This window comes from Rana temporaria, chromosome 8 (assembly GCF_905171775.1).
Source record: "Rana temporaria chromosome 8, aRanTem1.1, whole genome shotgun sequence".
In the NCBI taxonomy this organism is placed as follows: Eukaryota; Metazoa; Chordata; class Amphibia; order Anura; family Ranidae; genus Rana; species Rana temporaria.
In genome coordinates, this window is record NC_053496.1 from 127,508,936 (window position 1) to 127,636,614 (window position 127,679).

The following is a 127,679-nucleotide window of genomic DNA, read 5'->3' on the forward strand; positions in this document are numbered from 1 at the left end:
CTGTGCCAGAGAGGTCATGAAGCTTTACTCAGCATGGAGGCAGCAGCAGGAGTATTAAAATATAATATAACTAGACAATGCATTTCCTGAGGAAAATGCGAGTGGGAATGCTGAATAGCTTAATTGGTGAGCCCCTTGCCAAAGACATTCACCATAACCACTACACTATCTTTAGGACACACAGCTTCTTTCTCTATCTGCAAAGTATAGAGTATGCTGACTTCCTGGTCGCCCCTCCCCCCTCAATAGGTTTCCCCTCCCCCCCAGGTCAGTGAGGAGGAATATTGCACTGAGGTCAGGAAAGTTATTTATGGAAAGAAATAACATTACAAACGCTTTTAATTCACAGATCTAATACATGATTTAAGCCTCCAAACAAAGCTTAATAAATCCTCAAACGTACATGCAATTGATACAACGACTACACCGTTTGAAATACACGGCCCTTGTAAACGCATCGATATGAAATTTATGTAGATAAACTTAAAAATGTGGCCATGTCTGCGATTTAGAAAAGAGCGTCTTTGTGAGTTCTGCAGCAACATTTTTTAGATAATTTCACATGAGAGTCTATGAGACATAATTTCTGGCTGTTGCTCCAATAATTAAAACTAAAATACGTATCGCAGAATTGGTCACATTGCCATAAACCAGACAAGCATAGCTACGTTTTGATATAAAAATTGTGTATGAAAAGTAGATCTTGTGGGCGTGAGACCAATTTGTTTCCCCTTTTTGTAAAGATATTTTTAATTACAAAGATCTCCAATGTTAAGGTCACATGACAGACTCTAAATCCCCTCCATAGGATTACATTATAACCTATTGCATTTTTGTGAAAAATTCGCAAAACGTAAATTGCGTTTTCACCAAAAAATTGTAAACGATAACGATCTGAAAAGTCATAGCCGGATAGCTAAATATTTTGTGACCGCTTTAAAGTTTTTTCAGTGTCTGTAAGTGAAAGTATGAAGTAGCTGAAACTTTTGGCATGGCATGTGAATTCAAAGGGGAAAAGGATGTTCTCATTGACTTCAATGTTTAAAAAAAGGGTCTAAAAGCTTAAAATTTATAAAAGTGTAAAAAGTAGAAAAAAACTTGAAGAAGTCCCATCATTAGCTGAACGAGACGAACATTTTTACAGTTGAATGGTCTCAATAGCTGAAAGTATGCCGAAGTTACGCAGAACCAAAAAACGTAAGGAATAATAAGATTACTAAATTTACGGATATCAATACTGGAAATGTTTATTAAAGCATTCACACTAATTAAGATTAATACATTTACGGGTATCCATACTAGGAATGCTTATTAAAGCATTCCCACTAAGTATCACACAGGCATGATTTACAAGCAGTAGTGGTAATAGTAATACATAGCATAAAAACACTTGGGGAATACTTTACAGCATCAGTAGTGGTCATAGTAGTCAATAGTGTACCAAAAAATTGGGACACAGGTGTCTTGACTGAGCTGTAATAGTAGTAGGAGACATTGACAATACAGTGTCAAATCACTCGGGCAAGAGGTGCCATGATGAACAGCAGTCTTAATAAGAGTATATAGGGTGTGAAATAACTGCTGACATAGGTGTCTTGACTGGGCAGCAGAAGCAGCAGTAGTAGTATTAACAGTAGTAGTTGATACAGAGTCATATCACATGGGCAGGAGGTGCCATGATGAACAGCAGTAGGAATAGGAGTATATAGAGTGTCAAATAACTGCTGACATAGGTGTCTTGACTGGGCAGCAGAAGCAGCAGTAGTATTAACAGTAGTAGTTGATACAGAGTCATATCACATGGGCAGGAGGTGCCATGATGAACAGCAGTAGGAATAGGAGTATATAGAGTGTCAAATAACTGCTGACATAGGTGTCTTGACTGGGCAGCAGCAGCAGCAGAAGCAGCAGTAGTATTAACAGTAGTAGTTGATACAGAGTCATATCACATGGGCAGGAGGTGCCATCATGAACAGCAGTAGGAATAGGAGTATATAGAGTGTCAAATAACTGCTGACATAGGTGTATTGACTGGGCAGCAGCAGCAGAAGCAGCAGTAGTATTAACAGTAGTAGTTGATACAGAGTCATATCACATGGGCAGGAGGTGCCATGATGAACAGCAGTAGGAATAGGAGTATATAGAGTGTCAAATAACTGCTGACATAGGTGTCTTGACTGGGCAGCAGCAGCAGCAGAAGCAGCAGCAGTAGTATTAACAGTAGTAGTTGATACAGAGTCATATCACATGGGCAGGAGGTGCCATCATGAACAGCAGTAGGAATAGGAGTATATAGAGTGTCAAATAACTGCTGACATAGGTGTCTTGACTGGGCAGCAGCAGCAGAAGCAGCAGTAGTATTAACAGTAGTAGTTGATACAGAGTCATATCACATGGGCAGGAGGTGCCATGATGAACAGCAGTAGGAATAGGAGTATATAGAGTGTCAAATAACTGCTGACATAGGTGTATTGACTGGGCGGCAGCAGCAGCAGCAGAAGCAGCAGTAGTAGTATTAACAGTAGTAGTTGATACAGAGTCATATCACATGGGCAGGAGGTGCCATGATGAACAGCAGTAGGAATAAGAGTATATAGAGTGTTAAACAACTGCTGACATAGGTGTATTGACTGGGCGGCAGCAGCAGCTGAAGCAGCAGTAGTAGTATTAACAGTAGTAGTTGATACAGAGTCATATCACATGGGCAGGAGTTGCCATGAAGTACAGCAGTCTTAATAAGAGTATATAGAGTGTTAAACAACTGCTGACATAGGTGTATTGACTGGGCGGCAGCAGCAGCTGAAGCAGCAGTAGTAGTATTAACAGTAGTAGTTGATACAGAGTCATATCACATGGGCAGGAGTTGCCATGATGTACAGCAGTCTTAATAAGAGTATATAGAGTGTGAAATAACTGCTGACATAGGTGTATTGACTGGGCGGCAGCAGCAGCAGAAGCAGCAGTAGTAGTATTAACAGTAGTAGTTGATACAGAGTCATATCACATGGGCAGGAGTTGCCATGATGTACAGCAGTCTTAATAAGAGTATATAGAGTGTGAAATAACTGCTGACATAGGTGTATTGACTGGGCGGCAGCAGCAGCAGCAGAAGCAGCAGTAGTAGTAGTATTAACAGTAGTAGTTGATACAGAGTCATATCACATGGGCAGGAGGTGCCATGATGAACAGCAGTAGGAATAAGAGTATATAGAGTGTTAAACAACTGCTGACATAGGTGTATTGACTGGGCGGCAGCAGCAGCTGAAGCAGCAGTAGTAGTATTAACAGTAGTAGTTGATACAGAGTCATATCACATGGGCAGGAGTTGCCATGATGTACAGCAGTCTTAATAAGAGTATATAGAGTGTGAAATAACTGCTGACATAGGTGTATTGACTGGGCGGCAGCAGAAGCAGCAGTAGTAATATTAACAGTAGTAGTTGATACAGAGTCATATCACATGGGCAGGAGTTGCCATGATGTACAGCAGTCTTAATAAGAGTATATAGAGTGTGAAATAACTGCTGACATAGGTGTATTGACTGGGCGGCAGCAGCAGCAGCAGAAGCAGCAGTAGTAGTATTAACAGTAGTAGTTGATACAGAGTCATATCACATGGGCAGGAGGTGCCATGATGAACAGCAGTAGGAATAAGAGTATATAGAGTGTTAAACAACTGCTGACATAGGTGTATTGACTGGGCGGCAGCAGCAGCTGAAGCAGCAGTAGTAGTATTAACAGTAGTAGTTGATACAGAGTCATATCACATGGGCAGGAGTTGCCATGATGTACAGCAGTCTTAATAAGAGTATATAGGGTGTGAAATAACTGCTGACATAATTGTCTTGACTGATCCAAAGGAGTCATGGGAGAAAATCATGTGGTCAGATGAGACTATAATATAATTTTTTGATCATAATTTCACTAACCGTGTTCGGAGGAAGAATAATGATGAGTACCATGCCAAGAACGCCATCCCTAATGTGAAGCATGGGGGTGGTAGCATCATGCTTTGGTGGTGTTTTTCTGCACATGGGACAGGGTGACTGCACTGTATTAAGGAGAGGATGACCGGGGCCATGTATTGCAAGATTTTGGGCAACAACCTCCTTCCCTGAGTTAGAGCTTTGAAGATGGGTCGAGGCTGGGTCTTCCAACATGAGAATGACCCAAAGCACACAGCCAGGATAACCAAGGATTGGCTCTGTAAGGAGCATATCAAGGTTCTGGCGTGGCCTAGCCAGTCTCCAGACCTAAACCCAATAGAGAATCTTTGGAGGGAGCTCAAACTCCGTGTTTCTCAGCGATAGCCCAGAAACATGACTGATGTAGAGAAGATCTGTGTGGATGAGTGGGCCAAAATCCCTCCTCCAGTGTGTGCAAAGCTGGTGTAAAACTACAAGAAATGTTTGACCGCTGTAATTGCAAAGAAAGCCTACTGTACCAAATATTAACATTGATTTTCTCTGATGTTGAAATAGTTATATTCAGCACTGTAAATACATCAGGTCCGGGGCTTCATCAGGGAATGCATGGCAAGGGACCCTTCAGCGCCCTGAACCGACGACGGGTGCCAGAAAGTCACCGCCGATCCAGGACTCATTCATCTTTATGAATGTGAGTCTGTCCACGGAGTCTGTGGACAGACGGGTCCTCTTGTCCGTGACCACCCCACCTGCCGCGCTGAATGTCCGCTCAGATAGTACGCTGGAGGGGGGGCAAGACAATAACTCCAGCGCATACTGAGCGAGCTCGCGGCAGGTGTCCAATCTGGCAACCCAGTACTCCATGGGGTCGTCGGTGCTCATACTGTCAGAAGCACCGACGGACGCCATGTAGTCTGCCACCATGTGGGCCAGCCGCTGGTGGTGACTGCTGCTGCTGCTGCTGGTGGTGGTACTGGGTCGCTCGGTTTGGAAGAACATCCTCATCTCTTCCATTAGGTCCCCTGCTCGGCTGCAGCTGGGTGCAGCCACCTGCTGGGTGAGATGAGGGGGGACAACTGGAGGCCGGGGAGTTGCCTGCTCCAACCGTCTGACAATGGCTGCCTGCAGTTCCTCCATCCGGTGCTGCCTCCGGCTGGCTGGGATGAACTGCTCCAGTTTCCCCTTGCACCTGGGATCCAAAAGGGTGGCCATCCAGAAATCATCCCTCGTCTTGATGGTCTTAACCCGGGGGTCCCTCCTGAGGCATCTCAGCATGTGGGCAGCCATGGGGAAGAGCACAGCCCGCTGTGACTCCTCAATGCTGGCCAGGTGAATGAGGTGCGACTCTTCATCCCTGAGGCGCTGCTGGTCAAACTCAGACATGCCCAACCCCCGGACTATCGGTGCCCCCAACACCGGCTCTCCCTCCTGACCAGGCCCTGACTCCGGGACGACACCAGCAACCACCTCCTCCTCCTCTTCATCATCATCCTCCTCCTCCTCCTCCTCCTCGTCCTGGCCCTGGTCTCGGTGGAGCATTGCTGACTCCTCCTGCTCCACCAAGGCACTCTCCCCAGCCTCGAGCAGGCGATCTAGTGTCCTCTCCAGCATGAACAGTATTGGCAGCACGCTATTGAGGCCAATTTGCTCACTGCTGACCATCTTGGTCGCCTGCTCGAAGGAGGACAACACTTGGCAGACCTGGTTTATCTGCCCCCACTGCGCACAGGCGATGAAAGGGAGTTGTGGTGAAGCCCTCTCAGTGCCTAGTTCCATCAGGTACTCCCTCACCGCCCTTTGCTGCTCCCACAACCTCTTCAGCATGTGGAGGGTGGAGTTCCACCGCGTCACACTGTCCACAATCAGCCTGTGAAGGGGCAGATTGTACTTCCGCTGCAATTTGGACAGGGACGCGGTAGCGGTTGGGGAGCGCCTGAAGTGGCTGGCAATCCTACGCGCCTTTGCCACAATGTCACTCAACCCTGGATAAGTGCGCAGGAACTTCTGCACCACCAGGTTGAGGACATGTGCCAGACAGGGCACGTGCGTCAGACTGCCAGCATGGAGGGCGGCGAGTAGGTTGCTGCCGTTATCGCAGACAACCATACCTGGCTGGAGCCTTCGGGGTGTCAGCCACTTCTGGACCTGAGCTTGAAGTGCTTTCAGCACTTCTTCTCCAGTGTGTCTCCGGTCCCCTAAACTAACAAGCTGGAGCACGGCCTGACAGCGCACGTGCCCCACACTTGAGTAGCTACGGGGGCGCTTGCTGGGAGGCTCAGCAGCTGCGGAGACAGTGGCTTGAGGGAGACCAGCAGTTCTCCCCTGGACACCCCGGGGCGGCACCACAAGATCGGTTGCTGACGATCCCTCACCGACGCCTCGGAGGGAAACCCAATGGGCCGTGAAGCTGATGTAGCGTCCCTGCCCATGCCTGCTGGTCCAGCCATCCATTGTCAGATGAACCCTGTCGCTGACAGCGTGATCCAGCGACAGGGTTACATTCTGCACAATGTGCTGGTGTAGGGCAGGGACACCAGTCCTGGCAAAGAAATGGCGGCTGGGGACACGCCATTGGGGTTGGGCCTGCTCCAACATCTGCCTGAAGGGGTTGCTGTCAACTATGTTGAAGGGCAGCAGATGTTGGGCAATAACCCTTGCCAGGAGCCCATTGAGGGAACGCACACGTCGGTCTCCAGGGGGGAAGGGAGTGGTGCGGTCAAAGGCGTCTGAAATCGACGCCTGGCGCCGGACGGCAGTGCGGGACACAGACGTGGAGGGTGCTGTGGAAGTAGAGGTCTGGCTGCCGGTACCAGTACCTCTACTAGAGGGAGCGGGGGGGCATGACCTGCTGGAAAGAGATGAAGATGTGGCAGGGGCTGCTGTACCCTGCTCACTTGTGGTGGTGGCGCTGCTACCACCACCACGCTTCATCTCGTCATACAACGCCCAGTGGTTTATCCTCAGGTGCTGGTTCAGGGCTGTGGTACCCACCCGAGCCAAACACTTCCCTCTCTTCACCCTCACTTTACAAATCCGGCAGATGGCCACGGTAGGGTTGTCTGCCACCAGGGTAAAGAAATTCCAGACAGGTGACTTCAGCACCGCCCTCCTGTCAGATGGGGTGACGCTTACTTGCACCTGCTGGGACTCGGTGCGCACAGGTGGAGCTGCCTGCTGCTGCTGCTGCTGCTGCTGCTCCTCCTCCTGACACCTCCTGCTGCCATCACCAGTGGAGACCCTGACGATGGTCTCCCTGGTGGTGACCTGGCGCACCGTTTCACCAGGGTGCCTACCTTCCCCGTCGTCACTGACGTAGTGAGCCGACGCGTCAGATGGCAACCATGATGGGTCACCCTCTTCGCCCCCAGAGATGTCAGACCAAGGGCTGAGATGTGTTGGTCTGAGGGAACCACGTGACATGGAGCCTCTAGCCTGGCTCCGCTGTCCCCTCACCCACGCCTGGGTCTGACTAGGTGCTGCTGTTTCCTGCACCAAAACAGCAGCACCAGTTTGAAGGGATGTCTCTGGGATACTGCCAGCAGGTATCCCATCCTCCTCATCCATCCCTTCAAAAAGGTCCTGACCATCAGGACAGAGCTGGAGGTCTGCCTGAAGCATGGCCTCCCCCAAGAGATCCCTCTCACTGTCGCTGTCGAACAGTAAGATGCTGGACTCTTGGGGGCTGGGGGGGGGTAGTACAGGCACCGGTGTAATGGTGGTACTACTGTGAGTCGGGACCGACGACTCAGTGGCACTGCTGTGCCCCATGTAGTCCACCACTACTTGAGCCTGAGATGGCAATATCGGGCGGCTGCCCGATGGGAAGAACTCCCGGATCAGGCGTACTCCCCTTGCACCCGATCCTCTACCACTAGTAGGGGCACGAGAGGTACCCCGTGCTGGCAGCGATCCAGCACTGGGAGTAACTCCCCTACCCCTGCTGCCACGGCCACGGATGCCGCTCATTATTGCTGATATGTGTGTGGGGGGGTAAACTTTATTGGGGGGGGGTAAATGTGAACAAAATGTGTTTTTGTGTATTTTTTACAAGACAGGCACGCAGACAAAGACGTACACAGACAGCTACTAAACTATAAGAAAAGTAGTACACCAGACAAGGACTACAAAATTAAAGAAAAAAAAAAAAGCACTAAACAAACACTAACTTTTTTTTTTTTTTTTTTTTTTAAACACAAAACACAGACACTAAACACACACTAAGCTAAGCTAGATGAAATAAATGTACACTAACAGTGTGTACACTTACTACACAAAATTTAACTAAACTGAACACAAAACTTAGCTTTTATAAAAGCTCTTTAGGGAAAACTAAACAAAATGTGAACTGAGATGCCTATCAAATATCACTGAACAGCGAACCTGCAAGATCTAACAGTAACACAAGATGAACAAAACTTAGCTTTTAGAAAAGCTCTTTTATAAAGCTCAGCAAAATGTGTTCTGAAATCTCTTGCAAATATCACTGAACAGGGAGGATTGCAGGATCAAACAGTAACACAAATGAAAAAAACAGCACAAAACAGCACAAAACGTAGCTTTGAAAAAAGCTCTTGGGTCTATTGCTTTGAAAAAAGCAGTTGATATACTGGAAAAGATCCACTGGAATCACTAAATAGCAATGCTGGTGATGATCTAAATCAATCAAGAACAAAGACACAGGAAACCAGGAACACAGAAACAGCCTCCACACTCTATAGCCAGCTTCTGAATCTGCAATGAAATGGTGCTGGGAGTGAGCTTATATAATGTCCATGCAGGCAGGTTCCTATTGGTTGCTAACCTGTGACGAGTGTGGAAGGAGAACTCTGATTGGCTCTGATGCAAAAGGGCGGAGCAAATAATCGCGCAATATTCCTATTGCCGAATATTCGCATTGCGAATATTCGGCAATATAAAATGATCGCTTCAGCTACTCGGCCCAATGGCTCTAATCATACCAGCAATGCTTTCAGACGTCTATGGAGATCACTAGGATGTGATCTGTTTTAAAAATGAAACTGTAAAAATCGCTCTGATGCGGAAGATCGGGGCGAGGAAAATAATCGCGCGATATTGCGTTTGCCGAATAATCGCATTGCGATCTTTCTGGAAAATTCAATGAACGCTTCAGCTACTCGGCCCAGGGTCTCTAATGATACCAGCAATGCTTTTAGACGTCGATGGAGATATCTAGGATGTGATCTGATTAAAAAAAAAAATTGTAAAAAATCGAATATTCGGAATTGCGAATATTCACCGCGAATTTCGAAATATAGCGCGATTTCTCGAATATGCTATATTCGAGTCGAATATTCGCAATGCGAATATTCGTGAGCAACACTAATTGTTAAGTATCCAAAAATATTTATTGTATCACACTTAAAATGTGTCATTTTAATTTTTTCAAAAAATATCTTAATATAAATTCTTTACATTTTTTTTTTTTGGGTCAAGAAATATTTTTTTGATTTGAAATATTTTTCTACATCTATTTTTTTTTAAATTTAAATCCCTCCCCAGCACATCTATAAGATTCTTCATTTTTTGTTCCAGATTTCGCTTTTTATTTATAATATTCTCGAGGGCGATGTTTGTTTCCTCTATTTCTGCCATGCAGGAATTTATCTCCCCAATTAGGACATGGGCACTGTAGGTGTCCACTCTGCCCCCAACAGCTCCGACACCTCCTGAAATTTGGAAAAAAAACATGTATTAAAATTATGCAGGCCTACATGTATTACCTGAAGCTGTGCTGTATGACACTGACCTGATGTGGTGGCATTTTGCAATTCCTGCACATTCGTCGAGGGTGGGGCTTGGCTCCGTTTGGGGTTGGTCAGCTCCACTGATGCAGCTTCATTGCACCCTATGAAATTGTAAAAAAAGGGATATATAAAGATTAGAGGCCTGAAAGAGGAATATTATGATCCCTTGACCTCTGCACCCCGAATTTCTCATGGAGAGTCCTCCGTACCTTCTCCATGATCTGGCCCTTTAGCTTCTTGGGTTTCTCGTAAGGCCCTATTGGACAATCATAGTCCTGCTCTTGGTGTGTGCCTGGCCTCTCTCCTTAATTGTGGTTGCAGCTTCCTGTCTCTCCTGAGTCTCCTCCATTATGTCTTCTTCAGTGAAGTACATTGACTGACCGAAAAGGGGCGTGCCAATCACTAGAACGATCGTCATAGGCGTTGATACGTGCAGAGCTTCCCGCATGCGCAGTGTATAAAGGCATATTGCGTGAGTTAGAACGTCGTTCGCAGTCGGTAGAAAACGTCGGGTAAACGATCGTGCAGTACGACGATACGAAACTTGATTTTTGGACTTTATGATCAGTGGATGAGTTTGTGGGTTAGATATGGGGAGAAAGCTAAGGCTTGACTGACATAATTTTTTTGGGCTAAATTTTTACTTGCAGAAATAATAGAGGCCTTCAGAGAACAGGAGTTCTTCACAGTATTTGTTCAAAGGAGGCCCCGGATGGCCACTCCCCTTTTCTCTAGAATTTTTATTTCCCAAAAATGTAATTTATTGAGCCAAGATCTGGCATTGTAATGCCCCCCCCACCCCTAAAATAATCGACATATTGTTGCCACACAGCACATGCACTTTGGGGGGCCAAGCCTGTATGGACAGTCTCACGGGCCACCACCACTGGAACATCAGTGGCCTCATCAGGCACAAGCGTCATGTAGTTTGTTGAGGGTCTCTTTAGGAAATTTTGCAATATGCAGGAGCAAAGTATGACATGGTTCTGATTCTATTTAAGAAACCTACAGTCCTTATCTTGTTTGCAACGCCTGTATACTGCTGTTCAAAGTATATAGGGCCAAAAGGTCTTGTCAGGGCCGATCCTCACTATAGGCTCACTATGCAAGCCGCTTAGGGCTCCGCAAAGCTGCGAAGGGCCCCCCAAAGTACTAGAGGCCCCGCCTGGTGAGAAGTCATTTTCGCCCCCTAACCCCACTTCTAAACTCGCTGGCTGAGTCATTTCCGACAGCAGAACACCCCCTCCCCCCGCTTCTCAACTTTCAACTTTGTGACATGTCACTGTCGTCAGCGCCCCCCCCCCCCCCCCGATTCTCATTTTTAACCACTTACCCCCCGGACCATATTGCTGCCCAAAGACCAGAGTACTTTTTGCGATTCGGGACTGCGTCTCTTTAACAGACAATTGCGCGGTCGTGCGACGTGGCTCCCAAACAAAATTGGCGTCCTTTTTTTCCCACAAATAGAGCTTTCTTTTGGTGGTATTTGATCACCTCTGCGTTTTTTATTTTTTGCGCTATAAACAAAAATAGAACGACAATTTTGAAAAAAATGAATATTTTTTACTTTTTGCTGTAATAAATATCGCCCAAAAATATATAAAAAAACTTTTTTTTTCCTCAGTTTAGGCCGATACGTATTCTTCTACATATTTTTCGTTAAAAAAATCGCAATAAGCGTTTATTGATTGGTTTGCGCAAAAGTTATAGCTTTTACAAAATAGGGGGTATTTTTATGGCATTTTTATTAATATTTTTTTTTACTAGTAATGGCGGCGATCAGCGTTTTTTTTTTCGGTATTGCGACATTATGGCGGACACTTCGGACATTTTTGACACATTTTTGGGACCATTGGCATTTTTATAGCGATCAGTGCTATAAAAATGCATTAGATTACTATAAAAATGCCACTGGCAGTGAAGGGGTTAACACTAGGGGGCGGGGAAGGGGTTAAGTATGCCTGGGTGTGTTCTTACTGTGGGGGGGGGGTGGCCTCACTAGGGGAAACACTGATCTTCTGTTCATACATTGTATGAACAGAAAATCAGCATTTCCCCTGCTGACAGGAACGAGAGCTGTGTGTTTACACACACAGCTCCCGTTCCCCGCTCTGTACCGAGCGATCGCGTGTGCCCGGCGGCGATCGCGCCCGCCGGGCACACGCACGGGAGTCGCGTGCGCCCCTAGTGGCGGCTAAAAGGCAGGACGTCATATTACGTGCTCTCGCCTAGGAGAGCCACCTTGTGGACGTATTATGACGGTGCGGCGACGGCAAGTGGTTAATGTGCCATGTCAGTTTGCTTAGGGCCCCAGGGAGGTCAGGATCGGCACTGGGTCTTGTAATGACCTAGGGGGAGTGGTGGTGGGGAAACTCATGCTATTTTTTTCAATGATTATTATCCATATTGCAGGGACCACACATTACATTTTAGCCGCAGGCAGTATTAAATTACTTTTGTCTGAGAGTAATCTCATGTTGTGCAGGGACATTTCTAAACATGTGCCACTACTATAGACACCCAGCAGGTACCATATTTAAAGGAATCTTTTTTTTCACTTTAAGCATCATTAAAATTGCTGCTCAAGAAAAAAATACAGTTTTTACAACTTTTTTTTCCATTGATACATGTTCCCTGGGGCAAGACCCGGGTTCTCAAAGACGTTTTCCAACAATAACTTGCATATTGGGCTTTAAAATGAGCACTTTTGAATTCGAACGTTCGAGTTCTGGTGCGAACCGAACCCGGGTATGTTCGGCTCATCCCTAGTGAACGCAATAACTCCAAGCTTTGGTGTACATTTGCACAATAATAACCCCCAGAGTTGGTATCAGTGGCAATGCTGTTAACACCCCTCCAACTTGCATTTATTGTCAGTGGCAGTGCTGTTAACACTGTTCATACCTGATTTCATGTTCCTGCACCACTTTTTCTTCCGACTCATTCTGATTAGGGATGAGCCGAACATACCCGGGTTCGGTTCGCATCAGAACGTTCGAACAGACCGCGGGTTCGCGCGAACATTTAGAACCCCATTGAAGTCTATGGGACTCGAACGTTCGAATTCAAAAACGATCATTTTAAAGACCAATATTCAATTTAATGTTGGTAAACGTCTTTCAGAACCCGGGTCTTGCCCCAGGGAACATGTATCAATCGAAAAAAATATTTTAAAAACGGACGTTTTTGCGGAGCAGCGATTTTAATGATGTTTAAAGTGAAAAAAAAAAAATGAAAAATTCCTTCAAATATCACACCTGCTGTGTGTCTCTAGTAGTGGCACATGTTTAGAAATGTCCCTGCACAACATTAAATTATTATAAGAACAAAGTAATTTAATACTGGTTGCGCACGTGCTGTGTGGGAACAATATCTCGATTATTTTAGGGGTGGTGGGGGGGTGGCATTATCTTTTTGGGAAAGCAAAATTGTAGAAAAAAGGGCACCCCTCAAACATACTGTAATTGTAGCGCAACAAAGAGCCACGTGCAAAGTATTGCATCAAAAATTGTTATTAGGCGCCCTTGTTACACAGGGGCATAAAAATGTGTCCGTAGGCGCAACATAACACTGCAACCCCTCCCAATATCTGTAATTGGAGCGCAACAAGGAGCCACGTGCAAAGTATTGCATCAAAAATTGTTATTAGGTGCCCCTGTTACACAGGGGCATAAAAATGTGTCCATAGGCGCAACATAACACTGCAACCCCTCCCAATATCTGTAATTGGAGCGCAACAAGGAGCCACGTGCAAAGTATTGCATCAAAAATTGTTATTAGACACCCCTGTTACACAGGGGCAGAAAAATTAGGCCTTAGGCCACGTGCAAAGTATTGCATCAAAAATTGTTATTAGACGCCCCTGTTACACAGGGGCACAAAAATTAGGCCTTAGGCCACGTGCAAAGTATTGCATCAAAAATTGTTATTAGACGCCCCTGTTACACAGGGGCACAAAAATTAGGCCTTAGGCCACGTGCAAAGTATTGCATCAAAAATTGTTATTAGACGCCCCTGTTACACAGGGGCACAAAAATTAGGCCTTAGGCCACGTGCAAAGTATTGCATCAAAAATTGTTATTAGACGCCCCTGTTACACAGGGGCACAAAAATTAGGCCTTAGGCCACGTGCAAAGTATTGCATCAAAAATTGTTATTAGACGCCCCTGTTACACAGGGGCACAAAAATTAGGCCTTAGGCCACGTGCAAAGTATTGCATCAAAAATTGTTATTAGACGCCCCTGTTACACAGGGGCACAAAAATTAGGCCTTAGGCCATGTGCAAAGTATTGCATCAAAAATTGTTATTAGGCGCCCCTGTTAAACAGGGGCAGAAAAATTAGGCCTTAGGCACTGGTGGCGGAGCACAGAAAAACAAAATTTCTTACTAGCTAACAGCATGAAAAGTGAGGAGGAGAAGGATATTCCATCAGCAGCACAACAGGACAGTCACTCAGCATCAGCAGTCTCAAAGGGATCTGATATTTCAACACAAAATTCTTATTCAGTAACATCAGCATCAGGTGCTTGGTAGCCGGTGTTGATCCAAGCCTGATTCATTTTGATGAAGGTCAGTCGATCAACAGAGTCGGTGGAGAGGCGTACCCTGTGATCGGTCACAAAGCCTCCAGCAGCACTGAATGTACGTTCTGAAAGAACACTGGATGCAGGGCAAGCCAGTAGCTCAATTGCGTACTGTGCAAGCTCTGGCCAGTGATCCATCCTCAAGACCCAGTAAGCCAGAGGATTTTCCGTGGGGAAGGTGTCCAAGTCGGATCTTGCCGCTAGGTATTCCCGGACCATGTAAACCAGACGCTGGCGATGGTTGCTGGAACCGGTCAGACCTTGGGGCTGCGGATTAAAAAATTGTCTGAACGCATCGGTCAGACGGCCACCTTCTCCACCGCTCCTTCTCTGACTCACCGAAGCCTCAGCAAGACGTTGTCCAGGGCCAGGTTTTGGTAATCCCCCCGGTTCTGGGAACGCATTGCACAGACCCTTCTGCAAGGCCTCCCGCAGTAGTTTCATCTTCTGCTCCCTCTGCGATGGCAACATAAGATCCGTTACCTTACTCTTGTAACGTGGATCAAGGAGAGTTGCCAGCCAGTAATGATCCCTCTCCTTGATAGCACGTACACGAGGATCCTTACGCAGGCTTTGCAGAATCAGGGAGGCCATGCAGCGTAGGTTTGCAGAGGCATTCGGGGCACAGTCCTCTGGGTCACTGAGGACGACAGGATCCTCAGCCACCTCATCCCAGCCACGTAAAAGTCCACGTGTTCCTTGGGACTGTAAATGATCCCTTGAAGACTGCTGCTGTTGATGCTGAGTGCTAGGCTCCACCTCCATGCTGCTGATACAATCCTCCACCTCCTCCTCTTCCTCATCCTCCTCCTCCTCTTCCTGTGTTCCAGGTGGGCAAGCAGGAACAGTGTCTGGATAAAGGGGGCCTTGAGAGGTAAGGAAGTCCTCCTCTTCCTCCCTCTGTTCTGCCTCAAGGGCCCTGTCCATTATTCCACGTAGGGTGTGCTCCAACATGTGAATAAGCGGGACAGTCTCACTGATGCATGCACTGTCACTGCTCACCATCCTCGTGGCCTCCTCAAATGGTGACAGGACAGTGCATGCATCCCTGATCAAGGCCCACTGGCGTGGTGAAAAAAACCCAAGCTCCCCTGAGCCAGTTCTGCTGCCATATTGGCACAGGTACTCATTGATGGCCCTCTGCTGCGTGTGCAGCCGCTGCAGCATGGCCAACGTAGAGTTCCATCTGGTGGGCATGTCACAGATTAGGCGGTTCTTGGGCAGGTTGTATTCCCTCTGGAGGTCTGTCAGCCGAGCAGTGGCATTATATGACCTCCGGAAATGCACACAGACTTTCCTGGCCTGCCTCAGGACATCCTGTAAGCCAGGGTACCTGCCCAAGAACCGCTGCACCACCAAATTGAGAACATGCGCAAAACAGGGCACATGGGTGAGTTTTCCACGTCGCAGGGCAGAGAGGAGGTTGGTGCCATTATCGCTGACCACCATTCCAGGCTTCAGCTGGCGTGGCGTCAACCACCTCTGAGCCTGCCCCTGCAGAGCTGAAAGAACCTCTTCCCCAGTGTGGCTCCTGTCTCCCAAGCACACCAGCTCTAGGACCGCATGGCATCTCTTGGCCTGCATTCCTGCGTAGCCCGTCGTACGCCTACGGAGCATGGCTGGTTCTGAGCCAACATCACCACAGGAAGAGGCCACAGAGGAAGAAGAAGAGGAGGGGGTGGAGGAGAGAGGTGTGTCACAAGCAGTTGTAGTGTTTTGGAGGCGTGGTGGTGGAACAACCTCCAAAACTACTGTGCCTTGACCTGCGCCCTTCCCAGCTGCCAGCAGAGTCACCCAATGGGCCGTAAAAGACAGGTAACGTCCCTGTCCATGCCTGCTGGACCATGAGTCAGCGGTAAGATGCACCTTACCACTGACCGCCCTGTCCAGCGAGGTATGGACATTGCCTTCCACATGCCGGTAGAGAGCCGGAATCGCCTTCCGTGAAAAAAAGTGGCGTTTGGGTACTTGCCACTGAGGTACTGCACATTCCACAAACTCACGGAAGGGGGCAGAATCTACCAACTGAAAAGGTAGCAGTTGAAGTGCTAGCAATTTTGCTAAGCTAGCATTCAACCGCTGGGCATGTGGATGGCTGGGAGCGTACTTCTTTCGGCGCTGCAGCAGCTGGGGCAGGGAAATTTGTCTGGTAATATCAGTAGATTGGCCGGATGTACTACCACTACTACGTTGTGACACACCTATTTCTACACCTTCGGTGCAGGCTGCAGAGAGGACTAGGGGTCTAGTGGGGTTTGAGGTCACAGAAGGGCAAGGGGAGGACCGCTTTGGTCTTTGGTGTGGGTCTTTCTGGTATGCCTGCCAACGAGCTGCATGGCAGGTCGACATATGTCTGGACAAGCATGTGGTGCCCAAGCGGGTGATGTTTTGGCCACGCGAGATACGCTTGAGACATATGTTGCAAACAGCAAAGGTAGCATCTGATGGACAGGTTTCAAAAAAGGCCCACACCAAAGAACTTTTGCTGTACCGTTGAGACACAGCAGCGCCACGTAATGCAGTTGGTGTACTGCCCTTAAGCTGACCCCTGGAGGGCTTCCTGCCTCTTTGAAGATGTGCCTGTGCCTCGTCCTCTTCCTCCTCCTCCTCTCTCCTACCAGGCACCCAGGTAGAGTCAATGACCTCATCATCCCCTCCCTCCTCATCATCACTGGCGACAACCTGGCAGTATGCTCCAGCTGGGGGAACATCACTCCCAGATTGTTGTCCCTCTCGGCCACCCCCTCTCCCTGGGCTCACATCAATGCCTTCCTCTATCAGTGTTCCGTCATCTGAGTCTTCAAAACGCTGTGCATCTTCAGCTAGCATGTACCCAACACTGTGTTGAAACAGTTCGGGGGACTCCTCAGGAGGACACGGTGGGACTAGGGAAGGATTGTGTGATCCCATTGTGCAGAGGGTAGAGGACGCCTTGGCAGCTGCTTTGCCAGACAAACTATAATCAGTCTGTGTGAGAGAGGATGAGGAGGATGAGGACGGCTTGGTCATCCACTCAACTAATTTCTCAGCATGTTGAGGCTCAACACGGCCAGCTCCCGAAAAGAAGGACGAGCGGCCACGGCCACGTGCTGAAGAGGATGCACCACATCCATCACCAGCGTTACCTCTAGATGCAGAGCCTGCTTGCCCTCGTGACTCTCTGCCTCTCTTTGTCCTTCCAGCCATAGTTATGCGTTCAGGTGTTATGTAACAAAATAGTCGCTGTCACACCGACTGCGTTCAGATGGTATTAAACAGCAACCACACAGTAAGAGCGACTTGGCTCAAGTGTAAAGTAACAAAGTAGTCGCTGTCACACCGACTGCGTTCAGATGGTATTAAACAGCAATCACACAGTAAGAGCGACTTGGTTCAAGTGTAAAGTAACAAAATAGTCGCTGTCACACCAACTGCGTTCAGATGGTATTAAACAGCAACCACACAGTAAGAGCGACTTGGCTCAAGTGTAAAGTAACAAAATAGTCGCTGTCACACCAACTGCGTTCAGATGGTATTAAACAGCAACCACACAGTAAGAGCGACTTGGCTCAAGTGTAAAGTAACAAAATAGTCGCTGTCACACCGACTGCGTTCAGATGGTATTAAACAGCAATCACACAGTAAGAGCGACTTGGTTCAAGTGTAAAGTAACAAAATAGTCGCTGTCACACCGACTGCGTTCAGATGGTATTAAACAGCAATCACACAGTAAGAGCGACTTGGTTCAAGTGTAAAGTAACAAAATAGTCGCTGTCACACCAACTGCGTTCAGATGGTATTAAACAGCAACCACACAGTAAGAGCGACTTGGCTCAAGTGTAAAGTAACAAAATAGTCGCTGTCACACCAACTGCGTTCAGATGGTATTAAACAGCAACCACACAGTAAGAGCGACTTGGCTCAAGTGTAAAGTAACAAAATAGTCGCTGTCACACCGACTGCGTTCAGATGGTATTAAACAGCAATCACACAGTAAGAGCGACTTGGTTCAAGTGTAAAGTAACAAAATAGTCGCTGTCACACCAACTGCTTTCAGATGGTATTAAACAGCAACCACACAGTAAGAGCGACTTGGCTCAAGTGTAAAGTAACAAAATAGCCGCAGTGACACCAACTGCCTTTAGTTGCTATTAAACAGCACGCACGCAGTAATAGCGACTGCGTTCAAATGCGATTTAACAGCACGCACGCAGTGACACCAACTGCCTTTAGTTGCTATTAAACAGCACGCACGCAGTAATAGCGACTGCGGTCAAATGCGATTTAACAGCACGCACGCAGTGACACCAACTGCCTTTAGTTGCTATTAAACAGCACGCACGCAGTAATAGCGACTGCGGTCAAATGCGATTTAACAGCACGCACGCAGTGACACCAACTGCCTTTAGTTGCTATTAAACAGCACGCACGCAGTAATAGCGACTGCGGTCAAATGCGATTTAACAGCACGCACGCAGTGACACCAACTGCCTTTAGTTGCTATTAAACAGCACGCAGTAATAGCGACTGCGGTCAAATGCGATTTAACAGCACGCACGCAGTGACACCAACTGCCTTTAGTTGCTATTAAACAGCACGCACGCAGTAATAGCGACTGCGGTCAAATGCGATTTAACAGCACGCACGCAGTGACACCAACTGCCTTTAGTTGCTATTAAACAGCACGCACGCAGTAATAGCGACTGCGGTCAAATGCGATTTAACAGCACGCACGCAGTGACACCAACTGCCTTTAGTTGCTATTAAACAGCACGCACGCAGTAATAGCGACTGCGGTCAAATGCGATTTAACAGCACGCACGCAGTGACACCAACTGCCTTTAGTTGCTATTAAACAGCACGCACGCAGTAATAGCGACTGCGGTCAAATGCGATTTAACAGCACGCAGTGACACCAACTGCCTTTAGTTGCTATTAAACAGCACGCACGCAGTAATAGCGACTGCGGTCAAATGCGATTTAACAGCACGCACGCACGCAGTGACACCAACTGCCTTTAGTTGCTATTAAACAGCACGCACGCAGTAATAGCGACTGCGGTCAAATGCGATTTAACAGCACGCACGCAGTGACACCAACTGCCTTTAGTTGCTATTAAACAGCACGCACGCAGTAATAGCGACTGCGGTCAAATGCGATTTAACAGCACGCACGCAGTGACACCAACTGCCTTTAGTTGCTATTAAACAGCACGCACGCAGTAATAGCGACTGCGGTCAAATGCGATTTAACAGCACGCACGCAGTGACACCAACTGCCTTTAGTTGCTATTAAACAGCACGCACGCAGTAATAGCGACTGCGGTCAAATGCGATTTAACAGCACGCACGCAGTGACACCAACTGCCTTTAGTTGCTATTAAACAGCACGCACGCAGTAATAGCGACTGCGTTTCTGTGCAATTCAATAGCCCAGTTGCATTAACAGCGACTGCGCTTCTGTGCAAATAAATTGCACACGTGCAGTAACAGGTAATGCGTCTGTGTGTGCAATTAACTAGCACACGTTAAATAACACAGAATAATTATATTTAAAGTAAATCCCTAATGCAGGCAATACAACACGTTAGAGCGCTGCATGTAGAACAATCTCCTGCCTGATAGATAAACTAGCTGAGCTGTACAGTTTATAAATATATTGACAACGCCTAAGGATGTGAATATATTCTCTACAAACTGTACTTTTAACTATACTGACTACACTTCCTACTCTATCTATCTATCTATCTATCTATCTATCTATCTATCTATCTATCTATCTGGTTAAGACACTGTGTCTCTATCTCTCTATCTCTCTCTGTCTGACTGACTGATCTTCTCTAGAACCGCCAACACACTACACTAGGCAGCCGTGCAGGCTGCCTTTTATAGTGGGGGGCGTGTACTAATCCCCCTGAGCCATAATTGGCCAAAGCCACCCTGGCTTTGGCCAATTATGGCTCTTCGTTTTTTGAGCGCTGTGATTGGCCAAGCATGCGGGACATACAGCATGCTTGGCCAATCATCAGCGCTCAACGCCCCAGTGAATTATGGGACGTTTTGCGTCACTCGAATTTGGCGCGAACGACCCGTTTTGTTCGAGTTTCGACGAACGATCGAACGACCGATGTTCGAGTCGAACATACGTTCGAATCGAACGCGGAGCTCATCCCTAATTCTGATATACCTGTACATTTGGGTGAAGATTACTCCTCCTGACAATACTAATTACACGGGTTCTTTCACTGCCAGCTGCTGGAATGCAGGGTGAGCATTATGGAAACCCGCTGCCACTCTGCAAACATTATGCAGATTTTTGTGATGAGGAAGCCACAGTATTGCCAAGTGCCCTCCCCCTCCCTACATGAAAACACTACACCAGGAATCTGGAAACCCCCCTTTAAAAAAAGCCCTCCCCACCCCTATATACGGGGGTTCTGTTGAGAAGTGCCCTAAATACGGGTGTTCTGTTAAGAAGTGCCCCCCCCCATCGAATAGTGCCCAGGACGAACTGCGCATGCGCCGTACATCATAGCATAACTGCTGATTTGCCGATCAGCTGGGCTGACGTAACCATGGCGCATGTGCACATTGTACCAGGTATCTCTCAATGAGAGATACCATTTCACAGCCACAATTTAAACCTATACAAACAGCAGGGAAAGCGTACCATCAGCACACTTTAAAGCCGCTGCTGTTTTTATAGGTTTCCATTGTGCCCATGAAATGGTATCTCCCATCGATGTGCGCTTGTGCCCTGTTTACGTCACTCCAGCTGATCGGCAACTCAGCTGGAGTGCAGCTCCGTCCTGCACACGCGCTGGCACTATTCGATAGTGGGCATTTCTCGACAGAACACAGGCCCCACTCGCTTTGTGAATGAGTAAGGGGCACATAAAAACCTTTGGCCATATTTGGACAATAATATCAGCCACTATCCCTGCCTCTTCATTTACATGGCTAGGTATTTTCGTACAGCAAATAAATGAGGTAGCATGGGATAGCATGTGGAGCAGCAGGGGAGAAAAGGGCTAGGTAGGATTCATTGGGCTAATAAGGATTTTTTTGAATAAACAGTTATCAAACGTAAGAGGCTTTTTGGGAATGTTATTCATGAGCATGGATGGAATTCTGCTTTAACATTGCAACATGACCATACTGGCAGTGGATGTATTTCTAAATCCTTGAGTTTTCCTGTAAATTTGTGAAATATTTACACAAAGCATGGACATGATCAAAGGTACATAGTACAATGACAGCTCTTTTACAGATAAGCTTTCAGCTTTCTCTGCATTTCCTCCCAAATATAAATAATACCATAATATCTATTCTAAGGCCTCGTACACACCAGCGGACAGTCCGATGAAAACGGTCCGCCAGACCATTTTCATCGGACATGTCCGCTGGGAGATTTCGGTCTGATGGTTGTACACACCATCAAACCGAAATCCGCGCGGACAGACAGCGCGTTGACGTGTCCGCACCGTCGCCGCGACGATGACGCGGCGACGTGCGCAAAGCTGGAAGGTCAATGCTTCCATGCATGCGTCGAAGTGATTTGACGCATGCGAGGGATGGCGGCCGCTCGGACATGTACGGTGAGTCTGTACAGACGACCGAACATGTCCGACGGACAGGTTTCCAGCGGACATGTTTCTTGGCATGCTAAGAAACATGTGTCCACTGCAAAACGGTCGGCTGGACAAATGTCCGCTGGAAACGTGTCCGGTCGGCCATACACACGACCGAACATGTCTGCTGAAACTGGTCCGCAGACCAGTTTCAGCAGACATGTTCGGTCATGTGTACGGGGCCTAAGACATAAACATAGGTCACCCATTTTGTTGTGAACATTTATTTCCTAATTTTCTTGTCTTCGTTGTTATCATGTGTGTATAATACTCAATGTAAATAATAACTAAATGAGAATAGTTCTTAATGACATTGGCTGCATGTTTGGGGATATTGTCCTGCTGCAGAATACATTTGGGGCCAAACACAAGTCCCTGTTGGTATGGCATGATGGGAAATTTTGACTCGGCCACTGGTCGTGTTGCAGGGCAATCTGTCACTGTTTTTTTTTATATGCATTGCCTTTCCAAAGCTCCCCGCTGCAGTGACCAGTTACAGGTGGGGGCAGTAACCACTTGTTTGTGCATGATGCAGGGCAATCTGTCACTGGCTATGTCCATCTGCCAGAACCATGTTATTGCTGTGCCATTCATTGTGTACAATTATGTTGATAGCTGTGATTGGTCACAGTGATCACATGGTCAATCACAGCCTATCTGTACCATTTGATTAGCTATGACCAATCACAGCTAATCACATCAATACACACTTAATCACTTAAGCCCCGGAAAGGTTTTACCCCCTTCATGACCAGACCACTTTTTGCCATTTGGCTCGGCGTCGCTTTAACTGGTAATTTCACAGTCATGCAATGCTGTACTCAAACAAAATTTGCGTCCTTTTTTTCCCACAAATAGAGATTTCTTTTGGTGGTATTTGATCACCTCTGGGATTTTTTTTTTTGCAATATAAACTAAAAAAGAACAACATTTTAGAAGATAAATAAATTATATTTTCTACTTTTTGTTATAAAAAAATCCAATAAACTACATTTTAGTCATATATTTAGGCCAAAATGTATTCATCCACATGTCTTGGATAAAAATAAAAAAATGAGCGTATATTTATTGGTTTAAGCAAAAGTTATAGCGTCTACAAACTATGTTACATGTACTGGAGTTTATGCAGCTTTTAGTGCTAAAGGTGCTAAAATTTCAGGGCAGTACAACCCCCCCCCCCCCCCCCCCAAATTACCCCTTTTTGGAAAGAAGACACCCCAAGGACTTTTCTGAGAGGCATGTTGAGCCCATTAAATATTTTTTTTTTTGTCACAAGTGATTGAAAATTGACAAAAAAATAAAAATAATTCACACCCCAACCTATTTGCTGAGAGGTATGGTGAGTATTTTGCAGATCTTGCTTTTTGTCACAAGTTTGGAAATTTGAAAAAAAATCCTTTTCTTTCTTCATTTTCCAAAACAAATGAGAGCTGCAAAATACTCACCGTGCCTCTTAGCAAATACCTTGGGGTGTTTTCTTTCTGAAAATGGGTCATTTGGGGGTGTTTTGTGCTATCTTGGCATTTCATAGCCTCCTAAACTGTGATAGGTAGTGAGGACTGAAAGCAACAATTTACACCCTTAGAAAGCCAGAAGGTGATAATTAGTTTTTGGGGTCCAGTACGCAGCTACACTGCCAAAAAGTCTCACACATGTGGTATCCCCATATGCAGCAGAAGCAGCAGAATGTATTTTGGAGTGTAATTTTACATATATGCATGCAATGTGTGAGCAATATATCATTTAGTGACAACTTTTTTTAATTTCCCGAAACTTGTGGCAAAATATAAAATATTACATGGACTCAACATGCCTTTTAGCAAATAGCTTGGGGCGTCTACTTTCCAAAAAGGGGTCATTTGGGGAGGGGGGGATGGTTTGAACTGTCCTGAAATGTTATGCCCAACATTAGAAGCTTATGCCACACATCACCCACTCTTCTAACCACTTGAAGACAAAGCCCTTTCTGACACTTTTGTTCACATAAAAACATTTTTTTTTCCTTTAGCAAGTGTTGCTTTATTGGTAGCTGCCTGCCAAATTGGTTGAAGAAATGTGCATCCCCTGAAACAATTAGGAGAGGATGTAGGATAGAAAGAGTGTATTTTGGTAGGGGTCATATACCATCTGGAGAATAATTTTGTTGGGGCCGCCTCCCTGATTGAGACTGAGCGATTGCATTTACGCAGGTTGTCAATCGTGAAGACCCAGCCCTCTTCCCATTGCAACATTGGTTTCGATTTTTCAGGGAGATGAAGATTGTTAAAGTGTTTATAAAGATAAGATATCAAACCCTTGTCTCTTGGGGATGTAATGTATATGTGTTCAAATTGTGTGTTAGGAGGGTGAATAGTTAGTGAGTAATATTCTCCAAATACGTTTTTCAGTTGTATATAGCGGGAGACTTGTGAGAGAGGAAAGTTATATTTAGCTTGTAGAAATTCGAATGAGGGGAATTTCATATTAGTGGTAAGGCATCTAAGTGTTGCGAGGTTGTTTTTTATCCATAAGACAAATTGACTCATATCCTTGAAAGCTGGTGAAAATCTAGGATCACCCAAAAACAAGGCCAATGGTGGTATCCATTAGGGGCGCTCAGGCGCCGCCCCTCTCCCCAGCCACCCCCTCTGTGTACTATGGATAGATTCATGCATTGCATGAATCTATCCACGACCGCAGTAGCCACCCTCATTCAGGCATCTGGCGGGGGGTGTTTTTGAAGCACCTGATTAGAGCTATAGGCTCTAATAGTCTTCAAAAAATGTGCTCTGCAAGCGCAAACCAGTGCACCCAGGTGTGTTAGCAAAGCAAATGAATATTTGCTTTGCTAACACAGAACCACCTCTCAGCCAATCAGGAGGCCCGGATGTAATACTGGGCACCTGTTTGGCTGAAGGTATACGTGATCTTATTGGCCACCTAGCAAAACAGGAAGAAGACGCACACGGAGGACACAGCATCCATCGTCGTGCTACATGTCCCACAGCTGGCCATCTGACCCGCTGCCTGACCCATCACCACAATGGGGTAAGTGCTGGGCAGACAGCAGTTGGGCGGGGGGCACAGTGACTGCATATTATAGGCACAAAGGCTGAAATTGATGGAACACAGTTGGCAGCATTTGCGGGGCACAGTGGCTGCATATTATGGGCACAGAGGCTGCAATTAATGAGGCACAGTTGGCTGCATTTGATGAGCACAGAGGCTGCATATGATGGGCACAGTTGGCTGCATATGATGGGCACAGTGGCTGCATATTATGGGCACAAAGGCTGAAATTGATGGAACACAGTTGGCAGCATTTGTGGGGCACAGTGGTGAAATGGTACAATGGTGGGTGTTGCATATTTTTCACAAAGTATTTGTGCAGCGATTTTTTAAACGCAATTTTTTTTGGGGAAAAGCACTTTTTAAAATTTTAATGCAAAAAAACACACTACATTGCCCAAATATTTGCAAGAGACTGATGCTTGCGTTTGCCTTTTGCAGGCAAGCACAGAGGGACAGGGGTGGTTTAATTAATTAATTAATTAGTTTTTTTACAGTGTCCCTTTCATTTTTTTTATAATTTTTATGGTTATCACAGGGAATATAAATATCCCCTATGATAGCAATAGGTAGTGACAGGTACTCTTTTTTGAAAAATGTAGGGTCTATTAGACCCTCGATCTCTCCTCAGCCCTTAACCACTTAAGGACCGCCTCCTGCAGATATACGTCGGCAGAATGGCACGGCTGGGCACAAGTACGTACCTGTATGTCCTTTTTAAGTGCCCAGCCGTGGGTCGCGGGCGCGCCCGCGGCCCGGTCCGAAGCTCCGTGACCACGGCCGTGGGACCCGTGTGGACCCGATTGCCGCCGGAGCTCAAGAACGGGGAGAGCTGTGTGTAAACACAGCTTCACCGTTCTTCACAGTGGCAGCTTCATTGATCGTGTGTTCCCTAATATAGGGAAACACGATCAATGACGATCAATGACGATCAATGACGTCACACGTCCAGCCCCGCCCCCCTACAGTTAGAAAAACATATGAGGTCACACATAACTCCCAAACTGCAATTGTCATTTTCACAGTAAACAATGCATTTTTATAGCATTTTTTGCTGTGAAAATGACAATGGTCCCAAAAATTTGTCAAAATTGTCCGATGTGTCTGCCATAATGTCGCAGTCACGAAAAAAAATCGCTGATGGCTGTCATTAGTAGTAAAACATATTTTTTTTATAAAAATGCAATGAATTATGCCGGACCTCTCCAGAGCAATGCTACGCCGCAGATCACTATTATGTCCCCTCCTGGATCTCGCAAAGCAAAAAGGACTCACCAACCGCTGGGGATACCCCCTGGCAGTGACCTTCCGCAGGGATTTCAGCACCTTCACACTTCAGACGCCGCGGACCTTCCGTCACTCTTCCGCTTCCTAGACGCTGAACCTATACAAGTGTCTGACTAGCTCCAAATCCTTCCACGCAAAAGTCGGACGTTCGGGTATCTCGGCATACCGTGGACCCTTGCAATCCCGCCAGCAGAGGAGTAGACGGAGATGCCACTCAGCGCCTGGGGATGTGCCACGTGAGTAGGCCTGGGGCCACACATCCCCGTCTCTTGCCCCCCCACTAGTTCTACTGAGAGTGTTTTCATAAGGGTTACGTAAGTGACCCGCTTACCCTGAGATTAACTTTTACCCGGAGGCTGATAAAGCAACAGAAGACCCTCCTTCGGCACACTCTCCAACCCTACCCTTGAACCTCCCTAGGGATGAGACAGAGGGACAGTGCCCGCCACCGTGACACTGGGAGTTATTCCCACTCTACCCCAGCTGCCTTGGTCTCCTGGGGTCATACTTGAACTCCATGTCTAGGTTCAGAGCCCTCGGGTGACATCACACTTGCCTGAGGCGCATGGCACTGCCACTGATATCTACAGTGCGACTGCCCTGCATATGCTTAGTCCACAACGACCCGAGGCCACCCCGGGTTGCTACGGGCGCTTTAGTCGACCCCAGCCGTTCATTCCCTGCTGACTGAAGCAGACTTGCTCTCTCCCACATAGACTGGGGCGCCGTCAGCGAAGAACGCAGAGCATGCCAACAGGCATACCAGGGACAACGTGTGCCGGGACTGCCATGCAGGGTACAATGCAGTACTAGATTCTGCGGGAGTTACGGTGTATTGGAACCCCATAAACGGGTGTTCCCATTTGGGGTGAACTTGTGTGGAGTCTTGGGGGGGTGGGAGCTGCCCTGGGGGAGGAGTGGGTTGCTGGAGGGACAGGGAGACCACACGCATGATGGCGGCAATTTATCCTTTTCGTGGAGGCTGGGAGGTCCTGCTTACAATATTGGAGGAAGCTGCGCCCAGCATGGGCCTGTCACTCTGGAGCTATACACCGATCAGGACTACACCTCACTGTTTGCTGCTGCAATTTGGGGACGAGGGCAGCAATATGAGTGGCCCTCACAGGCGGGGGTTTGAGTGACTATCCAAAGTGAAGGTTCCAAAGTTTAACTTTCCACCTCTGAAGGCTAACTACTTACAATGTTTGCACTATTTACTGTTTTGGTTCTTTTGATTGTTTTATCTTTTACATGTTTGAATGCTATAAGTACACTTACTATGACATACCGGTACATACTACACCATATATGACTGCCGAAGTTGGGTGGGGAGGGTCGGGGGCTTACCTCCTGGCCCTATCTATCCACTTCCACAACTAGGACTGCGCTCAATATCCAGAATTACACTGGAGAGCGCCTTAGCCAATTTGGCTACCTTAGTATAACTCCTCTCGCTGCACTCCCTTGTGTCAGCCCTCTGATTTTTCTTTTTCTTCTTCCCTCTCCTTTTCCTCTTTTTTCTTTTTCTTTTTTGTATTACTGAGTGGCCCTCCTTTTTTGAAGGGCACACCTACACCGCCCCCCACTGCACGAGCATGGAAGTACTCAACATTATATCCCTGAACGCAAAGGGCCTTAATACGCCCGAATAGAGGCGCATGTTGCTACACGATATGTGATGCATGAAGGCTGACGTTGTCCTATTGCAGGAGACACATTTTAGAGAGTACAGCCTGCCGCTACTTAAGAATAGATACTTCCCCGCAGTTTATCACTCCCAGTACACTGAAGCTAAATCCAGGGGTGTGTCCATTCTCATATACGCGAGAGTATCGTGGACGCTTATAGACGTCCAGATGGACAAGGAGGGGCGTTTTTTGTTCCTGAAGGGTGTGATCAGGAATAGGAAGGTGACCTTTGCAAATCTTTATGCTCCCAATGACCACCAGGACACCTTTCTCAAGAGACGGTTAGATCAGCTCATGCGCTACTCGGCGGGTCATCTGATAGTGGGGGCGATCTGAACATACCCTTGATACCGACGGAGGATACGTCCTCTGGAAAGTCCTCTACCACGCAAGACATACGCAAATGCATCAGCTCGACTCTCCATTCCACGCAACTGATTGACGCTTGTCGTCTTTTCCAACCGGGGGAGCGGGACTACACCTTTTTCTCTAAGCCACACCTGACATACTCGCGCATTGACTATTTCCTAATACTCCACGGACAACTACATGCAATCAAGGACACATCTATCGGATTGATCACATGGTCCGACCATGCCCCGATTAGCCTAAAATACACAATTTTGGACACACATGGGGGGCAAAGGCATGTGTGGAGACTCAATGAGAGCCTCCTACAGGACCCTGAAGTCCTAGCTTACGTAGTTAAAGAAATAGGACACTACTTCGACACTAACATCACCCCTGATAGTGACGCCGTGGTGGTATGGGAGGCGCACAAGGCTGTGATACGGGGGGTGCTTATAAAACACGGCACAAGATTGAAACGGACGCGGACGGCACAACTGAATTCGCTTCTCACCAAGTTGCAAATCCTAGAAACCTCTCACAAGACAGCCCCGACCAGGCAACTCGGCATCGAACTCGACACCTGTCACAAACTATGGTGAACGGGAGTGAACCACAACTGCGGTTAGCAAGGATTTCAATGCACCTCTCTATGTGAGATTTCAGTATTGGACCCCAGGTGTCACTCCAATCAGAGAACAGGAGTTTAGGGGTTCTCTACATCATCTCTCTCTCGCATATAGAAATGTGTTGAGATACTAAGTGTGGACGCATTACAACATGCGTCCAACCCCTAGCGTTAAAAGATTATGATGCACTTGAAGATTCCAATGCACTTCTGTATGCAAGTTATTATCAGTACTGGACCCCAGGCGTCACTCCAATCAAAGAACAGGAGTTTGGGGGTTCTCTACATCATATCACTTTAACATAAAGAAATGTATTAGGCCACTAAGGGAGCAGGTATGAAATACCTTCAACCCCTAGCATAGAAAAGTTAAGGCGAACATGTTCAGTAACTTAGAGCATGGGCCCATAAACAAGTAACAACTTATGTCAAGCACGTAGTTATTAAGCAAAGTGTAGGCAACTAATAGTTGTGTAAGAGAGGCAAATTTAGCTCAGGTAATTTGAGAGTGTATGTCCCTTTAAGATACTCCACAGCAAACAGCCAAAGGCACAACGGACAGTCCCAAGCAGTATGTTAATATGTCATCCAGATACACAACAACACATATGTCGAGAAGGTCTCTGAAAATATCATTCATAAAGCTTTGGAAAGTGTCTGGAGCATTACACAAGCCAAAGGGCATAACAGTATATTTGAAAAGTCCATAACGTGTGTGGAAGGCGGTCTTCCATTCATCACCTTAATACGAATCAAATTGTAAGCACCTCTGAGATTGAGTTTAGTAAATATGGTAGAAGCCTGCAATCTTTCAATCAACTCGGGAATGAGTGGAAGAGGGTAGCAATTCTTCACTGTGACTTTATTCAAGGCACGATAGTCTATTATAGGTCTGAGGCTACCATCTTTGTTTGTGACAAAAAACATTCCCGCACTGGCAGGTGAAGTGGAGGGTTTAATAAATCCCTGTTTTAGGTTATCCTGTAAATATTTATTTTAATGTTGAAGTTCAGGTTGGGAAGAGAGTAAATCCTACCCGTAGGTATAGGGCTACCTGGCAATAATTCAATAGGGCTCAGCGAGTCTCCACAGGACTTCACGGCAAACTATCGTTTTCTCCTCTAGTTCGAACCGTTCTTGCTTCACCAAAACAGCGTCTGGACCAGGTGCATGCGATTGTGCCACGGACAGGATTACTCCCGACGTTTGTTAATCACTCCCGTCACAGGACGAATTGTAGAAGGGTAGAGTAGGGGAAGAAATAAAAGGCTTCTTGGTGCAGTATATCAAAAATAGAACGTCCCTTTATTTTGATATTTCAGGGTACTGACATCCCAAAAAACTTTTCATGTAGTAAAACAGTTTAAAAAGCTCTGCTGTCATCCAGCAGTGGCTCAAGCCAGTCAGCTGGGGCTGTGGTGACGTCAGATAGTGTTGCTCCATGTTTTTTTTTCTGAAGAAACAAGGCCTGAATCAATAAAGATACCACAAGCGCCTGTATCCAACATAGCTTTAACAGGAATTCTAACATGATCGCACGGTAAAATAAGAAGTAAAAAAATGTAAGGGATATTTTTGGAGACAAAACGAGTCAATTTACAAAGGTGAATTGGCTTACGTTCGTCCTGTTTCTTTTTTTACAAGGGGACAGGAGGTGATTGCATGGTCCGATGAGGCACAATAAAAGGCAAAGGTTCAATGAGCGACGACGGGCCCTCTCGGATGAAGTAAATGGGGCACGCACAGTCCCAATGTAAATTTTTTCATCAAAAGAGGTCAAGCTGAGTTTTTGAGGTATAGGGACAGGTGTTGTGGAACTTGATTGACGTTCAGCTCATCTCTCTCTTAACCTCCGATCTATAGTGATAGAACGTTGTATGATGTCATTAAGGGTACGAGGGAGATCTGCTCTAGCCAACTCATCCTTGAGTGGTTCGGAAAGGCCGAGGCAAAATTGATTACGCAGTGTGACATCATTCCACTCAGTCTCAATGGCCCACCTCTGAAATTCCGCTATGAAGTCCTCAACTGGTCATCTACCTTGTTTGAGATTCCTAATTGCATTTTCAGCAGTGAGTTGCTTATTGAAGTCAGCATATAGCAATGACATAGTTGCCAAAAATTGTGGACAAGAATTTAGGATTGGATCCTCTTTTTCTAGGTAGGTATTTGCCCAAGCACAAGGTTCTCCAGTTAAATAGAATATAAGGGTAAGCACCTTAATTCTATCATTGGGGAAGGTGCGAGGGCGAAGTTCAAACATTAATTTACATGCATTAATGAATTCTCTATAGGTCTTTCGATCACCAGAAAAAGGTGCAGGTGGGTTGACCTTCGGTTCAGGGGGGAAACGAGGCACATTTGGATTCTGAGTAACTAAATCTTGCAGAGCCTGATTTTCAGCTTGTAGATTTTGTACAGTTTGAGCAACAGCGTCTACCTTTTGAGTAAGGGTGAAAACATGGTTTGCAAGATCCGCTGGGTTCATGATAAGGTTCTATTATTCTGTCACAAACTATAGTGAACGGGAGTGAACCACAACTGTGGTTAGCAAGGATTTCAATGCACCTCTCTATGTGAGATTTCAGTATTGGACCCCAGGCGTCACTCCAATCAGAGAACAGGAGTTTGGGGGTTCTCTACATCAGGGTCTCCAAACTGAGGCGCGAGGGCCAGATGTGGCCCTTTGCTAGCCTTTATCTGGCCCTTGGGGCACTATTGCTCCCACTGATGTGAGGCACTATTCCTCCAACTGACACCCACAAGGTGGCACGATTTCTTCCACTGATACCAATGGTGGGATACTATTTCTCCTACCAATAGGGGGACTATTCCTCCTACTGAACACCAACTTGGAGGCCATATTTATTCTCACTGATGCTTGGCCTGGGGCCTTTTCTACCACCACTGGTCACAATCCGGCCCTCCTAAAGTCTGAAGGACAATAAACTGGCCCTTTGTTTGAAAAGTTTGGAGACCCCTGCTCTACATCATCTCTCTCTCACATATATAGGAATGCGTTGAGCTACTAAGTGTGGACGCATTACAATATGCGTCTAACCCCTAGCGTTAATAGATTACGATGCACGTGAAGATTCCAATGCACTTCTGTATGCAAGTGATTATCAGTACTGGACCCCAGGCGTCACTCCAATCAAAGAACAGGAGTTTGGGGGTTCTCTACATCATATCACTTTAACATAAAGAAATGCATTAGGCCGCTAAGGGAGCAGGTATGAAATACCTTCAACCCCTAGCATAGAAAAGTTAAGGCAAACATGTTCAGTAACTTAGGGCATGGGCCCATAAACAAGTAACAACTTATGTCAAGCACGTAGTTATTAAGCAAAGTGTAGGCAACTAATAGTTGCGTAAGAGAGGCAAATATAGCTCAGGTAATTTGAGAGTGTATGTCCCTTTAAGATACTCCACAGCAAACAGCCAAAGGCACAACGGACAGTCCCAAGCAGTATGTTAATACTTAGCAAGCAAGAGTTAAATACAGCAGTTGTTTTAGAAGCAATATATGTAGTAGTTAATTCTGAAGCACTACAAGTGAAACAATTGGTGCTTATCCGTTTGCAGGGCATGCTTGTTGTACAGTATGATAGCAGCCAGGTATTTCGTAGTGCAGGGTGTCAGCAAGGAAGATCTCAAATGCCGCGTACACACGGACGTTTTTTGTCTTGTAAAAAAACGTCGTTTTTTTCTCATGAAAAAAAACAATGTTTTTCAAACTTCATTTTAAAAAACGACGTTGCCTACACACCATAGTTTTTTCAAAATGCTCTAGCAAAACGCAGTTACGTACAACACGTACGACGGCACTCTGTTCCATTCAAGCTTGCGTCATAACTTGCTTCTTAGCCCACACACGATCATTTTTTATGACACAAAAAACAACGTTTTGAAAAACGACATAAAAAATTTAAGCATGTTCGAATTTTTTTTTTGTCGTTTTTCAGAAGACATAAAACAACGTTTTGCCCACACACGATCATTTTAAATGACGTTTTTAAAAATGTTGTTTTTTTTCATCACAACAGCATTTTTTCAACGGCATTAGTGTGTCCCCAGTACTGGCAGCATGGATGCAGTGAAGGCACTAGTTTAGATGGGCATATAGTGCAGCAAGACAGTCTTGTAAATTGGGGAGCGATGTTGCTTGTAGTGTAGCATGGCCAACTACGGCTGGCAATAATAGAACGGCGTGTGCAATACACACGGTTTTGTTTATACTTGAGAGGCATGTGTGCCGAATGCAGGGCTGATTGCATTCGGCACTTCCGCGTTCCATGTTGGAACGCATGCGGTGCTGGGCAATGATGTCATTGCATGGTCGCCGTATGCGTTCCAGCGTGGAACGCAATACGGTGAACAGCGCTGTTTACAACACTGTACGCTCGGAGATCGTTGATATTCTGCAATTCAAGGCCAAAGCAGCGTTACAAATATGCCAACGGAAAACCTACGAGTCGGGCAATAAGTGTGGCAGACTCTTAGCCCACACACTGTGGACACAATGACTTGCGTCCTACATTCCCCACATCGTAACCACTGCAGGACAGAAGCTATCGTTACCCCAACAGATTACGCAAGATTTCAGGTCATTCTATAGTTCTTTGTACAACCTAGATAGGACAATGCCCGCTCAGGACACTGTGACGGACTACATTTCTACATCCCTTATGCCCTCTCTACCGCCAGAAACACGGGAACTCCTGGAGGACCCCATCACATTACTTGAGCTCCAACTTGCCTTGAACAGTGCTAAGTCAGGCAAAGCCCCCGACTATACAATGACCTTGGCTCAGGGAAATCACTCCATACATCCATGCTACAGGCGCAAATCTCTGTTATCCCGAAGGAAGGTAAGGACCCGGCCCAATGAGGGAGTTACCGCCCAATCTCCCTTGGCCTCTAGACTGCACCAACTCTCGCAAATAATCCACCCAGATCAAGTAGGCTTTGTCTCGACTAGGGAGGCCAAGGACAACACTACTAAGGTTCTCAACCTTCTGCGCATAGCGGTTAACAGTAAAACACCATGTTTATTTTTAGGGACAGACGGCGAGAAGGCATTTGACAGGGTTAATTGGCAGTTTATGCTAGCGACGCTGGAATACATAGGGATGGGTAACAAGATGCTAAACTGGGTCTCCGCAGTCTATAGGGAGCCGACGGCAAGGGTCAGAGCCAATGGGATACTCTCAGATCTATTCCCAATCACCAATGGGACCAGACAGGTGTGCCCCCTCTCACCCCTTTTATTCGCACTTTCCCTAGAACCCTTCCTTTGCCATGTTCGACTAAACCCTGACATCACCGATATACACGCCAACAGAACGCAGTATAAGGTGTCCGCCTACGCGGATGATCTAATGTTCACTCTCACGAACCCCCCCATTTCCCTACCAAACCTCCTACGAGAGTTCGACATATATGGCCAACTCTCTAACTTGAAGACCAATCTGACCAAATCAGAAGCTATGGGTATAGGGATACCGCAACAACACCTTACACGGCTCAAAGACGGCTTCAATCTAAAATGGACAGGGACAGCACTGAAGTACCTGGGGACATATATACCCACATCATTTTCGCAACTACTTAGACTAAACTTCCCTCTTCTTCTAAAATAAGTCCAAAAACTGCTAAACCAATGGAACAGCGGCCTACACTCTTGGATGGGCCGCTGCAACATTCTCAAAATGTCGATAATACCCAAATTCCTTTATCTCCTGCAGGCCCTCCCGATCCATATACCAGGGGACTATTTCAAACAAATACACTCCACATTCATCCATTTTCTCTGGGCAGGGAAAAAATCACGCCTACATAGAAAAATACTCTCTTCCGAAACTGCATGGTGGCTTGGCATTTTACCGCGTTTGCGTTTATACGCGTTTAGTTAAGAAACATCATAAGACCCTCCCTAAGCTCAAAAAACAGTATTATTTCACCATTTCAGCCATTTTGTGAGACCAGAGTGAGTAGCAGCTGAGAGAGCAGCAGTGTACTTATATTTAGCGTGTCACTTGCCACATCACCTGCCACAAGCTGCGGATTGTTCACTTGCCACGTCACCTGCCACAAGTTGTGAATTGTCCACTTGCCACATCATCTGCCACCTCACCTGACCACGCCACCTGCCACAAGTTGTGGATTGTCCACTGGCCACGTCACCTGGCCACGTCACCTGCCATGTCACCTGGCCACATCACCTGCCACAAGTTGTGGATTGTCCACTTGTCATGTCACCTGGCCACGTCACCTGCCACGTCACCTGGCCACGTCACCTGCCACGTCACCTGGCAACGTCACCTGCCACAAGTTGTGGATTGTCCACTGGCCACGTCACCTGCCACGTCAACTGGCCACGTCACCTGCCACAAGTTGTGGATTGTCCACTTGCCACACATCACCTGGCCATGTCACCTGGCCACGTTACCTGCCACAAGTGGATTATCCACTTGCCAAATCACCTGGCCATGTCACCTGCCACAAGTTGTGGTTTGTCGGCTGGCCATGTCACCTGGCCACGTCACCTGTCAAGTTGTGGATTGTTCACTTGCCATGTCACCTGGCCACGTCACCTGCCACAAGTTGTGGATTGTCCACTGGCCACATCACCTGGCCACGTCACCTGCCACAAGTTGTGGATTGTTCACTTGCCACATCACCTGGCCATGTTACTTGCCACGTCACCTGCCACAAGTTGTGGATTGTCCACTTGCCACTTCACCAGGCCAGGTCACCTGGCCACATCACCTGGCCACGTGACCTGCCACAAGTTGTGGATTGTCCACTTGCCACATGACCTGACCACGTCACCTGCCATGTCACCTGGCCATGTCACCTGCCACAAGTTGTGGATTGTCCACTGGCCACATCACCTGGCCACGTCACCTGCCACGTCACCTGGACACGTCACCTACCACAAGTTGTGGATTGTCCACTTGCCACGTCACCTGGCCACGTCACCTGCCACAAGTTGTGGATTGTCCACAATGCAATGCAAGCAATTACAGGTTTTTTTATGTTTTTTTAATGGTTTTCCCATAATTTTTGAGATTTCTAATGTAAAAAAAATAGGTCACCTTTAAAAACGCCTATAAACGAAATTGCGGCAAAACGCGGGTTTTGCCGCGTTTTGCATCTGAAACGTAAAAACGTTTGCGTCTGAACCCATTTTTTTGCTTCTGTAAAAGCGAGGTTAAACGCAACTGCCTAAAAACGGCAATAAACAGGACTGTGTGCATGGACACATAGGATAACATTGAATGTGTTCAGGGGCAGTTGAAAAAGCTGTCCAACTGCCTCTGAACATGCGTTTACCAGCGTTTACAAGCGTCTCGTGTGCATGGGGCCTTAAGATTTATCAGACCTATCATAGGCCACCCTCAATTTGAGACAAAAACAAAAATAAATCTGCGCTATCTGTGCAATAAGCGGCCACAAACAATCTAGTGAAACAAGAAAGTGATACAAATATACAAAAACAATTAAGTGGCGCTAAAATAATGATAAATTGATGTAACAAAAATTGAATCAACACCAAGTGACAATGTGATCAATTGGAAAGTCCATATATGTTAAATCAAATAACAGTGGGTCGTTTGGAAATACACTGTTGATGGATGATCTTATATGATGGATGATTCCAAACACCACAGTGAAATGGGAATAAATAAGATGTGTAAATAACCACCACCGGGAGGGGAGGCTTACCAGAGGTATTGAACCCTAATAAGCATACGCTTAGAGGGTCAATACAGGCTGTGTATAAGTTGATGAAAACCACATCAATCGGATCTGGATATACAGTTGGAACGATGGCCTGTAAGCATCACTTAAACCAGAGCAGGGGGAGTGACAACGGCTTGATGATGACTCACAAGGGATCAGATCATATCCAAGGGACATAAAAGAAAACAAAGTCGCATAGTGTAATACCGTAATAATATTGAAATTTAATAATGGTTAAAAACACTTACAGTTTCGATAGAAACAAAGGGCATCAATGAAAAGTTGCGCATGGCAGCAGCAGAGTCCCTCAATTTGAGCCAGGCCTGCTGGACAAGAAATTCCTCGACCTTCGGGGCACAGGGCTCATCCAGGCATCCCACTTTAGCACCATGGGAAAGTGGAGGTCATTTCCAGAATTCTCAGACCCCACCGGCACGTACAGTCTAGACTTCATGCGAGCGCTACAGCTAAGTCATTTTTTGAGTGCCCCCCCCCCCCCAAGTCTCACAACACCCTCTCACGACTCTGGAGGAGCCCTTTGGAGAGACTGGGGTGATAACTCATACACTCTCCTTAATGTATGCCATGTTGATCTCTCCACCTGGAGACTACCAAATACCGGGCCTTACTAAATGGGAAAGGGACCTCGACACCCACTTCACTACCAATAAAAAACAAAACTTAAATTTACCCACAAATCCTCTTTGTGTTCCAAAATTCAGGAAACAAATTAAAAGATTCTCACGCAATGGTACAAAACCCCAGACCTCCTGAATAAAATATTTCCAACTTTCACTGACACCTGTTGGAGGTGCCCGTTGGAAAGGGGCACACTATTGCATGTATTCTGGTCCTGTCCCCAGATCAGGGGCTTCTGGGAAGAGGTGTGCCGCATAAACCAGAAATTCACGGAACGCACGGTGCCAGATGATCCGGCTTACTTCCTTTTACAAGCGACCGATATACTGGCCCGCGTCTTCAAAAAATTGATTGTGCGTCACTTACTAGATGCAGCCAAAGCCTGCGTGCCTCTCCACTGGAAGTCCCCTCACCCGCCGACCATTGCCCTTTGGCTTAGAAAAGTAGACAATATCAGTCGCATGGAAGACCTGATCCTCACTAGTCAGCAAAGACAGGATACGTACTTCAAAACCTGGCAAATGTGGAACATTTTTAAATATTCAGAAGAGGGACAAAACCTCAGGGGAAATGAGTGACCCTGTTACAGAGGTTGTCCATGGCCCTCCAGTATTTGTGACATACAATGTTCGAACAATTTGTACCCCTACCATTTCACAAAAAAGTGTCAACATTTTTAAAAAGGACAAGAGACCGCTTGGGGCAAGTCCTTTGTTAAAAAAAAAAAAAAAAAAAAAATGTCCAGCGATGTCCATTTATCTTCTATTCCGCCGCTCGCGACCCCTTACCAATTCACATAGGGGATGGGATATGGGGGTCCCCTTGTTAAAGGGGGCTTCCAGATTCCAATAAGCCCCCCCTGCCTGCAGACCCCCGCAACCACTGGGCAAGAGTTGTGGGGATGAGGCCATTGTCCCCATCAACGTGGGGGCAAGGTGCCTCGGTGTGGGGGCTGCAGAGCCCCACCTGCCCCAAAGTACCCACCCCAGGGGGTGCTCTCTCATCCCCCTATTTTTCTGCAGCCTGCCAGGTTGTGTGCTCAGATAAGGGTCTGGTAATGATTTTTGGGTATACACCATTTTATTTTAATTTTGGTGCAGGGTTCCCCTAAAATCCATACCAGACCTGAAGGGCCTGGTATTGATTTTGGGGGGACCCCCGCACAATTTTCTTTTATTTTGGTTCGGGGTTCTACTTAATATTCATTCCAGACCCAAAGAGCCTGGTAATGGACTGGGGAGGGGACGGGACCCATGCCATTTTTTTAAATGAGTTTTATCTATATTGCCAGGACCCGACAATTCATTACAGGCGCGAGCAGTTTTAATTTTTTATTTTATTTTAGAAATGTAATTTTGCTGCAAGACTGTTCTAAACAAGGGGAAAATGTGCCACTTTACAGGCATACCATAGACACCCCCCAGGCACGAAATTTAAAGGAATATTTCCCTTTTATTGTTTCACTTTAAGCATTATCAAAATTACTGCTCCCGAAAAAAAATGCAGTTTTTAACACTTTATTTTTTGCTCCATTCTTCTGTTCATTCAGTAAAAATGGTTGTTTATACCAGTGCAACTCACTGGTATAAGCAATCATAGTATTGCTTTGCTCACAGTGTTTAAAAAAATCATAACAAAGAAAAAAGTAATAAAGAAAATGTTACATACTGTCACCAGTCAGTGTACAGTATTTGATCACTACCACACTCATTATATGATGACAGTATGTAACAAAAAAAATGTGGGAAAAAAATCTTAATTTTCCCCAAAAATTTGACAAAAATTACAATTAAAAAAAACTCACCTTTACTAAATACTAAGGCCGTGTACACACCAGCAAACATGTACGATGAAACCGGTCTGCCCGGGGCTTTCTGTACGATGGCTGTACTAACCATCGTACATAAATCCGCACGTAAACAATACGTGGGGCGTCGCCGTGTCGATGAAGCGGCGACGTGGGCGGGCCTGCCAGTTAAATGCTTCCACGCATGCGTCGAAGTCATTCGACGCATGCGAGGGATGGCGGGCGCTCGGACATGTACGGTAGGTCTGTACAGACGACCGAACATGTCCGAGCGGGCAGGATTCCAGCGGACTGTTTTAAAACAAGTCCAGGAATATTTGTCCGCTGGGAAAAGGCCCGGCGGGCAAATGTTTGCTGGAATCCTGCACGCTCGGGCCTACACACGACCAAACATGTCTGCTGAAACTGGCCCGCAGACCAGTTTCAGTAGACATGTTTGGTCGTCTGTACGGGGCCTAAGTTTCAAAAAAGGGTTAAAAGAGGATTTCCTACAGACTAATTAATAAACACTGATTTGGGTTATTTTCACCAAAGAAATGTAGCAGATTACAGTTCAGCCTAAATTTATGAAGAAAGATTATTTAAAACAGAAACAAAGAAAAACTTATTTAGCGCAAAAAAAAAACAGTGGTGGAAAACAATTGCGCAAATATCTTGCAACATAAACAATTTAAAAAAAAAAATTCTTTTTATTTTACAGGGTCTTTGATTTCAGAAAATCAATATTGTTCTGGAGGTTTGAAGTAATTGTTTTGGCAAAAAATGCAGATTTGTATATGTGTGCAAAAAATTAAAAAAAAATGTAAGCATGCACAAATCATGGACACCACGCCCGAATGTGTGCATGCGCGTGCGTTAGATGTGCTTTAGCACCTAGTGACCTATAAAAGATGCTCCAGGGGCACTAGGTTCTTGCGGTTTGATCTGCAGTTGTCCCCTGAAACTTGACTCTGCATTTGTATCCTGTTCCAGTGTTTGACCCGGCTTCCTGACCACGCTACTACTACTATCTCCAGTCCTGACCTTGGCTGTTTGACCCTGCTTTTTCCTGTCTGCCGGCCTGATAACCTATTGCCAAAACCCAGCCTGGACTTAGACTACTCTTTGCCTGCTGTTTATGCATCCGCAGCACTCCTACACCAGCTGTTCCGGCTTCTCATCTGGCACCACCACTTCCAGCGAAGAGAACCCTGCAGATACCCCACCGTGCTCTTACCACCACTGTCTCTACTCCAGTAGTCTCCAAGCCGGGGTGTACGAGAGGTCTCCCTCTGCTCATTAGGCTCACACCTAAGGTACGTGACACTGATCACCACCATTACTAGTAAAAAAAATGTCATATCTGAGCCTGCAAGAGGGACCTCGCCTATGTATGACATCTGCCAGCACCTCGCAGCCCTCGCCCAGGCAGTAAAGTCTCTTCAGGACGATAACGTCCAATTGGAAGAACAAATGCAGACCCTGGACCACAGCTGTGAATCCTTCTTCGGTCTCAATCCCTTCCACTGGCGGGGCACCAGTCACAACTACTACTGCACCCACTGTGATAATGCTACCTCCTGAACCAAGGGTCCCCATTCCAGAGAGATTTTTTTGGGGTTTAAAGCAAATTTTGGGTGTTTTGCAACGCATGTGAACTATACTTCTCATTACAACCTCTGACTTTTTCATTAGAGGTCACCAAAGTAGGGTTCATTATCTCTCTTCTACTGGGTGAACCTCAGACCTGGGCCCATCATCTGCTTGAAAAACGCCATGTAGTCAATGCGATGGCCCAAGTCTATGATGACCCTCAACGGACTTCCACCGCAGAGGCTGCCCTCCATGTGCTCCAGCAAGGCCACAGAGTGGTCGAGGACTATGTAACTGACTTCAGGTGCTGAAGCACGGATACTCAGTGCAACAATGCAGCCCTGCGGCACCAGTTTCGGATTGGTCTATATCAGTGGTTCTCAACCTTTCTAGTGCCATGACCCCTTGATACAATTTCCCAAGTTGTGGGGACCCCTAACAGTAGAATTTTTGTAGCGTGGGTTTTCAGCACCTAAGGCCAGACAAGCAATTTGTGCCCCTAGCCCATGGACATTTAGGGATCCCTAAGTCCTTTACACTCGTACAGTATTAAAACCCCTTCTGGTACATTTTAGGATGTACCACTCTCTCTATGTTCTCCTTTCTTTCACTTGTATCTCTCTATCTTAATTTCTTGTCCCCCCCCCCCCCATCCCTCTCTCTCTAGTCATCTTTCCTGTTCTTTCTCTTATTCTTGCTCTCCCTTTTTTCTTTGTTCCTCTCCCTCTTTTCCTCTCCCTTCCATGTATTCTCTACTTTTATTCCTTCTCTTACTCCTTGGGGGGGGGGGGGTGCTGGCATTACTGGCGGGGAGTTCTGATTAGCCAGTTTAGATGCTCTTGATCAAGATCATCTGCTGATCTGAGAACTGTAGTGGGGACTTTAAATGGCAACTCTAATCACAGGTAGCGTTACTCAATGTGTCACTAGCTCTGTGGTGTCTCGTAGCAGTAACACCTATGCCGAAATCAGGAGATATGGTCTCCTCCAGCCCTTCCCACTTCACATTTCTCACCAGTCAGCTGGCTCCAGGGACAGCTCTGCTGGATGGCTGTGAAAAGGCTGATAGTGCTGCAGGCTTCAGGAACAGCCCAGGATTTGGTGACCCCTGGAAAATTGTCATTTGACCCCCAAGGGTGTCCCGACCCCCAGGTTGAGAACCACTGGTCTATATGAAGGGTTAAAGGATGAGCTAGCTTGGGTCGGTGTTCCTAATACCCTAGAGACTTTGGTCACTTTGTCTATCCAGATAGACAGACGACTCTAGGAGTGCAAAACAGAATGAGCTACCCAGCAGTCCTGTCCAGCTTGGTTGTTACCCGAGTACCAGCTCCTGTTTACCCTGCCGCCGCCAGTCCAGTTCCAGCTAATCCTGTATCTGTTAACCAGATATCTGATACCTGATAGCCTTCTTCTTTCGTAAGCTCCCTCCAGCCGAGAAGAATTACGATGTGGGGGACCGAGAGCTCCTGGTCATCAAGACTGCAATGAGGAATGGAGGTATGTGTTGAAAGGAGCAGCGCATCCCATACTCATTTATACAGACCATAAGAATCTGGAGTACCTGAGAGCCACCAAGCATCTGAGACAACGCCAGGAACGGTGGTCATTGTTTTTTTCCAGATTCTTATTTCACATTACCTACCGGCCGGGTTAGAAGAACATCAAACTAGATGCCCTTTCTCACAGTTTTGATGATCCAAGAGAAGTGGCAGATACCATTCCATCAGAAGGTAACTTCCTACTCTTATGCCACGTACACACAATCATTTTTCGGCATGAAAAAAACGTTGTTTTTAAAAAATGTAATTTAAAATGATCATGTGTGGGCTTCACATAATTTTTCAGGTTCTGAAAAACAACCCAAAAAATTCGAACATGCTGCATTTTTTAACGTCGTTTTAAACAATGTCGTTTTTCGTGCTGTAAAAAATGATCGTGTGTGGGCTAAAACGACGTTAAAAACATGCGCATGCTCAGAAGCAAGTTATGAGACGGGAGCACTCATTCTGGTAAAACTACTGTTCATAATGGAGTAAGCACATTCATCACGCTGCAACAGACAAAAAAGCGCAAATCGTCTTTTACTAACACGGAATCAGCTAAAGCAGCCCAAAGGCGAATGGAACTTGTTGTACGACACCACGCTTTCCTAGATCATTTTTTAAAAACGATGGTGTGTGGGCAATGTTGTTTTAATGATGAAGTTGGAAAAACTTTGTTTTTTCTACATGCTGAAAAATGATCGTGTGTACGCGGCATTACAAACAAACCTTTTGTCTGGCCTGAAGCAAGCTTCAGCAAGTATGCCCGGTCCTCCTGGAATTACCCTGTTACCCTAGGATGGGCTGCTATGGAAGGATAATAAGACCTTCGTGCCTCTGCCACTGAAACTGCCCAGGTCTTCATAAAGCTACATGGGGTCCCAACAAACATTGTTTTAGATAGAGGGGTGCAGTTCACCTCTCGCTTCTGGAAGACACTGTGCAAGGTCCTAAAGATCGAACTGTCTATGTCCTCACACTCAAACTAATGGGAAAACCGACAGGATGAACCAAACATTTGAGCAATATTTCCAGTGTGTGTCAACATTTGTCCAGGATGACTGGGTAGTATTACTGCCCTTGGCGGAGTTCGCCTTCAACAATGCCAGTCACTCCGGCTACAGGTCAGTCTCCATTCTTTTCCAACTATGGATTCTACCCGACCTTCCTACCTGATCTCATTCCCGACTTCACAATCCCAGCAGTTCAGAACACAGTTGATTTCTGTTGAGAGGGGAATTGTGCCTTCAACAGGACGATCAAGTATGGCCTTCTACCACCAACCTAAGAATGACTTGCCCCACAAGGAAACTGGCACCTAAATTCATTGGTCCCTTTCCAGTGAAGAGGAAATTAAATGGAGTTACCGATGAACCTTCCTTACCCGATTCACTGAAGGTCCACCCAGTATTTCACATGTCACTACTAAAGCCTGCAGTGCCGTATCCCTTCCCAAAGAGGGGATCGGGACCAGTAATTATCAATGGGGATGAGGAGTTTGAGGTGGAGGCCGTCTTGGATTGTAGAAGAAGAGGAAACCAGCTTCAATACCTGATCAAGTGGAAGTGGTATGGTCCAGAAGAGAACAACGTGCATGAGTGAATCACGTGCACCATACACAAATGTGCGCATGAGTGAAACACGGACATTTCGCATGAACGTGCGCATGTGTGTGCATTGGACGCGCTTTGGTACCTAGTGGCCTAAAAAAGATGCTCCAGTGGCACTAGGTTCTTGCAGTTTGATCTGCAGCTGTTCCCTAAAACTTGACTCTGTGTTTGTATCCTGTTACAGTGTTTGACTCGGCTTCCTGACCACGCTACTATCTCCAGTCCTGACCTTGGCTTGTTTGACCCTGCTTCCTCTGTCTGCCGGCCTGATAACCTGTTTACCAAAACCCAGCCTGGGCTCTGACTACTCTCTGCTTGCTGTTTATGCTGATTGCTCTGCTGTGTATGACCTGGCTTGTCTGACCCTGCTCCAGCCAGCTGTCCTGCATCCGCTGCTCTGCACCCGCAGCATACCTGCACCTGCTGACCTGCACTCGTTGCCCTGCATCTGCAGCACTCCTGCACCAGCTGTTCCGGCTTCTCATCTGGCACCACCACTTCCTGCGAAGAGAACCCTGCAGGCACTTTTACCCCACTGTGCTCTTAGCACCACTGTCTCAACTTTAGTGGTCTCTGAGCCGGGGTGTATGAGAGGTCTCCCTCTGCTCGTCAGGCTCACACCTAAGGAATGTGACACTGATCATCACCGCAATTACTAGTAAAAAATACATAAATTACAGAAATCTATCGCCTATTTTGTAGACGCTATAGCATTTGTGCAAACCAATCAATATACGCTTATTGCGATTTTTCTACCAAAAAGTACGTAGAAGAATACATATTGGCCTAAACTGATGAAGACATTTTTTTTTGTTTGTTTTTGGATATTTATTATAGCAAAAAATAAAAAATATATATTTTTTTCAAAATTGTCTGTCTTTTTTTGTGTATATTGCAAAAAATAAAAAATCGTAGAGATGATCAAATACCACCAAAAGAAAGCTCTATTTGTGGGAAAAAATACATCATTTTTTTTTTCTTGTACATCGTCGCATGGCCACGCAATTGTCAGTTAAATTGACTCAGTGCTGATTGCAAAAAATGGCCTGGTCATTAAGGGGGTAAATCTTCTGGGGCTGAAGTGGTTAAAAAGGGTTATAGCATTATTTATCAATGCCTTCTAGTACCTCGGGCGGAATGGTACTATCTGTATCTCCATAAAAATATAGCAATCTTAGAAAAGCTTTGGTTGCATGATTATTTTCTGGATTCTCAATAATGTCCAATGAGCATATTTTAGCAGTTGTACATGCCTACAACAGTACAGAGAATGATGGCACGGGGTACTCCAAATTGTTCTTGTTTAGTAGCGAGGCCTGGTTACCCATTGACCTGGGATTTTGCACGTCTCTTTCTCTGTCATAAATGCTTCCCAAAAAGATGCTTTGTACGGTATATGTTTTCCACTGTGAATCCATAGAGACTTCTGAGGTATTTTCTTTCCAGTATTATTAACCCCTTCGCGCCCATGCTATAGCCGAAAAACGGCTACAGCGCGGGCCTGCATTGCAGGGAGGGCGTCCATGTACGTCCTCCCGTGCATGTGCTGCCTTCGCACCCCCTGCAGGGAACACGCGGTGTGCTCTGTAATCAGCGAATCCATGAGACTCGGCTGATCATAAATCGGAGAAAGGGGACGATCCTTTACCACATGATATGCTAACAGCCAATGACAGCTGATCACATGATGTAAACAGAGTTGGTAATCCTCTGTCAGCGTAAGGAGAAAAAAAAAAAACAGATCGCCGTTTTCGGTCAGAGGGATATCGGTCCCAAACATGGAGAGCAACAGCTGCCTCATATGTGCCCACCAATGCCACCTGCCAGTACCCACCAGTGCAACCTACCAGTGCAAATTAGTGCTGCCTATCAGTGCTCACCAGTGCCCATATTAGTGCCCTTCAGTGCCGCCCATCAGTTCCCATCAGTGCCACCTATTAGTGCCACCAATCAATGCCACCCATCAGTGCCCACCAGTGCCACCTCATTAGTGCCCCCTTATCAGTGCCCATAAGTGCAGTTTATCAGTGCTCCTCAGTGCAGCCTATCAGTGCTCATCAGTGCAGCCTCATCAGCGCACATCAATGAAGGAGAAATATTACCGGTTTGCAAAATGTTATAACAAACTATTAAAACAGTTTGGTCTTTTTTTGTGTGTTTAGCAAAAAATAAAAACCCCAGTAGTGATTAAATACCACCACAAGAAAGTTATATTTGTGTGAAAGAAATTATAAAAATTTAATTTGGGTACAGTGTTGCATGTCCGTGCAATTGTCATTCAAAGTGAGGAAAATTGGCCTGGGTAGGAAGGGGGTTTAAGTGGCCAGTAGGCAAGTGGTTAAATGGCATAGGGGCATATAACTTCACATGAAGTACATTTTTCAGTATTTTAGGCCAGGAATGATGTACAAAATGGTAAGAGTTTGCCTCAATATTAGATTCTTTCCATTGCCACATCTACAGTATCATATGGAAAGTGGATTCTAGTTTGGGGAGTGCCACTCCTTCTGTCTAAATAAGCATCATAGACAATGTTAAAAGCCCCTACCAGCAGAAAGTACTTTCAGCTATTGGTAATACAGCAGTCTTGATAGTATCTATTTGTACACTATGGGATATGAAGATTAATTATGGTATTTCCATAACTCCTAACTTTCTGAGATGGGAATGAGGGACATGTATTAGCAAAAGTATGAAGGCATAGGACACACTCCCTTTTTTTCTCAGAGAATAGGTGCAGGAACTCCGATCTTCACCCTTTGTTTCTGCTCCCTACCCGCCCCTGAGCACTGTTCCTTGGCTGCACCTCCTACCGACCTCCCAGTACCGCCCATTTTAGAGAATACAGAATCAAGTATTATTTTTGCTACTAAGAGATTTGCACGGAATTTCTTAATGATAACAAAGAAAGACAGTAAAATAGATCCCCTGCAGTAAGCAACAATAGACCCTCCCCTAGCAACAGTAGACCTCCCCAGCAATGATAGACCTCACCCCAGCAAAAATAGAGCCCCCACACAACAAAATACCACCCCAACAACAATAGACACCCTTTAGCAACAAAAAATGTCCCAACAGACTGCATCAATAGACCTCTCCCTCAACAGTAGATCCCCTCAGCAACAAGTGCTCGCTCCTAGAAACATAGGACTCCCCCCCCCACTAGAAACAATAGATCTACCCAGCAACAAGAGACCCCCACACAAAAATAGATCCCCACCAGTGAAAATAGATCCCGCAGCAGCAAGAATTAATGGACACTCCCGCACACTTCAGCACTTCTTGCCATTACATACATTCATTGCTGAAGGTACTGGAACTGCGTTCCCCCACGTTCCTGCTGAAAAAAAGCCCTGCAACTCTATAGATCAGACCAAAATGAGGGACAAATAGGGAGGAAGGAAAGACAAAGGGACTTTGTTCCAAATCAGTGACAGTCCCTCAAAATCAGGGTCCTTTGGGAGCAATGGTATATCAAATATTATGAATTGTAAGTATAAAGATCACCTATCTTCCAAGTGGATCTGTTTTAACCCTATTTTGTTTAACTAAGGATTTTGTTATAAAAGTGGGGACCCCTCTGGAGCAGCTAGCATATGTAGCATGATAGTCATAAATATTAGATTGTTAAAGGGCTATGTACTAACATTTATGCAGTTTATATTTTTTCATGTGATCAAAAATCAATGTTTTTTTGATTTTGGAACTAAGGCCCTGAATTTTTCAGGATAGTGGTTTAAGGAATTGCGACACTGTTAAATTGATACAGATATACTGTCAGTATACTGTATATTGGTTACTGGTAAAGGATCTAGGATCAGTAATCTCACAGTAATTTGCGTTAGATCAACTTCTGTCGAACGGGAACAGCCATGGATGAATGGAAATTCAGTCAGTCCCTGCTGAACTGGCTGAATTTTGATCCATCTATGGCCAGCTTTAGTGATTATAGGTACACAAGATCTTTCTTTATACAATAAAAGGGTGCAAGATAGTGTTAGGCCTGCAGGTACAGGTATTATGTATAATTATGAAATCATCTGAAAACAGAAAAAAAAATTGAAAGTAACACAATTCATTCCTATGAATGATAATTTCTACAAGTGTTTGATTTGAAATCTCCTATTTCTTTAGACTACCAGTACTTTCTATTTCTATAAAAGCCCTATGGAGCCTTTAAAGCTTTTGCTACTAAAAAAATCAAATAATAAGGGTAAAAAAAGCTGCATTCAAAAGGAAATACTTAACGCCTAACTCTCTGGTGGCTAGTGCTTTGCTGTCTTAAAAATCTCTGGTGGGCGAGGAACTATTCAGCATCTGACATACTTCCAGATTTCTGGAACCCTTGTTTATGTTTGTGGTTCTTCTCTCTAGCTCCATGTCACCACAGAACATATCCATGGCACCACCTGCTGGATAGTCTAGGATTGAGCATTTTTTTTAACTATGCCCATGCAGTGCATGTTTTTGGTCATTCTCCCCTTCCCTTCATCCATATTTATTTTTTACTTTCAATCTGTTTATTAGAAAAAAAGGTTACAACTGGAATAGTAAGATATATGGAGTTACATTAGAAACTAAATGTAGAGGAGAATCATCCAACATCAAATGCAGTCTCGTTATATAACCTTTTTGATAACCAAGAGACCAAGGTCCCCCTTTTGGGTAAAGAATGGTGGTGTTATTTATTTGTCATCACCTTTATAGTCAGAGTAACAAATTCCATTGTTGGTGCCTGGAGTGTGAAACACTCATGGGCCCAACAAATATGCCTCTGAGGTGATGGGAGGGAAGCAAGGGCCTAATCCTCAAAAACCTGGCGCAACGTAACTTTTGGCATTTAAGTTACACCGCCGCAAAATCTCTACCTAAGTGCCCGATCCACAAAGCACTTACCTAGAAATTTTGAGCGGTGTAACTTAAATCCATCCGGCGCAAGGCGTTCCTAATTTAATGGGGCGAGTCCCATTTAAATTAGGCGCGCTCCCGCGCCGGATGTACTGCGCATGCTCCCGACATCATTTTCCCGTAGTGCTTTGCGCGGTTTTACGTTGCGCCGGGTTTTGAGAATCAGGACAGGCGTAAAAAAAAAAAAACGAGTTGCGGCGAAAAAAAAAAAAAAAGACAGCAACGCGGGATAGAAGGGTCTACTTTTACAAGGTGTAAACAGTTTAGGCCTTGTAAAAGCAGCCCTAATATTGCGACGGCAAACTAATACTTACGGAGAAAAAACGAAGCTGAAAAGCTTTGTGGATCTCCGTAAGTGCTAATTTGCATACCCAAAGCGGCATTTCGACGAGAAATGCCCCCAGCGGCGGCTGCGGTACTGCATCCTAAGATCCGACAGTGTAAGTCCCTTACACATGTCGGATCTTCTGTCTATCTATGAGAAACTGATTTTGTGGATTACCCCCCAAGAGCTAAAGTGATGAACTCCACCATATATTAGAGGTCAACAAGTATAGGCAACACAACATTGCTAGATAGGTATAGCCTACCTAGTAGGTCTTGTAACATTCAGGTATTAGCTACTATGTAACCTTGAGTAATAGTAATCTTAGCTCTAAAAAAAATTAAATGTACTAATTTCTGAGTAATTTTGGAAAGCTTACTTGGCCTCATGTTCAGCAAAGTGACTTTAAGGTGTTTTGGGAATAGCAGCCCCTGTGACCCTGCGTAATATGTGAAAGATTTTATCTCGATAACCTTTTATACAGGGGCACGGCCACCATGTATGTAAAAGAGAGCCTAAGTGGCCGCAGCCTCTAAAGCATAGAGGGGATGTGTCTGGGTAGATCTTCATGAGGCGAAGGGGTACATGATACCATTGTGTAGTGACTTTGATACTGGCTTTAATTTAAGAAATATTTGTTATTCCTTTAAAGGATCTTTGAAAGCCATGGTACCAATCATCCAGATCCCAAGTATCGTCCAGCTTTTGCTCCCAGCCCTTTGCATAGGAAGGTTTCTCTGAAGTTTCTATGAGAGAGGTGTATATGATAGAAATTCCTCCTCTCTGATCCATGATCTGTAAAAACCACCGCTCATAGGCAGTGAACTCTGGGAGGCCCAACTTGTTTTTCCTTATAGAGAGCAAAACGTGCCTAATTTGGGATAGTCTGAATTGTTCAGAGGAGGGCATTTCCAACTTACTTGTGCAATTACTCACAGAAAGTGGTCCATTGGAAGAAAGAAAGTGCCCCATTCTGAATAGGCCCTTGTTAACTTAGTGTGCCACCACAGGACACAATTCCCTATCGACCTTGTGCCAACTTTCTGGATAACCTCACAATCGTGCTGTAGCCTTATAATTGCTACAATAAACTGGACAGCTACTACACAGTACTCAACAAAACAAGGAACGTGAAGCAATTCAGCAATACATTTTATCAGTTTTCCAACATTAGCAATCCAACCTAAGCAGCGATTGGATAAGGAGCATAAAAAAGGACAAATTTTTTCCTTGCATAACATTATGTTTGAAAAACACCACATGCCGTGGGTGAAATATGATGCATCAAGACTTTCCAGAACATGATAGAATGCCGTAGCTTTGGAAAGGGGGATATACCATAACTTTTCAGGTGTAATGAATTATTCTGCCTTAACACTTCACTGTAACAAAATAAAACATGGGTGCCTATTTTTCTAATGCTATTATAGGGAAGTCTATACAATATGCACACCCCCCTTCTTTCTTTATATTTTTTTTTATCTACAGTAGTAGTAGTAAACTTTTTTTACAAAAAGGAGGATACATGAAAAACATACATGTTCCATATATAGACACTGACCTCTTTCATCAGGTACAAAGTTCCAGACAATCCAGAATAATCGATATCTTTGCAGATAAAATGAACACACACCATAGTTTGTTGCGATACAAGTTTGGTTGGGAGCAGATTCAGATAGTAAAGAAAACTGAATTACTTCAACAATACCTAGGCAAGTATTATTTTATCACATTAACTTCCATTTAATGAGTTGAACAATAAATGTAATACATGAGGGGAACTGATGCTTTTATTTTGCCACAGATTGAACGGCTGAACTATGAATTATCTTACAAAGTGTCTATGCATCCTAGTTGTTGTGGCTGTGGTTTTTACCCTTGGACATTCAGAAACACCAGCCACTTGTTCTATTGTACAAGGTCTTCCAGGTTTAAATGGTAGAGATGGAAGAGATGGGGCTATTGGACCAAAGGGTGATCCAGGTGAGATTCATTATCTTTTACTTTAATGTCAACATTTATTTGAAATACAATACCCGTTTTGAAATGTTCATATTAGTTATCTCCATTCAGCAGTGTTACTGTACATTGTCAGTCATTTGGCTGGCAGAAAATTAAATGCCCCAAAAACATTTGTTAGCCCTTATGAACACAGTAAAGAAATAGACAAGATAAATCATGCCACTGTTTGATACAAAGAGGACAAACAATGTCTTCACGAGCCATAATGCTAATGTTCAGAGTTGTGTATTTCAATATCAGCATGGCGCATCTTGACTTGACAATATTTGCCCACTGTTCTTTACAAAAACGCATTGAATCTGTCAGATTAAGAGGGCATCCCCTGTGCACAGCCCTCTTCAGATCAACCCACAGATTTTCAATTGGATTCAGGTCTGGGCTCTGGCTGGGCCATTCCAAAACATTATTATTCTTCCAGTGAAGCCATTTCTTTGTTGATTTGGATGTATGCTTTGGGTCGTTGTCATGCTGAAAGATGAACTTCCTTTTCATGTTCAGCTTTCTAGCAAAAGCCCTAAGGTTTTGTGCCAACATTGACTGGTATATGGAACTGTTCATAATTCCCTGAACCTTGACTAAGGCCCCTGTTTCAGCTGAACAAAAACAGTCCCAAAGAATGATGCTGTCACCACAATGCTACACAGTGGGTATGGTGTTCTTTTAGTGATGTGCAGTGTTGTTTTTGGGCCAAACATATCTTTTGGAATTTTGGCTAAAAAAGACATATGAAAAATACGGGAGATTGTTGTCACATGTACCACACAGCCAGTACTTGCCATATATTCCTGCAGCTTCTTTAATGTTGCTGTAGGCCTCTTGGCAGCCTCCCTGGCCAGATTTCTTCTCGAATTTTCATCAATTTTGGAGGGACGTCCAATTCTTGGTAATGTCACTGTTGTGCCATATTTTCTCCACTTGATAATGACTGTTTTCACTGTATTCGATGGCATATCTAATGCATTGGAAATTCTTATGTAGCCTTCTCCTGACTTATACCTTTTAACAATGAGATCCCTCTGATGCTTTGGAAGCTCTCTGCGGACCATGGCTTTTGCTGTAGGATGTGACTAAGAAAATGTCTGGACAGACCTACTAGAACAGTTGAACTTTATTTGGGATTAATCAGAGGCACTTTAAATTAAGGCAGGTGTGTACTGACTCATTAACATGAGTTTGAATGTAAATGCTTAATTCTGAATACAGCTACATCCCCAGTTATAAGAGGGTGTGGACACTTATGCAACCACATTTATTTTGTTTTATATTTACCCCCCAGAAAAGATTTTAGTTTGTTTTTCTATCGAGTTGTACCATTTATAGGTCACATTAAAGGGGTTGTAAAGGAAACATTTGTTTTTCCCTAAATAGCTTCCTTTACCTTAGTGCAGTCCTCCTTTACTTACCACCCTTCGATTTTGCTTTTAAATGTCCTTATTTCTTTTGAGAAATCCTCACTTCCTGTTCTTCTGTCTGTAACTACACACTGTAATGCTAGGCTTTCTCCCTGGTGTGGAGAAAGCCTCTTGAGGGGGGAGGGGGCGAGCCGGAGTGTCAGGACGCCCACTAACACACAGCTCCTTTCTCTATCTGAAAAGTAGAGAGTGTCCTGACTTGCCTGCTCGCCCCCTCCCCCCTCATTACGGTGTGTAGTTACAGACAGGAAGTGAGCATTTCTCAGAAGAAATAAGGACATTTAAAAGCAAAATCGAAGGATGAGGTAAGTGAAGGAGGACTGCACTAAGGTAAAGGAAGCTATTTAGGAAAAAAAAATTCCTTTACAACCCCTTTAAATGCGGAAAAAGTTATGAATTGATTCATCTTTGTCTCATTTTTTTACATCACAGAAACCTGACATTTTAGACTTTTTATATTCATTGTATTTCTGACAACTACTACTCCTAGCTGTGCATAATGTGGACAAGCTCTTGGTTCAGTGATATGCATGCCTGATGCCCACGACAACATTTTTTTTTCGAACATGCTGCATTTTTTAACAAAGTTTTAAACAATGTCGTTTTTCGGGTTGTAAAAAATGATCGTGTGTGGGCTAAAACGACGTTAAAAACCTGCGCATGCTCAGAAGCAAGTTATGAGATGGAAGCGCTCGTTCTGGTAAAACTACCGTTCGTAATGGAGTAAGCACATTCATCATGCTGTAACAGACAGAAAAGCGTGAATCGTCTTTTACTAACACAAAATCAGCCAAAGCAGCCCCAAGGGTGGCGCCATCCGCATGGAACTTCCCCTTTATAGTGCCGTCGTACGTGTTGTACGTCACCGCGCTTTACTATAGCATTTTTTTTAAACGATCGTGTGTGGGCAACGTCGTTTTAATGATGAAGTTGGAAAAAACAACGTTTTTTTTTTCATGCCGAAAAATGATCGTGTGTACGCGCCATTACTGTTTGACATTTGTGGCCCCTGCAGACAGGCTTCTAGACTGGCTTTAGACTGGCTTCTAGTAGTTAAATGCTTTTGTTAATTTTGCACATACTGTATTACTTTTTTAATTATGCTGTCCACCTTTTTTTCTGTGGTAGGAATTAGTTTCATTCCGAATTTGTTTTAACACATTTTTTACAAATTCGTTAATTCGGAAATATCCGAATGAACAAAAAACTGTTAACAAATTGTATTGAATATTTGTAAATTCGTAAATTTGTAAATTCGAAAATTTGTAAATTAGAAAATCCAAAAACCCGAAAATTTGAAAATAACTAACTAATAATAACTTAAATATTACTAACTATTAAATTATAGGTATTGGAATTTCCTTTCAAATTTGGCTGTAAGTAACGAATACGAATTTATCCGAAGTTACGAATTATCCAAAATAATGAATGCTGTATCTAAATGAATAGAATGTAACAAATTTATAAAAATAAATAACAATAATAATAATAAAAATGATTAATTATAATTATGTATTAAAAATTAATTCCGTTCCATTTGTTTAAATACAGCATTTGTTATTTCGGATAATTCGTAACTTTGCATAAATTCGTATTTGTATACATTTGTATCGTATTAATAGTTACGAATAATTCAGTTATTATTAGCTAGTTATTTCAGATTTTCTAATTTTCGGATTTTCGAATTTCCAAATTTCAGAATTTTTGGATTTTGGGATTTCTGAATCTTCAAAACTTTCCAATTTTACGAATTTACAAATAGACACCATAACAAATGATCCGAAAAATGAAAAAAAAAAAAAAATCACTAAGAATAAAATGAAAATGAAAACAGTAGTGCACATTTCTAGGTAGCATGTCTCTAGTCTCGTACCATCTTGCCCATAGTCTTTGACTATCTCTTATTGCATTTTCCCAGTCTCTGACAGCTTTCTGTAGCATTAAAGGATCACTAAAGGAATTTTTTTTTTTAGCTAAATAGCTTCCTTTACCTTACTGCAGTACTGGTTTCATGTCCTTATTGTTCGTTTTTGCTTTGAAGTTGCTGTAATTCTGCTCTCCACACTTCCTGGTTGTCTGTTTCCTTATAACCATAGTACTGGGAGCTTCTAACTTGGTCTAAGCTGCAGGGGCGGACTGACAGTTCATGGGGCCCCCGGGCAAAAGGAGATCATGGGGCCCCCTGTGTCTCCGCCCATGTGTCCCCGCCCACGTTAAAGCTACATTCACACAAAGTCCCACCTACATATTGCACTGCCCACATTGCAGGCGTTCAAAGAATTTCTCTACACACTGTTCAAAATAAATGTTTATTATAGGAATTAAAACATTCTTCCCACTGATGATCACCAATGTAAAGAACATTCTTCCCACTGATCACCAATGTAAGGGACATTCTTCCCACTGATCACCAATGTAAGGGACATTCTTCCCACTGATCACCAATGTAAGGGACATTCTTCCCACTGATCACCAATGTAAGGGACATTCTTCCCACTGATCACCAATGTAAGGGACATTCTTCCCACTGATCACCAATGTAAGGGACATTCTTCCCACTGATCACCAATGTAAGGGACATTCTTCTCACTGATCACCAATGTAAGGGACATTCTTCCCACTGACCACCAATGTAAGGGACATTCTTCTCACTGACCACCAATGTAAGGGACATTCTTCCCAATTTTGTTTATTAAAAGTCTTGCAAACAAAAAGCATAAAATCACTATAAGATATACATAAATATACACATATTTACATAAATGAAAATAAATATAGCAAATCTGCTCTCAAACAAAAGACTTTACAGCAAAGCAAAAATTATGTAATCACTGGGAAAATAAATCTTAATACAAACTCACACCACTACACCAGACAAACCTGCAAGGTCAAGAAACAAACCCGCACCCATTATGCATGCAGCCCTTCTAAGAAACGTCCAACACCATACATCCACGTATTTCTACCTCAATTACCCGCCGGCGCGTTACCATATCGGTTTCAAAAAGTACAGCAACTCCGCTGCAGGGCTCAGCCGCAAGAGACCAAAAGGAGGGACCGCATCTCCACTCCCTTTTTGCCAGATGGACATCGGCCAAAGTATGGAGCCAGGTCTCTTGCAAAAATAAAATCTCGGCATCAAACTCGCTGAGCAAAAATAAGGCCATATCACGAGCTCTTGCAGATTTAATGCTGGCGACATTAATGGTCGCCACCTTTATCGGAGGGGGAACTGCCATCAGGATGATTGGGGTAGTCGTTTCTTGACCTTCACCACACTCTCATCACCAGAAACCGCTCTCTTCAAACTACGTGACTCCCCCTCATCCATAGATGAAAAAGAGGAAGACAAAGACATCTCATCACCCGACAACACATTAAAGGTGTTACCAAGGGGAACCCCTCTTGGATCCGACTCTGAGGAAGAGACGACCGGTTTTCTTGTCTTTCTCTTCATTTTTTTCCTCCTCCTAATTTTCTCCCACCCCTCCTCATCCGAATCCCCATCAATGGAATGTGAGACATGGGGTATGGACACCCCTCCATCAGCCCCACCCCCATCCAGCACCCCCACATTCCCCTGACCACGCTTGCGCTGCCGAGGGACAGGGACTGGAGGCTGAGTGGGAAGATCCGCTAAACCTGCCCCCCCAGCAGCCTCCGCCAGTCTGGAGGATCTACGAATAGATGGATTAGGGACAAGAGGGACAGATTTAGGGACTACATCTCTAGGGGGAACAGAAACAGATGTCACAGACACAGAAGGGACAGACTCAGGGACCACATCACTAGGGGGGACAGAAACAGATGTCACAGACACAGAAGGGACAGACTCAGGGACCACATCACTGGGGGGAACAGAAACAGATGTCACAGACACAGAAGGGACAGACCCAGGGACCACATCACTAGGGGGAACAGAAACAGGTGTCACAGACACAGGAGGGACAACAAGAGTTTCAGTGGCCTCATCCTCCTTATCCAGCCTCTGCAGCTCAGCCTCCAACCCTGGCAGGTTATGTAATGCCTCCGGGCATTGACTGTAGGGGTGACCAAGTTTTTGGCACAAATTCCCCCGAATGTCAGTACAGTCTTTAGCCAAATGGCCAAGCTCCTGGCACAAAGAACATTTCTTGCGGGTGCAGGTGGAGGCAAAATGGCCCTTGTCACCACATTTATTGCACACCTTAGGCTGACCCTGGTAAAAAATGGTCAGCCTATCCCTCCCCAGAAAGGCTGAACAGGGCAGATGTTGAACAACATTTCCCTGCACCCCCAATTTTAGTGACACTGTCCAGGCCCCTGTCCATATCCCATGCTGATCAAGGACCTTCCGCAGTGGAGCGAGGACCTCACCATATCGGCGTAACCACACTATCAAATCAGCCTCTGGGATGGATTCGTTACGCACAAGGATCGTCACTGATTTTATTAGAGGCTGCCTGGAAACCACCTTTGGCATCCAACCATTCCACTGCGGAAGGTCCCTGCGCCCCCTAAAACGTTCCCAAAACAAATCCAGACCCTCAGGTTTTACAAAGGACAAATCAAATTCCCAACTCCCAACGGGACAAATCAAAGCAAAAATGTCTGCGACTTTAAATCCCATTTCCAGGATCAACTCTGCTACCCTCCCCCTAACTGGTGGGGTCCCCTCCCCCTCCCACTTCAACTGGACCACATTTCTTCTCTTGTACCCACCAACCATCCCCCCACTAAACCCCCCCAAATTGTGACCACCAACATTTGCACCATTCCCCCCACCCTCCTTGGTGCGACTCCCCAAAACTGACGCGTAGCTCCCAGCAGATAAAACATTGGTTTGTTTTGAACCATCTGACACATTTGTAGCAGATATCGATTGCACAGATTTGGTCTGAACAGTCGGTGAGTCTTTCCTCTGCTGAGCAGGGGGAGGAATGTCATTTTTATTTTTCGCAGCAGTATTAACCCCTTCACCACCCACCACATCCATTGTTTTATCATTACTGTCATTCTTAGTACTTGCTGGAATATTCACAGTCCCTGCAGTCTTCCCAGCAGTGTCAGTTCCCACTGCTGTGCTTGTAGAAGCTTCAGCTGGTCGGTTCTCTTCTGTCAGGACAGGGTTGTCATCAGGGGATAGTGCAGGCTGGTCTGACACTGCAACAGGTGAAACCTCCATTGCTTCTTCCACTGCACATGGTGCAATATGCTGATCCCCTCCCCCACCACAGGGAGGCTCAGGTGAGGCAATCTCATTGCTGGTAACAGGCATACATTGTACAGAGGAACTACAGGTCCCAGCAGAAACTCCAGGCAGCGCTTTGCACAAGGCCTTCCTTTTCTGCTCCTTAGTCAGGACACCGTCCACCACAGCAGGTTGGGCAGACATCTTGGAAGGCAGTGAGGTGTGCTGACATTTCTCCACCTGTACTGGCTTGGCTTCAGGGACTTCTGTAAAAGCAGGCTTGTGTGCTCTCAGGGGTGACTCCATCTCCTGGATACATTTCAGGGTGCCATGCTCCCTCTCAACACCCTGGCTGGTTGCCGTCGGCGATTCCAAGCCCTGACATGGAGGGAGAGGTGCAGAGGCAGATGGACCCGGGTCATCCATTATCTGAGGCTGTTGCTGGTCCCTGGAACTTGCTGTCTGGCTGGCAAATCTCCTCTCATTATCAAACTTTTCTCCACTTTTATCTTTCAGCTTTTCCAATAATAAAGATTGTTCCTTTACCTTTTCCTCCAATTCCTGCAACTCAGGCTTCATGGCCAAACGATTTTTACTCCAGGCCTGGAAATATTTGATTTTGAAGGATTTGTGTTCAGCCTTTAAAATTTTAAGTTTTTCTTCAGCTCTTCCAATCGCCCTAAAACAATCAATGCTCTTCTGACTGAAGACATTCGCATCCACAGCAGGGCCTGGACCTACAGACAGATCCTCCACCTCCTCCTCACTAGGCCCCGTATCATCAGGGGGATCCGTCCCGGGGCCTCCCCCAGGATCAGGCATTATTCCTGGGCCAAGCTAGCAGGCAAGGCCCAGGCTTGGAAAAGGTTGGATCTCTCAGAGAGCTCCTTGGGTGTGTCCTCCTCCTTCTTCCCACTGATCACCAATGTAAGGGACATTCTTCCCACTGACCACCAATGTAAGGGACATTCTTCCCACTGATCACCAATGTAAGGAACATTCTTCCCACTGATCACCAATGTAAGGAACATTCTTCCCACTGATCACCAATGTAAGGGACATTCTTCCCACTGATCACCAATGTAAGGGACATTCTTCTCACTGATCACCAATGTAAGGGACATTCTTCTCACTGATCACCAATGTAAGGGACATTCTTCCCACTGATCACCAATGTAAGGGACATTCTTCCCACTGATCACCAATGTAAGGGACATTCTTCCCACTGATCACCAATGTAAGGAACATTCTCCCCACTGATCACCAATGTAAGGAACATTCTTCTCACTGATCACCAATGTAAGGGACATCCTTCCAACTGACCACCAATGTAAGGGACATTCTTCTCACTGATCACCAATGTAAGGGACATTCTTCTCACTGATCACCAATGTAAGGGACATTGTTCCCACTGATCACCAATGTAAGGGACATTCTTCCCACTGATCACCAATGTAAGGAGCATTCTTCCCACTGATCAGCAATGTAAGGAACATTCTTCCCACTGATCACCAATGTAAGGAACATTCTTCCCACTGATCACCAATGTAAGGAACATTCTTCCCACTGATCACCAATGTAAGGGACATTCTTCCCACTGATCACCAATGTAAGGGACATTCTTCCCACTGATCACCAATGTAAGGGACATTCTTCCCACTGATCACCAATGTAAGGGACATTCTTCCCACTGATCACCAATGTAAGGAACATTCTTCTCACTGACCACCAATGTAAGGGACATTCTTCCCACTGATCACCAATGTAAGGGACATTCTTCCCACTGATCACCAATGTAAGGGACATTCTTCCCACTGATCACCAATGTAAGGGACATTCTTCCCACTGATCACCAATGTAAGGGACATTCTTCCCACTGATCACCAATGTAAGGGACATTCTTCCCACTGATCAGCAATGTAAGGGACATTCTTCCCACTGATCACCAATGTAAGGAACATTCTTCCCACTGATCACCAATGTAAGGGACATTCTTCCCACTGATCACCAATGTAAGGGACATTCTTCCCACTGATCACCAATGTAAGGGACATTCTTCTCACTGATCACCAATGTAAGGGACATTCTTCCCACTGATCACCAATGTAAGGGACATTCTTCCCACTGATCACCAATGTAAGGGACATTCTTCCCACTGATCACCAATGTAAGGAACATTCTTCTCACTGACCACCAATGTAAGGGACATTCTTCTCACTGATCACCAATGTAAGGAACATTCTTCCCACTGATCACCAATGTAAGGGACATTCTTCCCACTGATCACCAATGTAAGGGACATTCTTCCCACTGATCACCAATGTAAGGGACATTCTTCCCACTGATCACCAATGTAAGGAACATTCTTCTCACTGACCACCAATGTAAGGGACATTCTTCTCACTGATCACCAATGTAAGGAACATTCTTCCCACTGATCACCAATGTAAGGGACATTCTTCCCACTGATCACCAATGTAAGGGACATTCTTCCCACTGATCACCAATGTAAGGGACATTCTTCTCACTGATCACCAATGTAAGGGACATTCTTCTCACTGATCACCAATGTAAGGAACATTCTTCCCACTGACCACCAACGTAAGGAATATATATAGGGAATAACACTCACTTAGGCTGGATTCACACCTATGGCATTTTTAGTGCTTTTTGCATTTTGCAGATTTGCACTACAGAACGTGTTCCATAGGAAACCATGTTAAATGGATTGTTGTGCAAATCTGCAAAATGCACAAAAAATGCCATAGGTGTGAATCAGCTTTAGTCCAGGTTCGCACTGACAGCGGGAATGAAATTGTGCGAGACAGTTCAGCTAAACTCGCATGATTTCATACCCGCATATCAGTGCGAATTTGGCGGGTGATTTCAGAGACATCTGTGAGGGTTGCAGCACAGATGTCTATGGAAATTGCACCAAGAAGTCGCCAAAAGTTGTACAGAAACTACTTTTGGGAATCGGCGCCACAAATGGGGCATCGCACCGATTTGGTTAGTGCCATTGCCATGCGATTTGACATGTCAAATCGCATGGTAAATTGCTTCAATGTGAACCAGGTCTAAGTGCTATTCCCTATATATAACACTGATATCTACACACTGAGTGGCATTCAGTGTACCAGATATCAGTGTGCAGGGGCGGATTGACCAGTCAGTCGGTAACTGCCCGAGGGCACCGTGGTGGCAGGGCCCGGGCCGGCTCAGTCCGCCACTGGAGGTGCCCGCAACAGTGGCAGCTTATCATACACAATAAAAAAAAACTGAGTCTGTACCCCCGAGAAAGCAGTGCCTTGAACCATTAAATCCCACTAGCTAGGTTGATGTGGCTGTTGTATATGAGGGGGTCGGGAGGTATGAGCTGGCTGGTGTCCTGACGATATGGTTCCTCTATCTGATAGTTTCCGACCTCAACTGTGCATGCTCAGTCAGAGTCTACGGAAATCTCTGAGGCTGAACAGCTGTTTGTCCGCTGTAAATGGAGCATGCGCAATGCGCTCGCTCCCGACCCGATGCTTGGGGCTGGTTATACACGGCTCCTCCACTCGATGGCCAGTGCTTTTGTCAAAGGGGTGGATGTCATATTGAGAATATCAACAAACTGGGGGTGTGTGTAACCAGCACCAAGCATTGGGTCAGGAGCGAGCGCAGTGTTCATTGCATATGCTCTGTTTACAGCTAACAAACAGCTCTTCTGGCTTGGAGATTTTCGTAGCCTCCGACTGCGCAAGTGCAGCGCCTGCGCAGTCGAGGTCGGAACCTATCCGATAGGGGAACTATCTCAACAAGACACCGGGATGGATGGCTCAACATGTGCACTAGTGAATAGCCCCTGACATGACCTGCTACCTGGTAAATAAGCACAGACACAGCACAGGACAAGAAGGTAAAGAAACAATCAGCATGGGCATGGCTCTTATTACACAGATTAGACACTGTCACGGTAACTGCAATCACAGGGCTTTCATTACTTATCACACTGACCTGCTAACCAGCACACAACACAAGGCATTCGTTCCTGTGTCTTTGCAATTCAGTGTGCTCTGCCTCTCCAGTCCAGCAGCAGCAGCTCCTTCACATGCAGTCCTCCGAGGCAGTGACTTATGGCCCCGCCCCCTCAGCTGAAGCACAGGGGAGAGAGGTGGGGAGAGAGGTGGCCGGAGCGCCTGTCACAGTGTCACTGTACATCCCCACACGCACGGCTCACGGCTCTGATGAGCCATCCACCCCTGGGAAGCTCATAACTCCCGAGCGAGCCTCTTATACAAGGCATATGGGGGTACAGAGTACAGACTCCGTTTTTTTTAATTGTGTAGAAGCTGACACTGCTGCGGGCACCTCCAGGGACGGACTGAGCCAGCCCGGGCCCCCCCACCACGGGGCCCTCGGGCAATGACCGAATGACCGAATGGTCAGTCCGCCCCTGCTAAGCTGTCATTATTGTGTGTCTAAAACTTAACAGAACCAATCAGATTAATTTTAAATACAAAACACTGCCCTGGATTTGTTTGTTTTTGTTCTGTGTGTCTCTCTAGTTCACAGGAACATGAAACCAGTTTAAAAGTGAAACTAACCTGCAGGCACATTATATGATTGATTTTTATCTATTTGTAATCATTTTTAAAGGGAATCAGTTAACTTATGTCTCTATGCCCTGTAAACAGTAATTTCAGCAAAAACATTTTTTTCCTTTAGTGACCCTTTAAATTCACTTAATATCACAGTATCTCACAAGTACACTTAGGGTGTACTCACTTTTGTTGCCAGCGGTTTAGACTTTAATGTCTGTGTGCTGGGTTATTTTGAGGGGACAGCAAATGTACACTGTTATACAAGCTCTACACTACTTTACATTGTCATTTCTTCAGTGTTGTCACATGAAAAGATATAATAAAATATTTACATTATCTTGTGAGATACTGTATATGTGTGCCATAATATTTTAGTATTAGTATTATATCTATTACTATACCACATGAATATTGCAAACCGTCAATATCATTGTCCTGTATTACATGTCTTACAGGTGAAAGAGGGGAAAGGGGAATCCTAGGTCCTCCTGGTAAAGTAGGACCAATAGGAGAAACGGGAAAGACTGGAGTCACAGGTAAGATAGTCTGTCAGAATGTATCACTGAAGTAATCTACATTTCAGGGTATGACAGAACAAAGTAGATAATAATAAGCACCAAGGCTTGCCATAGCATCTCGTGGTAGAAAGGCGTTTTTTCTACAACTTTACGGTTCATGGGGAAAATCATACTTTTTTCTTTATTTATTATTATATTGCTTTCCCCCCCTTTTTTTTTACTTACTTTTATACTTTTTGTTATGTATTTTTTTTCCAGTTACTGTTCTTGTAATATATTTTTGGTTGCACTAGGTGAGGAACTTAACCTGGGTGGTCATGTAACAGAGGTCTACCCCTGAGCGGAAGTTTAATAGAGGCCTTGTTGCAGCCTTTCTCTGGGGGTGGAGCTGGCCAGGTCCTTGGTGGCCGCCTCGTGGGGAGGCACCCTGGAGTATATGATGTTTACCTATAGCATGGGTCGTGTTCCTACCCAGGATCATTTGGGGATACCCCCCTTAGAAATGTGGCCTTGTATGCATCCCCCCCTTTCCTAATCTCCCTACCCATTACCCTCTGTTTTCCCTGTTTTTGTAATCAGACATGTTGATGTATTTATTTCTGCTAATCTGCAAACCCTCATCAATGAGGTATTGTTGGCTAATATGTATTCCTTGTGTCAAAAATAAAGATTATATAAATAAATAAAAAATAAATAAATGGTTGCAGTTCCTAAAATGTGTACTTGATATTTATGTTCAACTCCTTGAATAACCACTTAACCACTTAAGGACCGCCTCCTGCAGATATACGTCGGCAGAATGGCACGGCTGGGCACAAGCACGTACAGGTACTTCCTCCTTAAGTGCCCAGCCATGGGTTGTGACCCGGTCCGAAGCTCCGTGACCGCAGCCGCGGGACCCGTGGACACGATCGCCGCTGGAGTCCCGCGACCGGTCCCTGGAGCTGAAGAATGGGAAAAGCTGTGTGTAAACACAGCTTCCCCGTACTTCACTGTGGCGCTGTCATTGATCGTGTGTTCCCTGTAATAGGGAAACACGATCAATGACGTCACACGCCCAGCCCCACCCCCCCTACAGTTAGAAACACAGATGAGGTCACACTTAACCCCTTCAGCGCCCCCTAGTGGTTAACTCCCAACCTGGAATTGTCATTTTAACAGTAAACAATGCATTTTTAATGAATTTTTTGCTGTGAAAATGACAATGGTCCCAAAAATGTGTCAAAATTGTCCGATGTGTCCACCATAATGTCGCAGTCATGAAAAAACTCGCTAATCGCCACCATTAGTAGAAAAAAAATAAATAAAAATGCAATAAAACTATCCCCTATTTTGTAAACGCTATACATTTTGGGCAAACCAAATCGATAAACGCTTATTGCGATTTTTTTTACCAAAAATAGGTAGAAGAATATGTATCGGCCTAAACTGAGGGAATTTTTGTTTTTTTATACATTTTTGGGGGATATTTATTATAGCAAAAAGTAAAAAATATTCCATTTTTTTCAAAATTGTTGCTCTATTTTTGTTTATAGCGCAAAAAATAAAAACCGCTGAGGTGATCAAATACCACCAAAAGAAAGCTCTATTTGTGGGAAAAAAAGGATGCCAATTTTGTTTGGGAGCCACGTCGCACAACCGCGCAATTGTCAGTTAAAGCGACGCAGTGCCGAATCGCAAAAATTGTCTGGGTCCTTTACCTGCCTAAAGGTCCGGGTCTTAAGTGGTTAAGGACTGGAAGGTTTTACCCCCTTAATGACCAGGCCACTTTTTGCAATACGGCACTGCCTCGCTTTAACTGACAATTGTTGTGTGACGCTGTACCCAAACAAAGTTGATGTCCTTTTTTCCCCACAAATAGAGCTTTCTTTTGGTGGTATTTGATCAAAAATATTTTTAACTTTTTGCTATAATAAATATCCCCCCCAAAAAATATAAAAAAAAAATTCTTTATCAGTTTAGACCAATATGTATTCTTCTACATATTTTTGTTAAAAAAAAAATGCAATAAGCGTATATTGATTGGTTTGCACAACTAGGGGATAGATTTATGGCATTTTTATTATTCATTAATTTTTTTTTAGTAGTATTGCTGGTGATTATCGATTTTTAGCATTATTGCAACATTGCGGTGGACAGATTGGATACTTCTGACACTTTTTTGGGACCAGTGACATTATTACAGTATTCAGAGCTAAAAGTAGCCACTTATTAATGTATAAATGACAGTGGCAGGGAAGGGTTTAACACTAGGGGGCGATCAAGGTGTTAAGTGTGTCCTAGGGAGGTGTTTCTAACTGTAGAGGGAGAGGACTGACTGACAGTACAGAGCTATCGCTGTTCCTGATCACTAGGAACAGACGATCACACTGTATTCCCCTGACAGAACGGGGATCTGATTGTTAACATTGGAAGATGCCCTTTCTGCCTCTCTGAGGAGCAATCGTGGGTGGCCGGCAGACATTGTAGCTGATCGTCTCCCCCGCTGTGCAGCGGGTGTGCACCCACAGTAACTCGTGCACAAAATGACGTACATGTATGTAGGGCCGCCCTGCCGCAGTATATATGCAGTGGGTGGTCCTTACAGTGTAAGTAAACCTCCCTATTGTTTTCAGCCAAGAAAGCTGCCATCTTTGCCTCTGTTTAATCTACAACTGCCATGGTGCTGCACATGTGATCAGTTTAGACACCAGCCATTGGATGGTTTAACAGTTTGGTTGAGAGCACAACCAATGGGAGTATTGCATTTCCGGCGTGAGCCAGAAATCAAACTGTTTTATGGATGGGTTTACTTCCGCTTTAAGTGGTTAAAGTTGAAAGTCTGCACTTCAAACTCATAGTTACATAGTTAGTCAGGTTGAAAAAAGACACAAGTCCACCCAGTTCAACCATAAAATATATATATAATATATATATATATATATAGCGTCTGGTTACTTGGCAGCAGTGGAGTTGAGGTTTGGGTGCTCTTCCCTAGCAGCCAATCAGGATGGAGTTTCCTCGCTGTGCATGCTGGGGGAGGGAATTTATGGGACAGACGCCATTGGTCTGGGTCTTCTTCTTCTTCGAGTGAGGCACCCACCTTTAGGTTGACTGCATCACGGCGCCCCGGTGTAATGGCCTTCCAGGCTGGGGTGCGCGTGCCACGCGGTGTTCCTGGTTCTGGGACCATGTTGGTCCGGAACATTTAAGCTGTGGTGGGGAGCCCAGTAGTCGACTGAGTTCCCAATCTTGAAGATCCCAAGCGAGATAGCCGTTTGGTGGGGAGTAGTGATGGCCTGCCGGTTCGCCAGGCGGTCGTTTCGTGGCAAGCTTTCGCCAAACTTTCGGTCCGCCAAACCGTCGGACATCTGGCGATGTTCGCGGCAGTCCGCAATTTTACATGGGTAAGAACTTTGACCTATGACACATCCATCAGGTGGTGCAGGACAGCCAATTGAGACATTTCAGCACATGGACATACCACCTACCTTATAAATAGACCTGATCTGGCGGCCATCTTACATTCTGCTTTTTGTCAGTGTAAGGAGAGGGTGCTGTTTGGAGCAGGGACAGGCTGTATTCAATCAAATAGCTATCTAAAAGGTCCACAAAAGTATTTTTAAGGACTGGTATAGGTGTGCCACTTGCTCTAGTATATAGGTGTGTATATACTATACGACGCATGCAAGAGTCATACAGACGACCGAACATGTCCGACGGACAGGCTTCCAGCGGACATGTTTCTTAGCATGCTAAGAAACATTGGTCCGCTGGAAACCTGTCCGCTAGGCCGGGAATCCGGTCTGGCCGGCCCTACACACGACCGAACATGTCCGCGGAAACTGGTCCGCGGACCAGTTTCAGCAGACATGTTCGGTCGTTTGTACGAGGACTAATACATTCATATACTTTTTGTCAGTATAGGGAGAGGGTGCTGTTTTGAGCAGGGACACAAATCGCCACCTAACAGGTCCTAAAAGTCCTTTCAAGCACTGGTATAGGTGTGCTACTTGCTGTGCACTGCAGTATATAGGTGTAATATACACTTATAATATACTTTCGAATATAGAAAGCATATTAAAGTGGATTTGTATTGTGCAGCATTGTGACTGTCGGTGTATTTGGTTACTGCTGGATTTTTGCCTCTTTCGCTGCATTTCCTCTGCTACACACACAAAAAAAGTTTCATAACTGGTGAAATAAACCAGTGGCACCCCAAAACGACAGAATTTGTTATATACCTTCTTCCACATATACTGCGCTTCTCTAGAGACTTTTGTCACAGGGCCATTTAAAAAATGACAGGAAGAGGCAGGCCCTACTGCCAGGCGTGAACGCCTGTGGGCTAATTTTTAGGGCCTGTAATGGCTGACACTTACTTCTGTATCCAGTGAATGGCTTAATGTACCTCCAGCCACAGAATACAAAGTTGTTTGCTGTTAGGTGAACGCCTGTTGGCTAATTTTTGGGGCTTGTAATGGCCGGCACATACTTATGTATCCGGTTTTTCACTTAATACTTCTGGTAGGTCAGTGTCCATGTTGTGAGACTATTTGTGCACAGCTAGTAAGTATTTTGTGGCTGCAAATATGACCTGAAGGTTTTTAATATTCGCCTGCCATTAAAGTCAATGGGGCCCGCCGCAAACTTGCGGCTCGCGGACATTTGCGATGACCAATGCTCACAAAAGTTTTCCTTCAAATAATTCCAGGGCCAAGGTAGGGTGGATCCACAAGGCTCAGACACTCCAGTAAAACTCTCCCTCAATTCAACATAATCATCCACACAAAGGAAATGGTAAAAATCATGGGTTAGTATTTTATTCAAATAGAGATAAAAGGTATAAATTATTGAGCTTACAATTCAAAGGTGCTAGAATGAGCAACGTTACAAACAGCCTTATGGTGTTTACAGCAATACCCCTTGCATAAAGCAGGCGTGTGTTTCAAACGTCAGGAAGTGACGTAGGATGCCCAACCAGAACTGACGTCAATGGTGGCGACTTGCATCATCAGAAAGCTTACCTGCCTCTATTTTTGTGGAGTCTTATATAGCACCCACCCACAAGCTATTGGGCCAATCCGAATCAGTACACAAGTAGTACCACAGACTTCAAAAATTATACAAATTACATTACTGGAAAAAGAAAATGTTTTGGAAACAAAAGGGTTTTAAATTTGAAGAAAAAAATACGTAGAAAATGATAAAAACAGTACTGTGTGTGTCAGGGACAAATATAGCAGGCACACCACTAAACATAACACCACTCCTGTTTTTTTATATATGGTAATGTATTTTATATCATTTTTGAAGACCCAACCCTGATGCCGCGTACACACGACCGTTTTTCATGACGTCAATTTTTTTTTTTATGTCATTAAAAACGATCGGCTGCAAAGCATTTTTCGCGACGTCAACAATGGCCATTAAAAATTTAGAACATGCTCTAAATTTTCGCCTCGTTTTTCACGTTGTCATTTTTCACGTTGTGAAAAGTGATCATGTGTAGGCTTTAACGACGGGAAAAAAACATGCATGCTCAGAAGCAAGTTATGAGACGGGAGCGCTCGTTCTGGTAAAACTAGCGTTCGTAATGGAGATAGCACATTCGTCAGGCAGTAACAAACTGAAAAGCACGAATCGTCTCTCACCAAACTTTTACTAACACCAAATCAGTAAAAGCAGCCCAAAGGGTGGCACCATCTAAAAGGAACTTTCACTTTGTGCGTGCAAGGCAGCCTCGACAAGAATCACGTCGAGAAAAACTTTGTTTTTTCTAAAACAAGAAAAATGTCCGTGTGTACGCGGCATCAATTCAGCCAAGCAGGGGGGGGGGGGGGTAGATAAGCATGCACCCCCACCCCCTTGAACCATACCAAGATACTCCCTCAGCATTGTGGGGTTGCTTTGCCATGTTGATTAGGACAAGGGCCTCTTCCCCACAACCCTGGCCAGTGGTTGTGGGGGTCTGCAGGCAGGAGGATTGTTAGAATCTGGAAGTACAATGTATAGTATATAATATATATCATCCTTCCCTTCAACAAACAACTGATAAAGGTAAGGTTCCCAAAGAGGAATAACATGTGGTACAGAGGAGGTTTCAAAGAAGGATGCCAGGAAGCCAAAGAAAAAGTTAAATGAAAGTTATTGCTCGAAGAGGAGAAGCTATTTTGGAGTGGTTCAAAGAGCAACGTAAAAATAATGCAATTTCTTTAAATAATGTGCTTTGGGATGCCTAAACTGTTTGTGGAAATAAATAACATGAACATTTTTAAAGTACACCTCAGTGACACCATATTCTGGCTTCACATAAATAGTATGGCCTGGATTCACATACAACGGCGCATAGTTATGCCGGCGTAGCGTGTCGAATATACGCTACGCCGACATAGCGCAGAGCGGCGAGCACAGTATTCACAAAGCACTTGCTCCCTAATCTACGCTGGGTTCCCTCGGCGTAACTCGTCGTAAGTGGCAGTGGGCGTGAGCCATGCTAATGAGGTGTGACCCCATGTAAATGATGGGCCGAGCACCATCAAGATACGAATAATGAACGGCGCATGCGCCGTCCCATGGATGCTTCCCAGTGCGCATGCTCAGAATCGCTTCGAAACAACTGCCTAAGTTACATCGAATCACTGCCTACGACTTGAACGTAACCTACGACTAGCCCTATTCACGTACTACGTAAACTATGTAAAAAACCACGGCTGTGTTCCCTGGTGCAGCCATTTGCATTGATGCTGCTGACTTACACCTGCTTTATGAGTCGCAACTTTACGCCGGACGTACGACTTACCTAAACCACGTATATTAATCCGCCGGGTGCAAGTACGTTCGTGAAAAGTGCTATAAAAATGCACTGATTACTGTGAAAATGACAATGGCAGTGAAGGGGTTAAACACTAGGGGGCTCTAAGGGGTTAAGTGTGTCCTATTGTGTTTTTTTTTTTACTGTAGGGGCGTGGCTGGTCGTGTGACATCACTGATCGTCGTTCCCTATGACAGGGAACAGACGATCAGTGACAAGCCACAGAGAAGAACGGGGAAGGTTTGTTTACACTCCCCGTTCTTCAGCTCCTGTGACTTGATCGCTAGACGACAGCGGCGATTGGGTCCACGGGTCCCGCGGGCGCGGTCACGGAGCTCAGGACTAGGTCGCCACCCACGGCTGGGCTCTTAAGGGCGACGTACCTGTACGTGCCTGTGCCCAGCCGTGCCCTTCTGCCGACGTATATCGGCGTGAAGGGGTCCTTAACTGGTTAACCACTTCAGCCCTGGAAGAATTGGCTGCTCAATGACCTGGCCATTTTTTGTGATACAACCCTGTTTCGCTTTAACTGACAATTGTTGTGCGATGTAGTACCAAAAAAAAAGTCTTTTGGTGGCATTTGATCACCTCTGCGTTTTTTATTTTTTGCGCTATAAACAAAAAAAGAGCGTCAATTTTGAAAAAAAAAAAATACAATATTTTATACTTTTTGCTGTAATAAATAGCCCCAATTTTTTTTATAAAAGCAATTTTTTTCCTCAGTTTAGGCCAATATGTATTCTTCTACATATTTTTGGTAATAAAATTCGCAAAAAGCATATATTGATTGGTTTGCACATAAGTTGCGGCTATAATGAATTGTCCGGTCCCGGCAATACAGATACGTTATTTCAATAAGTCATTGAAAAAAACAGCATGGTTTCCTCCTTAGTTCATTACCAGGCCATTTGGGTCTGGTATGAATATTAAGGGGAACCCAGAACCAAAGTAAAAAAAAAAGTGTGGGGGTCCCCCTTAAATTCCATATCAGGCCCTTCAGGTCTGGTATGGATATTAAGGGGAACCCTGCGCCAAAATAAAAAAAATGGTGTGGGGTATCCCCCAAAAATCCATACTAGACCCTTACCCGAGGCCAAAAAACCTGGCAGGCAGCAGGAAAAGAGGGGGGACGAGAGAGCACCCCCCCTCCTGAACCGTACCAGACCACATACCCTCAACATGGGGAGGATGTCCCCATGTTGATGGGGACAAGGGCCTCATCCCCACAACCCTTGCCCGGTGGTTGCGGGGGTCTGTAGGTAGTGGGCTTTTCACAATCTGGAAGCCTCCTTTAACAAAGGAGACCCCCAGATCTCTATGTAAATTGGTAAGGGGCACTTACCCCTACCATTTTTACAAAGACAAAGTGTGAAAATATTAAAAATTACAGAAGACGGCTTGGGATTAAAAGTAAAAAATAAATAAAATAAAAAACCATTCCAGCGATGTAATCCAGCTTGTCCAGCATTGTAATCCATTCTAGATGTCCCGCGGTGATTCATTCTCCAGCGATGCTCTCCGGCGAGGAGCGAAGCACAATCTTGCCTGCACCGGAGGAACCCGCCTAATGACGCACAAGTTGTTTGACAGTTCTTTTATAACCGAGGGTGGGGCCACCTGTGAAGTGGTTGGGTGACCCCGCCCCTCTAATGAGTCACAAGGCTTTCCCGTGATGTGTCAGAGGGGGTGGGGTCACTTGTCACAGATGGCCCGGCCATCGGTTATAAAAGAACTGTCAAACAGCTTGCGCGTCATTAGGCGGGTGCCTCCGGTGCAGGCAAGATCGTGCTTTGTTCCTCGCTGGAGAGCATAGCTGGAGAATGAATTACCGCAGGACATCGAGAATGGATTACAACACTGGACAGACTGGATTACATCGCTGGAATGGTTGTTTTATTTTTTTATTTTTAATAAAGGACTTGTCCCAAGCCGTCTTCTGTCATTTTTAATATTTTCACACTTTTTCTTTGTGAAATGGTAGGGGTACAATGTACCCCTTACCAATTCACATAGGGGGGACGGTATCTGGGGGTCCCCTTTGTTAAAGTGGGCTTCCAGATTCCGATAAGCCCCCCCGCCTGCAGACCCCCACAACCACCGGCAAGGGTTGTGGGGATGAGGCCCTTGTCCCCATCAACATGGGAACATCCTCCCCATGTTGAGGGCATGTGGCCTAGTACGGTTCAGGAGGGGGGCGCTCTCTCGTCCCCCTCTTTTCCTGCAACCTGCCAGGTTGCTTGCTCGGATAAGGGTCTGGTATGGATTTTTGGAGGAAACCCCACGCCATGTTCCCCATCAACATGGGAACATCCTCCCCATGTTGAGGGCATGTGGCCTAGTATGGTTCAGGAGGGGGGGCGCTCTCTTGTCCCCCTCTTTTCCTGCAGGTTGCGTGCTCTGATAAGGGTCTGGTATGGATTTTTTAGGGGAACCCCACACCATGTTTTTTTTTTAAACGGCGCAGGGTTCCCCTTAATATCCATACCAGACCTGAAGGGCCTGATATTGAATTTGGGGGGACCCCACGCTTTTTTTTGGGGGTTCGGGGTTCCTCTTAATATTCATACCAGACCCAAAGGGCCTGATAATGGACTAAGGGGGAACCCATGCTGTTTTTTTTTTTCAATAACTTTTATCTGTATTGCCGGGACCCGACAATTCATTATAGCCGTGATCAGTTTTAAATGACTTTTTTCCCTTTAGAAATTTCATTTTGTGCAGGGACTTTTCTTAGCACGGAAAACATGCGCTACTTTACAGGCATACTATAGACACACCCCAGGTATGAAATTTAAAAGAATATTTCACTTTTATTGTTCCACTTTAAGCATTATTAAAATCACTTCTCCCGAAAAAACTTCAGTTTTTAAAACTTTTTTTTGCATTGATACATGTCCCCTGGGGCAGGACCCGGGTCCCCAAACACTTTTTATGCCAATAACTTGCATATTCAATTTTTAAATTAGCACTTTTGATTTCTCCCATAGACTTTTAAAGGGTGTGCCGCGAACACCCCAAATTGTTTGATGTTCAGCGAACGGACGAACAGGCAATGTTCGAGTCGAACTCATGTTCGACTTAAATAGATGGCACATCCCTATATAATGAGTGTTTTGATATGTATATGACAATTATCAATTGGTATGTATCTGACTTTAATAAGCTGTTTTTCTATATTCAGCAACTACAGTATTGTGATCTCCTCACCTGATCCTCAGTTTGTCTTAAAGAAGCTCTGTGAGAAATTAACTTAAAGTGGTTCTCCAACCTTGAAACAGAAAATTAAAAGTCAGCAGCTTCAAATACTATAGCTGCTGACTTTTAATAAAAGGACACTTGCCTGTCCAAGGACCCAGTGCTGTCCTCACTCGATCCGACTCTTTGTGTGTCTTTGGGTCCAGACCCAGGCCTGAATACTTACGGAAGCCAATAATTGCCACTGTTTGCAGCTTCACAACCGCCTTCCCACTGCGCATGAATGCACTTTTTGAATGATTCCGCAGCCTTCTGGGGCCTGTGACAAAACTTAAAGAGGAGGGGGAGGAGGAAGACAAGCAGAACCTGGAGGATCTACCATTATAAAGCAATATGGTATTGGTTTTCTCCACATCTGTATGAATAAAGTGTGGTACAGACAGTCCCCAGGTACAAAAAAGATTCTGTAGGTTTGCTCTTAAGTTGAATTTGTATGTAAGTTGGAACAGGTAAATTTTTAAGATGTAAATCCAGTCAAAAAAGTTTTTTTTTTATTTATAGATAGCATAGGGAAGGGCCAACACCCCAGTAACGTTTGTTTTGCAGTCTGTGCCCCTGTTTAGAATATTTCACCTCACTTTTTTGTCCCTCTGACAATGGGATTTTGAAAAAAATTGAGTTGTTGTGGAAATAACTTTTCCCCATGGTCAGGGGCCTTACCTAGAGCATTTGCACCCGGGGTGGATCCTATATCTGGCACCCCCTCACCTTAAAATGTAAAAACACCCCACTTTTCCCCCTGCATACCTCTGCATCCTTCAATATCTCTTTGTCACTACTGTGTACCCCCTCTCCACAACTGCACCTCTGGACCCCTTTACATTACACAGTACCTTGCACCTAAGGACCTCTTTACATTGCACAGCCCTTCTACCTCTGGACCCATTTACATTACACAGCACCATGCACCTCTAGACCCCTATAGGATAACTATTTATTAGAAGAGCATAGGATTTTATAGAGGGAAGAAATATGTCCAGATTGTTTACATAAGAATTCAAAGGGAGACATTTTAACTTCTATATCAGATGTATATAAATGAAAGTGAATTGATAACATACAATGATGGATTTCTTCCTTTGGTAGTTTATATATGTATTGTAAGTATCAAAAGATATTGGGCCAAATCCTCAAAAGGGATACGCAGGCGGAACTGCTGTTCAGCCTGTGTATCCCTGTGCCTATCTTTGGAACTGATCCTCAGAAGCAGTTTTCCAAAGATAGGCAGAAGATCTGACATCTGTAAGACACTTACACTGTCAGATCTTAGGATACAGTACCGCATCCGCCGCTGGGGGCATTTCGCATTGAAATGCCGCTTTGCGTATGCAAATGAGGACTTACGGAGATCCACAAAGCTTTTCAGCTTTGTTTTTTCTGCGTAAGTTTACGTTTGCATACGTAAAATTAGGGCTGCTTTTACAAGGTGTAAACTGTTTACACCTTGTAAAAACAGACCTTTTTTTCGATCGCCGCGTTTTTTTTTTTATTTGATTTTTTTTTTTCGCCGTATCTTTTTTTTAACCCGTTGCAATTTTTTAACCCGGCGCGATCCTCAAAACTCGGCGTATCGTAAAAACACGCGATGCACGTCGGGAAAAATTACTTCATGGGCATGCGCAGTACGTCCGGTGCGGGAGCGCGCCTCATTTAAATTGTAATCGCCCCCTGGAGAAGAGGACCGCCTTGCGCCGGGAGAATTTAAGTTACACGGCCTGAAATTTCTAGGTAAGTGCTTTGTGGATCAGGCACTTAGGTAGAAATTTTAAGGCAGTGTAACCTAAATGGGAAAAGATAAGTTAGGCAGGATCTTTGAGGATTTGGCCCATTATTCTATGATATATGTAAAAAAATGCAATTCTCGATAGACCCTTTTTTTCCCCCACCATTTAAAATCATTGGGACATAGTTCAAGAATAAAGTTAGTATTTTGAAATAAAGGGGTTTATGGAGAGTGAAGGTATTGAAGATGGTGTTTAGAGTTTAGCTGAGATGCAAGAGATTGGAATAGGGAGGGATGGACTATTGCTGATCTACATTTAGAGTAGGTTTTATGCACATGATCGAATCAGTTGAGATCAGTGAACAACTTTGGGAATAAATTTGAGCCCATTGAATTATAATGCTTTTTGTTGCAATAGTTGGCTAAGTTGGACTGAGTGAAAATATTTTAAAGAAAATTTGCCATCAATAAGCCACCTTGAAATTTAGGAATATATATATATATTAAGTCTATTAATGCTTGGCTTGATAGTACCTCATACAGATTTAATAACACAGGATTACAGCGCTCAGGATGTTCATTGAGGACAATCAACTTGAGGATTGGGTATAACGGTATAATGACAGCAACATTTCAGGAGATAATATTAGCTTTTAAAGTCCAAAAAAGTGTATACAAAAGTCCATACCAATAGGATGTATTCACCAGGCAGATATCAGCAGGTAACCAAGGGCTGCTCTCCAAGAGTGAAGTCAACTCGAGCATACATAAGAAAAGAAAAAAAGGAAAAGCGCCTCTGAGTTATCTGGTTTAATAGTAATAGCAGATGCAGACATCCAACACTTACATTTAAAATGACAGGAACAGGGATAGAAGTGGTGGTAATTCGGTGAAGCTGGGCTGTGCCTGCAATCTATAGAGATCTCCGCTCGGAAGCCAGCGCCAAGGGAGCGCTGTTTGAACGGGCCGCTCGTATACTGGGTGATGACGTCAGAGGGACGGTGGCTGACAGGATTCACAAAGCCACCGTCCCTCTGATGTCATCACCCAGTATACGAGCGGCTCGTTCAAACAGCGCTCCCTTATTAATGCATACTCGGCTCTCCTGGCTTCCGAGCGGAGATCTCTACAGATTGCAGGCACAGCCCAGCTTCACCGAATTACCACCACTTCTATCCCTGTTCCTGTCATTTTAAATGTAAGTGTTGGATGTCTGCATCTCCTATTACTATTAAACCAGATAACTCAGAGGCGCTTTTCCTGTTTTTCTTTTCATACAGATTTAAAGGAATCTAAATTTTAAACTTTAAACTTAAAAATTAAATGTAAACTTTATTAACTATATTCATTGGTAGAGTATGAAGTAAGTATTGTAGACAGAATATAGGGGCAGATTCACATACAATTGGACAGTGGCAGCGTATCATAGATACGCCGCTGTATCTTACCTGGCTTAAATTCGAATCCAGGATGAATTTGTGTCGTAATTTACGGAGGCGTAGTGTATTTTTGGCGGCGGAATTCAAATCGGTGGGTAGGGGGCGTGATTCATTTAAATGAAACGCGTCCCCGCGCCGATTGAACTGCGCATGCTCCATTTCGAAATTTCCCGCCGTGCTTTGCGCGAAATGACGTCGCAACGACGTCTTTTTTGAACTTACGCAAAAAAATAAATTCAAAGCGGGAACGACGGCCATACTTTAACATGGCAAGTCTATCTATACGCCACAAAATAGCAGCTTTAACTATACGCCGGAAAAAGCCGACTAGAGATGACGTAAGAGAATGCGACGACCGCGCGTACGTTCGTGGATCGTCGAAAAAAAGCTCATTTGCATACCCAACGCGGAAAACGACGCGAACTCCACCCAGCGGACGCCGAAGTATTGCATCTGCGATCCGAAGGCGTATGCCTGTCGGATCTTACCCAGATGCCGTTGTATCTTGGTTTGAGGATTCAAACTAAAGATACGACGCGGGAAATTTGAAAGTATGCCGGCGTATCAGTAGATACGTTGGCGTACTTGCTCTGTGAATCTGCCCCATAGAGTATAACAGCATCCAAAGCATGAAGGCAATGATAATGACTACTTACTGTATCTAACCACCTCTGATAATTTTTTGAACAAAGGAGGGTAGTTTAGGTGATCAACAGTATGAATGGATGGTGCAACATTTTTACCCAAATAGGAAGAGAGAAAAATGTAATTTTAAGTGGAAAAGAGGCCTGTAACGTTTTCACAATCTGTATTTCTAAGTTAAGGTTTTTGGCTTTTGATTTAAAATCATTTGGCTTGAATCCTGATATTATAGAAAATGTTATAATAATTTCAATTAGTTAAAAATAGCTATCATAGGGGAGGAAATGAGGAGCATCAAAATGCCACCTGCAAATTACTGTATGTACATTTATGTTATCAACCTCCTGTAAATATATTGTCTTAGATTATGAGCCAATGGCATGGTAAAAAAAAAAAAAACTTCATAGAGACTCTCCTCATAACATCACATAAAGGGAAGATAAGGTAGAAGAGGGAAAGCTGAAGGAGTAAAGGGGAGGGGTAGTAGATGGAAGATAAAGTGGATCCAATGAGTGGGAATACAAGGGCAAAAATGAGAGAAAGGAAGCCCATGTAATTCATGAAAACCAGTAGAAGGTGACTAAATATGAAGTAAACTAATGCAAAGATTGACTTGCAACTGTAAAATAGGAATGTTGACTAGGACTTTTCTGGGCACTGATAACACAACAAAAAATAATCATAAAAATATTTATTAACATAAAAGATTATACAATATTAACCACTTCCCGACGGCCGTACGACTTTGTACGGCCGCAGGGTGGCTCTACATCTCTGGGAGGCCGTGTTTTTACGGCCTGCGCGCGCAGCCAGCGGCGCGGGCGCACGCGCGTCCGGCGGAGGCGCGCGCGCTCGCCGCATCGCTGAGATGCCGATGCGAGTGCCTGGCGGCTGCGATGTCCGCCAGGGACTCGCGAACGGCGGCTACAGGGACAAGACGTGGAGCTCTGTGTGTAAACACAGAGCTCCACGACCTGTCAGGGGAGAGAGGAGACGGATCTGTGTCCCTTGTACATAGGGACACAGCATCGGTCACATCCCCCAGTCACCCCCCTTCCCCCACAGTCACCCCCCTTCCCCCACAGTTAGTAACACAATTCAGGGTACACATTAACCCCTTCCTCACCCCCTAGTGTTAACCCCTTCAATGCCAGTCACATTTATACAGTAATTAGTGCATATTTATTGCACTGATCGCTGTATAAATGTGAATGGCGCCAAAAATGTGTCAAAAGTGTCCGATGTCTCCGCCATAATGTCGCAGTCACGAAAAAAAATGCTGATCGCCGCCATTAGTAGTAAAAAAAAAATAATAAAAAAAAAAAAATTCTGTCCCCTATTTTGTAAGCGCAATAAATTTTGCGCAAACCAGACGCTTTTTGCGATTTTTTTTTTTTTTTTAACAAAAATATGTAGAATAATACGTATCGCCTAGACTGAGAAAAAAATTTTTTTTTAAAAAAAATTGGGCAATTTATTATAGTAACAAGTAAAAAATATTGTTTTTTTTTCAAAATTGTCGCTCTATTTTTGTTTATAGCGCAAAAAATAAAAACCGCAGAGGTGATCAAATACCACCAAAATAAAGCTCTATTTGTGGGGAAAAAAGGACGTCAATTTTGTTTGGGAGCCACGTCGCATGACCGCGCAATTGTCAGTTAAAGCGACGCAGTGCCGGAAGCTGAAATTTCACCTGGTCAGGAAGGGGTATATGTGCCCATTAAGGAAGTGGTTAAAAACATTTGAGCCAAACCCCACAATAGAACAACAGCATTGTAGATAACGGAAACCATCACATATCTGTTAAAGTGGAGAGGGCCAAGACCTCGACCGGTTTCGCGGTAATACCGCTTCTTCAGGAGGATCTGAATAATATACAATATCATTTACATGACTAGCAATAATATACATAAACAAGATAAATATAACATTACAGCATTTTAGCATCATGAATACAGTCAAAGCAACTCCTACTCCTGCAACTGCCCAGTAATTGCAATTGTTAATTCCAATTTTATTTGGAATAAAGCATTAAACCCATCAGTACTATGGCCCTTAATATGGTGCAGGTTCCACCCTTTTCCCTCCCTTCTTATTTAAATTTCTTTCACCTCTCTTGCTTCTCTTTTACTTCCCTTTTCACACTCTTTCCTTCATCCCCCCTTTGTTCCCCCCTTCTCAATTACCACGCCCTCTTCTCTTCCCCCTTTTCTCAGTTTCCTACCTTCCCTTATTCTTATTGCTGCCTTTCTTCTTTAGCTTCATACCTTCTTTCTTTCTTCCCCCTTCCTTTCCTCATTACCCTCTTATTCCGTTCCTTCTTTAATCTCCCCCCTCTCTTTTCCCCTTCTCATTCCTCCCCCTCCTTTTTTTCCTATTTTTTCCCTCTCCCCCCCTCTTCTCTTTCTCTATCTCCCCTTTCCCTTGTCCCCCCCCCTTTTCTTTCTTCCCCTCCCCTTCTTCACTTCCTTCCCCAAAACCTTTTTTCTTTTCCTTTCCTCTCCTTGTTTTCTTTCCCCTTACCCTTCAATTTTCCTCACCCTTCCCCAAACCCTCCCCCTTTCCCCCCATTCTTCATCTCTCCCCTTCCCCTTTTCTTTCCTTTTTACCTCCTGCCCTTCACCCCCCCCATTCTTTCTTTGTCTTTGCTTCACCCCCCCTCTCCTCTCTTTTTCAATCTATTTATATCCTCACGTGGTGGCCCCAACTTGGCTATTTATGCCGTTTATCTTATCAGAATGTGTCACATAATTCTCCCTCGTTCGGCAAGGGGGGGGACTTTTCTGAGCCGATGCCTGGTCCATGAACCCCTTTCTGATGAGCAGATAGACATCCTCTTTTGACATTTGACTGTATTCATGATGCTAAAATGCTGTAATGTTCTATTTATCTTGTTTTTGTATATTATTGCTAGTCATGTAAATAATATTGTATATTATACAGATCCTCCTGAAGAAGCGGTATTACCGTGAAAACGGTCGAGGTCTTGGCCCTCTCCACTTTAACAGATATGTGACGGTTTCCGTTATCTACAACGCTGTTTTTCTATTGTGGGGTTTGGCTCAAATGTTTTTAATATTGTATAATCTTTTATGTTAATAAAATATTTTTATGATTATTTTTTGTTGTGTTATCAGTGCCCAGAAAAGTCCTAGTCAACATTCCTATGACCAATGAGCATTTATATGTTAGACGGCACTAGCAGCCCTCACCTCATGCTCACTTGGCCCTATTCCTGTATCATTTATTCTGGATGATGGCACTTATAGTATTTTTACTTTATTAGTTTTAATTGAGGCCATACTCAAAAATGTTACAACTGTAAAAGAAGGACTAAAGTATATGTACATAAATTCCATAAAGAATATTCATCTCTAGCCAATATACTGTATGGCCCCATACACACCATAGAATCTATCCGCAGATAAATCCCATCAAATGGGTTTCTGCGGATAGATCCTATGGTGTGTACACTCCGTCGGATATTTATCCGCGGATAAATCTCCCCTGGGATGGATTTCCAGCAGATGGATATTTGCTGACATGCTCAACAAATCCATCTGCTGGAATCCATTCCAACGGATGGATCCGCTCGTCTGTACAGACTTACCGGATCCATCCGTCCAAAGGGATTCCCCGCACGCGCCGTAATGAATAGACGCATGCGTGGAATTCCTTATATGACAGCGTCGCGCCCGTCGCCGCGTCATAATAGCGGCGACGGCGCGACACGTCATCGGCAGAGGATTTCAGCGCGGATTTCAATGCGATGGTGTGTACACGCCATCGCATTGAAATCCTCTGAAATCTTAGAGAGGATTTATCCGCGGATACGGTCCGCTGAACCGTATCTGCGGATAAATTCTATCGTGTGTATGGGGCCTATGTCTTGGAGGGATAATGCACTGTAGTCACCTGATGCGGAAGGGAACGTTTTAAAAAGCAAATTAGGGACACTATTGGATGCAAGTCAGGATTCCTCTAAGTAAAGTGGTTGTGACAGTTTTACTGTGTATTTGTATGTATATTATGTACCCTTTTTAGGAAGCTAGCTGTTTCCAAGCCTAGGTGCAGAAGGTTTTTCTAAATGAAAGCAGATAACCACTTTTATAGCACTATAAAAATGCAAATGGTCCCAAAAATATGTCAAAAGTGTCCGAAGTGTCCGCCATAAGGTCGCAGTACCGATAAAAATCGCACATTGCCGCCATTACTAGTAAAAACAAAATATTAATAAAAATGCCATAAAACTATCCCCTATTTTGTAAACGCTATAACTTTTGCGCAAACCAATCGATAAACGCTTATTGTGATTTTTTTTTACGAAACATATGTAGAAGAATACGTATCGGCCTAAACTGAGGAAAAAAATATTTTTTTTATATATTTTTGGGGGATATTTATTATAGCAAAAAGTAAAAAATATAAATTTTTTTCAAAATTGTCGCTCTATTTTTGTTTATAACGCAAAAAACGCAGAGGTGATCAAATACCACCAAAAGAAAGCTCTATTTGTGGGAAAAAAAGGGCGCCAATTTTGTTTGGGAGCCACGTCGCACGACCGCGCAATTGTCAGTTAAGGCGACGCAGTGCCGAATCGCAAAAAGTGGCCTGGTCTTTGACCAGCAATATGGTCCGGGGCTTAAGTGATTAATCTGTGACTTTGATTGCTGTATGGACTGTTTTAATACAATAAAGATCTCTTTTTGGAGTGCTGCTATCTGGATTTTTCCATTTGTACAGAAGATACGTGTTGATCTTGCTAGAATTGCAGTGTCCTTGTCACTTCTATTAGCTGAACTAAAAGTACAAACACTGTTTTCTTCTCTCTGTAAAATGATAATCCTCATTACACTACTGTAATGTAGATAAAGATATGAAAACGTGTTTGAAGTTTAGCCTGGGTGACAAACATGGCTCCCTCCATAGATACAGTGGAGTGAGTGTTGCAAAAACGTGTTATTCAAAGCGTTACTAGGATAAAATAAAGGAATACATGCTGAAAAAATACCTCCAATGCAGCCACCACATCTAAGCACCAGTAAGGTGCAATATATTACATTTTTGTTGGGGTATAGATATGCTTGAAGATTAAATTGCCCAGAATTAGAATTTTCATGTGTTTATATTTTAGAAATAATAGTTGAACAATGTAGTTAATACTATTATTTGTTTATAATGACATCTTAAATCTTTTGTATAATATTTCTTTCCTTAGGACCGACTGGAAATAAAGGGGAGACAGGTGAAAGGGGAGTTGGTTTGCCAGGAGGACAAGGGCAAAAAGGAGAGAAAGGAAGCCCAGGTAATTCATGAAATCCAATAAAAGTGATTCAATATAAAGAGGGGCTAATGTAGTGATTGGCTTGCAAATGTAAAACAATGTCTTACTGAAGTACTTGAACATTAATTACATAAAGAATGTACATCTGTGATCTACATACTGTGGCCCAGATTCAAGTAGAATCGCGCAATATTTGCGTGGGCAAAGAGCAAATTTTTTTCTCTGCGCCCACACAAATATTGCGCTTTGCCCGCGATTCACGGAGCAGTTGCTCCGTAAATTGCACGGGCAATATGCTAAGCAGCCGGGCGCAAGGCTGCCTAATGTAAATGATCCCGCCGGGGGCGGGAATCATTTAAATTAGGCGCGCTCCCGCGCCGAGCGAACAACGCATGCTCCGTCGGGAAACTTTCCCGACGTGCATTGCGGCAAATGACGTCGCAAGGACGTCATTTGCTTGTAAGTGAACGTGAATGGCGTCCAGCGCCATTCACGGTTCACTTACGTAAACGACGTGAAATTTAAACGTCGCGAGCGGGAGGCGCAGCTATACTTTAGCATTGGCTGCGCCTGCTATTAGCAGGAGCAACCTTATGCTAAAGGCGCCGTACGGAAACTCCGTACCTTGCGTACGCAGGGCCCGCGCAACTTTTGTGAATCGGTGGTAGTATGCAATTTGCATACTACACGCCGATCACAAAGGCCGCGCCCCCTAGCGGCCAACGCAAGAATGCAGCCTGGGATGTGAAGGCATAAGGAGGCTTATGTTTGTCACATCCTAGGCTGCATTCGGTGTAACGAGGTTCCTGAATCAGGAGCACTCGTTACACCGGAGCAAGTAAGCACTTGCGCCGCGCAACTATGGTTGCGCGGGCGCAAGTGCTTCTTGAATCTGGGCCTGTATGTCTTGAATCTTATTGCACTGTAGTCACCTAAATGAGACATTTATCAAGCAAATTAGAGAGACTTTTGGATGCAAACCAGGATTCCTCTCAGGTAGTATAATCTACATGACAGTTTTATTTATTTGTAACCACTGCCATTGTATTCCTGAACAACCAGTTAAAGGGGTTGTAAAGGTAAAAGTTTTTTTCACCTTAACCACTTAAGAAAAGCAGGAACAAAGGGCCAGATTCACAAAGCACTTACGCCGACGTATCTAGAGATGCGCGGCGTAATTGAAAAAAGCGACGCGCGTATTTTTGCACCTGATTCTCAAAACGAAATACGCCTGAAAACCATTTTTTTCCGTCCTACCTAAAACAATTACACCGGCGCTTCCTACATACAGACCGGGACGGCGATATCAGAACAACGGGGGATCGTAGGCAGGTAAGTGAAAGTTTATTTTGTATAGTTTTACAGCCCGGGCACAGCGGGGGTTAAAAGTTTTAGCTTGGAGAACTCCTTTAAGTTAGAAAGCAATATTATTTGCTAGAAAATTACTTGGAACTGCCAAACATTATATATATTTTAGCAGAGACTCTAGGGAATACAATGGCTATTGCTGCAATATGTTATGTCACACTGCATTTTCCCACTTCAATGAATAATAAAAACCATAAAAAACAAAAAACAGTGAAGTTAGCCCATTTTTTTTTTTTTTTTAATGTGAAAGATGATGTTACGCCGCAACAATCGTGAGAGAATCGTGATCTATCTTCTAAGCAAAAAAATTGCAATTCTCATTTTAGCCAGAATCGTGCAGCTCTGTACCGTGCAACATAAAAAGTGCAAAGACCACCATAGAGTAATTTTCTAGCAAAAAACAAATGATGATTTTTATATGTAGTAGAGAAGTGTCAGAATTGGCCTGGGTGGCAAGGGGTTAATTACCATGAGTAATATACAAATAATTATTATAAGCACTGTGATCCTATCAGTCTGCTGCAGTGTGTCAGCTTGTATTTATATTGGCCGCTCCGAATGTAGCTTCTGACAGGCTGTGCAAGCAGGACAGTATCTCCGGAACCATAAATGATAGCCGTCCCATATTTTAACCAGTTGTGGGGTAGCTCTTCCCATGCCTACCCCCAAATGTAGGGTTTCTGTGACCTCTGGTCATCGAGCTACAACCCCCCAAATTCGATCTTAGAAAAAAAAATCTTAACCACTTACCCCCCGGACAATATTGCTGCCCAAAGACCAGAGTACTTTTTGCGATTCGGGACTGCGTCGCTTTAACATGCAATTGCGCGGTCGTGCGACGTGGCTCCCAAACAAAATTGGCGTCCTTTTTTTCCCACAGATAGAGCTTTCTTTTGGTGGTATTTGATCACCTCTGCGGTTTTTAGTTTTTGCGCTATAAACAAAAATAGAGAGCCAATTTTGAAAAAAATTAATATTTTTTACATTTTGCTATAATAAATATCCCCCAAAAATATATAAAAAAACATTTTTTTTCCTCAGTTTAGGCCGATACGTTTTCTTCTACATATTTTTCGTAAAAAAAAAATCGCAATAAGCGTTTATTGATTGGTTTGCGCAAAAGTTTTAGCGTTTACAAAATAGGGGGTATTTTTATTATATTTTTTTTACTAGTAATGGCGGCGATCAGCGATTTTTTTTTCAGTATTGCGACATTATGGCGGACACTTCGGACACTTTTGACACATTTTTGGGACCATTGGCATTTTTATAGCGATCAGTGCTATAAAAATGCATTGGATTACTATAAAAATGCCACTGGCAGTGAAGGGGTTAACACTAGGGGGCGGGGAAGGGGTCAAGTATGCCTGGGTGTGTTCTTACTGTGGGGGAGGGGGGTGGCCTCACTAGGGGAAACACTGATCCTCTGTTCATACATTGTATGAACCGAAGATCAGCATTTCCCCTCCTGACAGGACCGGGAGCTGTGTGTTTACACACACAGCTCCCGGTCCCCGCTCTGTAACGAGCGATCGCGTGTGCCCGGCGGCGATCGCGCCCGTCGGGCACACGCACGGGAGTCGGGGGCGAGCGGGGGGCGCGCGCGCCGCCTAGTGGCGGCTGGGAGAGAGGACGTCATACTACGTGCTCTCGCCCAGCCGAGCCACCTTGTGGACGTATAACGACGGTGCGCGGTCGGCAAGTGGTTTTTTTTTTTTTTTTTTGGGCAAATGGGCCTATCTTGAGAAAGGGGCCTGGAGCTGCAGCTCTATCAGCCCCATTGTTAATCCGGCCCTGAATGGTGGCACAAGTAGAGGCATCTGGGAAAAGCGGGCCAAGAAGCAAATGTAGTTTAAATTCTTAATCCATCTTACAAAAAAAATGAATGTCATGCACCAGTAAAAATATAAATTAGCAGCCCTTGCTGCGTTATCTCACCTTGCTCTGGCATTCCCTATCCAGACTCCCACTGCTAGTGGGATACATTTTTTTTAAAGGGGGCGTGGTTTCAGAATCATAGTCATTGACTAAAATACCATTTTAGTTTTAGTCCCATTTTAGTCATCGCATTTTAGTCAACTAAAATCTCCAGTACATTTTAGTCGAATAAAATCCTTTTAGTCAACTAAAATCGAAAGTGCACAGTACACAGCCCCCTACCCTCTGTAACAATACACAGCCCCCCACCCTCTGCACAATGCACAGCCGTCCACCCTCTGCACAATACACAGCACACAGACCCCCACAGTACACAGCACACAGCCCCCCACCCTCTGCACAATACACAGCCTCCCACAGTACACAGCACACAGCCCCCCACAGCACACAGCCCCCCACAGTACATAGCCCCCCACCCTCTGCACAATACACAGCTGCCCACAGCACACAGCCCCCCACCCTCTGCACAATACACAGCCTCCCACAGTACACAGCACACAGCCCCCCACAGCACACAGCCCCCCACAGTACATAGCCCCCCACCCTCTGCACAATACACAGCCACCCACAGTACACAGCACACATCCCCCCCACCCTCTGCAAAATACACAGCCCCTTACAATACACAGCCCCCCTGCATTCCCAGGAGACCTGTAGTCTCCTGGGACAGGACTGCCAGTGTACTCTAGAGTTAAGAATAAATAATTGCCAGCCCTTTCTCATACACAGCTCCTCCTGCGTCACTCTCATTGTAAATCAAAGTCTCTAAATATACCTCAATAGCTTCGTTCTTGCATGAACCCAGTCACATGACTGCTCTCCTTTGACGTTTCATGGATGGTCATGTGACAGCTCTCCTCTTCCAATCTAAAGCAACACTCGGAGGAGGAGGAGCAAGGGGAGGAGAGCAGGCAACAAAAACAATACTATTGAGGTATTTAAAAGCTTCAGCTTACAATGAGAGTGAAACAATAGGAGGAGCGGTGTAGGAGAAGGGGCTGGCAGTGATTTTTTCCTAACTTTAGACTTTGCTGGCAGTGCTGTCCAAGTGCCAGAATAGGGGGGGGGGGTGGCTGGCTTCACTACCCCCCAAATGTGTGACACCCGGCGTGGACCACCCGACCCCCACCCCCTGTTGGTAAAAAAACAAATATTGGTGTATAACACGCACGCACTGTGTTATACGCTGATAAATACAGTAGTTCATAGGGGTAAACATCCCACCTTGCCATTAACGTCCCATTTTCATTCCTTAACCACTTCAGCCCCGGACCATTTTTCTGGTCAATGACCCGGGCCACTTTTTGCGATTTGGCACTGCGTCGCTTTAACAATTGCGTGGTTGTGCGACGTGGCTCCCAAACAAAATTGGCATCCTTTTTTTCCCACAAATAGAGCTTTCTTTTGGTGGTTTTTGATCACCTCTGCGGTTTTTAGTTTTTGCGCTATAAACAAAAATAGTGCGTAAATTTTGAAGAAGAAATAATATTTTAAACTTTTTGCTGTAATAAATATCCCCCAAAAATATATAAAAAAAAGTTTTTTTTCCTCAGTTTAGGCCGATACGTATTCTTCTACATAGAAAACAAAAATGTGTAGCGCTACGGTCAAATGCATATATAATAATATGAATAGTGATTTTTCCTGTAAAAAATAATAAATCACATGGAAATTCCTGTGTGGAATTTCATAAATGAAATAAGTGGAAAGAAAAGTCCAATATGTGCAATAAAATCCATAAAAACAAATCACCACGTGCAAAGTGGAGCGAATCTTGATGATACTCCAAGTATATATATTCAAGTGTGAGTGATCACCGCCACCAATAGGGATAAATGGAGGCTTACCAGAGCTGATGGACTTGAGCTGACATACGTCACTACAAGTCTATATAGGCTTATGGTACTAGGTAGAGTACACGGGATCAGACGGTACAAACATCCAGGGCCTTGGTTAGAAGTCAGATGCTGTCACTTCATGTATAACAATGTAACGAGAAAGCCTTTGATCCATAGAGCTCCGCAGTGAACTGAGTGGCATGTTCCTACAGTAGGTGCACGCGATATTGTGTCAATCTCGCTCCCTTTCTCGGCGAGATTGAGCACCTACGAGCCCCATCGCGGGAGCCAGCGCCGAGCTGGCTTGCCGCGATAGAGACAAAGCCGTCCCCCTACAATCCATACCAGACCCGTATCCAAAGCACGCTACCCGGCCGTCCAGGAAAGGAGAGGGGACGAGCAAGCGCCCCCCCCCTCCTGAGCCGTACCAGGCTGCATGCCCTCAACATGGGGGGGTTGGGTGCTCTGGGGCAGGGGGGCGCACTGCGGGGCCCCCCCACCCCAGAGCACCCTGTCCCCATGTTGATGAGGACAGGGCCCCTTCCCGACAACCCTGGCCGTTGGTTGTCGGGGTATGCGGGCGGGAGGCTTATCGGAATCTGGGAGCCCCCTTTAATAAGGGGGCCCCCAGATACCGGCCCCCCCACCCTAAGTGAATGGATATGGGGTACATCGTACCCCTACCCATTCACCTGGAGGAAAAATGTTAAAGTCAATAAACACAACACAAGAGTTTTTAAAATAATTTATTAGTCTGCTCCGGAGGCCGCCCCCTGTCTTCTTTAGCTCTGTTTACCAGGGGGGGCTTCTTCTTTGACGTCTTCGGGTGGGGGCCGCTCTTCACCGCCGTCTGGTTCTCTTCCACCGCCGGGGTGGTCGCTTTTATAAAAGCGCCCACTCCTCGGCGGGTTTCCTCCGACGTCTTCGGCGGGGGGTGGTGTGCTTCTTCCGCTATCCGGGGGGGTCTTCTTCGGCTATCCGGGGGGTCTTCTTCACTCTTCGGGGGTCTTCTGCTATGTTCGCCGCTCTCCGCTGTTGACTCGGCGCACCCCGGTTCTTCCTCCAGCTGTCCGGTGCCTTCTCCTTCAGCGCTGAACATCTATCTTCTTCTTCCGTGCTGTGACGTATTCTTCTTCTTCCGGGCTGTGACGTCATCTTCTTCTCTTCTCCAGATGTTGACACGCCGGCTCTTCTCGCTGAAATGACGTGTGCGCGGCTTGCATTGGACCTATATAGGCCTCACAGTCCCATCATGCTCTGTACCTACCCATGTGATACCTACCCACGTGGGTAGGCATCACATGGGTAGGTACCAGAGCATGATGGGATTGTGAGGTCTATATAAATCCGATGCAAGCCGCGCACCCGTCATTGCAGCGAGGAAAGGCGACGTGTCAACATCGGGAGAAGAAGAGAAGTGAAGAACATGACGTCACAGCACGGAAGAAGAACTCACAGCACGGAAGGAGAAGAAGACGTACAGCACGGAAGAAGAAGGCACCGGACAGCGAGAGGAAGAACCGGGGTGCGCCGAGTCAACAGCGGAGAGCGGCGAACATAGAAGGAGACCCCCGGAGAGTTGAGAAGACCCCCCGGATAGCGGAGAAGACCCGTCGGGATAGCGGAAGAAGAAGCCCCCCCGCCGAAGACGCCGGAGGAAACCCGCCGGGGGGTGGGGGCTTTTTTAAAAGTGCCCCCCCCCGGCGGTGGAAGAGAACCAGACGGCGGCCCCCACCCACCCGAAGACGTCAAAGAAGAAGCTCCCCCTGGTAAAAGAGCTAATAAAGAAGACAGGGGGAGCCTCCGGAGCAGAAAAATAAATTATTTTAAAAACCCTTGTGTGGTGTATTTATTAACTTTGACATTTTTCCTACAGGTGAATGGATAGGGGTACGATGTACCCCATATCCATTCACTTAGGGTGGGGGGCCGGTATCTGGGGGCCCCCTTATTAAAGGGGGCTCCCAGATTCCGATAAGCCTCCCGCCCGCATACCCCGACAACCAACCGCCAGGGTTGTTGGGAAGGGGCCCTGTCCTCATCAACATGGGGCAGTGTTTCTCAACTCCAGTCCTCGAGGCGCACCAACAAGTCATGTTTTCAGGCTTTCCATCATTTTGCACAGGTGATTTGATCAGTTTCACTGCCTTAGTAATTACCACAGCCATTTCATCTGAGGGAAATCCTGAAAACATGACCTGTTGGGGCGCCTTGAGGACTGGAGTTGAGAAACACTGACATGGGGACAGGGTGCTCTGAGGTGGGGGGGCCGCAGTGCGCCCCCCATACCCCAGAGCACCCAACCCCCCCATGTTGAGGGCATGCAGCCTGGTACGGCTCAGGAGGGGGGGGGGCGCTCGCTCGTCCCCACTCCCTTCCTGGCCGGCCGGGTAGCGTGCTTTGGATACGGGTCTGGTATGGATTGTAGGGGGACCTCCTACTCCGTATTTTTCGGTGTAGGGGGGCTCTCCTTACAACCCATAACAGACCTAAGGGCCCGGTATGCTCCTGAGGGGGGAACCCATGCCGGATTTTTATTTAAAATCCGGCGGGGACTTCCCCCTCAGGATTCATAACAAATGCCGCACACGTGTAGAATTGGCGGGAATCCAAGTCGGATCTCCCGTCGCTTCTATGACGCGCTTGCTGGGATGTGCTGTCACTATTCCAGTGAGTGCGAGATCTCGGCACCATGTCGCCGAGAATCAGCGCGATGCTGTCGTGCTAAAAACACAATATCACAAACACCTACTGTACGTCTAAAAAACATCATGACGTCAGAATTACACACCCAGTGGGATATCATCTTTCTTGATCAATATATCACTGAGGGTATGGTTCCCAGGAGCCTCCGGTGGGGGATCAATCCCCAGCAGGGTGATACGGACATAGAGTCCTGGTACAAATATTTTAATGATGCGGGTACCAACTTCCTAAGTTTCCTCATTCTGAGGAAGAAGGCTAGACTTCTATCCCTCGATAAGGAGATTAAGGAACTTAGAGATAAGCTTTTGTCATACAAAAACTCTATAGAATATAATTCACTTTCCTCTAGTCTTCAATCTCGAAAGAGAGGATAAGGAACAACGTGCTAAAAAGCACAAAAAATATTCCCGTGATGTAGGGGATTATAAATCTAGAGCAGTTTTCAAGTGGCAGAAAACTTTTACATCTGCCACCCCTATGGATACTGTCCCTGCCGTTATGACAGGACTTACAACTATTCCCTTCGGTACCTTACCTACTATTGTAGCTGGGTCCACTTCATTTATGGGACCTAATGCATTTCCCTTACCCCAAAGGTCACAGCCAGGGCCTTCCACTCCAAGTGGTCAATCTCGGGGTCGAGGCAACAATAGAGGTAAAAAAGGAGGTAGGGACACTTTAGGGGTACCTCCCAACATACAGGATCTTATCATCATCATCCTGATCAGGGGAGATATGCACCTGGCACTCCTTCAGTCTCTTATGGAGATCGCCATGAGAACTATCACCATGCTTACAATACCTCCTCAGTCCCTGTGCATAATAGGTTCTCTCCTCTTAGAGACCAACGTTCATATGATCAATATCATACAAGAGACGATTATGCACAGTCCCCATATCAATACAACCAACGGGACTCACATGGTGGGCGGGGTTTTCACGAGGACCATCCTTCTCGCAGAAAAAGCCTAAACCCAAGAGAGGATGTAGAGGAGGACATAGGGTACAGAAAAGAGAAGAAAGGTTTAAGCGGTCAGGGTATTTTTAATTTGAGTATAGCTATACTCACCCCTGCTGAACAATCGGTTTTGGACAAGGGCCTTAAATTCGCCCCTCCAAAAAAATTAAATAAATTCAATACTTTTATTGACCTTCAAAAGTATGTTAGGAAAATCAATATACAAAGATATATGATATCCAACACACATAAGTTTGAAGATCGTGCAGCGACTTCAGGCACAGTCCATTCAGGGTTGGCGAATCCGTCATTGTTTAATCCACCTGTCCCTGTTGCTCCGGCTGTAAAAGTTTTTAAGGATCTGGTCTTAAAAGACCTATCACAGCTGACTGTGAAGAGATCCTATCCACAACCCTTGTCGTCTGCAGGACTTAAATAATTATGTGATAACAAGGACCTTGTCATACGTCCGGCCGACAAGGGCGGAGGGATTGTTATCCTTGACAAGGCACAATATGAAACGGAAATGTTCCGTATCTTGAGTGAACCTGATACATATGTGGAGATAGCGAATAACCCCACATATGTATATAAAAAGCAACTTCAAACTTTGGTTACCAAAGGTATTGATTTAAAAATCCTTAACAAAGAAAGTGCATATTTGATCCCCAAAGTCCCCCGTATTCCTACGATTTATTTTCTGCCGAAAATACACAAAAATTCCACTCATCCGCCCGGCCGACCTATCGTGAGTGGTATCAATTCCATTACCTCACGTATAGGTTGGTACATTGATCATTATCTCCAACCTCTCGTAAAGAAGATACCCTCATATTTGAAGGATACAGGCGATACCATCCGCCTTCTTGAGAATTTGGTGATACAGGAGGGCTACATTATGGCTACAGCGGACGTAGCCTCATTATATACCAACATACCACATGAGTTAGGAATTAATGCAGTCCAATACTATCTGAACATTCATTGGCCTCGTTTCAATGCGATTACCTGATAGAACTACTTGAGTTCGCCACTACGAAAACATTTTTTTGGTTTAATCAGAAATATTACCTACAAAAACGTGGAGTAGCCATGGGGGCTAAATTTGCCCCCAGTCTGGCTAACCTATTTATGGCCAAATGGGAGGAGGATGTCGTCTATGCCATAGGTGACCCATCTTTGGTCGTCTGGGCCAGGTATATAGACGACATCCTCCTCCCATGGAAGGGCACTCCAGAATCACTAAATGGATTTACTAAATTCCAACGATCGGGGCATTTCTTTGACTTATGAGTCTAGTACCAGCAATATACATTTTCTAGATTTGGAAATATCGATTGTTGATTGCCAGTTTAAATTTAAGACCTATATTAAATCCACCGATCTTAATGGGTATATCCCTATGGGAAGTTGCCATCACCCATCCTGGCTTCGCTCCGTTCCTCGTAGCCAATTTCTCAGGCTCCGTAGGAACTGTAGCGACAATATCACATATTTGGCTCAAGCTGTTATTTTGAAATCACGCTTTGTAGATGAGGGTTACTTGGCAGATGAGGTTGAAAGCGAAATCCAACATATATCATTACTCAGCAGAAAGTCATTAATATCGGTAAAACCTAAACGTGAACCGGATGCTGGGTTTAAATTTGCTATGCTTACTTCCTATTCAACGCAATACAGACAGGTCAAAAATATAACTAATAAGCATTGGAACGTTCTGAGAGGAGACAATGTTTTGGGTCCATTATTACCCGACCAGGCAAAGGTGATATTTAAAGGTGTCCCTTCCTTACAAAGTCTTGTTGCCCCTAATATTAACCCGCCTACAAGGAGCTCCTTTTTCCATAATATGGTTGGTTTCTACCCTTGTAAGAGGTGTCAAGTTTGCCATCATAATGCGCTGGGAAAGCGTAAAATCGCCCAATTTACATCCATGGTTACATCTAAACAATATAACATTAGATCTTTTTGCACTTGCGAAACTAAATATATTGTTTATTTAATTACCTGCCCTTGTGGCAAGCAATACGTGGGGCGTATTATACGTACATTCGCAATCAGGGTGGGAGAGCATATTGCCTTAATTAAAGGGGGCGATACCAAACACCCTGTACCCAGGCACTATAAACAGTTCCATAAGACATAGACAAGTACACGCCCCCTTGGAGAGGCGGTGCTATGACTAGAGGGGTATCACGTTTAGAAACTTATTGGATCTTTGAACTCCAAACCTATGTCCCTCTCGGCATGAATGTCGAGTGGGACATCAATGCTTTTATTAATCAATCATAGGAATTCCCCCTTTACCCCTTCCCGTCTTGTTCATTCGATATTTTATTTTCATTTTTTTTTTTTTTTATTATTCATTTATCATTTATTTTTTATTAAATTTTTTCTTTTTTCCCCATTTTTATACATTTTTTCTGTATAAATATGCACTAATATACTAATGGTAAATATATGACATGTTTTACAACTTTATTGTGAGTGGCATCTTGTCCTATCTATATGCAGCATTCACCGTCATATTTTTTACTTTATGGTTCTTTGTTCATATAATATCATTCATTGCTCAGCACAAAAATGATTTTGTATTCTTATCCATATATATTTTTTCATACATGATATGTCGATATTAATAAACTTTTCATGGACACTAAGCCACAATATATGTATCTTTATATATATGTCCATTTATGAATATGTGTATATTACATATGCGGGACATGCGTGTTAGCTTTTTTCCAGCCGTGTTTTGGGAACAGTGTTGAGATTGCTGTTTCTCTCTTTATTTTTAGTCAGAAATGACATAATTTAATAGTATCCTTTTGGCCTTTTACTTGTCTCCATTCCCCCTTTTTTTTTTTTTTCTTTTATTATCCAATAACTCATGCGGTACCATTATTTCGATTTTTTGATACATCCTTTTTTGAACAAATCTGCATTGCATCCCGTGGCATCTCTATGGGCAATGTCCACCCTATTGAATTGCTCTCTGCGGAGCGGCGTCACACGACACGCTTCCGCCCACCTGGTTATCATACCTGGAACGCACGTCGCCTAAACACGGCGTCGTATCGGAGAGATCTGACCCAATCAGACGCGATTTCCGCAGATGAGTCTTGGAACGCACGTTTGGAACGCACACCGCGTAAAACACGGCGTTGTATGAAAAAGGATTCAGATAGTCCAATCACAAGCGATTTTCGCTTGTGAGGCTAGGAACGCATCGTTCTATGGCGCACCACTGAATACCTGTTTGTCATGGCTCCAGAACGAGGTGTGAAACGCACGCCGTTAGGTACTTCCTGGTCTAAACAACATGGCCTGACAGCCGTAATGCTGCAGATGGGGAGACAGGATGCCACCGTCTGATTGGAGGTAGGGATACTGTTTTGTTATAAATTCTAGGGGGCTTCAGTGGAGAGACACCCCAGATGATGTGTTACTAACACGAAACGCGTTGGGTCGTCTCCACTGCCACCTCAAACCATTTTTATCATGCAATTTTAATTCAGGATACATGTGAGTGTACTTGACTATTTTAAATAAATTACATAGTTTTTTATTGGATTACACTATGTGGCTATCTTTCTTCCCTTGCCTTCTCTAAACTACCCGGCTCACTGCGGAGCTCTATGGATCAAAGGCCTTCTCGTTACATTGTTATACATGAAGTGACAGCATCTGACTTCTAACCAAGGCCCTGGATGTTTGTACCGTCTGATCCCGTGTACTCTACCTAGTACCATAAGCCTATATAGACTTGTAGTGACGTATGTCAGCTCAAGTCCATCAGCTCTGGTAAGCCTCCATTTATCCCTATTGGTGGCGGTGATCACTCACACTTGAATATATATACTTGGAGTATCATCAAGATTCGCTCCACTTTGCACATGGTGATTTGTTTTTATGGACTTTATTGCACATATTGGACTTTTCTTTCCACTTATTTCATTTATGAAATTCCACACAGGAATTTCCATGTGATTTATAATTTTTTACAGGAAAAATCACTATTCATATTATTATATATAAAAAATCGCAATAAGCGTTTATTGATTGGTTTGCGCAAAAGTTATAGCGTCTACAAAATGGGGGGCCATTTTATGGCATTTTTATTAAAATATGGCGGCGATTTTTATCAGTACTGCGACATTATGGCGGACACTTTTGACACATTTTTGGGACCATTGGCATTTTTATAGCGATCAGCCGATCAGTGCTATAAAAATGCATTGATTACTGTAAAAATTTCACTGGCAGGGAAGGGGTTAACACTAGGGGGTGAGAAAGGGGTTAATTGAAGGGGGGTGGGACTGACTAGGGAAAATTACAGATCGCTGTTCATACATTGTATAAACATGCGATCAGTCATTTCTCCCCCGAAAGTACCGGGAGCTGTGTGTTTACACACACAGCTCCCGGTTCTCACTCTGTAATGAGCGATCGCGGGTTGCCATTCCTATTACTATCCATTACAAAATATTTCATTATACTTCATCACATCTACATTCATACCCTTTTGTGTTTTAATGTTATAACTCCATAATAGTTTTCATGTCACAATATTAGTGCCACTTAATTGGCCTTTTACATAAAACACAAAATATAAAATTTATAAAGCACAACAACTAAAATATATAAAATATAAATAACATTTATTCACACATCTCATTTACTCCTTTTACTTTTATTCCACTCTTTATTACATCACACTAGAAATATTTTTAATGTTTTCAATATTTTGATGTATTTTAGGTGGTAACTGGTCATCTATATAAATACACATCACACAATAATTTGTATTAGTTCCTGGAAGCGAACAAAATTCACTAGTCGTTTTTTCACTGCTCAATTTTCACTTTCATTTTCATCCCCTACACATTATGCATTTTCACTATAAACCCAAATCACAAATGGCATTTTTATTTATTTATTTGTTAATGGGTTTGTTTACACAGTGTGGCAGAGCGAGGCTCTGTCCCTATGGAAATGTTGTTGAAATAGACACACGCTCTGCATATAGCCAGATTGCAGAGCTGCAGAGCATAGATTTGAAACAGAGAAAACTGCTCTGGCAATTTTCTCCAAATCTTATAGACAGCCTGCATGGTGTGTACCCAGGTGCACACAGCCCATATAATGAAGGGCTGGGGAGAGGAAGGTGGAGTTGGAGCAGCTTCTGCTAGAGTCTCTGTGTGAAGATAGATGCTGTGTGCATCAAGAAGTTCAAAGCTGTGTGCGTAGACCCCAAAGCACCCACCCCATGTTGAGAGCATGTGGCTTGGTATGGTTCAGGAGGGGGGGCGCTCTCTTGTTAGATAAGGGTCTGGTATGGATTTAAGGGGGACCCCCATGCCATTTATTTTTAATTTTTGGCAAAGAATTCCCCTTAATATCCATACCAGATCCAAAGGACCTGGTAATGGACTGGGGGGGGGGGGGGACTCACGCCCGTTTTTTCCCAATGATTTGTATGTATATTGCCAGGATCCAGCAATACATTACAGCTGTGAGCAGTTACCTGTATAGAGCAGGTACGTATGACATGTTTTTTATTTTAAAAACAAAATCTGTAGGTTTACAATCACTTTAACAAAAGGGTTAACAGTTTAGGGAGTAAGCTTCTCCGTTATGTTAATGAGAAGTGGTCAGTCTTCAGCTCATCTATTAGGACAGTTTGTGCTAAGCTAGTTGAAAAATTCAGTCAGCCATATATCCTCAGAATCATCTAAATCAGGGGTCTCAAACTCAAATTACCTGAGGGCCACAAGACAAGTTTTCATATGCCATGGGGGGCCGCATGCAAACTTTCAAACTTCAAAAACAACAGTACTGGTGTCAGCGAACACATTATTAACCCCCAGCACTGGTGTCAGCGAGCGCATTATTACCACCAGCACTGGTGTCAGCGAGCGCATTATTACCACCAGCACTGGTGTAAGTCAGGGTTTGACAAATTTGCTTGGAATCTAGGAGCCAGCTAAAAAAGTTAGGAGCCAGAAAACGCACCCCGTCCCGACGAGCTTGCGCGCAGAAGCGAACACATACGTGAGCAGCGCCCGCATATGTAAACGGTGTTCAAACCACACATGTGAGGTATCGCCGTGATTGGTAGAGTGAGAGCAATAATTCTAGCTCCTAACTTAAAACATGCAACCTGTAGATTTTTTTAAACGTCGCCTATGAAGATTTTAAAGGGTAAAAAAGTTTGTCGGCATTCCACAAGCGGACACAATTTTGAAGCGTGACATGTTGGGGTATGAATTTACTCGGCGTAACATTATCTTTCATAATATTAAAAAAAATGGGGATAACTTTACTGTTGTCTTATTTTTTAATTAAAAAAAGTGTAATTTTTTCCCAAAAAAGTGCGCTTGTAAGACCGCTGCGAAAATACGGCGTAACAGAAAGTATTGCAACGATCGCTATTTTATTCTCTAGGGTGTTAGGATAAAAAATATATATAATGTTTGGGGGTTCTAATTAGAGGGAAGAATATGGCAGTGAAAATAGTGTAAAATGACATTAGAATTGCTGTTTAACTTGTAATGCTTAACTTGTAATACCAACGGCCACCACCAGATGGCGCCAGCTCACATCTGGTGGTAATAACTTGTAATACCAACGGCTCTCCACCAGATGGCGCCAGCTCCCCTCACTTCCACCCTGCCTGCGGGCCATTTATAACTGGTCCGCGGGCCGGTACTTTGAGACCACTGATCTAAATGGTAAGAAATATGTTTTATTCCTTTGTTTGTTTGTTTGTTTTTTTGTTTTTTAATGCATGCTGTGTGAATGGGAACACATAGCAAACATATAGTAGGGTTATCTCAAATTGGACTGCAAAAGTTGAAAAACCCTTGAAGCTTCAAGCTTAACCCTGATAGGAGTTCTTATCCATCCCCACTCTATCCAAAACATCAAGAAAAGCTTTTTGTTATACTGTAGATACACTTTAACTCAAAATATAACTATTTTTAACCTGATGTAGAGATAAATAGAACTTTTTCTGCAGATATGTAACATAATTTGCAGTCTACAGTATGTATTTCAGCTGAAATTAATAAACATTGTCTTCATAGATGTGGAGAGCATCAAGAAAACGATGGCTTTGGAAAGTCAAATCGCTTCCTTAGAGAAGAAATGGTCCTGGATAAAAAGTGGTAATGTTGAATACTGACAGACATGAGGATGTGCTTTTTAAATCAGTCCCTAAAGTGAACCATTCATTAGATTGATGGAATGAATAAAATGTATGAAGCTTGAGGTAGGCCCCCCAAGTAGATATTTGCATTGTGGAGCAATGTTGGTACACGTTGACGCCTTTTTTGCCCTGTACACATGAGCGGTTTTCCCGTCTGAACTTTTGACTGCCAAGAACACGGTGACGTTAGGCCTTGTACACACGATAGGTTAACCAGAGAACAACGGTCTGAAGGACCATTGTCCTAGGTTAACCTATGAAGTTGACTGATGGTCCGTCGTGCGTACACACCATCAGTTAAAAAACTAATCGTGTCAGAACGCGGTGACGTAAAACACAACGACATGCTGAAAAAAAACAAAGTTCAATGCTTCCAAGCATGCGTCGACTTGATTCTGGGCATGAGCGGGTTTTTAACCGATGGTTTTGCATACTAACGATGGGTTTTGACCTATCGGTTACCAATCCATAGGTTAAATTTTAAATCAAGTTGTCTATTTTTTAACCTAAGGTTAAATAACCTATGGGGCCTACACACGATCGGTTTGGACTGATAAAAACGGTCCCTCAGACCGTTGTCCTCTGGTTAACCTATCATGTGTACGAGGTCTAAAAGACTATGATGAGCCAAGAAAATGAAGTTCTATGCTTCTGAGCATGTGTCGATTTGTTTCCGAGCATGCGTCAGAATTTTGCGCGTCAGAATTTGTAAACACAATAGGAAATTCCGATCAGATTTTTTCCTGACGGAAAAAAAAAAAGAGCCTACTCTATATTTTTCCAGCAGTTTTTCCATTGGAAAAAGTCTGATGGAGCATACACATGGTCGGGATTCCCGACCAAAAGCTCTCATCTGACTTTTTCCAACGGGAAAACCGATCGTATGTATGGGGCATAAGTTTCTGTATTCTATTCATACTTTACATTTCGTAAATTTTAAGTGGTTGTAAACCCCATTCATGAAATTTGAACTGGGCACATATACTGTATCTGTAGTGTTCACTTATCTCTCAAAGCTCTAAGTGTCGTGTCTTTCTGCTGCTCCATTCCTGTTATCAGCATGATGACTTTTGACAAGGTCTCCGATACATGAGATAAAAGCAGCTGAAAATTTGCGTCGGGGAGGGAGCTTAGAGGTAAATTAGCAGAGCACTTGTCTATTCAGATTGCAGCTCTGCAAGTATCTTCATTCCTCCTGCCTATGTTGAAGGGGGGGGGTGTCTTTCCACCAATCAACTCACACACAGTGTAACCCAGACTCCACACCCACTACTGTAAGAGGAAACAAGATTTCTAACACGATGTGCACTTTCTAAAGATTGTAGAAAGCTGAAGACAGCAGATATACATTAAATACTTATGTAGGGAGATTTGTTTTATTTCAGTGTATCATCTGAGGCTGTTCACTTCACTGGGTATATGGAAGGGTTTACATCCACTTTAACTAAGGACCTTACATAGATTCTGAATACTATTGCACTGTGGTCTAAATTTTACATCTTTAGGGTGTTAATAATGTAAAGTATGGTAGCTGCGCTGTGGGGAAGGGAATGGAAAAGGGGAAGTGAGAGGTGGGAGGGATCGTGGGTGAACTCAGCAGTGAAAAAAAAAAGGTATCTGATGATACTAAAATAAACAATTCAGATGAAGGTGAACAAACACCTATAATCCTGTGACGGTTTAGCAGTGAAAATACATAGTACAATTGCTAATACAAACACAAAAACTGGCATAAAATAAGTGAAACATATATATATATATATATATATATATAAGAAAGGTGCAAAACTATCCAAAAATCAAGTGATAAAGTCCTGTCCATAAATAAAGATCAGATCTAAAAGTCCAATAATCCTCCATGGAACAGTGTCTAGATGAAACACCTCCACCAAAAAATGCAACGTGCAGGAAAAGGAATCTTCAGTGATGACACCTCTGAATGTGCTTGCCTTGCAGCTCACCTCACGGCTGTTTGTCCAAACAGCTAACAGAGATACTAATCGCAGATGGATGAGTGGGCTGACCCCTGAGACAGCTCTCAGCGGCCAGTGTGTGTCATGGAAAAGAGAAGATATATGCAATGCATATAGCGTGACACTGTGAGGTACCTCAAACGGGTAAGAATTGGAGAAAATGCACTCACATGAACGAAAGGACAGCGGGCATAAATCCACGAGTGCCAAACTCGTATCCCCCTCAGAGTGTCAGGAATACCGGTGAAAATAAGATCTGATCCTCATACATCCAAATGGCAAGGCTCAATGTATCATGGGAGCATTAAGAAGAGCGAAAGAGAGACCAAAGCGTGACTCCATATAATGGATAAATTTAATAAAAAACTCACATTAACGTAGTGAAGTAGAGTAAAACATCCACGAGCGCCGAACTCGTATTAAAACTTCAGACTTAGTCTGTACCCGGTGCTCCAATCCCTACGTATCGTCACATCACGTGACTTCATCAGGGACTTTAACTAAGGACCTTACATAGATTCTGAATACTATTGCACTGTGGTCTAAATGTTACATCTTTAGGGTGTTGATTTACTAGTGGAAGTAGAGACTGTTAACTTAAAGTGGTTGTAAACCCTAAAAAAAAAAAAAAAGAAAACAAAAACCTGCAAGACAAAGGCATAATGAGCTAGTATGCACAGCATACTAGCTCATTGTGTATTACTTACCTCAGATCGAAGCCCCCACAGTGGTCCTCATTCACCACTCCAGCTGGGGACATCGTTTCCACTGTGATTGGCCAGAGCCGCGATGACGTCATTCCTGCGCTTGCGCGGGAGCTGCCCGTAACGGCACAGTCTAACTGAAGTCTAACTGAACGGCATATGCAGATACAGGAGAACATGCAGGTTTAGGAGATATCCAGGGTAGCTACAGGTAAGCCTTATTATAGGCTTACCTGTACAAAAAAGTGGTTTGTAAGGGTTTCACAACCACTTTAACCACTTGCCTACTGGGCACTTTCACCCCCTTCCTGCCCAGGCCATTTTTCAGCTTTCAGCGCTGTCACACTTTGAATGACAATTGCGTGGTCATACAACACTATACCCAAATTAATTTTTTATTATTATAGGCTTACCTGTACAAAAAAGTGGTTTGTAAGGGTTTCACAACCACTTTAACCACTTGCTGTCATGATCTGTGTCATGACTCTGGTCACCTGCTGGTGGCACTGTTCCCTCCAGTAACAGGGGTGCAGTTCTGGTGGCCACCAGCAGGTGTCTCCCAATGTGTATTTGCACAGGTATTTAAGCCCGCCCTAAACTGGAGTTCAGGGCTTGAGTATTTTGCTTGTCAGCCTGTTCCCTGCCTGATCTGTTAGCTGTTGCCAATCTGTTACTGATTCACTCCCTGCCCTGGACTCTGGTTCCCCCCTTGTCGTTTATTGACCCCGGCTTGTACTTTTGGACTTTGCTGCTCTCTCCTATCCTTGACCCCTGGCTTGAACCTTGGACTTGCTTGTGTCTTATCCCTGCATTACCTGCTTGGTGGTTTTTGGGTTTGCTGTGTCATGCTTGCTCATCTTGGGGGTTTTCTATGATTGTTTTTCACGTGTGCTTAAACTTTAATAAAACATATATTTTTCACTATCTTGGTGCCTGTTTCCGTTAGTGCAGCCCATTGACCTGTTAACCAGTACTCGGATGCCTGCGTGGGCTTCCCCTGATACTTGCCTACTGGGCACTTTCACCCCCTTCCTGCCCAGGCCATTTTTCAGCTTTCAGCGCTGTCACACTTTGAATGACAATTGCGCGGTCATACAACACTATACCCAAATGAAATTTTTATTTCTTGCACTATAAACAAAAGAAGAGGGACAAGTTTGAAAATAAACACACTGGGCCAGATTCAGATAGATTAGCGGATCTTTAGATCCGCGTAATATATCTGATTTACGATCCGCCGGTCCAATTTAGCGAGGCTAGTGCATGATTCACCAAGCACTTACCTCGAAAATTGCACCGTCGGATCGTAACTCCCCCGGCGGAATTCAAATTCCGTGGCTAGGGGGAGTGTACAATTGAAATCAGGCGCGTTCCCGCGCCGATTTAACTGCGCATGCGTCGCCGGCGAAATTTGCCAGTGCACATGCTCCAAATGACGTCGCTAGGACGTCAATGTTTGACGGCTACGTAAATTCCGGCCATCCGTATTCCCGATCGACTTACGCAAACAACGTAAAAATTTGAATCTCGGCACGGGAACGACGGCCATACTTAACATTAGCTATTCCTCATATAGCAGGGGTAACTATCCGCCAGAAAAAGCCGAATGCAAACGACGTAAAAAAAAAAAAAAAGCGACGGGCGGGCGTTCGGTCTTGAATCGGCGGTTCTCCTTATTTGCATATCCGACGCGTAGAAAACTGCGACGACACCTAGCGGCTGGCGGTAGATTGCAGCCTAAGATCCGACTGGTGTAAGTCACTTACACCAGTCGGATCTAAGAGAGATCTATGCGGAACTGATTCTTATGAATCAGTCGCATAGATCCGACCGGCTGGACTCAGAGATACGACGGCGGATCAGGAGATCCGCCGTCATATCCCCTTGATGAATCTGCCCCAATATTTTTTACTTTTTGCTATAATAAATATACATTTTTTTAACAAATTTTCTCTCAGTTTAGGCCAATACATATTCTTCTGCATATTTTTGGTAAAAAAACAAAACGCAATAAGCGTATATTGATTGGTTTGCGCAAAAGTTATATAGCCAGATTCAGGTAGATCGGCACATCTTTGTGCCAGCGTAGCACAGCTCATATGCGCTACGCCGATGTAACCTAGAGAGGCAAGTACAGTATTCACAAAGCACTTGCTCCCAACGTTGCGCCGGCGTAACGTAAATTTGAAGGCGTAAGCCGGCGTAAGTGTGACCTTATGCTAATGATGGCCTGAGCGTGGAGCAGTGGCTTACGCCCGGCGTATCATCAACGGAGCATGGACGTATGATCGCTTCCCTGTGCGCACACAACTACGCCGACACAACTTCCTGGGATACGCCGGCCCAGCGGCTTACGCCGAGCGCATAAATATGCCCAGACATGCGCCCGTCCGACGCAAAAGTACATCCTGCTTTTTTTCCCCCCCTGAGCAAGGTACTTTTGCTGTGCAATGGCTGCTGCAGATTCTGATAAGGACAGGAGGAAAAAGAACTTCTCGCCAGAGGAGAAGGCAGTCCTCGTCTCTGCCATTGAAAAGTTTGACATCTTCCTCCATGGTGCCCAGAGTCGCGACACCAGCCGGGCCAGGAAACAGGTCATCCTGGAGACTGATGTCAGTGCCCTTGGCAATGAGTGCCGGACCGCAAGGAAATTTCGAAAAAAAATAATGACCTGAGGCGCCAGGTTCGGGATAAGGTGGCCGCCATCAAGAGGCACCAGAGCGGCACGGGGGGCGGACCACCATGTGCGTTGAGCCTGACCCCAGAGGAGGAGGTGATTGCCCGGTGTCTGGAGAGGGAGCAGTTGGAGGGCCTGGAGGGCTTTGATTCCCTTGATCAGGCCTCAAGGACAGGTGAGTGCTTTTTCTCCCCTATCCGGTGTGTAGCATGTGAGGGGGTGGAAGGGAACATGTGTTAAGTGTGTGGGTCCACCAACATGTGACTGCTTTGTGTCATCCACAGATGTGCAGGAGGGAGCCGGGCCATCTGCTGCCGGTGGCCATCCCATGCCATCTTCCCCGGAACATCCTCAGCCTGACCCCCTAGGAAGCCAAGATCAAGCGGTGGAGGGGACTGCCCACACCTCTCCTCTCGAGATGGTTGAGGAGGAGACGGTGACCCTTGATCAGGGTTGCCTTTATATAGAGGAGGCCTCTGATTTGCCTGGTCCCTCTCACATCTCCCCCCATCAGGGGAAGCCCCGCTGGCTCAGCCCCCAGCAGGGGAAGCCCCTCAAGGGCCTCACCCTACAGCCGGTCCCAAACCTCTTCTGCCCCCAGGAAGGCAACGAGGAAGACCAGGGGTGTTCCGGATTCCCTGCAGGACCAGATTGCAAGGGACCAGGCCCGGCAGACCCGGCATATGGGGGAAATAGCCGGGGATCTGCACAGGGTGGCTGATAGCCTGGCCTCCTCAGGCACACATTGCAGATGGCCTGCAGGATGTCAGCGGCAATTGTGCTGCAGTGGTCACCTGCCTGGGGGAGCTGCAGGCCACCACTGCAAACCTGGTGTCAGAGGTTCAGACCCTGACTGTGGCGGTCCAGGCCAACACAGCTGCCATCCAGAAGGAGGGGAGACAGAGGCAGCGCAACCAGCGGCACAACCTCACCCGCCAGCTGAGGATGCAGGCCCAGACCAAACTGTTCCTCAGCCGCATTGCCGTGGCCTTGGAGGGCAGGCAGCTATCACCTGCCAGGAGTGGCAGACCTGGGGAAGAGCCACCTTCAGATGCCCCAAGGCTCCCCCCAGGCAGCTGAGGAGCCAGAGCCGTGGCACGAGGCACAGCCCATGTCAGGGCAAATGAGTGCCGTTTTTTTTGGTTGTGCTCAGGATATGATTTTTTTTTTTATGCTCAGGTCATGAGCTTTTTGATTTTATGTATATGCTCAGGTCATGAGCTTTTTTATTTTGGTGTGACTGGTGTGTGAATGTGGTATGAATGGACAGCGACACCATTGGGGCCTTGGCGCGGTGTGCTGCTCCCATGTCCTGCATGGTGGACTTGGGCTAATCCAATGTGAAGTGGATGTGGTGTGTGTGAGCTAGGGGCCACAGTGGTGTGCATGCATGCATTGTCCATGTGCCATGATGAATGTGTGTGTTTAACGTCCAAAGATGCCTACCACGAGACATCTGACTGCTCTTCCCTCAGCAGACGGGGTAGCCTCGGTTAGGGGGGGGGGGGGACTGTCTGGTTCGGGGGTCAGGTCATGACATATGTCAATCTCCAGGCCCTTTCTCATGGCGTAGTTGTGCAGCACGCAACATGCACCGATGATCTGGCACACAAAGTTTGGGGAATACAACAGGGTCCCCCCGGACTTATCCAGGCATCGGAAACGGGACTTCAGGAGGCCAAATGTGCGCTCCACCACTGCACGGGTACGTATGTTTGCAGCATTGTAGTTTCTCTCTCCTCTGGTTTGGGGATTCCGGAATGGAGTCAGGAGATGGGGCCCAAGTGCATATGCAGAGTCACCTGGAAGGGAAAAGACAGGAGGATGTTAGTCGTGCATGTGCCCCTCGTGATGTCTGCATCATGGGGTCGGACAGTCATGCCCAACTCCCATGTCACTCACCAACCAGCCAGCTGTCCCTGTACACGTTCTGTTCAAATTCTGTTGGGATGTTGCTTTGACGGTATATGTAGCTGTCGTGGCTGGCCCCGGGGTGTTTGGCACGGACGTGCCATATGAGGCATTGGGCATCGGCTATCACCTGTACGTTGATGGAATGCCAATGCTTCCGATTGCGGTATATGTGCTCTGTGGCACAGGGGGGCCTTAGTGCCACATGTGTGCAATCAATGGCCCCCACAGTGCGTGGGAATCCTGCAATTATGTAGAAATCCTGCATTGCCTTCTGCCGCAGATGCTCATGGGTGGGTCTGATGATGTGGTGGGACATGCATGTGAGGATTGCGGGGACAACCTGGTGCACACATCTGCTCATGGTGGATTGTGACATCCCAGCCACTACTCCACTTGTACGCTGAAAAGATCCACTTGCTAGGAAATGGAGTGTTGCCAGTACCTTGACCAGTGGCTGCACTGCATGTGCGCGATGTGTCTTGCTGGTGATGTCATCATGCAGGGTTGTGGCCAATTCCAGGATGGCATCAGGGCTGAATCTGAAGATGCGGTACACCTCCGATTCCCCCATGCCAAAGACGTTCATGCGCATGCGGTATATCCTCTCCCGTGCCCTCCTACGTGCCGGTGGACACATTAGTGGTGCAAGGACCACGGCTGCCCCTGGCATGTTGGCACACAGATGTGTTGTCCTGCAAGTGGGGTTGCTCAGATCGTCCGTAACGGGGCTGCTGTAGCTACTCTCCACCTGTGCAAGTCTGGTGCAGAGATAAACCAGCTTTTTGATGGAATAACTTTAGGCCGGACGTACGACTTACGTGCACCGCGCGTAGCCTGCGTCGGGCGCACGTACATTCGTAAATCGCTGTATCTCCCTCATTTGCATAAATATGTGCCCACGCTACGCCGGTGTAGGAAAGTTATGTTTCGTCGGAGGAAGCCTATTTTCAGGCATATCTAGTTCTGTGGGTACGGCGCATAGATATGACAACGCATATTTACACTTACGCGGCGTATCTGTAGATACGTCGGCGTAAGTCTTTCTGAATCTGGCTATTAGGGTCTACAAAATAGAGGATAGATTTATAGCATTTTTATTTTTTATTTTTTTACTAGTAATGGCGGCAATCAGCGATTTTTATCGTGACTGCAATATTGCGGCGGACACATCGGACACTTTTAATACATTTTTGGGACCATTCACATTGATACAGCGATCCCTGCTATAAAAATGCATTGATTACTGTATAAATGTGACTGGCAGGGAAGTGGTTAACACTAGGGGGTGATCAAGGGGTTAATGTATTCCCTAGGGAGTGATTCTTACTGTGGGGGGAGGGGAGTAACTGGGGGAGGTGATCGACGGTTGTCCCTATGTACAAGGGACACACCATCGGTCCCCTCTCCCTGACAGGATGTGGATCTGTGTGTTTGCACACACAGATCCACGTTCCTGCTCAGTTACTGGGCAATCACGGGTGCCCGGCGGCGATCGCGGCGGCGCGCGCGGCACCCAGTGGTTTTAAGGGCGCAACGTCATATGACACCACCCAGAACAATAGGGCCTGCCTCCCGCCGTCATTTGACGGCGGGCGGTGAATAAGAGGTTAAAGTTACTGTTCACTTAACTTAGTAAGGTGAAGGTTTTGTTCTCTGAATACCAAATCATATGCAAGGGACGGTAAAGTAATATTAACCAATTCAGCACAGAAGGTTTTACCCCCTTAATGATCAGAGTATTTTTTGCGATTTGGCACTGCGTCGCTTTAACTGACAATTGCGCTGTCGTGCGATATTGTACCTAACAAAATTGACATCCTTTTTTTCCCACAAATAGAGCTTTTTCTTGTGGTATTTAATTACCTCTGTGGTTTTTATTTTTTGCGCTATAAACAAAAATAGAGTGACAATTTAAAAAAAAAAAACAATATTTTTTACTATAATAAATATCCCACATTTATTTATTTTAAAACTAATTTATTTATCAATTTAGGCCGATATGTATCATTTTACATATTTTTGGTAAAAAAATGGCAATAAGCGTATATTGATTGGTTTGTGCAAAATGTATAGCGTCTACAAAATGGGGAATAGATTTATAGCATTTTATGGCATTTTTATTATTATAATCTTTTTACTAGTAATGGCTAGCCGAACACCCCCCCCCCCCCCCCCGGTTCGGTTCACAGCAGAACATGTGAACAGGCAAAAAATTTGTTCGAACAAGCGAACACCGTTAAAGTCTATGGGACATGAATGTGAAAAATCAAAAGTGTTAATTTTAAAGGTTAATATGCAAGTTATTATCATAAAAAGTTTTAAAAACACACGTTTTTTTGGGAGCAGTGATTTTAATAATGCTTAAAGTGAAACAATAAAAGTGAAATATTCCTTTAAATTTTGTACTTGGGGGGTGTCTACAATATGCCTGTAAAGTGGCGCATTTTTCCCGTGTTTAAACTGTGGTTTTTATTTTTTGCGCTATAAACAGAAGATCGTCAATTTTGAAAAAAACACAATATTTTTTACTTTTTTGATTTAATAAATATCTCAATTAAAAAAAAAAAAAAATCCTCAGTTTAGATTCTTCTACATATTTTTGGTAAAAAAAAAAATCGCAATAAGCGTATATTGATTGATTGATGTGGCAGGGGGTGCAGGGGCAGCACTGTGGCTGAGAAGAGAGGACACTTTCACTTTCATTTCCGGAGTCCCCCCCTGTCATGTCACGGACGGTGAGAGGAGAGAAAACAGAGGGAAGAAGAGGTGAGATGGCTGCTTCTCAATTTTCAGCAGCAGCACCCAGGGCCGCTGATAGAAATCATGGGGCCCCGTACAGCCTACTTGACGGGGCCCCCTTCAGCTCCACCCCTGGCCCCGCCTTGAAACTGTCTCTGCAGCACGTTACGGGATTGGCGGCATTGGTAGGCACCTGGAGCAGAGAACCGGGGGGGGGGGGCTGCCATCTGAAATTGAAATTGAGAAGCGGGAGGGGGGGCTGCCGCGAATTGAGAAGCGGAGGGGGGCCCTTTACAAATTATTAATAAAAATGAAAAAATAAAAAAAAAATATATAAAATAAATAAGTAAACATTTATAAAAAAAAAGGGGGGGGGGGGTTGCCATTCAGGGCCCTGGGGACCTCTGGGCCCTTTAATTAAAAAAAAAAAAAAACATTTATAAAAAAAAGAAAAAAGGGGGGTTTGCCACATGGAGACCTCATGAGCCATTTAATATATATATATATATATATATATATATATATATATATATATACACACACACACACACACACACACACACACACACATATATATATAAGGAATAAAAAGAAAAAAAAAGAAATAAAATATGAAAAAAAAAAAAAAAGAATTTATAAAAAAAAGGGGGATTGCCATCCGGGGCCCTAGGGACCTTTAATAATAATTATATATATATATATATATATATATATATATATATATATATATATATATATATATATATATATATATATATATATATATATATATATATATATATATATATATATATATATATATATATAAATATAAAAAATAAAAAAAAAATATATAAAAATTTATTATTTTTTTTATAAAAAAAGGGGTGTTTTCATCCTGGGCCCTGGGGATCTCCGGGCCCCTGGGGACCCCCGTACCCCTAAGAAAAAAAATGTCCCTTTAATAAAAATTTAAATAAAAAAATATATTAAAAAAAATATATTTATATTTTTTATAAAAAAATAAATAAAAAAAAGGGGAGTTGTCATCTGGGACCCTGTGGGCCTCCGGGCCCCTGGGGACCTTCGGACCCCTAAAAAAAAAAAGGGGGTTGCCATCCGGGCCCCTGCTGGCTCGGGGGCCCCCTACAACAGGGCCAGTTGTACTGGCTTATCAGCGGCCCTGGCAGCACCCCCCCGCCTCTCAATGTCATATTCGGCAGCAAACCCCCCCTCCTTCTTCGTGTGTTGGCGAAAAAGTCCCCGGATAATGTCCCCCTGTACTGCGCAGGCGGGGGGCGGCATTGAAGGACCCGGCCTTGGGGCGGCAAAGAGTAAATCCGGGCCTGGCCATAGCACAGTTGCACATGTGAATGCTTCATAACATAGTACAATATCTTTCCTCTGTTTGATAAAACCGGGTCCATCCTGTACTCTGCAAGAACTTTTATGTGTGCTTATGGTGTTTGGGCACCATCAGCACTAGACACCCGATTTTTTTCACAGCCGTATCACAGTAGCTCATACATGTTTGTTAAAGCAGGGTTTATCCTGTGCTCCGTAGGATTTTTTCTGTTGGGTTTATGGTATTTGGGCAACAACAAGCTTCATGTGATGGTAGCACAAAACATACAATGTTTGTCCAGGATCAATCGTCTTCTCTGCAAGAAGTTTCATGTTGTCTTATGGTGCCTTTTTTCTCTACATGAAATGTGCAAAACCTAATTTTAAAAAGCTTTCTTTTTGAAGGTAGAAATTATTAAATTTTTAGGCATTGGTAAATACTGTATTGACCATTCATTGTTGGGTAAAATTGTAGTGCTTCATTATTAAAAGTGCACAACACATTATGTTTCCTCATGCTGGTCCCCAGTTGTGAAATTTGGAATACACACTCTTAGCCCCTGGTCACACCGGTATGACTTCAGGTACGACATGCAATTTACAAATTGTACCTGAGGTAGCATCTAATGTATTTCTGTTAGGCCTCGTACTGTACACACGATAGGTTAACCAGAGGACAACGGTCTGATGGACCGTTTTCATTGGTCAAAACCGATCGTGTGTGGGCCCCATAGGTTATTTAACCATCGGTTAAAAAAAGCTAACTTTCTTTAAATTTTAACCAATGGATTCCTAACCAATAGGTCGAAATCGATCGCTAGTAGGCACGACCATCAGTTAAAAATCCACGCATGCTCAGAATCAAGTCGACGCATGCTTGGAAGCATTGAACTTCATTTTTTTCAGCACGTTGTTGTGTTTTACGTCACTGCGTTCTGACACGATCGGTTATTTAACCGATGGTGTGTAGGCGCGACGGACCATCAGTCAGCTTCATCGGTTAACCAATGACAACGGTCCATCAGATTGTTCTCATCGGATGGACTGATCGTGTGTACGAGGCTTTAGAGTATCTTAATAGTGTGATTTTGGTTCCTGGAAACCCGCAGTAAACACCCATGGTAATCACTGAACGGGGTAAGGGAAACATTGTCTAGCCATATTTTAATGCTATATGTTTCCCTTACCCCGTTCAGTGATTACCATGGGTGTTTACTGCGGGTTTCCAGGAACCAAGATGGAGGCTATGCGGCTACCATTGGATCCCTCCCGAGGCTAGCCCCGCCCCTTTTTCGATATTACGCGGTGATTCAGAGCGTCTCCTTACCCCGTGAACACGTCTTTGTTGAGACGAAACGTCGGGAGGAGTCGCTCTGACGTCACCGTGTTTGCACGTGTGAGGACCCGGAAGTTCGGGACGCATGCTTTTCCACAGTCCGGCCAGCTGTGTTTTTATGCCCGATACACGCTTATTTTTAAAGAGATTGATGTAAGTACGCAATCTGCTGTTTTTTACAATAAATACCTACATACAGTATTACGCTATTGTGCTCTCCTTGGTTTTCTTTATATGCTTTGGAACTCCACACTGGGCCATTACTGAGTGGGGATATACATCATTGAGACTTAATTGTGAGAGGAAAGGATTGAATCTAGCCCTGCAGTGGAAATTGGATATCTGTGTTATGCTGATTTTAATTTGACTTGCGGTAAGAGTCAGTGTTACCCGTGGGTGGAGGTCTCCTGTCTTTACTGATCACTACGCCTGTGGATTTCTTTTTGCACCTTGGGATCTACTGCTGTTTTCATTAACATACTTTGGGACTGTTTAAATCTTTTTGCTCTTTTTCATATTTTGTATTTTTATTTTTCTATATATATTTTTTTCTGCACTAGAGTTAATCATGTCATATCGATAGTGCCATGAACATTTATGTTACCACTTTAATTCATTTAATGGTTGTCACTTATTTTATTGACACTTAATTTGTGTCTTTTCACAATTTTAGAAGCGTGACTCCCTTTTGTTCCATGTTTGTCTGATGTTGTATGACATCTTTGAGACGCAGCTAGTTTGGTTAGGTATTGGGGTATGCGCAATAATTTTTTCTATGTTACTGTACTCTACAAATGTCTAGATCCCCATATCTGTTATGCATTTAATTAATTTTTTATTCTTTCAGTTCTGCTGTTTGATGGTGGTAAAAAAGTCGGTGATAAAGTATTTGTGACCAACGGCCAGAAAGAAAACTATGCCACAGCCCAGAATATATGTAAAGAAGTTGGAGGAAGCTTGCCTACCCCAAGAAATGAGGAAGAAAATAGTGTTTTACAAGAGATAATGAACACTAAGGGAGGGTCAAGCCTAGCTTACATAGGTATATCAGATTCACAAGAAGAAGGGACATTCAAGTACGTTACAGGTGAAAATCTTAATTTTACCAACTGGGGTCAAGGACAGCCAGATAACTACGCTAACACTGAAGACTGTGTGCACATGTATAGGGATGGTAAATGGAATGACATCCCATGTAGTCAGAAGCTCCTAGTTATCTGTGAGTTTCAGTAAACCAGATTAAAGCTGTGACAGAATGGCACTTTTTATTCTTGCTGTATATCCATAATTAAATAAAAAAACTTTAATTCTACATGTTCATTTTCTAAAGAAATTGTATAAAAAGAAAGATAAAAAAATAAAAGCCACTTATGTTTAGAGTTTCCATACAAAGATTTTTACAAATCAAAGTGTATGTAGCACTACCCCTGAAGGATCCGCTGAATTGTTTTGCGATTTCTCTGCATGCATGAAAATGACACATTTCACTAAACCAGCACTTACTGACACACCTTGAGGTATTTCAAAGGATTTATTAGGCTAAATATAGCCTAAAAAAAAAAAGGATTAACAAGTACAGTTGTACAAACAATCAATAAGACAATAAAGTTACTCTAAGAGATATGGTTCAACACCTTCAGTATTCTACCTATCAGTAATTAACAGAACTGAATTCGATTCACCTAGCGACAGTATATAAAGATAAAAGTATGTAGCGCAGATCCCAAGCCAGTCTCGCTGTTTGTCCCAGGTTCTATTTCCTATTGGGTGCACATCAGCCAGGCACACAGCAGTTATCAGTGGGGGAGGGGGTTATTGTTTGAAGAACTTGAATCGGGAAAGGGTGAGCCTTGGGATACTCCAGAACCAGTACAACTTTACCTGAGGACATGGAGGGGACCTGGTGGTTATGATGGGCTTGCACCCGCAGCCTCCATTAGTTCACAGTCCTCTGCTCTTACACATTTGTGCATTTCTCACATCAGTGTTTCCAGAGTTTTTCTCTCTCTATCTTACAATAATTTACCAAGGTAATCTATTAGCAATAACTTTATGTATTTTACTTTCAATCTAGTGCTTTTCTGGAGCTTCCCGCTCATCTCCATTTCAACTTCCCAGCTCTCCTAAGGCTTCTTTTCACTTCAGCCTTCTTTTCCGCTTCTATCTTGGACACTTCTTGACTGTGCACAATAAATATATATTTCACTCTCTTATCATGGCTATGGGTTCTATTTTTCATTTATCTTTTAGAACATGGATGCATGGCTCCCGATGAGTGGATGCAGTCCACGAAACGCGTCGGGCCTACCTTGATACATCCAGTGTATGTCAATATCCCAAATGGTTTTATCAATCTATGTTTTTAACAGATTGATTTTGATTGAAATCCAGGATGCATATTCTGTATTGCTATGTGCCATGCGACTAATAATCTTTGCAATGCTATATTTCTTATGTTGCATTCAGCACAGGGATAGAGGCATAAACCTTTCCCTACATCTCATTTAAAGTCCCAATTTTTTTCTCCATTTTCCTTCACACTACATTGTAGACAACAACATCCAAAAACATAAAAAATAATAAAAAAAGCATGTTGCATTGTCTAGTGAAAATCAATTGAAAAATGTGAGCAAAAATCTGAATGAATAATAATAAAATACATTATATATTATACAAATTATATAATATACAAATATATGAAACACCAAAGTCCATAAAGTGATAATGTTTAAAATCCTTGAATTCTGTGCAACACTCAGTGCTTAGATAGATAAGGTAAAAATATCTTCTTACCAGATTCAAAGACCTATGAAAGTCTATATTCGCATCTGTGAGATTTATTACCCCTCACATTAGGTGCAGATCATGTTAGCTTATCCAGCCTCCTCGTGGGGAACCTTAGTGAAAACGAGCCAAGAGTAATGACCACAGGATATCCACAGAAAGCGATCCAACCATTAGGCCCCATGCACACGAGACGCAGATGCAAACTCATCTAAACACACGTTTTCAAACGCAAAAAACGGCGTTTAAAACGCCCGTTTTTGCCGCAAATTTCGCGGCGTTTTACCGCGTTTGCGTTTAGTTAAGAAACATCATAAGACCCTCCCTAAGGCTGCATTCACACCTGAGCATTTTGTCACCTGAAGCGCGGCGCTCAAAAACACCAGAGGGGAAAAAATCCATTATTCCCTATGGAGATGGTTCACATCTCCACGCCAATATGCCTGACGCCGAACGACTGAATCTCAAACAAGTTCCGGACCCTTTTTTGTCGCACGTATCGGGCGGTTCGGTTGTTTTTGAGCGTTTCCATTTCCCATAGAAAGTAATGGAAACGCTCGATTCAAGCGACAACGAGCGTTTGCTACGGCGTTTCGTCGCTTTAATCAATAGAACCTTTCACCCAGGCAGAAGATTAAAAAAAAATCTACCAACATAGCAACAAGTGATGAAAAGATGATGATGTTTTTTATTTTAGCCAATAGGAAAAATTGAAGTACAAAAACGTCGGACGACGCTGTATGCAAACGCGCAAATAAGCATGAATACGCGCGACCAAACCCTGAAAAACCGACCAAACGACAGACGCTCAGGTGTGAACGCAACCTAAGCTCAAAAAACAGTATTATTTAACCATTTCAGCCATTTTGTGAGACCAGAGTGAGTAGCAGCTGAGAGAGCAGCAGTGTACGTGTATTTAGCGTGTCACCTGCCACAAGTTGTAAATTGTCCACCTGCCACATCATCTGCCACGTCACCTGGCCACGCTACCTGCCACAAGTTGTGGATTGGCCACGTCACCTGTCACAAGTTGTGGATTGTCCACTTGCCATGTCACTTGGTCACGTGACCTGCCACGTCACCTGGCCACGTCACCTGCCACAAGTTGTGGATTGTCCACTGGCCACGTCACCTGCCACATCAACTGGCCACGACACCTGCCACAAGTTGTGGATTGTCCGCTTGCCACGTCACCTGCCACAAGTGGATTATCCACTTGCCAAATCACCTGGCCACATCACCTGCCACAAGTTGTGGATTGTCCACTTGTCACGTCACCTGGCCACGTCACCTGACATGTGACCTGGCCACGTCACCTGCCACAAGTTGTGGATTGTCCACTGGCCACGTCACCTGCCACATTAACTGGCCACGTCACCTGCCACGTCAACTGGCCATGTCACCTGCCACAAGTTGTGGATTGTCCACTTGCCATGTCACCTGGCCACGTCACCTGCCACATCACCTGTTCACGTCACCTGCCACAAGTTGTGGATTGTTCACTTGCCACATCACTTGCCACAAGTTGTGGCTTGTCCACTGGCCACGTCACCTGCCACATTAACTGGCCACGTCACCTGCCACGTCAACTGGCCACGTCACCTGCCACAAGTTGTGGATTGTCCACTTGCCATGTCCCCTGACCACGACACCTGCCACAAGTTGTGGATTGTCCACTTGCCACATCACCTGGCCACGTCACCTGGCCACGTCACCTGGCACAAGTTGTGGATTGTTCACTTGCCACATCACCTGGCACGTCACTTGCCACGTCACCTGCCACAAGTTGTGGATTGTCCAATTGCCACGTCACCTGGCCACATCACCTGCCACGTCACCTGGCCATAAGTTGTGGATTGTCCACTTGCCACGACACCAGGCCATCTCACCTGCCACATCACCTGCCACAAGTTGTAGATTGTCCACTTGCCACATGACCTGGCCACGTCACCTGGCCATGTCACCTGCCACAAGTTGTGGATTGTCCACTGGCCACCTGACCTGGCCATGTCACCTGCCACATCACCTGGCCACGTCACCTACCACAAGTTGTGGATTGTCCACTTGCCATGTCACCTGACCACGACACCTGCCACAAGTTGTGGATTGTCCACTTGCCACGTCACCTGCCACAAGTTGTGGATTGTCCACATCACCTGGCCATGTCACCTGGCCACGTCACCTGCCACATCACCTGTTCACGTCACCTGCCACAAGTTGTGGATTGTTCACTTGCCACATCACCTGGCACGTCACTTGCCACGTCACCTGCCACAAGTTGTGGCTTGTCCACTGGCCACGTCACCTGCCACATTAACTGACCACGTCACCTGCCACGTCAACTGGCCACGTCACCTGCCACAAGTAGTGGATTGTCCACTTGCCATGTCACCTGACCACGACACCTGCCACAAGTTGTGGATTTTCCACTTGCCACATCACCTGGCCATGTCACCTGGCCACGTCACCTGCCACATTACCTGTTCACATCACCTGGCACGTCACCTGCCACAAGTTGTGGATTGTTCACTTGCCACATCACCTGGCACGTCACTTGCCACGTCACCTGCCACAAGTTGTGGATTGTCCAATTGCCACGTCACCTGGCCACATCACCTGCCACGTCACCTGGCCATAAGTTGTGGATTGTCCACTTGCCACATGACCTGGCCACGTCACCTGCCACGTCACCTGGCCATGTCACCTGCCACAAGTTGTGGATTGTCCACTGGCCACGTGACCTGGCCATGTCACCTGCCACATCACCTACCACAAGTTGTGGATTGTCCACTTGCCACGTGACCTGGCCATGTCACCTGCCACATCACCTGGCCACGTCACCTGCCACAAGTTGTGGATTGTCCGCAATGCAAGCAATTACATATGTTTTTTAATGGTTTTTCATAATTTGTCATCATTTTTGAGATTTCTAATGTAAAAAAAATAGGTCAACTTTAAAAACGCCTATAAACGAAATCGCGGCAAAACGCTGGTACCGCGTTTAGCGGCGTTTTTGCTTCTGAAAAACGAGCATAAACGCAACTGCCGAAAAACGCAGAAAAACGTGACTGTGTGCATGGACACATAGGATAACATTGAATGTGTTCAGGGGCAGTTGAAAAAGCTGTCCAAATTCCTCTGAACACACGTTTACCAGCGTCTCGTGTGGATGGGGCCCCACGCGGTACCCGCGTTTTGCCAGAAGTTTGTTTTTACATTAGAAATCTCAAAAATTATGGCAAATGATGAAAAAACATAAAAAAACGAATTGCTTGCATTGCATTGTGGACAATCCACAACTTGTGGCAGGTGACGTGGCCAGGTGATGTGGCCAGTGGACAATCCACAACTTGTGGCAGGTGACATGGCCAGGTGACGTGGCAGGTGACGTGGTCAGGTCATGTGGCAAGTGGACAATACACAGCTTGTGGCAGGTGATGTGGCCTGGTGACGTGGCAAGTGGACAATCCACAACTTGTGGCAGGTGACGTGGCAAGTAACGTGGCCAGGTGATGTGGCAAGTGAACAATCCACAACTTGTGGCAGGTGACGTGGCCAATGGACAATCCACAACTTGTGGCCAGGTGACGTGACAGGTGATGTGAACAGGTGACGTGGCAGGTGACATGGCCAGGTGACAATCCACATTTTGTAGCAGGTGACATGGCCAGATGACAATGCCAGGTGGTGGCAAGTGGACAATCTGCAACTTGTGGCAGGTGACGTGGCAAGTGGACAATCCACAACTTGTAGCAGGTGACGTGGCCAAATGACATTGCCAGGTGATGTGGCCAGTGGACAATCCACAACTTGTAGCCAGGTGACGTGGCAAGTGGACATTCCACAACTTGTGGCCAGGAGACTTGGCCAGGTGACGTGGCCAGGTGACGTGGCTAGGTGATGTGGCCAGGTGACGTGGCCAGGTGACAATCCACAACTTGTGGCAGGTGACATGGCCAGGTGATGTGGCAAGTGGACAATCCACAACTTGTGGCAGGTGCCGTGTCCAGGTGACATGGCAGGTGATGTGGCCTGGTGACATGGCCTGGTGACATGGCTAATGGACAATTCACAACTTGTGGCAGGTGACGTGGCAAATGACGTGCCAGGTGATTTGGCAAGTGAACAATCCACAACTTGTGGCAGGCGATGTGCCAGGTAATGTGAACAGGTGATGTGGCAGGTGACGTGGCCAGGTGACGTGGCAAGTGGACAATCCGCAACTTGTGGCAGGTAACGTGGCAAGTGGACAATCCACAACTTGTGGCAGGTGACGTGGCCAGGTAACGTGGCAAGTGGACAATCCACAACTTGTGGCAGGTGTCGTGGTCAGGTGACATGGCAAGTGGACAATCCACAACTTGTGGCAGGTGACATGGCCGGTTGACGTGGCAGGTGACGTGGCCAGTGGACAATCCACAACTTATGGCAGGTGACGTGGCCAGTGGACAATCCACAACTTGTGGCAAGTGACGTGGCCAGGTGATTTGGCAAGTGGATAATCCACTTGTGGCAGGTGACGTGGCAAGTGGACAATCCAAAACTTGTGGCAGGTGACGTGGCCAGTAGACAATCCACAACTTGTGGCAGGTGACGTGGCCAGTGGACAATCCACAACTTGTGGCAGGTGACGTGGCCAGGTGACATTGCAGATGACATGGCAAGTCGACAATTCACAACTTGTGGCAGGTGATGTGGTAGATGATGTGGCAAGTGGACAATCCGCAGCTTGTGGCAGGTGATGTGGCAAGTGACACGCTAAATACAAGTACACTGCTGCTCTCTCAGCTGCTACTCACTCTGGTCTCACAAAATGGCTGAACTGGTTAAATAACACTGTTTTTTGAGCTTAGGGAGGGTCTTATGATGTTTCTTAACTAAAAGCTTATAAACGAAAACGCGGTAAAACGCAGCGAAATTTGCGGCAAAACAGGCATTTTAAACGCCGGTTTTTGCATTTGAAAAACGTGTGTTTAGATGAGTTTGCATCTCCGTCCCGTGTGCATGGGGCCTTATGGCCCGTACACACGATCCGAATATCGTACAACTTTTTTCGCTTAATAGTCGCAAGTAAAATTAAATAGGTTATTAAGGTCACGAAAATTCTCGTACGACCGAAAAAAATAATCGGAAGTGATGTCATGTGTTGTAATGTATTTGTATTGTATTTTCGGACGACAACTGTACTGACTAAATGAAAATCGTACGATCTGACATCGTACAAGGAAAATTTTCGTGCATGTCCGATCGAATAATATCGGATGAACTGTCATGATCAGGTCTCGAAAGTAGTGTACACACAATCCGAAAATCGTACGATTCTTCGTCGGACGATCTTTTTCGTCCGATATTCGGATCGTGTTTACGGGCCATTAGTCTCATATGAGAAAAGGAAAACTCATTGCGCAGCGTCCAGATTAAAAAACGGGCAATTTATTCATACTATTTACAACAAAACTGTAATTACAGGTGTTTGGAAATACACTGTCCTAGCACTCTCATGAGTGTACTGATGTCACCACTATTTCCTGCCCTGCCGACGTACATTTCATCTGAATAGACTTTTTCTGTGAGGCATTAGGACAGCGTTTCTCAAGTCCAGTCCCCATGGTGCCCCAACAGGTCATGTTTTCAGATTTTCCCTCAGATAAAACAGATGTGGTAATTACTAAGGCAATGAAACTGAATAAATCACCTGTGCAAAATAATGGAAAGCCTAAAAAAACAGACCTGTTGGGGCGCCTTGAGGACTGGAGTTGAAAAACACTGCATTAGGGGACAGCGGTGTGCAAGATCAACCTTTATATATAGCATTCCACAACCACTGGAGGGCAGCAGTGCTCTATTAATTATCTTATGAACCGGATTGTACCACACAACTATGTTAAGCGGCGACCTTCCCCCCAGGATGTCCTATAGTCAGCTGGATTGAGTCAACAACATCTGGAGCTGGTAAATATACAGTTTTTTTTATTGCAGCCATTGGAAACGCATACTCCTGACTATCTTAAGGACACTAAAGATGCCATAATAGCTTTGAATGAAATGACAGTCATAGAGGAATGTACTGTATACTCATTACTGCAGATGTATCCTCTTTATACACCATTGTTCCCCATTAGGGATGGTCCCGATGTTTGAGTCGAACATAAGTTTGACTCAAACATTGGGCGTTCGCCCGTTCGGCAAATACTGAACATTATGGGGCGTTCGCAGGAAAATAGAGTGCCACGGAATGCCCCGTAATGCACTGCGAGATCCCAGTGCATTGATGTCTGATGATTGGCCAAAGTATGCACCTGACCTGCATGCTTTGGCCAATCACAGCACACTCTGCTCCAAGAGCCATGATTGGCCAAAGGCAGGGTGCCTTTAGCCAAACATGGCTCAAGTTCACGCCCCACACTATATAAGGCTGCTTACACAGCGGCCATATGTAGTATGTTGAAGTGGACGGAGCTAGAGATAACTTGAGCTAGATCAGGTAGTTAATTAGTGGCTTGCAGGCAGTATATTAAAGCGGAGGTTCACCCACAATACAAACATTCTCTTACCAAGATCTACGGAGCTGATACTTCTAAATATGGCTGTTTGTTTTTTTTGGTTTTCATGTGATTAGAGGTATTATTTGTTACTTCCGGATATTCATCTCTGTGGGAGTGGGCGTATCTCTCCCTTTCCCCGGCACCCCAGTGTGTGCTGGGAGGTGTCCACAATGTCTACTGGGAGTTTAGTGTAATGATTCCCAGGAGGCGATCTGTAACACAAAGCTTTGTCATCTCGAGCTATCTCACTCTTCTCGTGACTCATCAAGCAGGTCATGTGAATGACGACACCTGTTGTCACGGTAACATGGAAGTGTTGATGGCGCAGTTCGCACTGCTCACCGTCAACACAGCGCATGCGCGAGATACTGTAGTGAATGCTGGGAGACTAGCATCACCGCTTCCCGGAAGTTTGTGCTTGTGAGCTTCACAATGCCGACAAGCAAGATGGAAAAGTCCAGGATCGTTTTTTATAACTTAGGGCTCTTTCACACGGAGCGGATCCGTAATTGATCCGCTCCGTTAGCCCGTTTGGCTCAGCGGGGATTCCTCCGTAATCCCCGCTGAGCTGTCGGCGGACAGGGCAGTCCCCGCACACAGTGCAGAGACCGCCCTGTCTCTTCTCCGCTCTCCCCTATGGGGAATCGGATGAATACGGACCATGTGTCCGTATTCATCCGATCCGTTCTGCTGGACAGAAGAAAAATAGGGTTTTCTTCCGTCCGCAAAAGCGGATCTTTGCGGACGCGGATGGTTGCTGACGTTAGCGGATGATGCATCAGCTAACGTCTGCAATCCCATAGGGAACCATTACAAGTCCGTAAACGGACTTGTAATAAACGGACCGTTTTTCCGTATGTGTGAAAGGGCCCTTATTCTTTTGAAAGAAAAATGATGGGAGATGGTTCTAAGCGGCTACCAAGTGAGTGATAAATTTGCATCTGTAACCCCATTAAATGCACCCAAATAGAAAAAAACGAGGAGCCACGAAACCTCCGCTTTAATATTTATGGTCAAAGCCCTATGTCCGATACGGATATGAACAAAATAGACTTAACATAAGACTTACCACATGAAATAGACCTGAAGTGTGCCCTGATCTGATGGACGGTATGCCAAGATAAGGGGGCAAAAACATTCAGGTAGGGGGTGTAGTTTTATTGGTTTTAGCTTTATTCATTGAGCAAGTTTGATGAACGCTTGTGCCATTTCCACCTGAGGATTGAGGGATGTGCTTGGCGAAGCAGGCAGACTTCCACCCGTCAAGTCTCCTAATTGTCATGATCTGGGATCCCACACCGGGATGTGGCCGAGGCCGCTCCAATACGATAAGAGTGACTGGAGCACTGACTGGGGTTGAGGTGTAGGTAGCGTGGAAGAGTGAGTGAGCAAGTGTGAAGGTGACAGGACCCAAAGTGACCTTAACCGCCCCCCCCCGTTGATCCAGAGGAAGGCGAAAACCCCAGCCGAGCCTAGGCCAATTGCTACAGCAGGGGAGAAAATTCCTTCCTGATCGGGTGAACCCTGGATCAACTTCCTATGGTTGGTTGTGCCCCGACGAATTCTGACGTGTTTGACGAACTGGCAGGCACTCAAGGGTTTGATCGGGAAAGGTATTAGGGGACAAGAGTTTGACTGTTCAGGTAGGAGTGACAGAAGGCGATTGAGTGTGGTTACTGCACACCGGACATTGTTTGCTTTAGAGTTGGATGTCTACCCCAGTGCCTGATCGCTGGGTTTCGGATAGTGCCAGGTGGAGAATGAAGTGGTCGTGGTAGCGAGCCAAGTGAGGTCTATGTAGAACTTGGCCGGTGGGGTAGCTGTGGGTGAACTCGCTAGGCCGCAAGAACCCATGGTAGGCCGAGTAGATGAGCTATGAGTAAGCACTGATTGTAGTGCGAAACGTCAGCTGTTTGCCCCTGTCTTTTCTGTGATGTGTGGTGTTTAAATACTTTTATCAATAAAGGCAACCGAGAAGGTTTTTCCAGAGTGAGGCTGTCCAAACATTTCTTTCTACAATTGCTTCGTGCATTTCTGGCACCTGGGTTTCTCTGAGAGGATATGGATTCATCCACATACCCAATTGGAGCGGTGACTATCTTCTCTCTAGGCCGAGTAGATGGTTGCTTGAATGACCAGGCTGGGGAGAAAGCCAAATGGGGAACTAGCCAAGACAGTGGACATTAACTGGTGCTGTGGGGATAGTTGTATGGGCCTGCGTAGGAAGGATATAACTTAGACTTGCCTTTACTAATAATGTTGGCCGTGGCCTGGTTGTCGGTGGTGAAGGCCACGGTTCGTTCTGTCCAGATATGACCCCAGAGCTGAGCGGCTGCCACGATCGGGAATTGTTTGAACACGGAGGAAGTCCGGGTAAACCCTGGAATGAAGAGTGTCTCTGGAGGCCATGGTCCTGCAAACCAATAGTGGCCAAAAATTGCAGCGAAGCCTGTGGAAGCTGCGGCATCCGTCACTACCTGCGGTGATGGGGGCGATATTGATGGTATAACGTTGATACTGTTTCACGTAGTAAGGAACTCCTCCCATATTGAAAGGTCCGCTACTGCCGCGGTGTCTAAGTTAAGGATCTGATCGGAGTCCTGTATCTGGGAGAGGAAGACCAGGAGGCCTGATACAAAAGATCGACCCTGGGGAATGATCTGAACTGCAAATTGAGCATCCCGGGAGAGATTGAAGTTGCTTCTTAGTACACCCCTTGTGCGGGTGAAGTCTTGGAGTACTGACCTGATGTGGGTCAACTTGAAGGAACAATAGACGTAGTGAATGCAAGTTTGCGTGTGAGCGCGACAGAAAATAGGTGAGCAGCCGAGTTGCTACTGGAGATGAGTGACCGATTTAAGCCACAATTGCAATTAAGCAGCTTTATTAGAAAGGTGAAAACAAAGTTTAGCGGAAATTTGGAGTATGTAGGAAGGACCGTGCGCAACACTGTAAATACAGATGGAGTGAGATGCAAATGTTTATGCTTGACAACAAACGTAAGGCCCGGGATCTGAATCGTAAGTACCACTGTATTCGTATCGCCAACGCGAATAATTCGAGGTGTGAGCATCTGTGGGGTTGTTTTGTGAAGGATCTGAAACGTTGGGCCGGTGCTGCGACTGTACTCGGGTCGGTTGGTGAAGTTTGTATTGCCGAGGATCCGAATCCTCGCGCCGATGATGCGATTGGATTCGGATCGGCTGTGGATGCAAGGTGACGGTGGGGCTTGTGTGCCGGATCCGAGTCATTGCACCGATGATATGACTAGATTTGGATCGGCTGATGGTGTTAGTGGTTGAAGGAGTTTGTGGTTACTGAGGATCCGAATCATAGGGCCGACGTTGCGACTAGATTTAGATCGGCTGTTGGTGAGTGCTTGGGTTTTTTTTTTTTTTTTGGGATATGCTGAGACGAATCGTGCATGAGGATGCGACCGTATTTGAATCGAAACATGATACATGACAGTGGAATGTTTTGCCATGACAGAGGCATGAATCGGTGTGCCGCACGTGCGACAGACAACGACCGGACTTTGGAGCATGTACTGAAATGAGACCAAACAACTGGGGCACACCGGGATGAATCTGTGCATCACGGATGCGACTAGATTCAAATCAGAGTGCGGTATGTGACAGTTTAATAAAATTATTGCTATGACAGAGGCGCGGATTTGCCGGGCCGTGGTTGCGACTGAGAATGAACCGGATTCTGGTGCATGTACTGAAATGAGTCCGAAAAGCAACTGGGGCACGCCAAGACGAATTGGTGCATGAGGATGCGATTGGAGCATGTGAGAATGTGCATGGTTTCAATTTGGATGCTTTTCAGTGAAATTGGGTGACAGAAATTCCCATGACAGAGGCACGAATCGCTGCCCAGCGGATGCGACTGACAGCGAGCAACTACTGAAATGAGGCCAACAACAACTAGTGTTGAGCAGAATATGCCATATTCGATTTCGCGATATATCTCGAATATATATTCGAATATTCGAGATATATTCGCTAAATTCGAATATTCGTGATATTTTATCGAAATTAAATGATTGCGATTTTTCGCTATTGCGAATGCGAAAATAATTGCGATTTTTTGATAACTGCGGTAGGAGCACTCTGATTGGCTCAGAATATTCGTGATATTTTACAATACAAAATAATTGCGAATATTCGGCAAATGCGGAAGGAGCACTCTGATTGGCTCAGAATATTCTTGATATTTTACAATACAAAATAATTGCGAATATTCGGCAAATGCGGAAGGAGCACTCTGATTGGCTCAGAATATTCTTGATATTTTACAATACAAAATAATTGCGAATATTCGGCAAATGCGGAAGGAGCACTCTGATTGGCTCAGAATATTCTTGATATTTAACAATACAAAATAATTGCGAATATTCGGCAAATGCGGAAGGAGCACTCTGATTGGCTCAGAATATTCTTGATATTTTACAATACAAAATAATTGCGAATATTCGGCAAATGCGGAAGGAGCACTCTGATTGGCTCAGAATATTCTTGATATTTTACAATACAAAATAATTGCGAATATTCGGCAAATGCGGAAGGAGCACTCTGATTGGCTCAGAATATTCTTGATATTTAACAATACAAAATAATTGCGAATATTCGGCAAATGCGGAAGGAGCACTCTGATTGGCTCAGAATATTCTTGATATTTTACAATACAAAATAATTGCGAATATTCGGCAAATGCGGAAGGAGCACTCTGATTGGCTCAGAATATTCGTGATATTTTACAATACAAAATAAAAAGTGTTTTGCATTGGTGGTGATTCTTTACTCTATCCATCTGTCACAGCCGTTTGTCAATCAAACACCTTGAAGATTGAACACATTCATGCTGCATGCTTTGGACTTTTTTTCACTTCACATATCAAAGACATTTTTATGAAAGATTATTTTTCTATTATTGGGACTATATTTCTTTATATATTTGTTTCATTGTGTATTTCACAAGTTATTTGCGCTTGCTTATTTTATAATTTGCCCACATGTCTTGTCACTAGACATATTTTTTATTCTTGTAGAGCGACTCCATTTTCTGTCTTGTATTAATTTATGTTGTATAACATTTTTGAGTTGCTGCTGTATTCTCCCCTTTTTTTAAGGTATGCGCAATTTTTTCCTTCTTACAAAAAAAAATAATATCAAACATACAAATATTCATAACAGAAACATACACAAAGCCCCCCCCTTTTGCATCAGAGACAATCAGAGTTCTCCTACCACAGTTATCGAAAATTCGCAATCATTTTCGCATTCGCAATAGCGAAAAATCGCAATTTTTTTTTTTTCAATTTGGCAACATAAAAGGATCGCCTTAGCTTAGCTACTCGGCCCAGGGTCTCTAATCATACCAGCAATGCTTTTAGACGTCGATAGGATGTGATCTGTTTTAAAAATCAAATTGAAAAAATGCGAATATTCGGAATTGCGAATATTCACCGCGAAATTCGAAATATAGCGCGATTTCTCGAATATGCTATATTCGAGTCGAATATTCGCAATGCGAATATTCGTGAGCAACACTAACAACAACTAGGGCACACTTGAGATAAACCTGCACATGAGAATGCGTGTGGATTCAAAGCAGATGCGTGACAGTAAAAGGAGTGACAGAAATTCCCATGACAGAGGCACAAATCGCTGTGCTGCGGATGCGACTGACAACGAGCAACTCTGGAGCATGCACTAAAATGAGGCTGAAAAACAACTGGGGCACGCTGGGACGAATTGGTGCATGATGATGCGACTGAAGCATGTGAGAATGCGCGTGGTTTCAAGTCAGATGCGTGACAGTAAAATGAGGGACAGAAATTCCCATGACAGAGGCACAAATCACTGTGCTGCGGATGCGACTGACAACGAGCAACTCTGGAGCATGTACTGAAATAAGGCCAACAACAACTAGGGCACGCTTGAGATAAACCTGCACATGATAATGCGTGTGGATTCAAATCAGGTGTGTGACTGTGAAATGAGTGACAGAAATTTCCCATGACAGAGGTGCGAGTCGGTGCACCGCGGGTGCAACTAACAATGAGCGAACTCTGGAGCATGTACCGAAATGAGGCCAACAAACAACTGGGGCACGCCGGGACGAATCGGTGCATCGGATGCGACTTGGATTCAATCAGATTGAAGGGTAGGTGAATCGAACGACTGAAATGTTTGCCGTAACAGTGGCGCTAACAGGTGTGCTGCAATTTGCGACTGATAACGGACCTGACTGTGGAGCGTGAGATGCATGAGCCAGAATGACTAGCACGAGTTGACATGAATCAGTGGATTCGAATTGGAGTGAAGGGAAAACAAAATGTGACAAATTAAATTACTGTCAGCCTAGGTTCACATTGGAGCGATCTGTAATGCGATTTGAGAGATCATCTCGCCTGACAAGTCGCAGCCTATTGGAGTCAATGGCACTGTTCCAATCGGTGTGACACAGATTTTGCGGCACCGCACCGATTTGCAAAAGTAGTTCCTGCATTACTTATGCTGTTATCCGGTGCGACTTCAATAGTCATCTGAGCATGAAGCCACACAGATGTCTCTCACGTAGCACCTGAAATCGCACTGACCTTGCTACTTGCTATTTTAAGTGAAGTAGTGCGATTTCAAAGTAGCATCAATGTGAACCAGGGCTCAGTGAATGAGATGGGAAAAAAAAAAAAAAACTATCAGGGATGAACCGGCGAGTCGCTGATTTGACTAAATTCGACCGGAGGGTAATGTAAAGTAAAATAACTGGAATAATAGACAGTGCATTTCTAAGTGACATGGGCCTACTACGTGGCATGTGCTCATGAATTGCACGATAAGACGGTGGTTTTGCACAAGGCTCAAATAAGGCTGCACATGGAGACTTGACGAATGACTCGCAAGTTCCACAGTGGGGTTTTGATGGCACAGGTTATCTGGCAAAACGGTGCATGAAACAAAGAATTTGTACAAATCCTACCTGCGACAGTTTGAAAAAAGACTCGATCTACGAAAAGCACGGTGGGTGTGCAAGACATCTGAAGAGCATGGTGTTGCCCCGTGGATGATGCACAAAAAATTGCTTTGGTTGGTAAACAAAAAGAGAAACGTCTGCAAACGATTTGTAAGTTCCACTGCAGGAACTAAAACACACGGCATGGGGGAAAACAACGAATGGCAACGGTAGAAAGTATTCAATGTGTGTGACCCGAATCAGTTCGTAAATATATGAAATTAATCCCATACGAATCAGAAGGATTAAATTGATCTGATATGAATTGGTTGAGTGTATGTCACCCCTTAGGCCCCTTTCAGACTGGGGCGGGAGCTGCGGTGGCGGTATAACGCCGCTAAAAATAGCGGCGCTATACCGCCGGAATTGCCGCGGGTATCAGCCGCTAGCGATACGGTATTAACCCCCGCTAGCGGCCGATAAAGAGTTAATATCGCCCGCAATGCGCCTCTATAGAGGCGCATTGCGGGCGGTATTGCCGCGGTTCCCATTGTTTTCAATGGGAAGGAGCGTGAAGGAGCGGTATACACGCCGCTCCTCTCACCGCTCCAAAGATGCTGCTGACAGGAGATTTTTTTGTCTCCCGCCAGCGCATCGCCTCAGTGTGAAAGCCCTCGGGCTTTCACATTGAGTCTGCAGTGCAGGAGTTTTTCAGGCGGGATAGCAGCGCTATTTTTAGCGCTTTACCGCCTGAAAAACTCCTCAATGTGAAAGGGGCCTTACTCTGAAATTGAACACCAACCAACCACCCCTCCCCCCAGGCT

General features: G+C 44.9%; 1 protein-coding gene across 1 annotated transcript; it reads left to right on the plus strand.

The window, feature by feature from the left end:
- The first annotated feature begins 50,653 nt into the window (after positions 1 to 50,653).
- On the plus strand, positions 50,654 to 112,150 carry LOC120909060 (pulmonary surfactant-associated protein D-like). The gene is made up of 6 exons (XM_040320684.1): positions 50,654 to 50,750; positions 50,843 to 51,021; positions 62,684 to 62,764; positions 81,817 to 81,903; positions 97,779 to 97,859; positions 111,414 to 112,150. Exons 2-6 carry the CDS (start codon positions 50,859 to 50,861, stop codon positions 111,797 to 111,799), a joined length of 798 nt encoding a protein of 265 aa, XP_040176618.1. The 5' UTR covers positions 50,654 to 50,750; positions 50,843 to 50,858; the 3' UTR covers positions 111,800 to 112,150.
- The last annotated feature ends 15,529 nt before the right edge of the window (positions 112,151 to 127,679 follow it).

Excerpts from the sequence above, each read along its gene's own strand:
- LOC120909060 (XM_040320684.1), top strand. The coding sequence starts at position 50,859 with ATGAATTATCTTACAAAGTGTCTATGCATCCTAGTTGTTGTGGCTGTG. Across the intron at positions 81,904-97,778 it reads AGGAGAGAAAGGAAGCCCAG|ATGTGGAGAGCATCAAGAAA; the intron begins GTAATTCATGAA and ends TTGTCTTCATAG. Across the intron at positions 97,860-111,413 it reads ATGGTCCTGGATAAAAAGTG|TTCTGCTGTTTGATGGTGGT; the intron begins GTAATGTTGAAT and ends TTATTCTTTCAG.